The sequence below is a fragment of the Mirounga leonina genome, unplaced genomic scaffold (genome assembly GCF_011800145.1).
Source record: "Mirounga leonina isolate KUSES-001 unplaced genomic scaffold, KU_Mleo_1.0 Mir_129, whole genome shotgun sequence".
Taxonomy (NCBI): Eukaryota; Metazoa; Chordata; class Mammalia; order Carnivora; family Phocidae; genus Mirounga; species Mirounga leonina.
Window position 1 is genome coordinate 26,565,634 of NW_023270323.1, and position 144,179 is coordinate 26,709,812.

The 144,179-nt window shown below is 36.2% G+C and overlaps 3 protein-coding genes across 3 annotated transcripts in view; all 3 read left to right on the plus strand.

The window, feature by feature from the left end:
• The first annotated feature begins 19,255 nt into the window (after positions 1-19,255).
• LOC118010868 (transmembrane protease serine 11G-like) lies at positions 19,256-48,699 on the plus strand. Its single transcript, XM_035005578.1, has 10 exons — positions 19,256-19,323; positions 21,084-21,205; positions 22,518-22,636; positions 25,668-25,735; positions 26,547-26,707; positions 40,280-40,318; positions 41,194-41,365; positions 42,561-42,820; positions 46,293-46,435; positions 48,538-48,699. Exons 1-10 carry the CDS (start codon positions 19,256-19,258, stop codon positions 48,697-48,699), a joined length of 1,314 nt encoding a protein of 437 aa, XP_034861469.1.
• Positions 48,700-74,845: 26,146 nt separating this feature from the next.
• Positions 74,846-115,700, plus strand: TMPRSS11A (transmembrane serine protease 11A). Its single transcript, XM_035005580.1, is given in 10 exon segments — positions 74,846-74,916; positions 76,233-76,369; positions 78,223-78,341; positions 96,573-96,640; positions 98,756-98,916; positions 103,316-103,354; positions 105,302-105,473; positions 112,046-112,305; positions 113,687-113,802; positions 115,539-115,700. Coding segments are annotated over 10 exon segments (1,305 nt in total).
• Positions 115,701-134,278: 18,578 nt separating this feature from the next.
• TMPRSS11D (transmembrane serine protease 11D) overlaps positions 134,279-144,179 on the plus strand; it is a 50,430-nt gene continuing 40,529 nt past the window's right edge. Inside the window, exon 1 of the mRNA XM_035005581.1 lies at positions 134,279-134,411. Coding sequence (XP_034861472.1) covers positions 134,404-134,411 — 8 coding nt within the window. The 5' untranslated portion in view covers positions 134,279-134,403. The remainder of the gene's footprint in view (positions 134,412-144,179) is intronic.

A 144,179-nucleotide genomic window follows, 5' to 3' on the forward strand; every position in this document is an offset into this window, starting at 1 on the left:
ACAAATCTGTCTACAAAATAAATTTCTACTATGTAAATTCTGTAACAATGAATATGTGCTTTCATGTAACTATATCTACATTTCATAAGACAGTTTTTTTGCTAAGTTTCTGTGAAACTGTACACTGACTTAAATAATTCAATGCTCAATTCAATTCAATGACATTTAAACACAAATGAGAAGAATAAATACAAAAGGCCATAAGTAAATCTGAGAAATGGAAAAGTAGATTTTTAAAACAGGATTTATATGTCCTATATTTAGTTTGATATCTGACCTTTTAAGTGGTGTTATAGGAATCATGCAATACCTTTTACCTCTACCAAATGGGACATTAAATGATCTACCTCATGGCATTGTTGTGAGGCTTTCCTGTTGAATAAGAAGTTGAAAAGTCAAAGAATGTTTAAAGCCTGCTAAAAAATATAAAGTGTATCATTGTAAACTGTTATCAGTACAGATGATGGTGCAAATACATTTAGATTGTAAAAAAGGGCTTTTTTTTTTTTTTTACAGTGTTGACATTTTTATTTATCAATAGTATTGCCTTGTGAATTTTGCTGAAATATTGTGGTTAAAAAAAAAAAAAAGCAGACCTGGTTTTGCCTCCTGTGTTGTAAATGTTATAGTAACACTCGCATCTTTAAAACACACACACACACAGACACACACACACACACACACAAACTACAATTTGTTTGATACATTGTTTTAAAAGACAGGTCAAATCCATTAAGATGACAGTAAACAATATAGCACATAATCCCTTTAGAATCCTGATGGAATTGGGGTGCCATGAGAATTAAAGCATTAGTTTTTAATGCTAGAGCAAGACGACCAAAATTTTTGCAATGTTTAACCATCTCTCAGTGAAATTCATAATTCCACAACAATAAGGACAAAAATATATTAATGGGAATCTACCCTTTTCAACTGAATACATCTGTCACTTTGTTAATATGTTTGTTTGAGGGAGAGGGGATATGTCTAAGGCATCCCTTCATGCAGTCATGAAAATGAAAAATAAGCCTTGGCTAGTCTAGTCTTCTCCCCACTACTCTCATCTGAGTTATGTGGGTGTCACTAGCCGAGAACATTGCAGTTCTAGAAGTCACTGGAATTAGACTGTTGCCAATCCAATGTTTCTCCTTGCAAAAAAAAAAAAATATGTGTGTGTGTGTGTGTGTGTGTATGTATGTATGTATATATATGAGGTAAGTTAAATTCACATGGTTTTCAGCAAAGTATCACTGGACCAAAACAATTTTACAATTACAACAAACAACACCACTTAAAAGTATATTCATCTATACCTGGGGTTAATTTTAATGAGGCAAACGTGCAGAGCTAGTTAAATTGGCAGTAATTTAAAGCCTTAATATGGTATAAATTAAAAATCTATACTATTTTTAAATGAAGAGCAGCAAAAGATTTTGAATTCTACTAAAACAACAAATGTCTGTTTTTCTTTTTGCTCTTTTTACTGTCGCATTAGAAAATCCATTTTATAAACAAATATAACTACAGAAAGCCCATTAAAATGCAGCAAATTAAAATTTTTGATTAAGCTGTTTTTATAAATACTTACAATAAACATTCTTTTACAGGTTTCAATATTTGCCTTGCCTTAAATTTTTAACTATAGCTAATAAGAAATGAGAGCAATGCAATCATGTCTTACAATTAAAAAAAGAAATAAAACTTTGCTTCCTGCTGCCTTCAATCTGTGAAATGGAACATTAATCTATCTACCTCATGATGTTTATGAAAATTCCTGTTGAATAATAACATCCAAAAGTCAGAGAATGTTTAAAACCTATTTGAAAAGTGCAAAGTGTATTACTGGGTACTGATATCAGCACAGTTGATGCCAAACTTGCCCTAAGATTGTCATTAAGTTTGGGGCACCTGGGTGGCTCAGTCGTTAAGCATCTGCCTTCGGCTCAGGTCGTGATCCCAGGGTCCTGGGATCGAGCCCCGCATCGGGCTCCCTGCTCGGCGGGAAGCCTGCTTCTCCCTCTCCCACTCCCCTTGCTTGTGTTCCCTCTCTCTCTCTCTCTCTGTTGAATAAATAAATAAAATCTTAAAAAAAAAAAAAGATTGTCATTAAGTTTTTATAGTGTTACCATTTTCATTTATTAATACTGTTGCTTTGTATATTTTGCTAATACTACTGTTTTGTTGAAATTATATTTAGCATTTTCTTGAAAAGAAATAATATATAATACAACTCCTGTATATTATTATTAATATTAATTTATTGCAAAAAGAAAAATAGGCAAATGAAATTGGTTTTCACTTGATAGCTTTAAGAATGATTATAATCCAGGGGCACCTGGATGGCTCATGATTTCAGTTCAGGTCATGATCTCAGGGTCATGAGATCAAGTCCCCCATTGGGCTCTGTGCTCAGTGCAGTCTGCTTGTCCCTTTCCCTTCCCCCACTTGCATACTCTCTCTCTTTCTCAAATAAATAAACAAACAAAATCTAAAAAAATAAGAATGATTATAATCCAAAGCATATTCTATTATAATATGTTGGAGAACTCTATAATCAATCTATTGGGAACATTTTTTTTTTTCTACTGGGAACATTTTAAAAGTTATTATGTAGTTGACTGTGGAAAGTATCAAAATTAGTCCAAAGTAAGCATTTAACAAAGTATATTTTAAAAACTCTGCTTTGTAGTATTTTAGTCTATATTCTGGATTATTAAAAGTTCTTTAAGTAACAAAGGTATGCAATAAAGAGAATGCTAACCAGTTGTCATAGCTTTCCTGTGAAGTTCTATTTTTATACATTTTGTTCCATTGTCAGAATCTAATGCCCCACCTTTTATTTAAAAATGTAGTTCCATAGATAAGGAGATCATCCTGTCAGATTTTCTTCTCTCTTTTTTTTTTTTTAAGATTTTTATTTATTTAACAGGGATAGAGAGAGAGCACAAGTAGGCAGAGCGGCAGACAGAGGGAGAGGGAGAAGCAGGCTCTCCGCTGAGCAGGGAGCCCGATGCGGGGCTTGATCCCAGGACTCTGGGATCATGACCTGAGCCGAAGGCAGCCGCTTAACCGACTGAGCCACCCAGGCGCCCAAGATTTTCTTCTCTTTCAACCCCTGAAACCTAGGTATTCTCTGTAAAAGATGTTCAGATGCCCCCTTTTCAAATTTTTTCAGGAAAAGAAATTTCAAAAATGCATGGGACTGCCTTCCTAATGGTTTTAATCACCACCTTTCATCCTCTGTATTGTTGACCAAGAAGAAGAGGTTGTAAAGCAACCAAAAGTGTTTATTTGGGGTCTTAGGGAATGTAATCCAAGAGACACAGTGGACAGAAATTGAAAGCGTGCTCCAGATTGCAAGCAGGGGAGTGCAGTTACAAAGGCAAAAACCACAAGGTTACGTAACTTGTTTTGAAGGAATTATGCTGACAGAGTTAAACTATCTAACACATTTATTGACTATTAAGCTAACAGATGTTACATTATCTCTATTTTAGTCCAAAGTAGAAGGATGTTTTCCAGAAGGTGGTCCAGATGCAACTGACCAGTTGCAATTGACAAAAGTAAAAAATCCATGGTGTTCGGAAAATGGGAAGAGGAAGCATGCATAAGCCTGTTTTCTCGTGTCTTCCTGACCCTATTTTGAATGACTCTATGAGCAATGCTTACTTCACCTTTGAAATCTTTCACAGTATTCAAAACAAGCCCTTTTGCTAAACCTCAAACATGCATTTTCCTACTTAGATCTAGGTGGACATTATTGAATTCTTGGGATAAGTGTTCAATCCACTAGTGTTTGTCCTACAAGTGATAATCCTTAGGGAAAGAGAATTAGGAAGCTGAATGAACAGGCTGAGATGCCATGAAGAAAAGGAGAATTTAAACATGGAGAGGAGAGATCAATAGAAGCTGAAAGTAAAAAAGAAACCTTTAGAAAGACAAATATTAAGCACCAGCAACTCGATAGAAGTTTCAGAGAAAAGAAAATAGTTGGACTACTGAATAAAAGTAGTTTTTAAAGTAAAGGAAATGGGTGATTAATTTATTCCCTTAAGAAAACACTACAGGAACATTATAACTAATACTTTTTGAGAGATAGAGGGCACACAATTGTATCAACTTAACAATTTCTACATTTTTTTATCTTCCAATCCTTGTGTATATTCTTACAAATACCTTACGAAGTTGATATACAGCATATATAAAATTATGTGTTTTTTATCTGAGATTATATTATATATTTTTCAGTGACTATGTGGTTTGGTATAATCATTTTTTAATGGCTACCTTTGAGTTGCCACATCAAATAGCTACACCCCACAGACCTTGCCCAGAATGACAGGTTATCCTGCCATCAACTAAATTTTATACCAGGGTCATGAACTATACACTAAGGCATCCTCCATAAACCCTCTAACACTGTGCCAAATGAAGAGCACTGTAATCACCCATCCTTTCCACCTTTGCTTCTTTCCCATTTTGCCTGTGGTTTCTTCTCCTTCTCCTCATACTGCTCTTTGTCTTCCCTCCTGATTTACCATCTCTCTACTACCCTCTTTCTCAGCTGGTTCCACTGAGTCCTTCTTGCTTCTTTTTATTAAGATGTTCCTAGACCTTCAACCTCTTCACAGAATGTTCCCCCACCATCTTACTAAAGTCTGGATGCCCCTATCTAACACATCCCTTCATGGTAAGACTCTCAAGCAATTGCTCTTTTTCTCTGGCTGTAATACTGAGTCCAAATTCTTCCAACACATAACTAAAAGCTTCCAAATACTCGTGTAATCTTCCAACAATTGCTGCTACACGCTAGTATAAAAACATACAGTATTTTCAGCACATAGGCTAATGCCTCTAGCTATACCCCACATGGCCTCTCCTAATTACTGCCAATCTCTTGATCACTCTCCACATTTATTGAGGTACTAGGTATCTGCTCAAAATAGACCTCTCTCTCTAACTCCTGTCTTCACTGTGGTCAATTTCAACATCCAAGCGGATGATCCACACGTAGCCTCAATTCTTTGAAATCATAAATCCAAATTATTCTAACTTCTACTTCCATCATTTCCTGTCTGGATTTTTGGAAGAACCTCAAAATGATCTTCTTTCTTCAATCTTGATGTCCTCTAGTCCATTCTCTTGCACTTGTTTCAAATACCTCTAATTTCTCCATCTACTACAGAAGTAATACAGAGCCCAAAACTTGGATAGACGAGATCAGGTGTGTTCAGGGTGGTATGGCCGTAGATTCAAAACTTGGATAGAAAAGAAATCTTTATTTTCACTAACTTTTAACAGAAATTTACTATTTTTATTATAAAATAGGCAAAAAAACCCCAAAAAACAAAAATAAGAATAGTAACATAAACTATATCAGTGGCTTTGTCACCAAGAGAGATTATATTTTTAGTTCATTTATTACATATGTATCAAAATATGTTTATGCTCATCACAAGTTTGAAATTATGTTATTCAACATTGCTATATCCTGTGATTTAATGTTAATAGAAAAGCATATTTATTACTGTATCACGAATTTTAAAAATTTTCAATAACAATATTGCTATATATTGGTTTCTCTATAGTTCTGTGTATGCTATTTTATGCAACTAAAAAATATTATTATGAGAAGGGATCCACAGTCTTCACCAGACAGCCAAAGATAGACATGGCATAAAAAGAAATTAAGAGCCCTTGACCTATGGGGTAAAAACAAAATCCATTTTCTTGATGTACAAAAATTTCATGATTATCCTCTTCCTATTTTCCATTTTAATCTCTCATCTTGGTATCTTCCCTTTAGTTTTTAAAAAGGTACTTCTAGTGCTTTAAATACACTGTGATGTTGCATAAACAAATGAATCCTTTTGCATAGAAGCTTTTCCCTCCTTATCATTTTAGCAAGTTTGCTTTCTGAAACTGTTGTACCAACTGACCATATCCCCAGAGTATATGATGTTAAATTTTCACTAAAATCTACTGATATTATTAACCATATAGTTTAAAAGATAGAAAACAATATTTTCTTTTAGTGTTGTGATAGGCAGAATTCTAAAATTGTCCTCCAAGATATTTTGCCCTAATCTGATTGTGAATAAGATGAGATATCATGTCCATGATAATGTTATGTTACATGGCAAAAGGAATTTTGTAGATATGATTAAGGTTACTAATCAGTTGACTTTGAATTAATAAAAAAGGAGATCTTCCAGATAGGTCTAATCTAATCTTTTAGAAGTAGAGAATTTTCTCTTCCTGATCGCAGAAAAGTCAGAGATCGTAAGTGTGAGAAAGTGCACTATTGTTGGCTTGAAGATGGAAAGAACCATGTATCAAGGATTGCAGGTAGCCTCTAGAAGCAGGGCAGCCCCAACTGACAGGTAGCAAAGAAACAAGGAATTTAGTCTTTCTGCAAGGAACTTAATTCTGCCAATGGCCTGAAGGAGCTGGGACGTGATTTTTCACCATAGCTTCCACAAAGGAACCCAGCTGAGTTTACATCTTGCTTTCAGCCTTTGAGATAAAAAGCAGAGAACAAAGTTGAGCTTGCCTGGACTTCTGATGTGCAGAATAAAAATAGATAATAAGTGGCTGTTGTTTTAAGTGGCTAGGTTTATAGTAATTTGTTACACATTAATAGAAAAACTGACAAAGATTTAGAACTTTTATGTATTAGCTAATTTGAACATTTTGTCCATATGTTCATTTATTGACTCTAATTATCATGTGTTCTTGTTTTGCCAAAAAATTTTTTTCAAAATAAAAGAGGGATGGAAATATGAGTGAATGTGGATTGTCAAATCAACGAAAAGAAAGACTTAGTAAGTACTGAATGTCAAAGTGTTTGCACAGATTCTGGTAGGTGCATTCATTCAAAGACATCAAAGTTTCTGGCCTCAGATCTTTCACTCTCCAAGAGGGGAAATGGATCTATAGACCTGAAAATAAGCAAAACTAAAACTAGATGCCTGCCTAAGGAAAAGCATGGGTCAGGAGTTATTCCGATAGTACGAGAGCCAGGGAAATTAGAGGATAGCCTCCTGGAGGAGTCATCTTAGAATGCAGGCTTTCAAAGTCTGTGGACTCTATATAGACAGATTCTAGTTAAATTACTTGAATCTTACAGCCAGGTGAATTTTGAATTGGGAACTGTGCTAGACAGAAGGGAAAATAAATTTTAGTTGTGTGGGCAAAGACACAATGGGAAAAAAAGGACTGGATGGACAGAAAAGAAAACTCAAAGTCCAAGAAGGTAGATGCCTCTGTACCTACAAAGGAGAGTATATGGAGAAAAGATAATCAGCTGGTGAAGCGCTTTAACATAGCAGTTGGCCCAAATACACTTTCATTTTCCTACCTTAAGGCAGGAATCCCCTTTAGGGCACACAAGGTGAACTACTAGGCCAGATACAGTAGTACACGTGATTTTGCCCTAAGCAAAAAAGTCAAGGGCTATCAAAAGTTTCATGGAAACCTCTGATCTTGTTTCATACCTGCCTTTCAAGATGAACGGCAGGGCCTGAAGACCAGACTTGTAGTGACTCACAACGAAAAGTGACACTTCTTGAAAGACAAAATCCAAGTTTTCAAGGGTGTTGCTTGGGTTTTGAACGCAATATTGTCTCATTTATTTTCATTAGCCAGAACCAGGAAATTCTTACTTCCTGCAACAAAGACTTGACATTTGCATAAGCTTTAAAAGAAACTGAATTAAAACTGTATGTTTATTCATACAAACTGTATGATTCTTCACTTCAAGCCCTACTGTTGGTTAAAATTTACCCATCCCAACTTGTTAAACTAGTTTATTCTAAATCCTTAAGCATTCTTTCTTTAGTCAGCTTACAAATCTGAAGGAATGCCCAGGATGCTACTCATCTGACGAGAAAGCACAAGCAACACGGAGGTGGAGGAGTATGAATTCCCAGCAGTGTATGATGTATCAGTAAGTTTAACTTGATTTCATGTGTCAAAGAGTTGTTTCAGGTTGTGATTTCTAATTCTGAACATTATCATGAATTGAGAATTTAATAGTTTTTTTTTCTTTACTATTAAAAAAATAGTAACATAGTAGTGGTAATGTTAATGCTTTTTATTTCAGGAAACCGTGCTAACAATTTCATATCTAGGATTTGAAAAGCTTAATAAGTTGGATTTTAATTGGAAATTTTAACGTGAAAATGGGATAATCACAGAGAGAGGAAGGGAAAACAGAGAGCCTGAGGTAACATTGTGTAAATTTGTAGGAGTGGAAGGATGTGGCAAGGAAGAAAGTGTTTTCTCACTCTTATCCAGACTCTACAGTATATAATGCTGTTTGTGATCTTTCTAAAGTACGCATTTAATTGACATATTGAAGAGAGAGGAGGTATACAAGTTGTATAGGAAGTATTGTATTTTACCCTGATTCTGAAATTGATAAACATCCTTAAAACTCCAAAAAATGAATAAGAATTTTCATGTCTTTTGAGAATTCTTTTGCTTTTTAAAATAAAACTTTAAAGAGCAATATAAGAACAATCTATACATAAGAATATAAAAAGCAGGTAAGAGCAAGTAAATATTCCTAAAATTTTTGTATTTTAATAGATGTGGAATGAAGTCTATAGAAAATAAATCTTAGACATTTTTTTACTTCCCAGTCCCCATCTGATCCGTTCTGCATTTTTCTCTATTTTGAACATTAATTCTTTATGTGCAAATACGAGTCAATTAGTACAAATTACTCAAGATAATGAGGGAATTACAAATGTCTTTTCTAATGATGTTTAACTAGAGTTGCACTATATCCTTTATTGGTAGTAATTGGATATTGTGTATAAAACTCAATTAAGCACACGTGGATTTCTGGATCACAATCCCCCAACAGATTTTATTCTCTACAGTCATTCAAAATGTTCCCCTCTCTGCTTGCTCACGGTAGAGCCACACATTAATAGGTTTAGGCTGTTTAAAAGACAACACAAAACAAAGGAACAAAAACAACTTTTCACACTTAATTGATCTTATTTTTAAAACTGGCACACATTAGGATTTACTTTTTAAATAGAATGTAATAGAAGTAGGATGATGATCATTATTGATATTATTTTTATTTTTACTTAAAAATATCTCCATTCTGTAGGGGGAAAAAAAGTGGTGATTCTATATGAAAAAGATAAATCACTTAATCCTATTTTTTCCCTCTTTTTTGCTCTTCAATTTCTTTAATAGTCCTATATTTACTGGAGAATTACTATGTACTGGGGCATCTGTGTGGCTCAGTCAGTTAAGTGTTCAACTCTTGATTTTGGCTCAGATCATGATCTCAGGGTTTTGAGATCGAGCCCGGTGTCAGTGTCCATGGGGGGTATGAAGCCTACTTAAGGTTCTCTCTCTCCATCTCCCTTTGCCCCTCCACCCCCCTCTCACTCTCTGTCCCTCTCTAAAAAAAAAAAAAAAATTACTATGTACCAATCACCATTTGGGGCATCAGAGGCATAGAGATAAGGATGAATAAACATACAGTTTTAATTCATTTTCTTTTAAACTTATGCAAATGTCAATTGTGTATTACAGCTGGCTAAAGGCAAAAGAAATCTATCAGAAAGGTAAAGAAAGAAATGAAAGTGACATAAAGAGATGCAGACAGGATAAACAGGCTGAAGTAAAAATCTGGGAAAAGCAAAAGACCTACCTCTGATCAATAGACTAAGAAACCATTTAGATGTCTCCATTCCTATTCCTTGCTATTCTCAAGATTTTCAAAATTTTCCCCTCCAGGTCCAAAATCCTTACAAATTCTATTGTCCCTATCCCTATTCAGATAAATCACTATGTCTGCTTTATAGAGTTTTGCCATATTGGTTTTGGTTTTTCTTAGTTTTGAGGCTCCCAGGAATAGTAAGGGGTAAGGGCTTGGATGGGTGGGGGCGGTGTTGAAAACTGTCCTTACTCTTCCCATTGATAATCCATGGCTCAGTGTAGTTAAATCCCAGAGCGTTTTCTCCATTTGAAATATACAAATAAACCTTCATTAGTTTTTGTCACCTGTGAGTATTGTGAAGAAAATATACCTATTCTTTGTTATACATGTTAGTACCTAGTAGAATTCTTGGCACATAATATGTTAATCGAACTGTTTAATTGTTCTTCAAATTTATATGGGACTCATTTCCAACTAACAACTCATCAGGTATTGGTTATTTGGAACTTCCCCATTTGACTTAACTGGATTTCATATTTCTTTCAAAGACTCTTTTTTTACACAGAAACATTTTGTTTACTCTTCTAGTAAGCCACTCTGTATTAGTGATATAAATTAGATATAGTGATATAAATAGGTGTAAATACATTTATAATTTTTAGTCATTGTTTTCTTTCCTAAAACTGAGTAACTATGAAATAGATTGCTTGGATTATCTTATTCCTACAATGAGGTTTTGAATAATTTTACATTTCTCTTTGCCTCACACAGAAATATTAGTCTCTTTTTTAAAAATTGAAATATAATTGACATATAGTATTGCTTTAGTTTCAGGTGTACAATATAATGATTTGATATTTGTCTATATTATGAAATGATCACCACAATAAATCTAGTTCACATCCACCACCATACAGTTATAATTTTTTCTTGTGATGAGAACTTTTAGGATCTACTCTCTTCGCACCTTCCAAATACACAATATAGTTGCTTTGCTGTACATCTCCATGACTTAATTATTTTATAAATGGAAGTTTGTACCTTTTGACCACCTTCACTCATTTCTCCCTATCTTCCTTACTGCCTCTGGCAACCTCCTAGAGTCTCTTTTCATGTAGTAACACCCATTGATAGATTTTAAGTTCTTTCCCACATTGGTTATTAAATCAAGTTTGGGTTTTATAACAATAGGCATAAAAAGACTGTCAGGTGATTTTTAATTTGGAAACCAAAGTTGTCATTTAAATGAGAGATTTCCCTCATCTTCTGTAATAGTGCCTTGGGCTCTAGGAATTCAGCACTGTCAATGTAGGACTAGGACAAGATACAAAAAAATGAGACAATAGTTGGCACTTAACCTGAGTAGGAGTGATTAGGATCTCTGAAGTAGCATAATTCCAAGTTTAAACTTGGATCATGGCATAGTACAATATTTCAAATGTCCCTGTAGGAATAAGTAGTGTGCAATAATTATTTTATTTTATAGACTTATGAAAGAACAGTTTGTAGCCTGGAAGTACTATTGCCCAACCCAACCACAGTTAATCTTATTTCAGGAATTCACAACATGGTCTAAGAAAAAACACCTTCCAAATTTCCTAGATATTGACATATTACTGAGTTAAAATGCAGTCTTGATCCTCAGTTTTAGTAAATGAACCAGACATCGAATTTCAGACTCATACACAGGGGTCATAGTGAGTGGATACTGAGAATATTTCTTAAGCAAACCAAGACCTGTTTTTACCACTGTACTGATATTTGAGATAAACACCATGAAAACTATAAAAGATTGCAAAGGTAAAAGGTTATCATTCTGCTCAGAAAAATTTATCTCCTTGTTCCCAAGCTTCTATTTTACTACCATGCCCCATTAGTCATTGCTGTAATTTTGGATTAGGACCTGTGCTCCACAGAGGAAAATGCTCATAAGTAGAAGACAAGGAATTTAAGTGGGCTCAAATAATTAGTACTTTTATGTTCTTGGGTAAATCCTTATAGCCTCAAGTGAAAATGGGCAAATCATATTTACCATGTGAACCTTACATAGATGTGGAGTGGATCAAGTGTTATGGGGTATGCTCTTTAAAAACTCTAAAGTGTTATATAAATGGAAGCTATTATCATCATTATTATTGTTAAGGTGACCTGTGCCTCACCTTTCTACCCTTCCACTTCACCCTTTGTTCTCCCAAGCCTGTTTGAAATAAGGTGGGGCATCTTTGAGTAAAGGACCACTCCCTTTCTTCTCAGGGGCCCTAAGACTCTAGAACCACCCCCATGAGGCTCTGATTATACTGTGTAAATTTTATCAAACACAGACAGAAAGAACACCCAACAATTAAGATAGCTTATCAGATATATAGAAATGCCATTTATATTTAACTGAAGTAATATAGTCATCCTCTGGCAGGTATTTTGCCACTGAAATGTGAGGATGAGTAATAGGAGACTGGAGACAAGAGAACTATTTTCCAAATAAATGTGACTTCAATGCAGTGGCTGGACTGCCTTGTCAGAGCAGAATGTTTACACTTTTCTTTTTTTTCTTTTCTTTCTTTCTTTCTTTCTTTTTTTTTTTTTTTTTTTTACACTTTTCAAACCATCCCATTTTGTTCAGCAGGGTCAGCACTGGCCTTCATTCAAGCACTTCTTCATTCAAGCCTGATAGCAATAGCTAACATCAAGTGAGCACTTGCTCTCTTTTCATTCTCCTATCTCTGTAGGGGTTATCTGCATTTTCCAGATTAATAAACTCAGGCTCTAATAAATGAGGTGAGGTTACGTGACTAATGAGTGAAAAGGCATTTTGTCTGAAAACAAACAGGGCTCTTTTCCAACCCACACATGCAACCAACCTCTCTTCAGAGAGCTGGTGAGGCTGCTGTGACTAAAGCAACCTTTAAAAAAAAATAATAATGTGAGAAAAATATTGTTTATTTTCTGTTGAAGATTATGTGATACATATAGGATTGGCTAGAAGAGGTGGAATATCATGTAAAAATGCATAAAATAGTGTAACACTGTGTTGTCCTCAAACATCTTCTTAAGAGCCTGATCCATAATAGTGCATGATGCATGCATTAAGATGCAACCTAATAAATCAGCTACTATCAGCTTCTTTCTTCCTCATGAGACAACATCAACCCAGAGAACTTCTTAATATGTGACAGATCCCATACAGACCAGATTAGACAGATGAGTGGGATATTGAGAAAACCACCTGGGCAATTAAGAGAAAGTGGGAGACTGTCCTCTTAATTATCTAGATAATGTCTTAATTCTCTTCCAAGTGATTCTGACAAATTGTAGGAGGACAAGACTAGAACCCAATCTTTTCACTCCTTATTCCATATGCCCTTCACTTAAATTTCATTGTCTCTGCAGAAAGCAGAGCAATGTCAGTTCAATGAATAAACCAGAATTTATTGCCCACATTGGGCCAAACACAGTGTTGTAAGTAGAAGAAACGCAGAGAACATGGGCATAGAAATAAGACATTAAAAAAAAAAAAAGCACAATGGTGATGGCAGATGGATGGGTTAATAGATGCTATCTTCTGATTATTTCTATTTTCTTGGTGAAATAGTTTTAAGGCCATCAGCTGAGGGTGAAGATGAAAGAGGAGGTATTGAAGACTTGAGAAGAGAAGGTATGAAATAATCCTCTATTTCTCACAGTAGGAGAAAGAGAATAACTAAGGAAGTATGATGGCTAAGAAGCACTGAGGCCAACTTGAAGTTAGTGCTACTGCAATTTAAAATGAGACTCATCAGCAAAATTGCATATTTTTTCCCCAGCTGTATTTGTATAAACACAACGTAGGTGAAATTTGTTTTTAACCAGGGTTGGAGTTTTACTATTATGACATAGAGAGAAAAGACTACAAGACTGAAGGTGTATGCCAGAAATGAGTATAATTAGGGACCATGGGTTTTATGCCAAGTAAGAGAGCAATGCCAACATGAGGGTGATGGGAGACAGTGAAAAGATAGTAGGATGGGTGGTTTGTAAGTCCCAGTGTGGTTGAAGTCAGGGTACTAAGGCAGTGAGCTGAAAAAGAGTGGTGGTAGTTGCAGAGTTGGATGATTAAAATTTAGATTATGGAGAAATTGATGCTATTGGTAATGACAAGACATAAAGCATAGTATGAAACTGGGCAGCTGAGGTAGGGAGAAGGACAAAGTGGCATAGATAGCCAGAACATGAAATAGAGCACGACCAATTTTGTCGTAAATAGTGAAATAGGTAGAGGAAACTTCAAGGTTGCTTCTAACTGGAATGGGATTGCTGTGAAAGGAACTGGCCCTTAAAAGAGGGAGAAGGCATTCGAGTAGCACACTGAAAGGTTTTCAGAAATGGAAATGCCAGCAGGTGCAAAAAGAGGAGGTTAGAAACACAGAGGAAAAGAGAATATTTGAGGCAGAAGGGGTGTTGTAAATAAAACAGAAATGGGTGAATGTAAGGAACAGAATAGCACATGTGAAGGGAAGTAAGAACTCAAAAGTAAGTTATACACACTAAATGAAAGACACTACCTATACTTAAAGTTGTCCAGTGGGTTCCTATAACCCTTAGAATTATCAACACTTTATCATCACCTTCAGAGGCCCCATGATTTGATCCTTGCTTGTCTCTCTGGCTGAACCTTTTCTACTCTTTCTTGGACCCACCATGATCCAGCACCCTGGCCTGATTTCTTTCAGGAACTCAGCAAGCTTACCCTTGTTCCAGCTCTAGGAACTTGCTGCCACCTGGTTGCTCTTTACCCAGTTCTTCTAGAAGCTTCACAATTCACTTCTCAGTTCAACTTCACAATTCACCTCTCAGCTGCAATGACATCTCTTCAGGGACAACTCCCTGCTACTCAGTTAAGCATCCTCTCCCCTCAGCCTCCAGTCACTCTCTACTCATTAATATGCTTTGTTTTCATGAGTTGAAACTTATTCTTAGGCTTGTTCTATTTTTGGTCTCCTTCCACTAGCTTGTGAGCTCCATAAAAGGAGGGAACTTGCCAGTCTTGTTTGCCACAGTTTTTCCAGCAGTAGAATCAGTTCTTAGCACATAGTGAGATCTCTCTAAATATTTCCTCAATGAATGATTGGATGAATGAATGAATACTAACCCAAAGAGTTTATGGTCTGCGTAATGAGAAATATCTAAGGGTTTTTGAATGAGAGAATCACACTATTAGAACTGGAAGATAATTCTGGCAGCAACATTGTAGAATGTATTTGAGGGGAAATTATCTAGTGATAAAGACATCTATTAATGGCTACTGTGATTGCCCAGATGAAATACATTGAATGCCTGAAGTAGGATGGTGTTAAGGACATGAAAAGAAGGGGCCAAATGGAAAAGACAATTCAGAAGCACACTGACTTTGTGAAGCAGTTGTGCAGAGGGAGATGTCTTATGATTTTGAGGTTCAGAGAGTGGGTAATCTAGAAAATTGTGGATAATCTTATTAACACATATATTTGCTTTTTAAAAATGTGATTTTAAAAAGTAATGGAAAATAAAGAAAAAGTGCAGAAGGAAATGAACAGATTAAGGTAGAAAGAGGGTGATACGATAAGAACAAAGCAGAAGAAATGAGTAGAAGGAAGAAAAGAGAAACAAAAGCCACTATGGAAAGGCAAAGAGAAAAAAAGAAAGATTAATGAAGATGTGGAGACATTATAACATTTTTACATTGTTGTTAGGAATATAAAATAGTGTAGACACTTTGGAAAAGTTTAGCAGTTCCTCTAAATGTTAAGCATAGAGTTATCATATGACCCGAAGTTCCATTCTTAGCTCTACATGAAAAAGAAATGAAAACACATGTCCATACAAAAATTTGAACATGAATGCTCAGCACAGCATTATACATAATAGCCAAAAAATAGGAACAATCCAAATGTCCATCAGCTGATGAATGTACAAATAAAATATAGCATAGTCATAAAATGGAATATTATTTGGCAATAAAAACAAATGAAATTTTACCTCCCACTATGGAAAACAGTATGGAGGTGATACATGCTATCACATTGATAAATTTTGAAAATATTATGCTAAGTGAAAGAAGACAAATACAAAAGACCATATATTATATGATTCTGTTTATGTGAAATGTCCAGAATAAACAAATCTGTAGAGACAGTAAGTAGATTAGTGGTTGCCTAAAGCCAGGGATTAGGAAAAAATAGAGAGGGACTATTAATGGGTACAGAGTTTTTGTTTGGAGTGATAAAGGTTTTGAAAATTGATTGTGGTGATATTGTACAACTTTGGGAATATACTAAAAACCGTTGAATTGTGCACTTTAAATGAGTGAACTGTATGGTATATGGATTATATCTCAATAAAGCTGCTACATATACAAAGGAAGGAAGGAAGAAAGGCAGGAAGAAAGACACCAAAAGGTTATGGAAGGTCAAAGTATGTTTTGATTAAATGTAAAAACTCCTGACAGTTATTGTTCACTGAACCTGTCAAAGTTGCCTATCTATCATTACCCTTCCCTTTTGGGGGAGGTCATGTGACTTCTCCAGCAGTATCACACCTTTCTTTCAATAGTTCTTTCTGACTCAAGAAAGACTTTACTTCATTTTAAATTTTACTTTATTTTGTTTATTTATTTTTATTTAAATTCAAGTTAATTGACATATAGTATAGTATTGGTTTCAAGGGTAGAATTCAGTGATTCATCACTTACATGTAACACCCGGTTCTCATCCCAACAAGTGCCCTCCTTAACACCCCCCTTCTAGCAACCCTCCGTTTGTTCTCTATATTTAAGAGTCTCTTATGGTTTGCTTCCCTCTCTGTTTTCTTCTTATTTCATTTTTCCTTCCCTTCCCCTAGGTTCATCTGTTTTGTTCTTAAATTCCACCTATGAGTGAAATCATATATTTCCCACTGGTCGATATAGTGATGAAGATATAGTGATATAGAACTTGTTCATTAGAAAGGGTTTGTAGCTAATACATCTGTGCGTGCTTCAATGTTCAAAACAAGCCCTGCTTTCTTGTGGAGGTCAAAATTTGTTGTTAAACAGCAGTAGGGAAAGAGATAATTAAGGATAAATGATGCTTAATTAAAAATATTAGTAAGAGTGGGAAAATATACCAATAAAACTGAGGCAGTATTGGCCAAAGTGGGTACAGTAGTGCTCTGGTCAATCACCTTATCTTCAATAGCCCAGGTCAATGGCCTACTCATTCTTTTTAGTCCTCATCAGGTTTTAATTATCTCAATAGTCTAAATTTCCTTCTAGGAATAGCTTCTCATGGAACTTCACCATGTAAATTTGCATTAATGAGCAGAACTTTGAAGAGTAGCCCTCTCTGACCTTGATTATCCCCTTTTGAACTCTTATCAACTAAAATACCAGTTATTTTAATTATGACATCAGTCAAACTTTATTTGCATTATTTGCATAATGTGGAGTTATAGAAATAAGACACACAGCTTGTCAGAACATGAAACATAAAAGGAAGCACAAATCTTTTCATTTAATCTTTTGTACAACTTTTAGTATTTCTACTCACATCACAGATTTTTATGTAAGTCTCATCACATCTGGTGGTACAATTAAAATCATCATCATCATCATCACTGCTAAGCCACTGTTATTATGAATAACACCATCACCTCCTGGTATTTGCATAACAACAACTTTCTTCCAGAGTTATTCCACCTTCCCTGGGCAATGGATTAACACCCCAGCCAGACGATTCACCCATCTTGTCTTAAATTTTCTCATACTCATTATTGTAATTCTCTCCCTACTGATGCTCCAAAATGTGACAATCTGATAATGCATGCTTCTGAAACCTGGGATTTCTCTTGAAGGCTCTGGTAGCCCCCTTCTCAGAAAGAAATCCCTTTATCTCTCATCTTTGAATCACTGAGGGATGATATTTCAGTTAAATAAAGCAATTAAAAAGCTCCAGGAAAAATCACAGATGCTAAGAGAGCTATCTAAAGGGAAGGACTTGAATATATACCTTGGTAAAAAATTGTGACATTGAATGACTGACACTGATAAGAGCAAGAGTCCATTCCTTTCTGCTGAGTTTTGGTTCAGGAAATACCTCCCCATGAGAGTCTGGATAATGAACCACTCTGAATGTAACCAAAGGTAGGGGAGGGATCAAAAATGCTTTGACTCTTTATGAAAGGTTTTCTAGATTGACCTTTTGAATGAGTAGCTTTTGTCACTGCTCATCTTTGTTTGGCATAAATACCTCAAAGGTGAGGTCACTTATATTTTTTTGTTTGTTTGTTTGAATGTCAAAGGCTTCTCTAAGGCTGGATTTTCCTACACTACTGTGAATCTGTTTAGTCATCTGGCTGGGATAAGCCTGATCAAAATCAAATTATTTGAATTGGAAGGATTAGGGGGAGGGAGAAGCTAGAAAGGAAAGAGAAGAAGAGAATTGTCCTTTAGAGATTTTTAAGTGCAAAATTATTAATTGTATCTTGATCCCAGGTAAATGTTTAGGCTCATTTTTCCTCCTACCATATTTGAAGAAATTCATCTCTAGCAAAACTCTCTGGTAAAAATAGTTTTTGTGTTACAAATAGTTTAGGGCCACCTCCTCTTTTGTGACACATTATTTTATTTAGTAGACAAATATTTATCAAGTACCTATGAGGTGCAAACTCCAGTAATCTGGAACTGCCACTGATATCAGCCATTGAAATTCATCAATGTGTAAGTTAAAATTAGATTAGTACTGAAAAAATCAGTAAGAAAAAATTATTTTATTTTTTTAAAAAACTTCTAGGAATAAATATTTAGGACATGTCTACATAATTAAGAAAATGTACTCAAACAATTTTCAATTGTGACCCATACATAAGACTGTAATTCAGTCACAATGATGTTCTGGTGTTAGAAGTTCAACAGGCAACCACACTCTTTTGTTGATGAGAGTTCTTTTGTGAAATAAACTTCTCTATGAATGGTTTTCCATATCTGACTCAGAGGAGAAGACAGTGAGAAGATGGGCCCAGCATTTTCAAGCTTTAAAAAATTGTCATTATTTTTCAAGCATTATTCCCTCCAAAGAGAAATCATTAGTCCTTCTCAGAAATTCTCTTAGAAATACTCTACAACTCTAGTAGCAATTTATGTACACTGTGTTCCTTCCCTATAAGACAATAAGTTCCTTGAGAGGAAGATCTATTAATGATTCTTCATTAGATTCCCTTTTTGTACATAAAAACGCTCAATAAATGTTTACTCAGTTAACTAATGAACACGTGCATTAATTAGGTTTACCTCTATTCTCATTCATAAATTCTACTTTCTCACGTATGTCCTTGAAAAATCCCTGTCCTTGTCTCATGTCTCCTTGTCTTTGTTTATGCTGTTCCTTCTTCCTGTTGTACCCATCATTCTTGCTGATTCCTCCTCAGCCTCCAAAACCCAGTTCAAAGGATAAGTTCTCTAAGCAAAACCATTCATACCCACTCTTCTCTCATAACTTACTGGACATAATTACATAATGACATTTATCACTTGTATTTTACTAGTTACTTAGTGTGTCACAAGATTACATGTTCTTAAAGATGGGAGACTATGTCTTATTCATTTTTGAATCCCAAGCAGAAAGTGTTTGGCACACAGAAGAAACTTGGTAAGTGTTAACTGAATGAGTTCATGATTGCCCATGATCTTCTACTAATAAAGGTGGTGAATGTTTTCGTCAGCTCTTTCCTTGCCCCAGCAGGACCCCAGCTCTCCTAAAGATACTTCAGTTTGTAGATTTTAATACTCTTACCTTGCTACCAACCAAAGAGTGGCAAGCCAGAGTAACTTTAGATCCTTCCAGAAACACAGCAGAACTCAGAATTAGTGCTACCTGACTGAGATACTTATCAGAGTTCAGGTTGATGGTTCTGGGGTGAGGAAACTGCCTGTAGCTTCTTTGCCCAGATACAAGGATACAGAATTACCCCCACTTTTTCCAGATTGTTGATTCCAAAAGGCCCCCCTCAGTTGATATCTTCAATTATTTCGTGGGGGTCTACTTTCTATTTTACCACAACCAGCTACCAATCCAGAGAAGGTAATTCTTTCTCCTGCTTTTTCATGTATAATTTTAACAGAACGATAACTGGTACCTTTAGCTTTCAGAGCCATATTCTTGCCCAATTCTCCTGTGAATTAGATCTTCCCGGACAACTTATGCCAGTCTCATTCTAGCCTGCCTCAACTCTGTAATTGTTCAGATTTAGTCTGTGGGCTCTGACTCTGGCATAGGGACAGAACTTTGTCACATTTCTCTGCCTCTATGTAGGTTTCCCAAATGTCAGTCATTTACATACAACTTTCATGCTTTTTGCCATATTTACATACTACTGGTACTATTATTGCCTTAATATTTTTCTTTAAATTGATTCATTATTTACTCAAGTAAATATGGCCTTATCTTATCCAATATCATCTATTAAAAATCACAGGTCTGAAATCTTATAACATTATGAAATAGATATTCATCAAATACACCAGTGGCTCTCACACCATGAAGTTCCTGGGTCCAAAGCTCTGAGCTGTCACTATATATTTGTTCATTATATTGATGATCTCTTTTTTGGTTTACTTATTCTTTCTTCTTTAGAGTTCTATTTTCTTTTCTTTTCTTCAACCTGTCCTATTTTAGATGCTCTTCCTATGCATTACAGATTACTTGTTTTATAAATGGGGATTTTAGGATTAAGTATAGAGTTCTGAAAAAAGTCCCCAAAGCCCAAAACCTAGTTCCAACTCCCCCAACATCCAATTTTGAGGTTTTATCTTTATTATTGTTTTTTATTTGAGTATAGTTGACACATAATGGTATATTATTTCACATGTACAACTTAGTAATTTGACAAGCTTATACATTATGCTGTGTTCACCACAAGTATAGCTGCCATCTCTCCCCACTACATTGTTATTACCATATCATTGACTGTCTAACTCCAAGGTCTTAGTAATCACTCTGAACCTCTATTGGTTCATGCAGAATGAGAGAAGTGACCCAGAAGCCCTCATTCTTTGACGCTTTTTGGATCTGAAGCACATGAACCAAATATATGTTGTTAGTTCATTTACAAAGAAGAAAATATTTCAGAACACTAGCATGATGAACCAGGAAGTATATGAATCAGTAGTCAACTGCAGTATAATTCTGACTTTTTAAAATTACATATAAAGTCAAATGTCAATCAGTGATATTTTTCATTGACAGTATTTTTCTAACTTTTTATAGAACAGTATATTCAGATGTTACCAAATGCAATATGGGCTAACCATGAATTCTAGAAAAAAACCATTCTACATCAAAACTATGCAAAACTAAGATTTTAGAATTTAAGTTCTGTTTCACTTTAATATACAACTCTCTCCCAAAAGGCCAGCAATACTGGGTAGAAGGACAAGTTCACTAAGACCATGGATGACAGCCCTTATTGTCGCAGCTGTTGTGTTGGTTCTAGCAATAATCGTCGGTCTCCTTGTTCATTTTTTGGCATTTGGTAAGAATATATCTCATTGTATTCTTTTGAAAATTTGAAGATTTACTGGATTTATTTCAAAACCTAATATTTTGGAGTGTAATTTTCATTGCAACAATAATTTGTTTAAGTGTATGTAAGCTTTGCATAATGCATTATTAATTTGCATAAACATATCTACATTTGGGAAATGATCATCCTTTATAAAAATTAATTCTAGCATTTAAAATTTGAACTGGTTCACATAATATTATCTCTTGAACAAGCAATACATCTTATGTTATTATATGGTTTAATAATATTTAATGTACTGAAAGTAAAAACATTATTTTAGTAGTAATTCTGACTTCAAGGTTAACTTATGAGAATATATTACATTCTATCATGATCTAATTAACAGCTTAAATTTATGAATTATCACTAACAGGTAATAATTTTGTCAGAAAACAACTGACAAGCACATAACTATGAGAACATGTAATATTAAAAATGGGTTAGAAATACTTGCAAATCATATATACGATAAAGGGTTAATATCCAAAATATAAAAAGAACTCAAATAACTCAATAGCAAAAAGCCAAACAATCCAATTTAAGAATGGGCAGAAGACCTGAATAGACATTTTTCCAAAGAATGCATACAGATGGCCAATAGGCACATGAAAAGATGCTCAACATCACTCATCATCAGGGAAATACAAATCAAAACCACAATGAGATATCACCTCATACCTTTTGGCAAGGCTAGCATCAAAAAGAAAAAAAAAAAATAACAAGTATTGGCAAGGATATGGAGAAAAGGGTAACCTTGTACACTGTTAGTGAGAGTATAAATTGGTACAGCCACTATGGACAACAGTATGGAAGTTTCTAAAAAAATTAAGAATAGATCTACCAGATGAGTCAGCTAATCTACTTCTGGGTATTTATCTGAAGAAAATAAAAACACTAATTTGAAAAGACATATGCACCCCCAAGTTCACTGCAGCATTATTTATAATAGCCAAAATACAAAAACAACCTAAGTGTCCATCTACGGACAAATAGCTAACAAAGATATGATATATGTGTATATATATCACATATATACACATATATGGAGTATATACAAATATCAAACTATTATGTTATACACCTGAAACTAATATAATGTTATATACCAATTTTACTTAAAAAAAAAGGTTAGAGGGAAGTATTGGCCACAGCTATTGCATGTTTAATTCCCAGGAGTTCATCATTATAGGACTTTTTTGCATGTTATTCCTTTTACTGTGATATTTATACAACTCAAATGAACTAAAGAGAAACTATCCATTTTTGTTCTCCCTTCCAGATCAGAAATTTTACTATTACCAAACCTCCTTCCAGATCCCCAGTATTGAATATAATCCTGACTTTTCAGTTGAACACTCAAAAATGAAAAGAGACCTGAAACAAAAAGTCAATAATGAGGTAAGTCTGTCATCATTCCTACTCTGACAATACTATGGTGAAGAAGAAGGCTAAAATAAAGTTAGAGGTAAGTTGAGAACATATCAAATTGTACCTATGTTGCGGATGCCAGATAAAATACAGAATTCTCAGTTAAATTTTAATTTTAGGTCCTCCTGAAAACATATTTCATTCAACATTTTAAACATGCCTATACTAAAAATTATTCATTGTTTATCTGAAATTAAAACTTAACCATATTTTTGTTTGTCAATCCTGGCAACTCTAACCAACAGTATATCAGGAAAATTGGAAGAATACTTTGGGCAAAGAATAATTGCACTGAAGACTGAATAATAGAAGCCCAACAGAAAGATTAAATAGCTCAAATACAAAAAGTAAAATTATTTGAGTTATCTGGAAACATAGCTCAATCATTTAGGCATAAACATTACCATGTATCACTTATTAAGCACCTAATGTGTGTCTGACCCTGATACATTTCCCACTAGGCAGCTTACACAAAACATTTATTCCTGAAAATATACCACGGAAACATACAGACAAGGTCTTCCACTGAAGACTTCAGCTGTGTATACAGCTTCTAGTGAGCCTAGCACTGACCAAAGATGACAGAGCATTCTTGCCAGGTTCAGAAATATTTCTTTATCCATTTCCAACCAAAATGAGCTGATGAAATGAGTTAAAGGATGCAACTGAGTGGGGTTGGCATGTCTTTTCAAAAATACATCTGAAGGAAATTTTGATATTGATCAGGGCAGGGTGATACTGAATTACAGACAGTCTAAGCTTTGAAGTCAGAACATCTAGATTCATATCCAAATTTTACTTCTTGACATTTTATGAGCTTTGGAAAAGCTACTTGAGCCCTCAGGGCTTCAACTACAAAATAGGATAATTTCACCTACCTCTCTGAGTTATTCTGAAGACTGGTTTATGTTGTGAATAAAAAGTATGAAAAATTATGCCTGAATAAACGTTAGCATCTGTTTCCTGTGCTCTCACAGAACTTTCATACACCTTTGCTAATGCGCTTACCACCTTGTTACATCATTATTATTTTGTATGTCTATGCCCCTCTGACTTCGTGAGGGGCTAAGTCTATTTATTCTTATATTTCTGGTGCCTGTAAAAGTGTCTGCTATATGGGAGGACTATAAAAATACACTTCAAGGAGAAGACTAGTAAATAAATGGTCAACTCACTAGAACTGGCTCTATCCTCTAGAGTATAATAGTGGCAACATAAAGAAGGAAAGTACAGTAATTTAGACCAGAAGTTGGCAATTTTTTTTTCTAAGACACTAGATAATAAGTATTTTCAGCTTTGCAGGCTGTGTGGTCTCTGCAACTATTCAAATCTGTCATTGTAGTGCAAAAGCAGCCATAGACAATACATCAACAGATGAGTATGGCTATGGTCCAATAAAACTTTATGGACACTGAAAGTAGAATTTTGTTAAATGTTTAGATGTCACAAAACATTCTTCTTCTGATTTTTTTCGACTATTAAAAAAATATGAAGGCCATTCTTAGATGATGGGCCAGACAAAAACAGTGGCTGTCTAGATCTGCCCTATAGGCTATAATTTGCTGACCCCTGATTTAGATTATAAATCACAGTCCTAGGAAATATTGTCCTAGAAGAAATGATTAAAACCAGTGCCTAAAATGAATTTTAGAAACTTCTTGTAGAGTTCAGTACTCTAAACTTTATATGCTCAATTGCCACGGATAATACATGGTTCACAAAGCTGTGATTTCAAAAGAAACAACAACAAAATGATGAAGTTGGAAAGAAAATGGAAGGAGGCAGGCAGAAAACTTATAATTATATATAAGACATATAAAGGTCATATATAAAATATATATAAATGAATGTAGAAAATCTGGAAATATACAACCAAAAATGTAAATAGGAAGTTCACTATGCAGTGATTTGGAAATGATTTTAATGCTTTTCATTTTACTTTGCTCTATTGTTTGCTTTTTATAACTTTCTACAATGAACATGTATTTGTTTTGTCAAATAAATGTACACGTGTATATAAAACTATTTCCTTAAAAAACAAATTTCCCTTCATAATCAGAAGGAAAACACATGGTCATTCATTTTTTAATAATTGATTTTTCAATAAGCATGCTCACCAAACTATGCCATATGACATGGCACTTTACCAGAAAAAAATCAAATTAGTTGAGTGAAATGTATTTGTTCAACACATAACCAGTTTCAATTTGGGCAGCTCTTCTGATTTGTGAAACTAATTATTGAGATTTGGATTCACTTAAGGTTTGGCATGTGGTCAGTCCTTTTTTCAAGAAGCCAACTTGATGAATCAATGGTAATACACAGGTTTGTAAAACCACAGATTCTGTAATAAGTTGTGGTTTTGGTAAGAAATAATTTCTTCTAGGATCTTATCCTACAGAGAAATTATCCCATAAAGGAGGTCTAAAATGACATACAAATGCCACATATAGTTTTGTCTTATTCTAAGTAATCATTTCATGTATTTTTCTTGATAAGTATATTCTTTTTAAGGAAGTACCTGATAAATACACATTCTCCTCCTCTCCTCCAGTTACTACAGGATCAAAAGATGGCCTCAAGTGTTTCACTAAAGCCTACAAAAATGACCCTTCAATCACAGCCATGATGTTGATAACTAAGTTTGAATGATAATGGCTGATAATTCCATACACATCAAATTTTCAGAGAAATTCTGTCTCAGCACCCCATCCCCATGTATATTTTATATTGGCTACTGAAATATCTAGCTTAATTCAACTCTTGATATATACCAGCCATCCCTGATCATGTGACAAGTTGTTCAAATATCAACATCTGATTATAGGGGTGACCTTTATGACAAGGGGATTATGTCCAAATGAGCTTTTTGAGGATAGTTGCAAACAAACTTAGAAGTAAAGGCTATTACTGCAGATCTTATACAGGCATTTTTGTGATATGCTGAAATGTGTGAATTATTTTAAAAAGGTCTACACTGTTGGTTTTTTTCTTTTCTCAGGTAGATAAGATATTTCGAAGATCCAGTTTAAATCATCATTACATCAAGTCTCATGTTGTTGACCTTAGGTAATCACAACTAATTAATTTTTATGATGAAAGGAAACTTTGTATTACTTAGTTATTTTTCATTGTTTGATTTGTGGACGGGATCTAAAAATCTTAGATTTATCAAGAGCAAAAATATTTTAATATTATTACATTTAATTGTTATTCCTTCTTTTTTTTTTTTTTTAAAGATTTTATTTATTTATTTGAGAGAGAGATAATGAGAGACAGAGAGCATGAGAAGGAGGAAGGTCAGAGGGAGAAGCAGACTCCCCGCTGAGCAGGGAGCCCGATGCGGGACTCGATCCCGGGACTCCAGGATCATGACCTGAGCTGAAGGCAGTCGCTTAACCAACTGAGCCACCCAGGCGCCCTAAATGTTATTCCTTCTTTACAGAGTACCTGTAGGGAGAGAATTTCTCAGCTTGGGTAGTGATACAACATATTCTACTGGTTGTCCTCTTAAAGACTTCTGCATTTAGTTAAAGAATCTTAGAATCCTTGAATACTCCTCTGTTTTACTTACTTTACACACACATACACAGAGTTGATGGATTTAACAAGTGTTTTTTATGTATTTTGCCAGAAAAAAAATTATAGAACTCTTAAATACTCAGCTTTCTCTGAATATGATCAAGTTTTATAAGCAGGGGATAATTCGGTATTAACACCTATATGATACAGGAAGGAGGAAAATCCATGACAATAAAATATATAAAATATTTATGTTGTATTTTCTTGAAGATATAACTAATATTTAAATACTAAAGTATAAAATAATCATAAGTATGGCTATTACTCACTCATTGATTCTGGTGTTTTTCTTTTTCAGGTCAAGTAATGATGGTTTGAAAACAGATGTATTGCTTAAGTTTCAGTTTGCTTCTAACAATGCAGACACGATAAAAAGGCAAGCTGACAACATTTTGCATCAGAAGCTGAAATCAAATGAAAGCTTCTTGAAGATAGATACTTCATTACCTTATCTTAAAGGCAAGAAATCCCATTTTACTTCCCTTGTTAGAGTTTATCATTTTAACGATCTTCTCATTTACAGAGAAAGCTTTATTTCACCATAAAATGAAACCGCTTTTCATTTTTGTTTCTCATTTCTCACTTGATAATAAATCTCCACACAATCAACACCAAAGATTACCTTCCTTTGATTAGTATGGAAATAATTATGAAACAGAATTTGTATGATAACCCAAATATAATATTTCTTTTTTTTTTTTTTAAGAGATCTTGGTGGAGTTGTTTGAATTAATTAAGCATGTATGAGATAAAAACCTACACTGTAGTGCCTGGCTCTTTCTGTTCCAATACTCTCTCCAATCAGAATCCAGAATGTAAGAGTGGTATGAACACAGAAATCATATGTGGGGCACAAACATGATTTAGCTCCTGTGAAAGGAGACACGTCATTTTTTTCTGACGCTACCATGAGCCTTCCTAAAGCATCCAGGATAGGATTGGCCCAGGGCATGGAGGAGACAGAAGAAAAATACCAGACCCTGATGATACCTGCCCTGGCATAAAGGCACCATGTCATTTGCCACACAAGCATAAGGAACTAGGTAATAAATGTTTGGGGTATGAGATTAAACAAAGCTCATTATAATTCCAAGGCTATTTTTAGCCTTGTATATATTAACTTTGAAGTTGCCATGTTTTACAAGAATTTGTGTAAGCTATGAGATGAGACTCTAAGGCTGACAGATAATTACAGTTACTAATAAGTTTTCCCTTGGTACTTTTCCCCCCAAAACTGTTCCAGAGGGCTAGAGCAGATATATTATAATATGCTAACAGAAGAGAAAATTGCATTATAGGTTTGGTGGAAGTCAAAAGGAAAAAAAAAATAGCTTGAAGAACTTGAAGTTTCTGTGAGTAATGCCCAACATTCAGTTCTGTTAATCATGCAGATAGAACAGAGTAGACTCTGAATCCAATGCACTGTGCTTTAGATAGCAGAAATAAGACTTTCTGAAGAAAACATTTTGTTGAAGGATGTAGTGGTATGTGTGAAATTTTGATTTTAAAAATAATATCAATTTAATCTTGAACTCCCATTAAGCTAAATGTTACAAACTTAAACTCCGTCATTTCTGGATCTATCTGCTCACCCTGACCCGCACTTTGTGGTGTTAGGGCACTTAGGTCCTTCATAGTGTTGCTGGATCAAGGTGAGGGGTTGGTCCATTCAGGCATCTGCTGGCAAACCATCTGTCATCAGATCTTTTGTTGCCTATCAGAATAAGTTACTGTTAAAACATTCCTCATTCATCCTGAGACTTCTGTGCTTACCAAGGGTATTCAGAAATTAATTTGTATATTTTTTATTTCATCTCTTTCTGCAAAAGACTGATAATTCCTTGAATACAGGAAATATGTTTTCCGTACTTACAATCATAACCCCAAGATTAGCACAGAACTCAGCACAGTGCAGGAACTTGATATTTGTAAAATGTTCTATCTTTAACTCTGTAAACTAACTCATTCTCTTGAAAGTGGGCAGGAAACAAAAGCAATCTTAAATTTAACAAACACAACAGAACACTGAGGAAACTAGAATCATTCTTCTTTCCATATGGTGTTTTAGAACTACACGAAAATACATAAAAATTTTAAAAACAAAACTTGAGTTTCATAGGGTAAGAGAAATCATTTCAGTATATACAGTAAAAATAAAAATGCACAGAATGCATTCCAGGGGAAAGTCTGCAGGTAGTGGTGGAAAGAACCCTGGACTAGAACTCAGGGGATCCATGTCTTAGCAATAACCATAGTAGTGCAGCCTGGGGTAAGTTGCTGAAACTGTCTTAGTTCCTGTTTTGCAAAATGAAAATAGTAGCAACTATGAAACTTATCCTTTGGAAAAACTTAAAAATGCTTTGAAAAGTACAAGTATAAACATATTAATGTAATATATTATTTTATGGACTTTCTCAGATATTTTTAGCAACCCAGATCCTAGGAAGTTGGAGAATTGATAACATGTCTTGAAAAAGGTAGCTGAAAAACTAAAACACACACATGGCCCCAAAACACAAATATTGGAAGAGTTAGTTGGCTAATATCTTAAGTCTAACACAGAAGAAACAATGCAGAAATGTATTGGGTATAATCTTTCAAAAGCAATTTATACAGGATTATAATAAAGCTCAAGGGGAAGCTTTGAGTTTAACTTTCAGAGTTAGTAAGTTCAAGTTTGCTAAATAGTTGTCTATGTAGATCTTCTTTTTAAAAATTGCAGAATTTAAAATGCTCATGGATAATTAGGTGAATTTTTTTCTAAAATTTATAGCCTTGTGAACATTTCTTCTCATTTTATAGAAGTCAAGTGACTAGGGAAGGGAAGGGAAGGGAAGGGAAGGGAAGGGAGGAAGGAAGGAGGAAAGGATGGAGGGCAAGAGGAAGGAAGGAAAGAAAAAGGAAAACAATTAGTTGAAAGAACAAATTAGCTAAAATTGTCAGTGTTTCATTAAAATGTGCTTTTAGTCTTTGATTTTACTCTATGACAAACTTTCATGAAATCATTAAGTGATTCTTTTATGATCCCCAAATATGTCTCTATTTCTGTTTCCTTTCCTCGTTTAAATACAAAAAAAATATAAAGAAAAATGCATGGAATTTACTTGTAGGGAAGAAAAATAATTTTCCCTCTAGCCTTTTGAGTTCTTGACTATAATAAAAGACCCCTGTAATAAAAGATGGTTAACAAGAAAAAAGAAACAGAAGTTTATTAACAGGTATACATGGGAAATAACGGGGGAAATGAGTAACTCAAAGATGTGGCTTAGAATTTAGCATGTAGCGTCTTTATCAAAGAACAATAGGGGTGGCTGGGCGGCTCAGTCAGTTAAGCGTCTGTCTTCAGTCCAGGTCATGATTCCAGGGTCCTGGGATCAAGCCCCACGTCGGGCTCCCTGCTGAGCGGGGAGCCTGCTTCTCCCTCTCCCTCTACCTGATGCTCCCCCTGCTTGTTCTCTCTCTCTCTCTCTCTCATCATTGCAAATGGCAAAATTTCATTTTTTGATGACTGAGTAGTATTCCATTATATATATATATATATATATATATATATATATATATATCACATCTTCTTTATCCATTCATCAGTCAGTGGACATCTGGGCTCTTTCCATAGTTTGGCTGTGGACATTGCTGCTATAAACATTGGAGTGCACATGCCCCTTTGGGCCACTACATTTGTATCTTCGGAGTAAATACCCAGCAGTGCAATTGCTGGGCCACAAGGTATCTCTATTTTCAACTTTTTGAGGAAACTCCATACTGTTTTCCAGAGTGGCTGGACCAGCCTGTGTTCCCACCAACAGTGTCAGAGGGTTCCCCTTTCTCCGCATCCTTACCAATACCTGTCATTTCCTGACTTATTAATTTTAGCCATTCTGACTGGTGTGAGGTAATATCTCATTGTGGTTTTGATTTGTATTTTTCTGATGATGAGTGATGTGGAACATTTTTCATGTGTCTGTTGGCCATTTGGATGTCTTCTTTGGAGAAATGTCTCTTCATGTCTTCTCCCCATTTCTTGACTGGATTCTTTGTTCTTTGGGTGTTGAGTTTGATAAGTTCTTTATAGATTTTGGATACTAGCCCTTTACCTGATATGTCATTTGCAAATATCTTCTCCCATTCTGTTGGTGTCTTTTGGCTTTGTCGACTATTTTCTTTGCTGTGTAAAAGCTTTTTATCTTGATGAAGTCCCAGTAGTTCATTTTTACCTTTGTTTCCCTTGCCTTGGGCGATGTTTCTAGGAAGAAGTTGCTGTGGCTGAGGTTGAAGATGTTGCTGCCTGTGTTCTCCTTTGGGATTTTGATGGATTCCTGTCTCACATTTAGATCTTTCATCCATTTTATGTCTATTTTTGTGTGTGGTGTAAGGAAATGGCCCAGTTTCATTCTTCTGCATGTGGCTGTCCAATTTCTCAACACCATTTGTTAAAGAGACTGTCTGTTTTCCATCGGATATTCTTTCCTGCTTTGTCGAAGATCAGTTGACCATAGGGTTGAGGGTCCATTTCTGGGTTCTCTCTTCTGTTCCACTGATCTATGTGTCTGTTTTTGTGCCAGTACCATACTGTCTTGATGATTACAGCTTTGTAATAGAGCTTGAAATCTGTAATTGTGATGCCATTAGTTTTGGTTTTCTTTTTCAACATTCCTTTGGCTATTCAGGGTCTTTTCGGGTTCTATACAAATTTTAGAATTATTTCTTCCAGGTTTGTGAAAAAAATTGATAGTATTTTGATAGGGGTTGCATTGACTGTATAGATTGTTCTAGGTAGCATAGACATTTTAACAATATTTGTTCTTCCAGTCCATGAGCATGGAACGTTTTTTCATTTCTTTGTGTCATTTTAATTTCTTTCATAAGAGTTCTATAGTTTTCTGAGTACAGATCCTTTGCCTCTTTGGTTAGGTTTATTCGTAGGTATCTTATGGGTTTGGGTGCAGTTGTAAATGGGATCAACTCCTTAATTTCTCTTTCTTCTCTCTCATTGTTAGTGTATAGAAATGCAACTGATTTCTGTGCATTGATTTTATATAGGATACTTGACTTTTAAAAATATATTGACATAATTATAGATTTACAGGAGGTTGCAAAGAAATTTACAGGGAAATCTTATGCACTTTCATGCTTCCCCCAGCCTTTGGTAATGTTAACATCTTATACAACTATAGCACAACATCACAACCAAGAAATTGGCGTAAATACAATCCACAGAGCTTACTCAAATTTCACAGTTATATATGAGCTCATTTGTGTGTGTGTGTGCATGTGTGTCTCTGTGTAGGTATAGCTCTATGCCATTTTATCACATATGTAGCCTTGCATAACTACTACCACAGTCAATATATTCAACTGTACCATATCAAGATTCCCCTGTGTTACCTCTTTATAACTACACCCATCTTCTCTACCTATCCCTAGCCTCTGGCAACCACTAATCCATTCTCTCTCTCTATAATTATATTGTTTCGTGAATATCATGTAAATCATACATTTTGTATCCTTTTGAAATTGACCTTTTCCACTCAGCATAATTTCCTTGAGGTTTGTCCATGTTGAAGTGTGTATCAGTCGTTTGTTCTTTTTCATTGGTGAGTAGTATTCCATGGTATTCCACAGTTTGTTTAACCACTTATCCCTTATATTTGGTAGTTTTAAGATTTTGGCTATTACAATGAAGCTGCTATGAACATTCATATACATGTTCCTATGAGAAAATTAGTCTCTATTTCTCTGGGATATATCTAAGAGTACAATTGCTGGGTTGATAAAACTATTTTGGACTTTGAAAGGAACTATCAAACTACTTTCCAGAGTAGCTGTACATTTTGCATTCCCATCGGCAATGTATGAGAGACCTAGTTTTTCTGCATCTTTGCCAACACTTGGCGTTATCACTATTTTTCATGTTGGCCTTCCTGATAGGTGTATAGTGATATCTCATTATAGCTTTAATTTTATTTCCTCCAATAGCTAATAACATCAAACATCCTTTTATTTGTTTGCCATCTATACATCCTCTTTGGCAAAATATCTGTGCGAGTGTTTTCTAATTGAGCTGATTTTTATTTCTTAAATGTTGAATACTGAGAGGTCTTTATATATATTTGTCAGATATGTAATTTGCAAATAATTCTTACTAGTCTGAAATTTGCCTTTTCATCCCATAAACAGAGTCTTTCAGATAGGAAAAGTTTAAATTTGATGAGATTCAACCAATTGAACTCTAATTTTTATGGATCTGTTATTGGTAATAAATCTAATTCTTCTCCTAGTACTGGGTCCCTGACAATTATCTCCTATGTTCTTTTCTGTAAATTTTATAATTTTACATATTATACTTAGATTTTTTAACATTTAAACTTATTTCTATAAGTTTTATGGTTTCACATTACATTATGTCTTACATTAAAGCCTAAAATCCATTTTGAGCTCATTTTTGTATAAGCTGTGAGGTTTTTTGTCATTGTTCTGGTTGTTAATATATATTCAATTGCTCCAGCACTGTTTATTGGAAAGGCTGCCTACCTTCCACTGAATTACTTTTGCTCCTTTGTCAAATAGTAATTGGGCATTTTTGTGTGGACCTATTTTTGGGTTCTCCATTCTATTTCATTGATTTACGTGTCCATCCTTCCACCAGCATCATACTCTCTTGATTACTGCAGCTACATAGCAAGCTTAACAATAAGAAGAATGATTCTCCCACTTTATTCTTCTTTATCAAAATTATTTTAAATACTCTAGTTCCTTTCTAAATAAATTTTAGAATAATCTTGTCTATGTCTACAAAAAAACAGATTTTGATAGAAATTTTGCTAGATCTATAGATCAATTTGGGGAAAATTGACATCTTTACTATGTTGAGTATTTTTTTTTTAGGTAAAATTCACATAATATAAAGTTAACCATTAACCATTTTAGAGTATACAATTTGGTGGCATTTAGTTCATAATGTTTTGCAACCATCACCTCTACCTAGTTTCAAGACATTTTTATGACCTCAAAGGAAATCCTATACCAATTAAAAAGGAAATCCTATACCAATTAAATAGTCACTCATTCTCCCTCACCCAGCCCCTGACAACCACCAATTAACTTTCTGTCTCTATGGATTTACCTATGCTAGATGTTTCACATAGATGGGACCATATAATATGTGACATTTGTGTCTGGCTTCTTTCACTTAGCATATTATTTTCAGAGTTCATTCATGTTTTATGATGTATCAATACTTCATTATTTTTATGGCTGAATAATATTTCACTTTATAGATAATATTACATTTTATTTACCTAATCATCAGGTGATGGACATTTGTGCTATTTCCATTGTTTGTCTATTGTGAATAGTACTACTATAAATATTGGTGTATAGTATTTATTTGATTACTGTTGGATAGATACCTAGGAGTAGAATTGCTGGGCAATATGGTAACTCTATGTTTAACTTGTTAAGGAACTGTAAACTGTTTTCCACAGTAGTTGTATCATTTTACATTCTCACCAGCAATGTATAAGGGTTCTAATGTCTCCCAGTTCTCATCAACACTTGTTATTTTCCAATTTTTTTAATTGTGAGTATGTTAGGTTGGTGTGGTGGTGTGATAGGTGCCAAATTTTATTGAATACATTCTCTGTGTCAATTGACATAATCATATAACTTTTTTCTGTAGCTTGTTGATATGGTAGATCACACTAATTGATTTACAAATATTGAGCTATCCTTATATACCTGGAATAAATCCACTTCATCACTGTATTATTCTTTACATACATTGTTGGATTCAGTTGGTTAAAATTTTGTTGAGAATTTTGCATCAAATTCATGACAGATATTAGTCTGTTTTCTTGTTTCTCTGGTTTCAATATCAGGATAATACTGGCCATATCAAATGAATTAGGAAATGCTCTCTTTTCTTATAATTTCTAGAAAGGACTGTGTAAAAGTGGTGTTAATTCTTTGAATGTTTTGCCAAAATCTCCAGTGAAGCCATCTGGGCCCAAGGTTTTGTTTTGTTTTGTTTTGTTTTGTTTAAGCTTTTATTACAAATTCAATTTCTTTAATAGTAGGGCTATTCAGGTTATCTATATCATCTTTGCTGAGTTTTTGTAGTTTATGGTTTTCAAGGAATTTGTCCTTCTCTTTTAAATTGTCAAATTTATGAATGTAAACTTGTTCAAAGTATTCCTTAATTTTTTCCCAAGTTTTTGTGTGAACATTCATTTTAAATTCTTCTATGCATATACTCTCAGGTCAGTGTGGTAACCCTATGACTTTTTTTTAAATCAGTTTCAGGGGTAGAATTTAGTATTCATCAGTCACATATAACACCCAGTACTCATTACATCAAGTGCCCTTCTTAGTGCCCACCACACAATTATCCCTTCCCCTCCCCTACCTCCCCTCCAGCAACCTTGTTTGTTTCCTAGAGTTCAGTGTCTTTTATGGTTTGCCTCCCTCTCAATTTTCATCGTATTTTATTTTTCCTTCCCTTCCTCTATGTTCATCTGTTTTGTTTCTTAAATTCCACTTAAATTCTGACTTATTTTGCTTAGCATAATACCCTTTAGTTCCATCCATGTCATTGCAATTGGCAAGATTTCATTCTTTTTGATGGCTGAGTAATATCCCATTATATATACATGCTACATCTTTATGCAGGCTCTTTTGTGATATCCCCTCAGTTAATTCCTGATACTGCTGATTTGTGTCTTCTCTATTTTTATCTTTGTCAATCTTCCAAAATTTATCAATTCTATTTATTTTTTCTTACAACCAGTGCTTTTTGTCTCATTAATTTTTCTATATTATTTTTCTGTTTTTAATTTTGATTGAAATTTTGATCTTCCTTGATTTTTTTTCTTCACTATTTCCTTCCTCTTCCTTACTTTAGGCTTACTTTGCTCTTCTTTTTTTGTTTGTTTGTTTGTTTATTTGAGTTAGGAACTCAAGAATATTGATTTGAGATCATTTCTCTTTTCTAACATAAACATTTAGTGCTATAATTTCCCTCTCTGTAATGCTTTATCTGCATCCCATAATACTTGTTATGCTGTACTTTCATATTCACTCAATTCTGTGTAATTTTTTTTTTATTTTCTTTGGGAATTCTTCTTGGACCCATGTATTATTTAGTAGTCTGTTGTTTAATTCTCAAGTATTTGGAGATTTTTCTCCTTACCTTTCTGTTACTGATTTCTAATTTGACCTCACTATGAACAGAGGACATATTCTGATTTCAATTCTTTTAAATATGACTCAGGATATGGTCTATTTTAATGAATGTTCCATGGGTATTTATAATATGCTTTCTGTTATTGTTGGGTGAAGTGTTTTATACACTTGATCTTAGCCAAAAGGCCGAGAAGCAATGGGTGGAGTGTTTTATAAATGTCAATTAGATCTTGTTGTTGATGGTGTTCTTTAATTCTATATCCTTGCTGACTTTCTGTCTAGTAATTACATCAATTATATCAGATGTTGAAGTCCCCAGCTATGATTGTGAATTTTTCTCTTCCTTCCTTCAGCTCTCTTAGTTATTGCTTGGTGTATTTTGAAGCTCTTTTATTTGTAAACATACATTTAAAATTGTTACATAGTCTTAGTAGATTGATCCTTTATCATTATGTAATGTCCCTCTGTGTACCCAGTAATTTTCTTTTCTCTGAAGCCCTTTTTATCTGATATTAATAGAGCCACTACTGCTTTTTTTTAGATTCATATTTGTAATATCTTTTTCCATCCTTTTACTTTTAATTTAGAAATTTCAGTGTAGAAAGAAAATAGCTGAGTCATGTCTTCCAAATTACACTCTGCCGTTCTCTTTTAATTGATGTACTTAAACCATTCACATATTAAATATTGACATGTTAGAGCTTAAGTCTTTCATTTTAATACTTGCTTTCTTTTGTGCTGTTTCTTGTTCCTCTGTTCCTTTTTTTCCTCCCTCCCTGTGGGTAATATGAACATTTGTTTTAGAGTTCCATTTTGATTTATTTGTAATGTTTTTGAGCTTATCACTATGTATAGCTGTCCTAGTGGCTATGCTAGGTATTAACATACACACACAATATCAGAGCCTACTGGTGTCAAGATTATACCACTGCAAATGAAGTGTAGAAACTTTACTTCCATTTTGGTCTCTGCCCTCCCCATTTTTTAGATACATCTTTCTCTATATATATTTTGCACATCAGAGTAATATTTCCTCTCTATATATTCTGCACATCAGATGGTGTTGCATCTTTTGTTTCAACCATAAAATATGTTTAAAGAAACCTATAAGGTGAAAAATAGTCTTTTATATATATTTGTGTTTTTACACATTCTGTCTCTTTCCTTTCTGAGGGTACTAACCTTCTACTATCATTTGCTTTTTGTTTGGAGAGCTTCCTCTAGCCATTATCCAAGAGCAGGTCTTTTAGAAACTAAAATTCTTTTCATTTCCCTTCATCATAGAATACCTTTATTTCTTTTCTTTTTTTTTTTAAGATTTTATTTATTTATTCATGAGAGACAGAGAGAGAGAGGCAGAGGGAGAAGCAGGCTCCCAAGGAACAGGGAGCCTGATGTGGGACTCGATCCCAGGACCCTGGGATCATGACCTGAGCCGAAGGCAGACGTTTAACCATCTGAGCCACCCAGGCGCCCCTACCTTTATTTCTAAATATAGTTTCAATGGATACAGGATTCATGGCTGATAGTTTTTTCTTTCAGAACTTGAAAAATGCTATGCCACTTCCTTTTGTCCTCCACGGTTTCAGATAAGAAAACTGCTGTTATTTGAATTGGTGTTACTTTATAAGTAATGTATCATTTTTCTGTTTTTGAGAATTTTTTCATTGTGTTTAGTTTTTAGTAACTTAATTATAATGGGTCTTGGTGTGGATTTGAGTTTTTCCTATTTGAGATTTTCTCAGCTTCTTGAATCTATACATCTCTGTCTTTAGCCAGTTTGGGGAGTTTCCAACCATTATTTCCTTGAATACTTTTTCAGTCTCACACTCTTTTTTCTTCTCCTTCTGGAACTCTGATAATATTAATGTTAAATCTTTTGTTATTATCCCACAAATCTCAGAGGATTTGTTAACTTTTTTTCAATCTCTTTTCTCTCTGTTCTTCTGAGTAAATGCTATTTAATTTCATTTAAATTTACTGTGAACCTATTCCCCATCTCCACTCTTATTATTAAGACCATCCAACAGGGTTTTATTATTATTATTACTAATTCTATTTTTCAGTCCTATAATTTTCCTTTTTTTTTGAAGTAGGCTCCATGCCCAGTGTGGAGCCCAAGATGGGGCTTAAACTCACAACCCTGAGATCAAGACCTGAGCTGAGATCAAGAGCTGGACGCTTAACCAACTGAGCCACCCAGGCACCCCTCTATTTGGTTTTTATAACTTCTATTCTTTGCTTAGATTTTCTATTTTTTCACTTATTTTAAGAGAATTTGTAGTTAACTGCTAAATTATTTTTCTGGCATCTGCTTTAAAATCCACATCAGATACTTCCAACATCTTATTTATCTCAGTATTGGTATCAGTTGGTTGTCTTTTCTCATGCAGATTGTGGTTTTCCTGGATTTTGGTATGGCAAGTAATTTTTGTATTCTAAACATTTTGGTTATTATGTTAGAAGACTCTTGATCCTATTTAATTCTTTTATTTTAGCAGGTAGTCCACTTATTTAGGTTTGGAGTGTAGATTCTCACCTACTTTCATTGTTTCAATAACAATTTAGTTTTCAGAGTCCTTGCAGTACTATTCTAGTCTTCTGGAGCTTCCTCTCAACCCCTGCTGCCAGCAACATATATAGGAGTAGAACAAGCTTCTCTAGGCTGCCTTGCATCCCTGGGCCATCCTTTGTGGAGGGGTGCAGTGGGCCTGAACCAATTTATGTCACTGGGTATATAAAGGTTGATGTTGTCCCTGTGAGTGTCATTCTATAAGCTGGTGCCCTGATTAGGAAGTGGGGTTTGGGAAGATCAAGGGCTTCTTGCTCTCACTACTGCTGGCAAAATGGATAGCCAGCCCTGTGTTGTGAAGCAGGAGGTTTGGGATCTTTACTAGGTCTTTGTTGTGCTTCTTCTTTCCCAGTATTTGGATGGAGAGAACAGACTATTCTTAGGATTTTTTGTCTATGCTTATTGATGGTTCCAGATTGTAGGCCTTTCTTGGTCTCCAGTCCAGAATATATGTGAGATGAACATAAAACTAGGAAACTCACCACATTGTCCTTAAAATACTGTAGTCTCTAGCCATTTTGCCTTCCTCCTTCCAGCTTTCAGAGTTCTTTTATTATTATCTGCTAGATAATTTTCAAGGTATTTGGTTGTATTTATAGGAGAAGAGCAGAAAAAATTGAGTCTACACAATCTTGTTCTAGAACTGGAGCTATTTAACTTTTATCCTGCAGGTGGAACATACCTACTAGATAATGTTTACATATGAGATATAACATCACCATGGAAGTTCATCAATAGTTTCTGCTGATAGAAATGAGCCTAGGCTAAAGTTATCTGTGAGGTAACCATAATTCCACCCCTCTCATTGATCCATAACCTACAGATGGTGACACTAGACTATAATTGACTTTACAGTGAAATGGTTGTAGGACAAGCTTTTTACCTTGAAAAGTATTTAAATCATGTCCTTAATAGTTTTGCCTCATATTATTGTGAGGATATAGCAGTGTTTGGGATTGTCCCTGGTATACAGGACTCAGTAAATTATTAGTTATCATTACTGTTCACTATTAATTCAGCAATTATTTTTTGAGAACTTATTTGTGCCAGGAACTAAATTACCTGTCCTCATGGAACATTTTAATTGGAATAAAAAAGATAATGGCCCACTAAACAAGTAAATAAACAAAGTAATATCAAGTAATACGAATTTCCATACAGAGAATAAAGAGTAGGAGGCTACTTTGATTTGTCATGGAAAGCCTCTCTCTGAGGAGAGGATTTTTAAGCTAAGATCTGAATGACAACCAGGAACCAACCATGAAAATGGTCAAGGGAAGAGCTTTTCTGGCAGAAGGGACAACTAGAATAAAGGCTGTAGGAATACCTTGGCACAGTCAAGAAACAGAAAGGCCAGGGTGGGCACTGAGTAGTGGCTGAAAGCAAAAACAGTTCAACATGACAACAAAGACATAAATAGGGACCATGTCATGCAGATCCAGGTAGGAAGTTTGGGGTTATTATAAAGATCAGGGAAGTCACTAGGGAATTGTTACTATTGGCAAAACCTAATTCTAAGGGATTTATTCTAATAAACATAGTAATAAACATAAGCATAGTTCCTGGCAGATGAACACAATGTTCCTCTTTAGAGTCTGACTGAAAGATTCATTAATTTGCAAGCTTACCAAAACTCTACACTGGTTTTCTTCTTAACAAAAACATGGATCTGGATTGCTTATTATACTATCTGGCATAAGGAATAATTCATATAATTTTGGGGAATAGTCATTGATCGTGCTTTCTTCTGTTTTAGTTTATGATAAAATGACTAACACATTTTAAGGATTCGTTAGTACACTGGTGGATCTTTATTCCAGTTGGAGCCTTTGTGGAGATGTCAGGCATCTAAAATGCTTTGAGTGCTTTTACCATATCACTAATGTATGAAATGAGGACAGAAAGATATGGTGTCTACCATATAATAATACATATATCAAAGTAGTCCTAGATCCGCTTCTGCTTAACTTGCATTTTAATAAATTGGTATGGCTAAATTAATTAGATGTAGTCATCCTTCATGACAAACAATATCCTTCTCTATGCCAATGATTTTAAAATCATAAACCAGGATTTTCCTAGAGCCCACAAATAGTCAGAAGAAGGGTTTAATTTATATCCAGGCCTCTCTTTTTTGTAGGATTTTATTTTATTGCCTTTAAATTAAGAAATTCCTGAATAATTCAGTTCATCCCAACCAGAAACATTCATGTCATGTAGGCATAGTATTTTCAAATTATAGTTTTCCATTGCTGAGCAATCATCTTATTTTTTTCCAGATATGAATGAAATACAAGCAGAGCACATTCTGAACAGCTGTAAGTCAAGACTATCACTACAATGTTTGCAAATCAAATGCTAAAACTCAAAATACTGCTAGAGTTTCTCTATCCTCATGTTTACTATTTCTCCAAAGTATATAATATCTCTGAATGGATTCATGACTTAACTCTATGTAAGGAGAAAATTACTACTAATAATTGGGAATGTCTATATGGGCTCCTTAGAAATAACTTGTTATTCCTCACAGAAAGTTTCACTGACAACTTCTTTTAACAATTCTCTATCATTTTATCATATTTATTTTTATTTGGCTCACTTTGTTAAAGTAGAAAATTTTGCTTAGAATTAAATGAGACCCATTAACTTTAATGCGTGAACTTTGACACTTAAGTTATAGTAGGGTAATGGTTATAATATTAGACAAGTATTTTAAGTGTACAAATGGCATTGTTCTGCAGTAAATAGTGTACACTTGACACTCAAAATTGTCAAATACCACTGGAATAAATTGCCATACAAGAAAATGACCTAGAAAGATATGAAAAAAACAAATCTTAAGCTGAAGTTGCTTTAAATGTACCAGGGAGGATATTAAATAGTTTATTTTTTTTAAGTTAATCCTTTTTCAATGTGAATAATCACTACTCTATTATATAATTTCAATTAACTTTTTAAAGGCAAGGCAAATCTATATATGTTTCCATCTTTAACTATGTGCCAAACAGGCCTACACATGTTTACAACTCTGGTTATAAATAACCATCCTATAGCTATACTTGTGAGCACAGCATAATGTCTAGAGAAGTTGCATCCCTATGGTATACAACTAAAAATAATGTAACATTGTGTGTCACCTAAAATAAACAAACAAATAAAATATATAAATGACTATCTTATTTCCTCCTGACAGGTTGTGGAAGAGGGAGGGAGTTTCCGTCCATGGAAAGAATTGCTGATGGTTATCCCGCAAAAAAAGCCGATTGGCCATGGCAAGCCAGCCTGCAAATGGACGGCATCCATTTCTGTGGAGCTTCTTTGATCAGTGAGGAGTGGCTCCTGACTGCCGCTCACTGCTTTGACATGTAAGTCCTCAGTCTGTACCAACAGGATCACCAATTTCACTTTCTTTTCTCACCTTCATTTCCTATAATCCTCATCCCTTTTTCATTCTTTTTTTTAAGATTTTTTATTTATTTATTTGAGAGCAAGAGTTATGAGCAGGGGGAGGGGCAGACTCCCCACCAGCAGGAGCCTGACATGGGCTCCATCCCAGACCCCAAGACCCCCAGAGCCCCGAGATCATGACCTGAGCCAAAGGCACATGCTTAACCGACTAAGCCAGCCAGGTGCCCCTACCCTTTTCATTCTTTTATGAGCATCTTAGTATCCCACTGGAACTCACGATTTTGAAGCAGGCTTAGGAACAAATGACAGTTACTAAAGAATAGTAGAAAAGTTAGAGACTCTTCATCTCCAGCTGAAAATATATTCTGGAGAATATATTTTCCTAACTTTAAGAACAAGCCAACGCTGTCAAAAGTTAAACACACTCAGCAGTTTTCCCAAGATATATTGTAGAATTTTTAAAAAACTCTGCTAATATAGTATCCCAACCCACAAACTTACATCAGATTATCCCACATGAATATCTTTAGTGCTGCACTTTTTTATCTTTTTTGAAGATTTAACATATGGGATATATGGAGATAATAAAGAGATAATAATAACTCTAGTGAAATTCATATAATTTGGGAAAATATTCCGGGTAAAATGTTAACTAAAAAGAAAGGATGAGAAAACAATATATAAGGTGTGGCTCCAGTATGATACCTCTCACTCTCCTTTTCCCTTCCCTCCCTCTCTTTTTCTCCCTCCATAGTTATACAGACATTTATATAACTGAATGCATATGAGAGTATACATGTGTGGATATGTACATATGTGGGTACATATGTCTAATTTTTATTTATAGTCTCTTCAACAAATCTGTATTACTTTTATAATCAAAAATAGCAATAATATTTTGTTCCCTTTAGAAAATACCAACTCCTCCTCAAGAGAAGTAATTTAAGCTACCTTAGAATAGGGCATTTGTATCAGCTAGATGAAGCAAAGCTGTTCTGAGGGGAGAAGCCTCAAATAAGGTGGAAGACCCATCAACTATCACCTTAAACAATTTGCCCTTCTACCACCCCTATGTCCCATGCTGATTCAGAGTCCTGGGCAACTTTAGATCAGAAATGAATCAACTATAATCCTTTTAAATCTGTGATTCAGTTACAAAAACCCCAAACTCTGGATGGCTAGTTTTGGAACAACTCTCAGTCCTCCACTGATGAGAAGAAAGATACAATCAATTATCATTCATGAAAACTATGCTGCCCATAAGCACGACGATGACATCGCGGTGGTGAAGCTCTCTACCCCCGTTCTATTTTCCAATGATGTGGGCAGAGTCTGTCTCCCAAATGCTACTTTTGAAGTCTTGCCTCGGAGTCCAGTGTTTGTCACTGGATGGGGAGCATTAAAAGTTAACGGTGAGTATCACAGTAAAAAAAAAAAAGCTAAGCAAAAAATGCAAACCCATTTTCCATTTGAATGGAGACATAAAATAAGATTCAAAATCACAATATTGAAAATGAGATGAAATCAAGATGTCCCATGAAAAATACCACGAAACAACACATAGAAAAACCCAGATATGGTGACTTATGGAAACTTTGGCTAGAACTATTACACAGCATCGATGTTTAATGCCTTCTTTATGGGCTACTTTGGAAACTAGTTATAACTTTCTTTTCAAAAATTATTCAAGCATATTTTTTTCACATCCCTTCTTTCTGTTGCTGTCTTCATATGCAGAGATTCTGCTTTGGCTGCATGAATCTTAAAGTATGTGATTTGTGATCAGTAATAATGATAAACTTATGTAATGTGTCATTACAGAAAACAGCCTTACACAAACATTTTAAATGGCACGCATGATGCTAAATATTAAATGGGGCCCCTCTGATCCATGTACTTATGGAGCAGTTTTTGAGCCTCAGGATCTATAAAGTTCACAAGTATAACATTTTACTACATTTAATAACACACAATAAACTGCAAAGATAGATCTTTAGATCCTGTTTTGTCTCCAGTTTCTACCTCTCTTAGGTGAAAATTTACATATAGTTTAATCTGCCTCTGAATTTCTGATTCTTGTTCCAGACTCTCGTTAAAAAGCTGTAGTCTTGGGGCGCCTGGGTGGCTCAGTCTTTAAGTGTCTACCTTCGGCTCAGGTCATGATCCCAGGGTCCTGGGATCGAGTCCCACATCGGGCTCCCTGCTCGGTGGGAAGCCTGCTTCTCCCTCTCCTACTCTCCCTGCTTGTGTTCCCTTCTCACTGTCTCTCTCTCTGTCGAAAAATAAATAAAATCTTTAAAAACAAACAAAAAAAAACCAAAAAAAAAGTTGTAGTCTTATTTATGCATTTCCTCCAAGTATAGCTTTTATCTATTGAATCTTTGTCACTTCATTTTTAAAGAAATCTGCTTCCCTTCAATATGTACTTCAAAATTCTGACATTGGGTCCAGTTTGTTATACCGTCATTATAATCTGAGAATTCTTTTCCTCATCTCTGGGGGATCTGCCTTGTTGTATAGGGAATGGTGATGAGTACAAAGGAGAATCAAATCCTTTGAGATTAGACAGGCCACTTACTGATTGGAGTAGAAATGGATACCATCTACCACTAGGGCAATACCAGTTACACTTCCTCTAGACCCTAATTAAACTTAACACCACCCACTCCCAGAGTAGTAGTTTGTGAGTGATTTAGGACTTCATCATGAATCATTCGATGCCCAATAGTGTACAGATTACTAAGCCTTGATCTGTTTACTCTAACAAGATGCATACTTTTCAGGAATAACATTATGAATTTATAAGACATCAGTCAAAAGTTAAGTATTAAATATTTGATTATGGCTTTCTCTGCACTTTGAAACTGAGACAAGGACTAAAATTTTCTACTCCTACCTGCCAAAATTTATCCAATTATGTCTAATTAGAAATCTTGAAACCAGACAGCTTGTAAAATGGAAACTTTTTATTCTGGATAATTTCTTCCTTGAATAGTTGATAGTGTAAAATAGCTTATTATATTGTTAAGCACTTGAATTGACTTTTTAAAAGTTGAGATTAAAGAACGATAATTTAAAATTTAAAACCTAGCATCCTAGACCAATTAACGTAAAATAAAACATAAATGTAGGCACACAGAAATTATAAGTAGTTGAAATACAGTTGATTAAAAGCCTAGGAATACCTATACATTTTAAATGTCACTTAGAACAAAAGAGATAGTACTGAATACTGCTGAAGCAGCTACACAAATAGTCTAGATTATTCTAAAAATTTGTATAAAGAACAGATGGTGAACAGACTCTCTCCCTGGGAGCATTTCAAGGAGAATCAGAAATGAAGAGAAAATGGTCATATAATGACCCTCTCATGCTTAAAAATGGTGAAGAAATTCACTAGACCTTAGATAACTTTAATGACTGTAGAGGATTTAGGCTTAATTTCTCAGCAAGATGGTCAATCCTAGGTAAGTGAATTTACTAGTGTTAATATAGAGGATTAGATTTATTTATAGTTAGTGACAAAATCCCTAGAAACCTAGATTTTTCTCTTATAAAAGCTCTAGCACTCACCAGCCATCATTAACATTGAAGTGCAGCTTTGTACCTGGAGGGTTTTAAATATGTGATCCTGAACTCTACAGTTCACTCCAATAGCTTCCATCGACTGAAATCTGAATATGGAACAAAGCACTATCACAACTGATTACATTAATTATTTTCTAACCCTCACAATAAACATGTGGGATAGGTATCATTTTCTCATTTTACAGGTGAGTAAAATGATGATTAGTAAGATTAAATAACTTGCACAAGGCTAAATAGCACATAAATTGTGCAGTGTTCAAACTCATACGTGCTGAGCCTTTAGCACAGAATTACCCTGACTAGTTGATCAAACTGACAGCCCTTCCCTCCTTCCTTGTCCGAATTGTCTTTGAACCAGTTGTAAACAGAGCACCCATCTTTATGTGAAAGACTAATATAGTCTTTAAAATAAAAGCTGTTACACTTGGTGTTATATGCAACTAATGAATCATTGAACACTACACTAAAAACTAATGATGTACTGTATATTGGCTAATTGAATTTAAATTTAAAAAAAAGAAAAAAGAAATAAAATAAAAGCTGTTAAAAGGTAATGAGGAGAACACAATGACTAAAACTGTACAATGCACAATGAAATAGTACTTTTCATATAACAAAACAATAAATGTGTGGGTCATTAATAAAACATGATCTATTTCTTATCTTGGTATTTGTTACTTATCCTGGAATTAGTTTTGGATAGCCATTTAAGATCAAAATAGACATGGTCTTTCTGATGAAGCAATAGCATTCCATTTATTCAGCATTAAAATTACCTTCTAATAGTACACCCTGGCTCTATACTGCTCTTCCTAAAGGATTCTCAATTCCCAGTATAGCTGTGCCCTTTTTAGAGTGATGTGGCAGATTTCCAGGTAAGGTAAGGTGAACTATCACAGATTATCCAAGGTGGTGAGAAATGCCCTGGGCTTAAATGTAATGTTATTCTCCATTTAGCTATGTGATCATAGCAAGACTCATAACTGGGTAAGCTTTGGTTTTCCCATCTGAAAAAGAGAATATTCATATCTTTGTTGGTTATGGCAAAGATTAAGTAAGATAGTGGAAGTGAATGTGCTAAGAATGGTACTTAGCACATAGAAGACACATAAAAAATAGAATTTGAACCCGAGCACAGAGTCATAAGCACAGAGTTAACTTCAAGACATATGTCATAAGCAGAGTCAACTTCAAGACATACATTTTGTCACTGATCCATCCTTTGAAAGATACAACAATTAACTATTATAAGCAACAATGTGAAATTCTTCATCTATTAATTTTTTCCTTTTTTAGGTCCCTTTCCCAATACTCTGCGACAAGTTGAAGTAGAGATCATAAGTAATGATATATGTAATCAAGTTAATGTATATGGTGGTGCCGTATCATCAGGAATGATATGTGCTGGATTCTTAATGGGAAAACTAGATGCTTGTGAGGTAAGAATAGACTCAAATCCACAAAAATGAATTTGTTGAATAAGGGTGGCCGTACGGGACCATAGACCAGTGTCATTTCATATGACTCCATAAAATTAAGTTGTGGAGGAGAGAGGAGAGTGTAAAAAGAGGGATTGGGAGAACTATAAGAAATACTCCTCATTTAACACCCTCTTATTATCCAGAACCATTTGTAAAAAATGACCATCCGTTGCAAATTAGAACTTTAATTAAAGAAAAAAAACCTGGAAGTACTTAGTAGAAACCAAGCCAGAAAGCCACACAATCATTGCTTCAAGTCACAATGATAGCCAATTACGTATCTAGTCCCTACTACCTGTAAGGCGCATGGAATGAGGTCTGCAGATACCTCCATGGCCAACAGAGCATCATCCTACCAGTGCTTAACACTTTGACCTTTAGCAGTATACATTCAGATAGAATTACACTATTAAGAAAAAAATATATTTATCTACACTAGTTCATATTAAAGTGTTACCTCACAAATTATATCTAAAAACTAAATAAATAGCATTTCCCCAAACCATACAAAACTTTAAGTATTAAGCATTTAAGGGGAATATCAGTTTTAAAGTCAGGCCACTTAAAAGGCTAAAAATAAGTAACTAAAATAATAAAGACTTTGACATGGGTCCAACAGTTTAGCAATTCTTAAAGAATTAGGAAGCATTTGAGAATTTGACACATGCACCTGTTTTCCTAAATGTGAAGGTGGCATTATTGATCTGCCTTTGGCTGTCTGGAATGTGATATAATAAACATTCATTCACTTATTCATTCAGGGTTTTTTGTGGGGTTTTTTTGGTTTGTTTTTTGTCAATTGCAAGGTAATGTTACAAGTACTGAAGGAAACATAAATCAAAAAAAAAAAACCCTACACTGAATGCATATGAATTTACAATCTAATAATATAGCACACAAGTAACAAAAAGAATAAAAACCTAGGATTTGGCTACATATTCTAGAATATAAGATCTCCTTCCACTCACTTTACTTCCTGAGGAGAAGCAGAAACAAGAGGGTGGTCCACAATACAACTGGATCACATGACTTTTGAGCAGGAACATAAAGCTGTATAAGAGCAGATGTTCTCTTCCATTGGTCCATGCGCCCTTGCTTCCTTCCCCAGTAGCAAAGTAAAATACTGAGGACCTAAATTAAGATGTGGTCCAACAGGAAAGGAGCTGAGGAGCATGGCTTTTAGTAGACCAGAGTTTTCATACTCTGTCCACTGAGCCCTAAAGGGTACTGAGAAGCGTGGAAAGATAAGGGAAGGGAGCTAAAGGCACAAGACTGTAGGACCCCAGGCCTGCTTCAAACGGGATCATTTTTCTTATAAAATAAGTCTATAAGGGGCTTCCAGATAATGCTTCATTTGAATGAATAGGTTCATTGTTAAAAGATTTTTAAAATCATTTGTCTACATCTTAGGTTAAAGATATTAGGGAAGTCCTCAAGATTCATACATTTGAAACCAGTTCATGAGGTCTAGGGATTAAGTCTTGATTTGGAAATAAAAGCCTGTCTGTAATAAATAATGCACGTTTGCCTGGAGTGTCCTTCACATTATATTTCTCCTCTTAAACCTATTACTACACAACAATATAACATCCAGGACAGTTGCCTATCAACTGGTGTGAATGGAACAAGATGCAATTCAAATTCAAAGCAAGTGATTATATCTAGCTAACAGGACAGGTTTCATGGAGGTGACATATAGTTGAGCCTTGAGGTCATCAATCATGTAAGAATTGTATGCCTGGACTTAGGTTCAGTTTGTGCTTCCTATTTAGAAAGAGCAAAACTAAAAACTACACAAGATAAAACTGAAACCTTAGCTTTATTCACACTGCCTTCCAAATGAAGACATTAACACAGATAAGCAGAAGTAGTAAAATAAAAAGAGATAATAAGTAATAAACTCTACTGTTACATTAATACTAATGGTAAGTAAAAATAGAATTCATTTTGCATACCTTGATTTAAAATATTAATTTAGTAGGCATTCACATGCTCATTAACTTGCATTTTTGACTCCCCTTCATTTATTTTACTGACAATGTACATTTCTTCTTCTCCAGGGTGATTCTGGAGGACCTCTGGTTATAGCACGTGATAGAAACATCTGGTATCTTATTGGAATAGTAAGCTGGGGAATAGACTGTGGAAAAAAAAATAAGCCTGGAATTTACACCAAAGTGACTCGTTATCGGGACTGGATTAAATCTAAAACCAACATCTAATGCAACAATCACCTCTTCATGCAAAATGTAAATGTAGTCTCTAGCAAATTGTGTTTAGTATGTGTTTCCATGTATATCGTCATTGAGTTCACGATGCAAATAAGCGTGATCTGACAACATTCCTCCTAAACATGAGGAAGGCCGATTTTCCTTTACATCATCTGAAGTGTTTTGCTAACCATGAGCATACAAGATACTGTCAACTCCACAAAGATCTGCCATTGCTGCTAAGTGTCTCTCATCATTTCCTTGCTCATCTTTCTGTTCCTACTACAGACTTCTCATTTTAGAATAATCCCGTTTAATCTGAAAAGTACTAACTGGCTAAGCGTTCTCTATTCTTTTCCCTGACAGGGCATGTTGCCCTTCCCTAACTCCACAGTTTCTATCTTCTTCACTAAATAATCCTCATTAAGAATCTGTAGGCTCATGGTTCTAGACAAATCAAGGTAATTCGTTTGAGCTAATGCTAATACAAATGATGGAGAAGCTCTAGATGTGAAAGTGGGACTTACGAGATGGCACTACTATGAGTCCTTTCCCCTTTGCCCCCAGATGCACATGTACTTCTCTCTGAAACTTGAAAAATATTGACATTTACACTTACCCCTGATAGTACAGATTTTAAACACTTTAAACAACTACCTAATATTTACTTTGGAACAATGAATAAATCTGGGGACCAGACAGCAAAACTGGAAACGTTGCCTAGCACAGGATTCTGTTCTACACTACCTAAAAATGCTTTTATATATATATACATATATATATATGTATATATATATATATATATATTTATTTATTTAGGGGGAAAAAGACAAAGTTCCCGGGCCTTTTTGTTAGGTGGAAATGAGAAGAGAAAAGGACTCCGTGAGAAGGAGCTACTTTCCATCTCCAAAAATGAAAGAAGTTCCAAACCTGATATAAATTTACTTTCCACTTCTCTTTTATTAGTTTTTAATGCATTTTGTTTTCTAAATAGTTTTATTTTCAATCAACTTCAGAACAAGTAGGGGACCCACAGAATAAGAAACCAATAATAATTAGATATTTATAAATAACTTAAATGAGAGGCCAATATAAAATTAGACATTCATAAACAATTTGATACAAGATTTTGAAAAAGACTTTATTGTCTAATATTTAAATTTCCTGTTAAAAAATGGCTGGCATTCTTTGAAGTATGGTATTTTTAGAGAATATTCAAATAATTTAGAAAGCATCTTTGGAGAGATTTAACTTTTATGATAAAGTAGTTATTTTCATATGTATTTAAATGTATATTTTGTGACACTATATATGACTATGGACTAGTTTTGAACAAAATTCAAGCCTTTTCTGTGCTTCTAAACCTCTGCTCCTCCGTTATGATTAATTTAGCTAATGAAATAACTGCTGTGCTAAGATTTTCTTCTGAGTTTTATATCAGCTGAGAGTCTCTCTTGTCCCACATACATAATATGATATTGTATACATTAAAATATATTTATAAAATAAACTCAAACTCATTTTTTTTGAATCATCACTATACTGCATTATACTGTCTCAACTTTTGTCCTACTGACATTAGTCAGAGATAATTCTTTGTTGTGGGGGAAGATGGCAGCTATCCTGTGAATTGTAGAATGTTTAGCTATATTCTTTACCTCTATACACTATGTGCCAGTAGTAATCCCCACCAAGTTGTAACAACCCCAAATGTATCCAGATATTGCCAAATGTCCCCTGGGGGGCAAAATCACCCAGCTGAGAACCACTGACATGGGATCAACAGTCAGAGGAAAAAAGTCACTGTTAAAAACCTTACAACCACAATTTCCTTACATGGGTCTGAGAATACCTTTCTTCTCCCTTTTTTTTTTTATAATGCTGATGTGTTGAGAATGCTAAAAGACTCATCTATGATGATCACACTTATATCTAAACAATCCTAGTCAAATTAAGATCATTTGGAGACTGAACCTGTTTGGGTGAAGGAGGCTGTTTATATAGATCTATTGAGATAGATATCTATCTATAGATAGATCTCAATTGATCTATATAGATATAGAGAAATCTATATAAATCTCTCTCTAGAAAAAGATTTGTCAAATATCTAAATCCGACATAATCATACCATGTATATTCTATTTAATATTCTCAGAATGCATAAATAGATACTGCTGGAAAAGAGATTTACATATTCAGCTGAGGCAGAATGGCTCAGGCCTTCATCCACTAACACTACAGAGTGGAGAATAGGAAGTCGCATCCCCATCCACCAAAAGCCACACCATCTGATATTGTAGCCACTAGCCAATGGGACTATTTAGATTTAAGTTAATTAAAATTAAATACAATTAAAATTCATTTCCTCAGCCATACTAATATCATTTCTAATATAAAATAGCCACATGAGGCTAATGGCTATCATACTGAGCAGCACAGATATACATCATTTCCATCATCATCAAAGTTCTATGGATATCACTGGCCTAGAGCATCGTATGCAACTACTTACATAAATCACTTATTCATCTAACAAACATTTCTGGAACTTCTTTGTGTCAGACATTGGGTATTCTAGACACTGGGTATACAACTGTTCATAAAACGAAGTCCTATTCTCAAGACCACATAAAGAGGTAAAAGTATTTTTGATAATGGCTGTTGAAAATAGCAAAGCCTTTGGGGAGTATGGTTGGCCATGCACAGCATGATGACTTCTAGACTCTTCTTCCTCCAGTGTCATTGGTCCACTAGCAGAGAGGGTTCTCTATAAGCCAAATCAGGCCCACCAGAGACCCACAGGTAGAATGAAGTGGTCACAAATGGGTTTTTTAACCTTCTTTAGACAAAGATCCCAGAACTTCCTCAAGTAACAGTATATTAAAGAATCAAAAATAGTATTCTGTTGCTTTTTAAATCAACAGAAAATTTCTTATCACCCAGAAAGATATATTAATGGCAACCAAACAAAAGAGTAGCAGATAATAGAGGACCATTGGAGTGACTTAGTCACAAAGATTAAAAATATCAAATAATATTTTAAGCAAGAAGCCAACCCAAGTAAAACAGGGACTGAATTACACAATCTGTTAATATTGTTTCATTGTAGAAGAAATGTAGAAACAACAGATAACTATGATCCAAATCGATGTTAATTAAAAACATTGTAAGAAAGGCACTAAGAAACATAGGCCAAATGTGTTACTATGCTGCCATCTCCTGGTCTACACAATTTTTTAAATATACCTTATTGTAATTGCTTTTCAGGCTCTCAAGTTACACAAACTATTTTCCAATATAGAGTAGTACATAGAAAAATCCGGCAATCTCTCCCCAATTTAATCCTGAGGTAATAAAAGTTTAAAATTTTGTATATCCTATCATACAAATATAAAGAAATATATCTATTCACTTATAAAGGGCTTACCCACTTTTTTTTTTTCAAAAATGGCATCATTTTATATGCACACACATAACATATATGCATATATGTATACACACTACATATGTATATATACACACATATATTCATTTCCTCAAAAAAATAAATACACACACACACACACATACACATAGTATCTGGGCTTTTGCTTCTGCCAAAACAATAAGCTAGCATAGGATACTTACTCCCTCCAATCAACCAAATCAGATAAATTTTAGAAGAAAGAGGTAAACATGGGTTCTAGGCCAGGAAATAATAATAAACGTGAGAGGCCAGGAGACTGGGTTCTCTTGAACTGAATTATGTAGGGAGGGTGGGTGGCTGACGCCCAGTGTGGAATGAGAGAATAGTTGAAACGCTTTTTAAGTTATACTCTTGCGGCCCCCAACACCCTGCCTGTCCTATATTGCCCTAACAACACATTCACCAGCCTTTCTTTTTTTTTTAAGATCTTATTTATTTATTTGAGACAGAGAGAGAGATAGCATGAGCCGGGGGAGCGGGGAGCAACGGGAGAGGGAGAAGCAGACTCCCTGCTGAGTAGGGAGCCTGGTTTAGCTGCTCAATCCCAGAACCCTGAGATCATGACCTGAGCAGAAGGCAGATGCTTAATCAACTGAGTCACTCGGGCTGCCTTTCATACCAGAAATTAATCACAACGACCCAGACTACCGATTTGGGGAGTATCAGGGCAAAAACCTAACAAGGGGAGGGGTCTCTAGAAAAAGTGGCGTCAGTTTTGTAATTTCCCCTTAGCAGAAAGAGGACAAAAAGATCAGTTGAAGAAAAATATTCACTCAAGGCAGGCATATTGCTATTGCCTCATGATTTAGTCCTTATGCTCTATTAAGAGTTTTTATCACGTAACAGCATGATAGGAGACAAGAGCAGAGCAGTAGCATGCCAATTTAAGTTAAATTGACAAACTTTTTTTTAACACTTAGAATATCTTGTGACAAATCCCAACTTTAAAAGTATAGGTTTGGCCATGAACAACTGTATATAATTTTTTGATATAGTGAATTACTGAGATCTATTTTTAAGGGCCAGCTTTGTATCAAGAGCCATTCATATAATAGATCTAACTGATAAAGATCAGGGCCTTTTAGAATCAGAGACACCTGAGGGAGAAAATGTCATCTTCATCACCACATCCAGATGTGAGATTAGGCAAATTAATTTAACATCTGTGAGCTTCAGTTTCTATTTCTGTAAAACGGGTTTAATTTGTACCCCAAAGGGCTGTTGTGAAGTATTAAGCATTGATGATAATGTCTGGTCCTTGACAAGTACTGTTTATTTGCAATTATTTTAGTCTCACTAAATGGTTTTTCTATTTTGATTATGTATTTGTATTGGGGCATAATTTATATTCAGTAAAATCCATCCTTTTTAGTGAATAGGTCTATAAATTTTGGCAAATATTTATAGCCTTAGAAGCACCACTACAAATGTAAAATGCTTTCATCATCTCCAAAACTCCGTTGTAGTGAATGCTTCCCTGTCACCACCAGATTCTGGGAACTCTGATTTTTGTCCTTATAAAGCTGGGCATTTTCTAGAACAGCGTACTAATGGAATCACACACCATGTCTCCTTTTGAGTCTGGATTCTTTTACCCAGCATAATGCCTTGGAGGTAATCTCATTTAATTTGCATATACATTACCATTCTCAGAGAAGGAAAATTACATTCAGAAAGTTAAATAACTTCCTGAAAATTATAGTTAGTGAGACAGAAATCTGGTTCCAGCTTTGTTTGTTTCAAGCTGTGTGTTTCGCGTTCACTATGCCATATTGCCTTCTGTTAGCCTATAGCTTATTACACTCTCACTACCAGTTCTGGAATTTATCTTCACATCCAGCCATTATTCCTCTACTTTGCCATAAACAAAGACCGGGAAAGCTAAGGAGCCAGATGACATCAGGACCAAAAGAGGAGTTCTGAGCAAACTGCTTGCCAGGTTCTGCCATGCTGACATTCAGAGCAGGCCACCATTTTATCTTAATACAGTCACTCTTCAGTTCTTATGTGTATATACCACACAGTTCAGGGAACATTTCACACGTACTCTTTCATCTAATTCCTACAATAGTCTGGAAAGCTATCATTAATTCTGTGTACAGATGAGGAAGTTAAGATGCAGAAAAGCCAAGCAGCAGCTATGTTAGGAGAGCCAGGATTTGTAGGCAGGTGTATCTCCCTCCAAAGTCTGGGCTCTGTTTACCAGGCTTTCTGCCACCCACAATGGAAGCTGCCATTTATTATTAGACAGTATGCTGGGCAGTTTTATATGTACTATGTCATTTAATTCTGACAAAACTTCTGCACATAAATGGTATCAGCTCATTTCATATAGGAGGAGATTGATGTTCAAAAGGTTTAAGTAGTCTGTGCAAGTTCACATAACTACCAAGGAGTCAGGACTCCATTCTAAGTGTCTGTCCCACTCTTCACTAGTCCATGGAGCATTGTGTAGAGAAAAAGAAGGGAAAAGAGGGAAGGGAAGAACGTAACTATGTGTGCTCTTTGTATAGCTCAATAGAATGAGCTTCACTAAGTGTTTCTCTACTAAATAGTTAGAAAATATATGCAAATAAACTAAGGTCATAATATTAAAAGTTAGTATTTCAGGGGGCGCCTGGGTCGCTCAGTTGGTTGCGTGTCTGACTCTTCATCTCAGCTCAGGTCTTGATCTCAGGGTCACGAGTTCAAGCCCTGCGTTAATATTTCTGTAGTGCTTCCATTGCACAAGGCACTACTCTAAGCAGTTTACATATATTGACACGTTTACATTTCAAAAAACTTTACAAGAAGTCACCAGTATTATTTTTATTTTACAGACATGAAAACTGCAAAGATTCGAACCCCACCTCTGATTCTAGATTCTAGAGTCTAAGCACTTAAAGCATTCTATAGTACAAAGATTATTTTGTACTTTTCTTAAGTGTTAGAGGTAATGACCACTGAAAATCTTCATTTAAAGTAGTATTTCCCTGAGGTGCCTGGGTGACTCAGTCAGTTAAACCTCTGACCCTTGATCTCAGCTCAGGTCTTGACGTCAGGGTCCTGAGTTCAAGCCCTGCATTGGGCTCCATGCTGGCATGGCCTACTTAAATAAATAAATAAAAATAAACCAGTGTTTCCCTTTAAATGGGTATCATTTGGTTGTAAGATTATAAATAAGGCTCAACACGAAGTATATTCATATTGCATGTAGCTGTTAAAAAAATAAGGTAAATCTATGTCTCTCAACATAGAAAGATCTTCAAAATATTAAGGGAGGAAAAACCAAATTGCACAAGGATGTGTATAATATGATACTGTTTAATCAATATTCATAAGTTTTTCTAGGGGTATATGTGCGTGTGTCTATGTGTGTGTAAATGCTTAGTACGTTTTATAACAAGATGGACCTTTGGGACGCTGGGTGGCTCAGCTGGTTAAGCATCTGCCTTCGGCTCACATCATGAAACAGGATCCTGGGATCGAGTCCCACATCGGGCTCCTTGCTCGGCAGGGAGTCTGCTTCTCCCTCTGCTTGTGCTCTCTCTCTCTTTCTGACAAATCTTAAAAAAAAAAAAAATGAACCTTAATGACATTAGTTGCTTCTGAGGAGAAGGAAAGGAGACATGATCAGGACATGGTCAGAGTTTCAGCTTCATCTCTAATGTTTCAGTATTCGCAAAGACCGGGTATTCACATCTGATTAAATATCTATTGAAAATATTGTTTCCCAATCTTCTTTTTATTTTCTTCATTCTGATAAATGTCTCTCTCTTGCTTTTTCTCTCCTTATATATATACATACACACATATTGAGAGAAAATACACTTGTAATTTATATTACATAAGTATAAATTGTAGCATGTGTATTTATTATATTAAGTGATTTCGGGAAAAAATCTGGTTTGATATGAACTTATTTGTATGTGCTCTCAAAAGGAGGTATTTTTTAAAGGAAAAATAATTACATATATTAATAAATTCACTATACCCCTGTGATACATGGAGATAACTTGTTCAACAAAAAATTCAAAACTATTTCTTGAATTATATTATGACTCTAGGTTTTAAGGATACCTGATTGTTCTTATTAAGAGCTCTTATGTGAAGGTTTTTTTAAGGTATTTGTATATCTACCAATAATCTTCTTTAAACTCTTAATCCTTATGCATTCCTAAGGTATTTCTCATTCAAATCCTTGAAACCAGTTTCTTTTCCTTTAACAAAATTAGTCAATACCAAAAAAATATGTCACTTCCTTGTTGGGACTACGCTATCTCTGGGCTGTTTTCTTCAAGCCATTCTATGCGTTGAGGCTTCTCTCTTCAGACTTGTTGAACTAGTTTCATTTCAACTATTTGTAATTTGTTTAATTTCTTTCAGCCGTAGACCTCTAATACATCTAGAGATGGCATGCAGTTGATTAGAAAGTCAAGTTCAGGGGGTTCAGACCTTCAAGAACATATTCTTCCTCCTGAAGATAATGTATAGGTAACTTCAGTTTTGTTTAGCAAATGACTTGTTTGCTCTACTGTCCGCCCGTGGCTAGATTCTTAGGCAATGTCAGAGCATTGCCTATGAAATGTCCTCAATGGATTCAATCTGATGGATCTTGTGAGATTTCTGGAATTATTACAGCAGCTGCATTAATCTCTGTAGTTGAAATCAATATTTTTGTGTTAAAAACCATTCTTAGCATTATTTCATGTTGCCAAGTTCAACAGCTAGGATTTTAGAAGTTAATGAAAAACTGTATTCCCTTATGCTCTGACTGATTCTGGTTTTGGGAGGTTGGGGAAGGTGTTCAGTTGTTTTAAGGAAAGCCTCCTTTAAGCAATCTGACTGAACTTAGCTTCTATACCATTTCTCTTTTGCTGCTTTTCTTTATACCTTATAGTCAGTCCTGGGAACTAATGTGGATTGGGACTTCCATAGCTGCAGAGACACCTGCCTTCCTCACAGAAATCCTAGGACTCCTGTGGGAAGACGGGAAACAGGAGATCCAGATTGGGGAAAGCCTACTTCCTAAAATTTCCCTTTTAAATATTAAAGAAAAAAAACAACTATTTCAAGGTCTTTTTTTCAAAAAGGGGGTTTGCCACATGCAAAGGAGAGGAAAAAATAAGATTCTTTGGGATGATTTTACATGCAGTTAAAATAGCATTTTAAACATCCATGATGTTTACTTCACCATTGCTTAGATTTATGTCACTTTCAAAACATTTTTACATATGTCATTTCATTTACATATTTTAGAATAGGTATCGTTAACTCCCATTTTAAAATGAGGACTCTGAGGGAAACAGAAATTAAGGGGCTTCTTCGAATCTATGGAGCTGTATGATGACCCAGTCCAAGAGCTGCCATCCACAACTCCTAAGTCCAGACTTCTCAGACTTTTTCAGCCTCTCTAGGTGGCAAAGATTCTACCTGGGGAATTTCAGAGATGAGAATTTAATACTACTTCAGCCACTAAGTTAATGGACTTCACTGGGCTGCCTTCCCCACTAATAAAATACACATTTGTATTAGTCCTTTAGTGAGCACACAGTAATTATAAAAAGGTTTCAGAGGCTTCACACATAATCAGCACTCCATAAATATTTGTTGAACAAATGAATGAGTACACAAATGTAAATGTCTAGCATATTTTGCTAGACAAAATGAATATTAAAAATGAATATTAAAAGTCATTGAATTCAAAAATGCATATTTCATGTTTATGGAAATCATGATATTGTAAAGCAGTAGTTCCAAGATTTCATATTATACATTCCCCAAATTATTCTTTTAAAAATATCAAGTCTCATGATTATAGACACCAAAAGTCCTCTTTTCTAATGAATATTTGTGTGTTTATAGAAATGTTTTCGGGGCGCCTGGGTGGCTCAGTTGGTTAAGCGACTGCCTTCAGCTCAGGTCATGATCCTGGAGTCCTGGGATCGAGTCCCGCATCGGGCTACCTGCTCAGCGGGGGGTCTGCTTCTCCCTCTGACCCTCTTCCCTCTCGTGCTCTCTGTCTCTCATTCTCTCTCTCAAATAAATAAATAAAATCTTAAAAAAAAAAAAGAAATGTTTTCAGTTTGGGACACATGGGTGGCTCAGTCGGTTAAGCATCTGCCTTCGGCTCAGGTTATGATCTCAGGGTCCTGAGATCGAGTCCTACATCCGGCTCCTTGCTCATCGGGGAGCCTGCTTCTCTCCCTGCCTGCCACTCCCCCTGCTTGTTCTCTCTCTCTCTCTCTCTCTGATAAATAAATAAATAAAATCTTTAAAAAAAAAGTTTCCAGTTTAAGGGAAACAATTTTAGGAGTAATATTGGGGGTCAGTGCTATTGTTCAGGGTATCCATGACACTTGGTAAAGAAAGGGGACAGTGGGAAACACTGAAGGTGTATGGTATCTTTAAGGTAACTTCACAGAACACTCATCCAGGATTTGGAGGATTTGCAGGAGATAGCAGGTCACACTAATAGGAAGGCTTAAGGAATGGAAAAAAGCAAATACCTAATAATAACTATGATACCCTGTGTTTTACCTACAGTATTTTTACAATATATTTTACAGCCATGCTCACCATTTTTCTCTAATAAGAAATACAATGTGTAAGCCTTCTCAAAATATATTTGATTCATATCTTCACTGTTTCTGCTACACTGAACCTTGGGTCTCTTCTCTATGAGTTTTGGGACCATCTCTACATTTCAGAGATAGTCCTTAGTGCTCAGACTTTGCTGTGAATACCCATTTGCATTTGCCTTTAACAGTATCCATACCCCTACTCTTTCCTATAAATTAATTGGGTGATTCATTCACTTAAAATCTCAATTATTTCTCTTATAAAAGATAAAATACCAAATGACTTCATCTGAGATTACTGTCCTGTTCCCAGAAATCTGGCATTGTTCTCTTCCTACAGCTCATTATTTTCAGCATTGCTTATCAATAAATGCAAAAATTAAGTTCCTCCTCTTCATTATCATCCTTTAGAGAAAAAGTCCCAGGAAAACCTTTACAAATATTGATGATTTAAATTTTAATTTCATTTTGAATACTCATTTCAATCAACTTGTTAATTTGCCAAGTTTATTCTCTAATATATTCAAAAAAACTCTATCTTCAGGGTTAAAACCAAAATAATAAAGTAATACCTCCAAGTTACTCACCGATCACGAAACTTTGTATAAATTATCAACTAAATTTTACCGTTTGGTTCTTTTCAACAAACTCAGTGCCATATACTGGCTACATATTAGCTTATTTAATTCTCACAACAATCCTATGATTAGGTGCCACTATTATCTCCACTGTATAGATGAAAAGGTAACTGGCCCTACATCACAGCTAAGGAGTGAAAGAGTAGGAATTTGTGGCAATCTGGAGCCAGAATCTGAGCTTAACTATTTTTTTTTACAAGATTTTATTCATTTATTTGAGAGAGAGAGACTGAGAGAGAGAGCACATGAGAGGGGGGAGGGTCGGGAGGGTCAGAGGGAGAAGCAGACTCCCCGCCGAGCAGGGAGCCCGATGCGGGACTCGATCCAGAGACTCCAGGCTCATGACCTGAGCCGAAGACAGTCGCTTAACCAACTGAGCCACCCAGGCGCCCTGAGCTTAACTATTAAGATGTCCTCCTTTTCCTTCTTTTTGATAATTCTCAAGAGAAAACATTTTGATCTTAATGTAAAAACTGAGTAAAGGATTTATAGTGCTAAAAAAGATTCACTCCATAGGGCTTTATCTATAGTCAATAAATTGAAATATATATTCATATCATTGAGAGTTAAAGGCTATTTATAGCATCTTGTTTGTTCTGTTTTCCCTCTTTTCCAATTGTGTGGCATATAGGGAATAATATACTTGTAGATAAAGTAGGCAGGCTGGCAGATATGTATATAAAGTACTTGGAAACCCAGATGTTGGGAGTTTATGATCAGATAAGCATATTAATCCTTACTGGGTGGTAGTTTATTTTTAATTATTATAATAACATCTGTCATTTATTATTTATTTACAAAATGTGAATCATTTTCCATACATTATCTCATTTATTATTTACAATCCTCATATGAGTTAGCTAATAGGGTAATAGCTATTACCCTATTTTAAAGAAAAAGAAAGTTGCCCCGGATCATGGCTACTGACTTTAAACTCAAGCTATCCACACCATCTTATCCCCAATACATTCACAGTTGGGCCTGTGAAACATCTTGGGCAATGACAACAGAATGACCCACTGGGGATATAAAAGTAAGCAACGTTGGAATGGTACAAAGGCTTTCACGTTCATTATCACCGCGGTCTGGTTACAAATGGACAGATAGCCTTGAAGTCAACCTGGTCAGGCCTTCCCTTAGCTCTGTTACCTGTGTTGTTTTGCCTCTCTGATCTTTAATTTCCTCATGGCTGAGCTGGTGATAAGGTGGTAAGGCCCACTCCACAAAACTGTGACAATTACGGTGTCAGATAACTCCCATGAGAACTCCTGACCCAGAGTAGGAATTTGATTGTGCTAGAGTACTTCATTTACTCACTTTATTGCCTCATGTCCCTGGGCAGTATTTACTATCACCACTTTACAAGCAGAAAAACTGAAATTCAGAGAGGTTTCATAAACTTCTCAAGATACATGTCAAAGAATTACAAGCAGGGACTAAAACCGAAGTCTTATAACCCTAAGAGGTAGAGCATATCCATAATACCAGGATGCTTGGAGAGGATTTGTCCAGGCAGGTGACGACTCAAAGGAATTTTTTAAAATCTTTGTCAAAGAAAAATTCCCTCTGTTTCCCTTTACTAAACTACTAAACTCCTTTCTTACGCCACTACCGCACTCATAACACTTCTGACACCAGCTAGGTGGGGTTTTCTTCCAAGCAATTCTCCAACACCAGGTGGGTGTCCTACAATTCAATTCTGGCATTAACTGGAGTTAGTGCAGACCCCACAGGTTAAGGGCTCAGTCCCATAAGTCTGCCCCTGCCCCCACTGCAAACAGAGATCACAAGTCCAGGTTGTTGCTACCTGAGTTCCTGACAACTGGCTATAAATTGGAGCTTCCCAAAATCCCCTCCTCTGGTTTGATTAATATGCTAGGGTGGTTCACAGAACTCAAGAAAACAGTTTACCTATTAGATTACCAGTTTATTCTAAATGATATTAAAGTATATGTATAAACAGCCAAATGATGAGGTCCAGAAGCGTCCCCAGTGCAGGAGACTTTGTCTTTGTAGAACTGGGGTGCACCACCCTCCCAGCACATACTACACTAACCCAGAAGGTCTCCAAAACCTATATTATTGGGATTTTTATGGAGGCTTCATCATATAGGCATGATCAATTATGAACTTAATCTTAAGCCCCTTTCCCCTTCCCAGAGAGGATTATGGCAGGTGGGGGTGGAGGGAATGAAGCTGAAAGTTCCAAGTTTGTAACCATACCTTGGTCTTTCTGGTGACTAGTCCCCATCCTGAAGCTATCTGGGAGCCCACTGAGAGTTACCCCGTTAGAACAAAAGACACTGCTATCAACCAGGAAATTTCAAGGGATGTAAGGGCTCTTTGTCAGGAACTGAAGTTAAAGAGCAAATATTAGAACAAAAGATGCTCCTAGGACTCTTATCACGTAGGAAATTACAAGGGTTTTGGGAGCTCTGTGTCAGGAACTAGGGCCAGAGACCAATATATAATTTTTTCTATTATTTCACAGTTTTTAATGTTCATTTTTGTTACCTTAATGGAAATTCATTATTTGTGCTGTTTTAAATATTTATAGAAAAGAAGTTTACAATGCTTTATTCTTTTCAATCATATGGCACAGATTGAGACAAAAGCATTACAAGTCGTACCATGAGCTACATGAGGGTAGAATCCATGTCTTATTCATCCATGCCTTTCTAAGCCCTGCATGATGCCTTAAAACAAAATAAAGGCTCAATAAAAGATTGTGAAAAAGAAAAATAGGTGGATAGATGGACGAACAGATGGATAATTGAATGGATAGACAGATGGACAAAGAAAAGGACAAAGGAGAAATAAGAAATATTGTAATAACTGATCAATTCTTAGAAGTAGTTAGTTAGGACATATTTATGGTATACAAGGCTCTGACCTAGGCATTGAAATACAATTTATTTTTCACACATGCATAGCATCTCAACCTGGACTTTAACCCCTAATCTGATACATATTTTACAAACTTTAATAGGTGGGACTGCATCTTGTGCTAAAAACATGTTAGGACTAAACCAAACATGCACACACACACAAATACACATGCGCACACACACACCACATAACATTTGGTGCTATCTTTTCTAGTAAAGTACAACATTCTGTAATAAGTTTCTATTTCGTTCCTCAATCCCTTATTCCCCCATTAATATTGTACTTGTAAAACCGCATCTCCATTTTGTTGTCACTCTGGGACACAGTGGAACACATTTTTTGTTGACAAATACTGCATTAAATAAAAAATATTTGGGGTATTTCTTAATATCTTTCCAATCTGAGCTCTTTCCTGTGGGGCCACTCCAAGATGATACTAAAATCTAAAATGCTACTGGTCGCAAAATTACCTACCATAAATATTCTAAAATTAAATGCCCATTTTCTCAGCATGGCTGATTTCTATCAAGTGTGTAATAATAATAACAACAACAAAAATAGTGATTATAGTTCACATTTAGGGGAACCTGAGTGGCTCAGTCGGTTAAGTGCCTGCCTTCAACTCAGGTCATGGTCCCAAGGTCCTGGGATCAAGCCCCACGTCGGGCTTCCCGCTTCTCCCTCTCCTTCCTGCTTATGCTCACTCTCACTGTTTCTGTCTCTCTCTCTCAAATAAATAAATAAAATCTTAAAAAAAAAATAATTCACATTTGTATGGTACTTACTATGTGCTGGTCACTTGACATGGATTAATGACTTACTGTTCATATAAATCCTATGAGGTAGGTATTAATTTCATTTCTTTTTTACAAATGGGAAGACTAAACCACAAAAGAACCAAATACCTTGCTTCATATTGCAGAGCTAGCAAATGGCAGGGCTAGGACTTGAACACAGGTAGTCTGGCTCTGGAGATTGGTTTCTTATCATTAATGCTATACCACTCTCAATTAGAAGTCAGTTCAATTATGTTGCATTAATTTAAACTAACATGTGATGGTGCTGTACCGCTAACACAAAGTCCAAGTTCAAAACTATTTAAGGAAGGCTTTGCAGCTATAAACTAGCACCATGTAAGTTCATATTTTTCTGATATCTGAAGGTAGAAGAGAGTTAAATACCTATCCTGCCTTAGAATACAGCCAGAGAAGGCACTTTTACTAAATCGAGACAAGACAAGAAGATCTAGAATCTGAAATTAATTTCACTCATTAGGGTTGGGTAGAAAAAAAGATAGGGCTGCAAGACTGGAGTAAATCCAGCTCAGTAAGCCAGATGTGATTAAGCGGTGAGTAACTGCGCAAGGAAGTAGCAGGAGGTGGGAGCTTCACTCCATGCGGATGAAGTATCCATGCGGAATCCAGGGAAGGTGTTCTCAATCCCCTTAGTTCACGCTTTCCTCTTCCAGCCTCAAAATTCTTTTTTTTTTTTTTAAGAGAGGGAGAAATGGGGAGAGGGGCAGAAGGAGAGGAAGAGAGAGAATCTTAAGCAGGCTTCACACCCAGAACAGAGCCTGACTCAGGGCTCAATCTCACAACCCTGAGATCATCACCTGAGTTGAAATCAAGAGTTGGTCACTCAACCAACTGAGCCACCCAGGCGCTCCCTGCCTCAAAATTCTCAGTTATGCTCCTTTTTTGCCAGTGTGCCGAATTTCCATCCCTGGGACCAGGGTGAAGACATTTCCTTAGATAGGGGAAGAAGTAGAGTCTTTTCTTTTCTAGGGTCCTCATTTTCCTTTTGTGAGTCCCCTGAATTCAGCTCAGCTTGAATTTTCCACAGAAAATTTGCACTAGACTCACAATGGTATATTATTCAATTTTGCCCATCCTCCCATTGCCCCACCTTTCACTCCTACCCATAACTGGGAGTTAAACACAGAAGGAATATCAAAGTTTTCTTTGTTTCTTCTTTTTTTTCGGGAAGTTTTTTTTTAAGTTATTATTTAAATTCTTGGGGTGCCTAGGTGGCTCAGTCAGTGTCTGCCTTTGGCTCAGTCAGTGTCTGCCTTTGGCTCAGGTCATGACCCCAGGGTCCTGGGATCAAGCCCCGCATCAGGCTCCCTGCTCAGCAGGAAGCTTGCTTCTCCCTCTCCCACTCCCCCTGCTTGTGTTCCGTCTCTTGCTGTCTCTCTCTCTCTGTCAAATAAATAAATAAAATCTTTTTTAAAAAATAAATTCTTATTAGTTAACATATGCAGTAATACTGGTTTTAGGAGTAGAATTTAGTGATTCATCACTTACATATAACACCCAGTGCTCAGCACAAGTTCCTTCCTTAATACCCATCACCTTTTTAACCCATCCCCCACCCACCTTCTTCCATCAAGCCTCAGTTTGTTCTCTATAGTTAAGAGTCGCTTATGGTTTGCCTTCCTCTTTTTTTACTCCCCTTCCACTACATTCACCTGTTTTGTTTCTTAAATTCCACATGTGAGTGAGATCATATGGTATTTGTCTTTCTCTGACTTATTTCTCTTAGCATAATACACTCTAGCTCCAACCATCTTGTTATAAATGACAGGACTTCATTCCTTTTGATGGCTGAGTAATATTCCATTATATATATATACTACATCTTCTTTATCCATTCATTAGTCAGTGGACGTTTGGGCTCTTTTCATAATGTGGCTATTGTTCATAATGCTGCTATAAACATCAGGGTGCATGTGCCCTTTTGAATCAGTATTTTTGTATCCTTTGGATAAATACCTAGTAGTGTAATTGCTGGTAGTAAAGTAGTTCTATTTTTTACTTTCTGAGGAACCTCCATACTGTTTTCCAGAGTGGCTGGACCAGCCTGCATTCCCACCAACAGTGTCAAAGGGTTCCCCTTTCTCTGCATCCTTACCAACATCTGTCATTTCCTGACTTGTTAATTTTAGCTATTCTGACTAGTGTGAGGTGATATTCAGAGTAGTTTTGATTTGTATTTCCCTGATGATGAGTGATGTTGAGCATCTTTTCATGTGTCTGTTAGCCATCTGTATGTCTTCTTTGGAAAAAATATCTATTCATGTCTTCTGCCCATTTCTTAACTGGATATTTTGGGTTTGGGGCATTTAGTTTGATAAGTTCTTTATAGATTTGGGATACTAGCCCTTTACCTGATAAGACATTTGCAAATATCTTCTCCCATTCTGTAGGTTGCCTTTTAGTCTTGTTGATTGTTTCCTTCAGTGTGCAGAAGCTTTTTCATCTTGATGAAGTCCCAATAATACATATTTGCCTTTTCTCCCTTGCCTCTAGAGACATCTAGGAAGAAGGTGCTACAGCTAAGGTCAAAGAAGTTGCTGCCTGTGTTCTCCTCTAGGATTTTGATGCATTCCTATCTCACATTTAGGTCTTCCATCCATTTTGAATTTATTTTTGTGTATGGTGTAAGAAAGTGGTCCAGTTTTGTTCTTTTGCATGTGGCTGTCCAAGTTTCCCAACACATTTGTTAAAGAGACTGTTTTCCATTAGACATTCTTTCCTGCTTTGTCAAAGATTAGTTGCCACACAGTTGTGGGTCCATTTCGGGGTTCTCTATTCTGTTCCATTGATCTCTGTGTCTGTTTTTGTGCCAGTACCATACTTGATGATTGCAGCTTTGTAACACAGCTTGAAGTCCAGAATTGTGATGTCTCCAGCTTTGGTTTTCTTTATCAACATTACTTTGGCTAATGTGATCCCATACAAATTTTAAAATTGTTTGTTCCAGCTCTGTGAAAAATGTTGGTGTTATTTTGATAAGGATTGCAGAGAATGTGTAGATTACTTTCCGTAATATAGACACTTTAACAATATTTGTTCTTCTAATCCATGAATGAAATGCTTTTCCATTTTTTGTGTCATTTTCAATTTCTTTCATAAGTGTTCTATAGTTTGTCAGAGTTCAGATCTTTTACCTTTTTGGCTAGGTTTACTCCTAGGTCTCTTAGGGGCTTTGGTGCAATTGTAAATGAGGTCAATTCCTTGATTTCTCTTTCTGCTGACTCATTATTGGTATACAGAAATGCAACAGATTTCTCTACATTGATTTTGTATCCTGCAACTTTGCTGAATTTGTTTATCAGTTCTAGCAATTTTTTGGTGGAGTCTTTTGGGTTTTCTACATGGAATATCATGCCATCTGCAAATGAAAGTTTGACTTTTTTCCTTGCCATTTGGATGCCTTTTATTTTTTTGTTGTCTAATTGCTGTGGCTAGGACTTCCGTTACTGTGTTAAATAATAACGGTGAGAGTGGACATCCTTGCCTTGTTCCTGATCATAGAAGCAATGCTCTTAGTTTTTCCCCATTGAGGGGGATGATATTCACTGTGGGTCTTTCATATACAGCCTTTCTGATGTTGAGGTATGTTCCATCCATCCCTACTTTGTTGAGGGTTTTTATCAAGAATGGATTCTGTATTCTGTTAAATGATTTTTCTGCATCTGTTGAGAGGATCATATGGTTCTTATTCTTTCATTAATGTGGTGTTTCATGTTGATTGATTTGCAAAGATTGAACTACACTTGCAGCCCAGAAATAACTTACACTTGATTGTAGTGAATAATTCTTTTAATGTACTGTTGGATTAGATTTGCTAGTATCTTGTTGAGAATTTTTGCGTCCATGTTCATCAGGGATATTGGTCTGTAATTCTCCTTTTTAATGGAGTCTTTGTCTGATTTTGGAATCAAGGTAATGCTGACTCAGAGAATGAGTTTTCCTTCCATTTCTATTTTTTGGAACAGTTTGAGAAGAATAGGTATGAATTCTTCTTTAAATGTCTGGTAGAATTCCCCTGAGAAGCCATCTGGCCCTGACTTCTGTTTGTTTGGAGATTGATTACTGATTCAATTTCTTTGCTGGTTATGGCTCTGTTCAAATTTTCTATTTCTTCCTGTTTCAGTTTTGGTAGTTTGTATGTTTCTAGGAATTTATCCATTTCTTCCAGATTGCTCAATTAGTTGGCATATAACTTTTCGTAATTTCTCTTATAGGTTGTTTGTTTTTCTGTGGTGTTTGTTGTGTTCTCTCCTCTTTCATTCGTGATTTTATTTATTTTGGTCCTTTCTCTTTTCTTTTTGGTAAGTCTGGCTGCAGTTTATCAATTTTATTAATTCTTTCAAAGAATCAACTCCTAGTTTCATTGATCTGTTCTACTGTTTTTTTGTTTCTATATCATTTATTTCTGTTCTAATCTTTATTATTTCCCTTCTTCTGCTGGCTTTAGGCTTTATTTGCTGCTCCTTTTCTAGCTCCTTTAGGTGTAAGCTTAGATTGTGTATTTGAGATTTTCTTGCTTCTGGAGGTAAGCCTGTACTGCAATATACTTCCCTCTTAGGACTGACTGCTTCATCCCAAAGGTTTTGAACTGTCGTGCTTTCATTTTCATTTGCTTCCACGTATTTTTTTTATAACTTCTTTAATTTCCTGGTTAACCCAGGATGTTCTTTAACCTCCATGTATTTGTGGTCTTTCCAAATTTTTTCTTGTGGTTGATTTCAAGTGTCATAGCATTGTGGTCTGAAAATATATTTGGTGTGATCTCAATCTTTTTCTACTTGTTGAAGCCTGATTTGTGACCCAGGATGTGATCTATTCTGGAGAATGTTTCATGTGCACACAAAAAGAATGTCTATTCTGCTGCTTTAGGGTGAAATGTTCTGAATATATCTGTTAAGTCCATCTAGTCCAGTGTATCATTAAAGCCATTGGTTTTCTGTTGATTTTCTGCTTACATTGATTTGTCCATTGATGTAAGTGGGGTGTTAAAGTCCCCTACAATGAGTTTCTTTATGTTTATTATTAATTGATTTATAAATTTGGGTGCTCCCAAGTTGGGGGCATAAATATTTATAATTATTAGATCTTTGTTCATGTTGGATAGACCCCTTTATTATGATACAGTGCTCTTCATCTCTTGTTATAGTCTTTGGTTTAAAATCTAGTTTGTCTGATACAAGTGTGGCTACACTGCTTTCTTTTAACATATTAGCATGATAAATGGTTCTCCATCCCCTCACTTTCAATCTGCAGGTGTCTTTAGGTCTAAAATGAGTCTCTTGTAGGAAGCATATCAGTGGGTCTTATTTTTTTATCCATTCTGATACACTATGTCTTGATTGGAGCATTTAGTTCATTCACATTCAGGATGATTATTGATAGATAAGAATTTAGTGCCATTATATTACCTGTAAAGTTAGTGTTTCTGGAGATTTTTCTCCGTTCCTTTCTAGTCTTTGCTGCTTTCAGTTTTTCTTTCCCACTCAAAGAGTCGCCTTTAATATTTCTTGCAGGGCTGGTTTAGTAGTCACGAACTCCTTTGGTCTTTGTTTGTCTGGGAAACTCTTTCTCTCTCCTTCTATTCTGAATGACAGCCTTACCTGATAAAGTATTCTTGGCTGCCTATTTTTCCTGTTTGGCACATTGAATATATCATGCCACTCTCTTCTGACCTGCCAAGTTTCTGTGGATAGATCTCCTGCTAACTTAATTTGTCTTCCCTTGTAGGTTAGGGATTTCTGTTCCCTTGCTGCTTTCAGGATTCTTTCCTTATCTCTGTATTTTGCAAATTGTACTATGGTATGTCTTGGTGTTGGCCTGCTTTTATTGATTTTGATGGGAGTTCTCTGTGCCTCCTGGATTTGACTGTCTGTTTCCTTCCCCAGATTAGGGAAGTTTTCAGCTATAATTTGCTCAAGTAAATCTTCTGTCCCTTTTTCCCTCTCTTCTGGGAACCCTATGATATGTATTTTATTACACTTTATATAGTCCCTGAATTCCCTAAGTCTACCTTTGTGATCCAATATTTTTCTTTCCCTCTTCTTTTTAGCTTTATCTTTCTCCATTATTTTATCTTCTATATCACTTATTTGTTCTTCTGTTTCTTCCATTCTTGTGGTCATTAAATCCAGTTGGATTTGCATCCTCTTGTTTGCCCCATCAATGGTTTTGGGGAATTGTTTTTCTTGTGCAATGCCCTGTGCTCTGTTCCCCCTGCCCCTGTCTCTCTCTCCTCTTTCCCTGATTAGGGCTCCCTCCCCTCCACAGCACCAGTGATTCTTTTCTCCCCCAAATCACGTCTCTGCATCTCCTACCTTCCATGATGTGGCCTCTAATTGCAGTCTTCAGATTGATTTCCTGGGTGTTCAAAATGATTTGATATTTATATAGCTGTGTTTGAGGGACAAAGCAAGCATAGGGTTCTCCTACTACTCCACCATCTTAACTGCCCTCCCTTTTTTCTTCTTTTTTAAATCTTCTGACTAGCATTCCATGAACACCCATGCACAAGCATTCCAAGCATCACAGTGGTATAAATACATCTAGAGCTATGTTTCTAAACTGTTCTGCGGAACATCAGAATCCCACAAGATATCAGTAGATATGGTGGTTTTTTAAAAAGTACATTTGAAAAACTTTCATTTCAGTTCAATTTGATGAATAGTATTCAAGTATTTACTAAGAGTCAGATGATGTATGAAACACTGGAGTTGTATCAGGGAACAAGATAGAATATATACAAAACCAAGCTAGAAATGCGGCTCACTTTACCTCCATTTAAAACCAGATTCTGAGACTTCTAGAAGTGAGGATCCTATCTAACTTTAACCCATTTTTTCCAAACTTATTTGAATATGGGAAACCTCCTTTCCCCTGCTCCCTGGGAACATTTCTGGAGAAATGCCTCAATGCTATAGATGACTTTTTCACTATCTTCAAGATCTTACACGCTTTAGGTTAAGAGGATATTTGTACACATAACATCTCAATAAATAAAACACACAGAGAATTTGTGGTAGCATGAAAAAAAGTGTCAAGTTAAATAAAAACCTTCAAAGTTTACAGACAACCCCAAATATGGTCATCATTCCATCAGCCCTTCCCCTCCTTCCTCCCCCCGTCCAGATGACCTCTGCCACTGTCATAGGAGCCTCTGTGAGGAGGGAAACATGGGAATCCTAACTTTTTGAAAGTTCATCAGAATGTAAAGCCAGTAGAAAGGAAGATGTGAAAGCAAAAATAAATTTAAGCCTTAAGCACAACGAAGATGGGTGGCCTCTCGGATCAAATAACCTCCACTTTCACTTCATAAAACTCTTCATTTGCCTTTTATGCTGCTTGAAATACCACACATTATTCATTTGAATTAATAGGAAGCCTGTTCTGAAAAATATAAAAATCACTCTCAAAAGAAGTTTGATATCACAGAAAAAAATGGCTTTTGAGTCACAGAGGTCAGTTAGGTTTTAGTTCTGCTTACTGGCTACATGAATTGAGCAAGTTATTTACTTGTAAACATGAAGATAAATAATTCTACTGACAAGAGTGTTTGGAGGATGAAGTGTGACAATATGCCATCAACAGATGAATGGATAAAGAAGAGATGGTGTGTGTGTGTAGGTATGTCTATATATAATGGAATATTACTCAGCCATAAAAAAGAATGAAATCTTGCCATTAGCAATGACATGGATAGAGCTACAGAGTATAATGCTAAGCAAAATAAGTCAGTCAGAGAAAGACAAATACCATATGATTTCACTCACATATGGAATTTAAGAAACAAAACAAAAAAGGGAAAAGAAAGAGAGAGAGAGTGAGAGAGAAGCAAACCAAGAAACAGACTCAACTATAGTGTACAAACTGGTGGATACCAGAGAGGAGGTGGGTTGGGGGATGAGTGAAATAGGTGAAGGGGTTTAAGAAGAGTACACTTATCATGATGAGCACTGAGAAATGTACTGAAGTGCTGAATCACTATATTGTACACCTAAAACTAATACACCATTGTATGTTAACTATACTGGAATTAAAATAAAACACATAAAAAATAAATAAAATAAAGTAGTCCCAGAGTGCCCAGACAGATATTCACATATCAGAGTATATTAGGTCACCAAAAAAGGTTGCTTTCTATAGCAAATGTCTGACTTCAGTGGCTCAAACGGAATGACAATTTTCACTGGTAGAGGGAGAGTTTAGCACTCTGGTTCTAGAACAACTTTTCTCCAGGGATGGGCACCATGCTAGGAAAAGATGAGCAAAATTTTCTGCACCAAAGACCTTCTAGGAATTTAGTGCACTTAGCACTTTTGTTCAGTTACATTAGGAGTTAAGTAGTCTTATATGTGGCCTGGGAAGCTAACCAATGGAGACAAACCATGAGACACTCTGGACGCCGGGAAACAAACTGAGGGTTACAGAAGGGAGGAGGATGCAGGGATGGGGTAACTGGGTGATAGGTATTAAGGAGAGCATGTGATGTGATGAGCACTGGGTATTATATGCGACTAATGAATCATTGAACACTACATCAAAAACTAATGAAGTACTAAATGTTGGTTAATTGAACATAATAAATAAAAAAATTAAAAATAAAGAGTAAAAAATAAATCAGATAGTATATTTTAAACTTTAAGATACTGTCTTTATGAAGATTTATGGGAACATAACTTGTCTGTAAATTGGCATTTGTATAATAACCACATTTTTACATTTGTACAATGATAACATTTACCTACAAGAAAGCAGAAGACTAATTTTGAAAATGGAAATATTTAGAACTTACAGATAAAATGATAAAGGGCACGTGGTTGACTGAGGAGTGAGCCTAAAGTGCTGCCTTCAGGGAGGGCCTTTCTAGAAAAAGGAAAACCATGTGGAGAAAGAGGTCTATAATATCTTTTGTTGACCCAAACTATCTTTGAACTCACATATATAAAAGTCATCACCTTAGAGCTTGGTTACTGAAGAAATGAATATCCCAACTCAGATCATTAACAGTTCATACTGCTCTATATATTCCTCAAGGTGTGTATTTTTCAGTCTGCAATTATTCACATTATCACCATGTTTTCATTGACAACATCTTTGGAAATATCATGTGTTGAATATGCCCTTTTAAACACTGAATAACCAAACTTAATGAAGATGAAATGAATATGATAAATTGGATTTCACACAGATTATAGGTTGTGATACTCTGAATAAGTATCATCTATACTTGCCCTTTTCTTAAAGGAATGCAGAGTGCTAATTGGGTCATAATCAGGGATTACTTTTAGTTTTCTTCCCATTTCAAGTTCTAAGAGTTCACTTTGTATTCCCCCAATTTTTAGTTGGGTAAAATATCCCTTAGTCTTCTAGTTGTATGTTCAACATAAAATTCCATTCTATCACCCCCACAAAATTTAGAAATTTTAAATCTTATATGCTTTCTCTGAAGGCTATAGAGATTTCTGTCCATTTTCATGAAAGTCATAATATTTCCAGCTGTGAAAAAATTTTAGAAAGAACTCTAAAATTCCCATCCCCTGATGCATACATTTCTTCTCCCAGTTATTCAAACACCAATCCATGTGCTGCTGTAAGGGAATTTTGCAGATATAATCAAGGTCTCAAATCAGTGGACTTTAAGATGAAGAGATTATCCTTGGTGGGCCTACTCTAATCAGGTGACACATTTGAAAAGGCTAGCTAGTTCTATCTGGAGAGACAGAGAGATTCAAGATGTGAGAGATTTGTTTGAGGGTGATTCTTCATTGCTGGCTGTAGAGATGGAGCGGGCCACATGCAAAGAATGTGGGTAGAATCTAGGTGCTGAGTGAGGTCTGTGACAGCCAACAAGAGAACAGGGACCCCAGTTCAGCTTCAAAGAACTGAGTTCTGGGGCGCCTGGGTGGCTCAGTTTGTTGGGCGCCCAACTCTTGATTTTGGCTCAGGTCATGATCTCAGGGCAGTGAGATCGAGCCCTGTGTTGGGCTCCCCGCTCAGTCCTGAGTCGACTTGAGATTCTCCCTCTCCCTCTGCCTCTCCCCCTGCTCACAAGCATGCTCTCTCTCTCTCTAAAATAAATAAATAAATAAATAAATAAATAAATAAATAAATAAATAAATAAATAAAATCTTCAAAGAACTGAGCTCTGCTTATAACCTAAGTGAGCTTGGAAGATGATCACAAATGTCAGATCAGATAGCTGCCCCAACCAACACTTGATTTCAACCTTGTGAGAGCCTGAGCAGAGAACTCAGACATGACACAGAATTATGAGCTAGTTGCTTTAAGCCGCTAACTTTGTGGTAATTTGTGGCAATAGAAAATTAATACACCAGTGTATGTTTTATGATGCAAGCAGGAAAAAAATGCATGAGCACCATGGTGCAGTGCATCTCTACTTACAATCAGGCTAGATTCCCAAGGCTCTACAAAGCCTATTTCTTTTCAAATCTAAAATGGTATTATGCAAATCACTAACAGGATCTCTCTAGAATGGAAAGTTGGTGATGCGTGTTTGCTTTAATGCATTTCTTGTTTGTATTCATAAAAGCGACACTGAGTTGAAAGTTTATTCATACAGGATTAAGTAGCAGCTGTTTTAGCCTATGGCTCCTGAAGCTTTTGTAATTTGGCATTGTACACCTGATATTCCCCAGATGTTTTCTCAAAGGAAGAAACATTAACACTCCCATTCATTGGTCTCCATTCCCCACCCCCATGCTCACAGCTCCTTGTATGGGATTTATAGATATGACTGCCACAGCACATGAAGCAGTGTGTCATTGGTTATTGAATCACTCTTCTGCTCAGAGTCCCACCGTTCAGTCTGTAACAGTGTGAGTTTGTGTGCATCTCAGTGGTGGGATATGATCTTCCTGTTGGCTACTTTCTTCATTTGTCCTACTCAGAGGAACTCTGCTGTGATGGGAAGATAGATTTCAAAGCTTATAAATCTCCTTGAGGTCTAGCCTTTCGTCTTTGGTTCTCTTATTGTTTTTGAATGACTTGAAGATATAGTAAGATTCTCTGAGAAAATGGTCAAATAAATGAAGAATGAATGAATGATTGAATAGATGAATCTATAAAAAATAAATCAGTTTAAGAATTTTAACATGGACTCAACAGAAAAGCCATCTGGCACTGCAAAAAAAAAAAAAATAATAATAATAATAATAGTGCCCCAGGAGTTAAAAGGCATGAGTTTGAGATGACTGCTAGTTCGGTTATATCAAAGAAGTCATTTAATCATCTCTGGGCCTCAGTTTTCTCACCTGGAAAATGTGTTGAATTTTACAAGTAGCCTCTAAGTTATCTTTCACTTCTGAATTTAGGTTTTAAGCCATTTAAGAGGCTAAGTAATATTATACTCCATGGAGCTTCTATTTGTTGTTATATTCTGGCACCTTAGCTTTTGTCCACTGGAAGACATGCTGCCTTTCCACAGCCAGTTGTCTAGATTCTTTTTAATCAGTCAGTGCACACATTGTCAATATTTTCTATACTAAACAGGATTCAGATCTCTCCAGTTCCACTAGGTTTATAAGGTAAATGTATTACTTATGCCAAAACTATCATCTTCTTAACTATTTAGGTCCATAAACTGTATCTTTTGTGCTTGCATTTACATATAAAATATGTTTATATTCAAAAGAAAAAATCCCTATAAGTCAACCAATATTTATTTAAAATTAATTCAGTGCAAAACATTGCACTAAATCTTGTGAAGGAAATATGAAAAATACTTTCTGCCCTCAAAGCTAAATTTTATGAAAGAGATAAATAAAATTGACTACAATGGCAAGTTGTAGAGCACTACAAAATGAGTTAGACGACCAGGATCTTTTAAGCCACTTGACTCTAATCAAGTATCCTCTCTCTCAGCCTCTGTTATTTCATAGGTAAAGCTGGCATAATATCTGCCTCTCATGGATTTATAAAATTCCTACTCTTTACCAGGTACTTTATTGAATCTTAATGATAAAAATATGAACAACAATAGTCCAGCTCATTGAGGAGTTCACAGTTAAGTTTAGATTAATATACATGCAAACAAATACTTGACACAATATCATTAGTACTATTGTTGATCATAAGGTGCTAGGAAAAAAAGTAAAGAGTGATTTTTCTCCTCCTAAATTGTGGAAATTTCCTCTAACCCTGATGTGATAAAAATATAAAATATACAGCATCACATTTGAAGTAGTCTTGTCAAATGAATTTAACCAAAATCTAATCAAGTCTTTAGATCTGTTTAACCTTACAGGAAATGAGGGGGATAGAAGAACAAATTAAGTGATATCATAAGAAAGCATTCAAACAAGCAAGAAGGTGGGATGTCCTAAAGGACAACCGGTTTGATTTCTTCAACCAGTCAATGTCATTAAAATTTTAAAAGGAAACAGGACTCTTCTTTAAAAGACTTAAAAGTCATAATAACCAAATATATTACATGGTTCTTGATTATGTCCTGACTTGTACAAACCATCAGTAAACATAATGCAGATAAAAGAGGGAATTTGAAGATGGACTGGATAGTAGGAGATACTGGAGAAATATTGTTACTTTTTAGGAGTGTTATGGTATTATGGTTACGTTGGAAATACCCTGTTTATAATGGTGACTTAGTGAAAAGTTATAATGTCTTATTTCATATTAAAATATGGCAACAAAATGAATGAAGCAAAATGGCAAAAATATTAACAATTGATAAAATGATGTGATAAATAAAGGGGTGTTCCACTATACTATTCTTTCTAAATTTCTATGTATCTGAAACACTTCATAATAAAGACTTAAAAGATAAAAAGTAAATAAGATAATAGATTTGAAATCACTTTGTAAACTCTAAAAGGATAGACAAAGAAATGAGGGGGGAAAAAAGTGCTGGAGGAAGAAGGAATAGTCCTTTTTCAAGCATGTGTGCTACTTTGGACCACACTGCTAAGAGAAGTCAGGACTGGCCACCACAGAGAGCCAGTGCCTCCAGAAATATAAACCAGGAGCAACATCATGGATTCTCAGATCCTGATCTTTTTAACACCTCCCTTCATACCAAGATGACCTTGATGAAAATTGAAGACAAATGGCTTCTTGCTGGGAAAGGTAGACCAAAGCAACTTGATCTTATCCAAAAGAAAACCAGAAAGCCTGTAACAGTTACCATGTAAGAATAACTGGTGAGTTTTCTTTTTCACAGAACAGTAGGATTTGGCACCCAAAGCAGAGGTTTGAAACCATGGATGATTGCCCTTCTCATTGTGTTATTACTGACAGTGGTGGCAGTGACTATTGGTATTCTGGCTCACTTGTTAGTCTCTGGTAGGTAAAAATTATGGATTTCATCCAGTTTGATTTCATTTTTCTGTAAACCTTCATTCGTATATATGTATATGTAATTTTATCCAAAAACAGTTTTGTACTTTTACCAGCAAATGCCCACATTTAGATTTTTTTTGATTTATTCAGTAATTTTATTAAATAATTACTGACTGCCTAATTATATATGAGTACTTTTCTGGATGACTCAAGATACAGCATTAAGTAAAGCTCACAATCTAGTATTCTTTTGAGATTCTATACAAAAGATCAAAAATAATAACAAATTTATTACTAGCAATCATAACTCTAAGCACTCAAGTGAAAAAATTTGATAAATTAGTTATTAAATTAGTTATTAAAATTGGCTCATTTACTCATCATCCTATCCACCAACATTTCAAAGGCAAAAGAAAAACACATGTCCAATGAAATAATGAATTTTGAAATAATTGGTAAACTATAGATATGACAGAATGTTGTTACTTATTTTTAGAGAAAATTTTATTCTTTCCAAAATGATATTCAGGTATTTTTTAAATTGCCTAAATAAATAAATAAAATTGATATATTTATAATCACACAAATACTGCATTTTAGAATTCTTTCTAAATTGCATCTTTCTCTGCACAGAGTGCAAACCATTAACATTTTTTGACAAATCTCCACAGTGTCACACAAATGTATATGATAAAACAACTAGCTCAGGTGGCTTCCTTGAATGGTCTCATCTATTGTCATCTTCCTCAGATTTGATGGGGAGTGATGAAGACTCTATCAGGAGCTTTAAAAGTTTTAAGAACACAGTTCTGGGCCTCCTATGACAACCTCACCTGTTGTTTATACCAATGACCAAAGATTCTTAGGTCAGTTAATTTGACTGCACAAAAGCCCCTTTATTATGACTATAAGGTTTTATAACAATATGGATTGTATAGATAAATATCAGGGGGGCCAAAAAAAGCACTACAGAGTCTAAGATGTCCCACATAGAAGATGTACTATCCTGAGATCCCTCTTTCTTTCCTAGGTCCATAACTGGGAAACCCATTTTATCTTCCGTGAGCCAGGCTCCCCAGGGAGAGATATTGTTCTGTGGTTGCTCCATTCTCTATCTTTAGCTCTTTGTAGCTTTCTTGTTTACACCGCCCCCCGCCCCAACACGGACATGCTCCTAAGATTACCAGATTTCCCAGGAGTCTCCACTGCTCTCTGTTTTCTTACCTTTCCCAGTAGCCAAGCAGAGATCTGACTGATTCACCCTAGTTACACAGTGTTCTTACCTTCCACCTCTGAGAGTTTTTCGCCTTCCTTTCCCTGTCTATTGTAGTGTACCTGGCTCTCCCATTACAAATCAAAATTCACAAGGACATTCATTTACATCTACTTCCAGTAGAGTATGAGGTGGTATACATTTCATTGTCCCTCAACAAGGGACAATATAGGAATTAATAGTTCCAGCTCTAGAGTCACAATGTCTAGGTTTAAACTCAGGCCACTTACTAGTTATATAGCATGGAGCAAGTTACTTAAAACCTCTGTGCCTCACTTACTTCACCTGAGAAATGGAGGTAACACCAATCTTAGAGAGCTAGAATGAGGACCAAATGAATTAATACATGTAAAGTGCCCAGAACAATATTTGGCAACATAGTCCACACTAAAAAAAAATATCAGCTATTATTAACATAAAACATTAATCATTATTTTCATTCATATTATTATGAAACTAAATTTTTAAAAAATCTCAGCAATAATTCAAGACTTTATATTAACCCCATTATATTTGTTTGTGCCTTAGATCCTGAAATCTATGCCCATATCATGTAATTTTCTACTTTTCCTTTGTATCACAGGCCAGAAAATGGAGTATTATCACAGCACCTTTAAAATTTCAGATCTACCAGTCAATAGTAATTCTGGACAAAACAGCACATACCAACTTAAGGTCTTACGGGAGATGAGCGAGAATTTGGTAAGTCACACAATATCCTTTCTGTTGTAAAATAATGTAGATGGAAGGGATTTGTGGATTATTTCCCTCAATATTTCACAAAAGATGATTTTCAGACACTTGCATCAAAATCATCTTGAAGATTCCTAAGCCCCACCCCAGACTCACTGAATCAGTGTCTAATGAGATGGGTAAGCAGCAATGAGGGAGTAAAGGAATCAGCATTCTAACAAAAAATGATTCTGAAAAGCCACTTTTTCTAACTCATTCATCTCATCTAAAGGTGAGAGAACTGAGGCCAACTGTATCCCAGGCTATGGCCTCCCCCATTGCCCCATAATATCACCCAAATGGTAAAGTTTAGCCATATCAGAGATGGTTATTTGTAAACCCACATGCTTTTTATGTAGGACCACATTTTAAGATTTAAAATATTTTAAAAATATATGAAAGAAAGAAAGATAATCACAAATATTCATTTTATCCCACAAACATGCTAATAAAGATAAAATAGCCAGACCTTTTGTGTAATGTTCAAATGCAATACTAATAATTTCATTAAAACTAAAATACAGGATTGCCCCCAAAAAGGAAAAAGGAAACTCAGTTATATAATAGTTCTCCTCAGTATGTATGTGAACCATCACTCAAAAACTAAGCTCAATTTAAGTTCTTTGACAAGGAAGCATGTCAGTACAGTTATTTCAAAAGGGTGGGAATGGCAATGTATTGTTTTGTTTTAGTAGTCAAAGAACCTTTTTTCCTTTCTCAAATCAATTTTCATGTTTTCATATCACCATCTGATCTTTATCCCTATGCATACTCAATTGCAACATACTTGCAATAATATCATGGAGTTTATAACCTATATTTTCAATCCTCACTAAATCATGCATTTTGTTTCATCTTGCAGTCTTGTCCCTCCAAATCATTAATTAACATTTATAGGCTGAAATATATTCCTCCATTCTTTTGTATCTATAGCCTTTCATTTCTTTTTGTTGACTGCTGAGGCTAGGACTTCTAGTACTATGTTGAATAGTAGTGGTGATAGTGGACATCCCTGTCATGTTCCCGACCTTAGGGGGAAAGCTCTCAGTTTTTCCCCATTCAGAATGATATTCGCTGTGGGTTTTTCATAGATGGCTTTTATGATATTGAGGTATGTACCCTCTATCCCTATACTTGGAAGAGTTTTGATCAAGAAAGAATGCTGTATTTTTCAAATGCTTTTTTTGCATCTATTGAGAGGATCATATGGTTCTTGTTCTTTCTTCTATTAATGTATTGTATCACACTGATTGATTTGCAGTTGTTGAACCATCCTTGCAGCCTAGGAATAAATCCCACTTGGTCGTGGTGAATAATCCTTTTAATGTACTGTTGGATCCTATTGGCTAGTATTTGGTGAGAATTTTTGCATCCATGTTCATCACGAATATTGGTCTCTAATTCTCCTTTTTGATGGGTCTTTTTCTGGTTTGGGGATCAAGGTAATGTTGGCCTCATAAAATGAGTTTGGAAGTTTTCCTTCCATTTTTATTCTTTGAAACAGCTTCAGAAGGATAGGTATTAATTCTTCTTTAAATGTTTGGTAGAATTCCCCTGGGAAGCCATCTGGCCCTGGGCTCTTGTTTTTTGGGAGATTTTTGATTACTGCTTCAATTTCCTTACTGGTTATAGGTCTGTTCAGGTTTTCTATTTCTTCCTGGTTCAGTTTTGGTAGTTTATACGTCTCTAGGAATGCATCCATTTCTTCCAGATTATCCAGTTTGCTGGCATATAGTTGCTCATAATATGTTCTTATAATTTTATTTCTTTGGTGTTGGTTGAGATCTCTCCTCTTTCATTCATGATTTTATTTATTTGGGTCATTTCTCTTTTCTTTTTAATAAGTCTGGCCAGAGGTTTACCAATCTTATTAATTCTTTCAAAGAAGCAGCTCCTAGTTTCGTTGATCTGTTCTACTGTTCTTTTGGTTTCTACTTCATTGATTTCTGCTCTGATCTTTATTATTTCTCTTCTCCTGCTGGGTTTAGGCTTTATTTGCTGTTCTTTCTCCAGCTCCTTCAGGTGTAGGGTTAGGTTGTGTATTTGAAAGCTTTCTTGTTTTTTTTTTTTTTAAAGATTTATTTATGTATTTATTTGACACAGAGAGAGACAGCTAGAAAGGGAAAACAAGCAGCAGGAGCAGGAGAAGGAGAAGCAGGCTCCTGGCTGAGCAGGGAGCCCAATGTGGGGCTTGATCCCAGGACCCTGGGATCATGACCTGAGCCAAAGGCAGACGCTTAATGACTGAGCCACCCAGGCACCCCTCTTGTTTCTTGAGAAAGGCTTGTATTGCTATATACTTTCCTCTTTGGACCTCCTTTGCTGCATCCCAAAGATTTTGAATAGTTGTGTTTTCATTTTCATTTGTTTCCATGAATTTTTTTAATTCCTCTTTAATTTCCTGGTTGACCCATTCATTCTTTAGTAGGATGCTCTTTAGCCTCCATGTATTTGAGTTCTTTCTGCCTTTTCTCTTGTGATTGAGTTCTAGTTTCAAAGCACTGTGGTCTGAAAATATGCACAAATGATCCTGATCTTTTGGTACTGGTTGAGACCCGATTTGTGACCTAGGATGTGATCTATTCTGGAGAATGTTCCATGGCACTAGAGAAGAATGTGTATTCTGTTCTTTTGGATGCAATGTTCTGAATATATCTGTGAAGTCCATTTGGTCCAGTGCGTCATTTAAAGCCTTATTTCCTTGTTGGTTTTTTGTTTAGATGATCCGTCCATTTCAGTGAGGGGGGTGTTAAAGTCCCCTACTATTATTGTATTGTTGTTGATGTGTTTCTTTGATTTTGTTATTAATTGGCTTATATAATTGGCTGCTCCCATGTTAGGGGCATAGATAATTACAATTGTTAGATCTTTTGTTGGATAGACCCTTTAAGTAGGATATAGTGTCCTTCCTCATCTCTTATTATAGTCTTTGGTTTAAAATCTAATTTGTGTGATAGAAGGATTGCCACCCCAGCTTTCTTTTGATGTCCATTAGCATGGTAAATGGTTTTCCACCCCCTCACTTTCAATCTGGAGGTTACTTTGGGTCGAAAATCAGTCTCTTGCAGGCAGCATATCAATGGGTCTTGTTTTTTTATCCAATCTGATAGCCTGTGTCTTTTGTTTGGGGCATTTAGCCCATTTACATTCAGGGTAACTATTGAAAGATAAGAATTTAGTGCCATTGTATTGCCTGTAAGTTGACTGTTACTGTATATTGTCTCTATTCCTTTCTGGTCTGTGTTACTTTTAGGCTCTCTCTTTGCTTAAAGGACCCTTTCAATATTTCCTGTAGGGCTGGTTTGGTGTTTGCAAATTCTTGTAGTTTTTGTTTGTCCTGGAAGATTTTTATCTCTCCTTCTATTTTCAATGACAACCTAGCTGGATACAGTATTCTTGGCTGCATATTTTTCTCATTTAATGCTCTGAATATATCCTGCCAGTCCTTTCTGGCCTGCCAGATCTCTGTGGATAGGTCTGCTGCCAATCTAATGTTTCTACCATTGTAGGTTACACACCAGCTTGTCCCAAGCTGTTTTCAGGATTTTCTCTTTTTCTCTGAGCTTGTGAGTTTTACTATTAGATAATAGTAATATTATCTAATAGTACATATATAAGTTTTTCTTTCTTTAAAATTTTGGGAGGCAGTTGGGTGTCAGGGTGTTGACCTATTTTTATTGATTTTGAGGGGGGTTCTCTGTGCCTCCTGGATTTTGAAGCCTCTTTCCTTCCCCCGATTAGGGAAGTTCTCCACTATATTGCTCCAATATACTTTCTGCCCCTCTCTTTCTTCTTCTTCTGGGATCCCAATTATTCTAATGTTGTTTCATCTTATGGTATCGCTTATCTCTCGAATTCTGCCCTCGTGATCCAGTAGCTGTTTATCTCTCTTTTTCTCAGCTTCTTTATTTTCCATCATTTGGTCTTCTATATTACTGATTCTCTCTTCTGCCTCATTTATTCTAGCAGTTAGAGCCTCCATTTTTTATAACACCTTATTAATAGCCTTTTTGATTTTGACTTGGTTAGATTTTAGTTCTTTTATTTCTCCAGAAGGAGATTCTCTAGTATCTTCCATGCTTTTTTAAGCCCAGCTAGTGTCTTTATAATCATCATTCTGAACTCTAGTTCTTAGTTATGTCCATACTGATTAGGTCCCTGGCAGTTGGTACTGCCTCTTGTTCTTTTTTTTTTTTTTTTTGAGGTGAGTTTTTCCATCTTGTCATTTTGTCCAGAGGAAAATAGATGAATGAGAGAAGAAAATGCTAACAGGGTACAATGACCCCAGAAATATATACACTAAACAAATCAGAAGAAACCCAAAACTGGGGGGAAAAGAAAGGGAAAGAAAAAAACAGAAAAGAATATGATCTGGCTGGTGAATAGATCAGAGCCACAAACTAGAGTTTGGGCATTTTTGGTATGTTAGAAGAAACGGCCTCCCAAATTTTTAAAGAAAGAAAAACTTATATATGTACAAAAATAAGGGTAAATACAATGAAGGGATGGAATATGACTGTAAAGATGAAAAGTATGAAAGATTTTATAAAAGGAATTGATAAGAAGTTAGTTGAAAAAAGAAGAAATATTTAAAACAAACAAACAAAAAAACCTGGAGAGAATGTGATCAGGCAGGAGATTAGAACAAAGCCATACACTAGAGATTTAGGGTATATTTTGGTTTGTTAGAAGAAACTGTATCCCAAAATTTTAAAGAGAGAAAAACTTATACATATACAAAAAATAAGGTTAACTACAATGAAGGGATAGAATATGACTCTAAAAATGAAAATTTAAAAAGACTTTTAAAAAAAGAATTGATAAGATGTTGGTTGAAAAAGGGAAAAAGAAAAATTCAAAAAATAAATAGAAAAAGAAAAAAAATAAAGAAAATTTAAAAAATTTTAACTTTGAAAGACTAAAGCATCATGGGAAAAAAGCCATGATTCTATGTGCTGTATTCCCCTAGTGCTGGAGTTCTGCCATTCTCATTGATCGGTAAACTTGGTCTTGGCTGGCTGTTCTTGCTGATCTTCTGGCGGAGTGGCCTGTTGCCATGGTTCCCAAATGTCTTTGCCGGAGGCAGAATTGCCCCACCTTTGCCAGGGGCAAGGCTAGGTAATCTTCTTGGGTTTGCTCTTGGTAACTTTTGTTCCCTGAAAGCTTTCCGTACAACCTTGGAGGATCAGAATGAAAATGGCGGCCTCCCAATCTCCACCCCGGAGGAACTGAGACCTCGGGGCCCCATTCCTCAGTGTGCCCCCAGAGAAATCAGTCAATCATTCCCATCTCCCCAGTCTCTGGCCGCACTCCATGCTCAGCCATCCTGTGACCGAGCGTTTCTATCTCTGGCACACGATCCTCATTTGGAGTCTCCAAACCCAGCAGATTCCTGTGGTGTGCTCCCGTGCCACTCCTCCTAGGGAGGAAGGGGAGTCTCCCCAGATCAGCCGCTTGTTGGGTCCCTGCTCAAGAGCAGCGGCCAGATTGTGCTGCGGATCGCAGTTTATGGCAATCCCAAAGTGACAGCCCACTCCTCAGCTCTGTCTTTGCAGTTGGCTTCCCTGCTCCGATACCTGGGAGCTCAGCTGCACTCAGGCACCCCTGGTCTTTCTGTGACCCCGAGGGTCCTGAGACCACACTATCCCAGTGAGGATTCCACCCCCTGTTTAGCCACTGGAGCATCGCCCCTTAATGGAGCCGACTTCTAAAAGTTCCCTCAATGGAGCAGACTTCTAGAGTGCTCCACTGCTCTATCACTTGCTGGTAGCCGACTGATGAAGGCTCCCTCCCCCATGGCCTGTCTTCCCAAATATGGGCTCAGATTCATTTCTCTGCACATCCTACCTTCCAGAAAGTGGTCGCTTTTCTGTTCAGAGAGTTGCTGCTATTCTTTTCTTCGATCTCCTGTTGAGTTCATAGGTGTTCAGAATGGTTTGATACCTATCTAGGTGAATTCCTGGGACCAGACAAAATTTAGGTCTCCTACTCCTCTGCCATCTTGCTCCTCCTTTCAGTAATAATGATTTCTCTTGCTTCCCTCCATTTCTGACTTCCAAAACATAAAAAGAAACTGGGTGGCTCAGTCATTCAGCATCCAACTCTTGATCTCAGCTCAGGTCTTGATCTCAGCGTCAAAATTTCAAGCCCCGTTTTGGGCTCCACACTGGGTTTGGAGCCTACTTTTAAGCTGTATGAAAACTGACGTGAGTTCTTGAAAATGGTCCAATCAGGAGACAGTGGTGTGATGTTACAAATATAGAGCTTGAACTGGGGACAGGCCCCCAATGCCACCCCAGGTGGCACACTGGGCAGGGGTCACAGGGAAGCCTCCTCACCACTGTTCAAAGCAGACCCCACAACAAAGGCAAGTGCTAAGCCTGTGCTGGGTGCTCATTGTTTCCTATTTTTTCCACCATGAGGGTGAAAGAGAAATTTAACACATGCCTGCTTCCTCCTGGGCTCAGAGACCCAGCCTTAGTGTTATAGCAGCCACCAGAGACAATCAACTTCCCAGCCAATGCCAGTAGCTCCTGGCAGCCCTGCGACTGATATCAATGCATGCAGGGGGACCCTGAGTTTTCATTTTTATAAACTGCAGGTACCTATCCTTTACCTATTTCTCTATTAGAGTTATTTTGTTTTATTAGTGTTATTTTCTGGGAGTTCCTTATATTTTCTAGATATATACAGGTTGCTGGTTGTAGAAATTACAGTTAACCATTCTGTTTTTTATTAATTTGCTCCATGTTGTCCTTCATGAAATAGAAATCCATAACTTTGAAGTAATCTTCATCAATTTTCTTTGCCTTATGTTCATGTTTTTAAAGTTTTTTTAAAAGTCATTCCCTCGCTCTAAGTCATAAAACTATTTTAGTATATTTTCTTCTGTTAGTTTGTAGTTTTACCTCTTACATTAGGTCTTCAGTGTATCTAAAGTCCACCTTGTATGTAATGTTAGGTAGGGACCCAGGTTTTATTCTGCATATAAGTGAGCCAGTTTTCTCAATTAACTAAACAATCTTTCTTCCCAGTATATGGTATGATTGTTCAGCTCTTTACATTTCTTTGCACTTGAGTCTTGCAGAAAAGGAAACATGATGTATCTCCTCAAATTGCTTCCAATCTCTTTGGAGAGCTGAGAATAACACACGTGAAACTGAACAGCATGACATAATTAAGAACTAAATTGTATGTTGAGGACCTTAAGGGCAGAGTAACTTCAAACAAAAGGAATTCAACTAGGTTTCCCATGGTCAAAAAAGATTTTGAATTATTTAGCACTGTTTAAATGAGACAGATGTCCTTTTTCCTCCATTCACCACCAAGTTACCTCTAGAAGAATTACACAAAGCGTTCATGCCTCATCCTGAGCCACTCCTGTTTATTGTTGCCAAATCCCAATGAATAAAACCAGATTCTTCTCTCTGCCCTATATGGGTGCTAACTAGACAGCCAAGAAAGATAGGTTGCAGGTCCTGTTCTTCCTCATAATTGGGGATTTACTGATTTGAATGCAAATGGAGGTGCAAAAGTAAAATTAGTTCATGCTCAGATACTGCTAAAAGAACTCCAGTAACCAGACACCAGTAATTCATGACACTCCCAAATAGGTAGGTCACTTTCTTTAATTATTGTAAGTTTGGGTAGGGTCACTGGCTGAGGTAGTACTTTATTTGAAGAAATATATTTTAGCAATATCAGGAGATATTTTTAAACTATAGGGTCATTACAAATGTGAAAGCTATAAGCTTGTAATACCATAAAGATAACTAACATGTATTGAGTACCAAGCACTACATTAAGCATCCTATATGTATTATTTTAGTTAATCCTCAAAAACAACTTTATGAGGCAATTACTATCACAATTTTACAGATGAGAAAATCAAGGTACAGAAAAGTTAATTTACTCAAGATCATACAGCTAGTAAATAATAATTGTTAAAATTTAAGATTACCTGTTCTTAATAAACTTCCATCATCCCTAAGAATCATCTGTGTGATTTTACTTCCCATCTACAATCCCACAAAATTCCAGAAATCAAGTAATTATCCCTGTTACATTAGTGTCTTTCAATTACACTGTCAATGTTGGCCAGTGACCGTTAACTGCATTAACAATGGCAGTGGTTGGGAATTTTCTTAAGGTTGTCTCCCCGTAAAAAACCCTGCTCCTGTGCCCAAGGAGCACCCAGGGACACTCAAAAGGGGCCTAAAATGATTCTCAAAATATCCTTGATACTATGTGTCTATATAGTCTATAGCTGTAGAAACAAGGAACTTAGAAACAGAAAGAGATGCAAGGACATAAACTAATGAGAAACACTCTCTAAAGGAATTAGGAGACAAAAGTGAGAGATTTGGCTCTCATCAACACTGAGGCAGGAAATGCTCCTACCAAGAAAAGGCAACTGAGTCAAGGTAAACTTAAACTTAGCAAAGGTATTAGTCTTAAAGTTTGGACTTGCATAAGGTAAGAGAAGTAAAAGATGCTCCATGCTTGGTGTAGGGCTGTGGCCCTATGCCTAGAGAGAGGAAACTGGATTTGGAAGATTTGAGAAAAAACTAAGCAGACATTATCAAGAAACTTCATGTTCAGAGGTTAGAAAGACTGGATGTAGAATATGGCTGAGACCTTACGTGAGAACACAGATTTACATTTATTTTGTAATTAAAGATTAGGCATATCTGAAAGAGGAAGATGTGTTTCACTGCACCTCTGACTTCAATGTAGTTAATTTGAATCCTGGAAGAAAAAGATAATTGTTGTATATTTCATGTCTAATCTGCAATGTAACACTGCAAAGGAGACATTATTATCCACACTTTATAGATAAGAGAACTAAGCCTCTGAAGTTAAGGTCCACAGCCAGTAAATGACAGGGGGATATGTGAAGCCAAAGAGGTAATTTGAACATGTGCTCTTTCCATTAAATTTTTCTACTTGTCAGGAAGGAACTCAGCTAAGATAGGAAGCTTAGTTTTACATCAATTTTTTTCCCATTTAACATTTAAATTTATTATTTTCCTATTTTTTTTTAATTTAAATTTTGTTAGTTATAAATTACATATGTTGTGCTAGGTAACTTTTACTTAAGCAACACATTGGGTTTATTTATTATATAAGTATGTCCTCCTCCATATTTTCCTCACTTCCCAGTATCAGTTTTGTGTTCAGCTTTATTGAGATCAATTTACAGATAACATTGTGTTAGTTTACAGTATAAAACATGTTGATTTGATATACTGCAAAATGATTACCACTCCATCATGTCACATAATTACCCTTTCTTTTTTGTGGTGAGAACATTTCAGATCTTATTCTCTTAGCAACATTCAAGTGTGAAACACAGTATTATTAGCTATAATGCCCATGTTGTACATTAGATTCCTAGAACTTATTCATCTTATAATTGGAAGTTTGTACCCTTTCATCAACATCTCCCTGCTTCTCCCATGCCCCACCCCCACTCCCAGCCTTGGTAACCACCATTCTACTCTGTTTCTGTGAATTCAGCTTTTTAGAGTCCACATATAAGTGATATCATACAGTATTTGTCTTTGTCTGACTTATTTCACTTAGCATAATGCCCTTTAGTTCTATCCACGTTGTCCCAAACAGCAGGATTTCCTTCTTTCTTGTGCCTGAATAATATTCCTGTGTGTCTGTGTGAGTGTGTGTATAGACACACACACACACATACCTTTGTATATATACCCATGGGATTGCTAGATCATAAAGTAGTTCTAGTTTTAATTTTTTGAGAAAATTCCATACTGTTTTCCACAGTGATTGCACCAGTTTACATTCTTCAAAAGAGTGCACAAGGGATTGCATCCTCTCCAACACTTGTCATCTCATCTTTTGATGATAGCCATTCTAAAAGGTGTGAGATGATATCTCATTGAGTTTTGATTTGCATTTCCCTGATAATTAGTGATACTGAACCCTTATTCATGTGCCTGTTGACCATTCAGTATGTCTTCTGTGGAGAAATGTCTATTCAGATCTTCTACCCATTTTTTAATCAGTTTTTTTTTTTTTTTTTTTTTTTTTTTGCTGTTGAGTTGTATAGGTTCTTCATATACTTTGGATATTAACCCTTTATCAGATATATGATTTGTAAATATTTTCTTCCATTCAATAAGTTTCCTTTTCATTTTGTTGGTGACTTCCTTTGATGTGCAGGAGCTTTTTAGTTTCATAGAGTCCCACGTACTAGTTTTTGCTTTTGTTACTTGTACTTTTGGTGTCATATTCAAATAATTGTTGCCACAACCAATGTCAAGAAGATTTTTCCCTATGTTTTCTTCTAGAAGTTTTATGGTTTCAGGTCTTATGTTTAAGTCTTTAATCCATTTCGAATTATTTTTGAGATGGTGTACAGGGGCGCTATTTCATTCTTCTGCATGTGGTTATCCAGCTTTCTAACACTATATATTGAAGAGATTATCCTTTCCCCATTGAGTATTCTTGGCTGCCTTGTTAAATATTAGCTGATCATAAATGTGAGGTTTATGCCTGGGCTCTTGATTATTTTCCATTGGTCTGTGTGTCTGTTTTTATGTCAGTATCCTGCTGTTTTGATTACTATAGCTTTGTATTAGTGTTTGAAATCAGGAAGTGTGATGTCTTTGGCTTTGTTCTTCTTTTTCAAGATTGTTTAGCTATGCAGGGTCTTTTGTAGTTCCATACAACTTTTAGGATTTTTTTTCTATATCTGTGAAAAACGTCACTAGAATTTTGATGGAGATTGCATTGATCTATAGATGCTTTGGACAGTATTTACCTTTTAACAATATTAATTCTTCCAATCCATGAACACAGGATATCTTTCATTTATTTTTGTCTTCTTTGATTTCCTTCATCAAAATGTTATAGTTTTCAATACAGAGATCTTTCACTTCCCCGGTTAAATTTATTCTTAAATATCTTATTATTTTTAATATGATCTTTTTTATTTCTTTTTCAGCTATTTCATTGTTAGTGTATAGAAATGCAGCCATTTTCTGTATGCTGATTTTGTATCATGCACCTTTACTGAATTCATTGATTAGTCAACAGTTTTTGGTGGAATCTTTAGGATTTTCTCTATATAAGATCATCTATCTGCAAATAAAGACAATTTATTCCCTTCTGATTTGGATGCCTTTTATTTCTTTTTCTTGCTTGATTGCTCTGGCTAGAACTCCAGTACCATGTTGAATGGGTGGTGAAAGTGGGCACCCTAGGTGTCTTGTTCCTGATCTTAGAGAGGAAGATTTCAACCTTTCTCTGTGAAATAATATATAAGCTGTGGGCTTGCCATAGATGGCCTTTATTATGTTGAGGTATGTTCTTTCTATATAAAATTTGTTGAGCATTTTTATCATGAAAGGATACTATATTTGTCAAATGATCTTTCTATATCTATTGAAATAATCATATGATTTTTATCTTTCATTCTATTAATGTGTGTACCACATTTATTGATTTGTGTATGTCAAAGCATCCTTGTACCTCAGGAATTAATATTGCTTGATCATAATGCATGATCCTTTCAATATATTGTTGAATTTGACTTTCTAATTTTGTTGAGAATTTTTATATCTCTGTTCATCAGGGATTTTAGCCTGTAGTGTCTTTATCTGGCTTTAGTATCAGGATAATGCTTGCCTTGTAAAATGAATTTGGGAATGTTCCTTCTTCTTCTTCATTTTTTTTTTTTGGAAGAGTTTGAGAAGAATTATTGTTAATTTTTCTTTAAATGTTTGGTAGAATTCACTAGTGAAATCATCTGGTCCTGGGTTTTTCTGTATTGGGAGGTTTTGATTACTGATTCAACCTCCTTACTCCTTATTTATTGATCTGTTCAGATTTTCTATTTCTTCATGATATAATCTTGGTAAGGTTGTATGTTTCCAGGAGTTTATCCATTTATTCTAGGTTATCCAATTTGTTAGTATATAATTGTTCACAGAAGTCTCATATGATCCTTTGTATTTCTGTAGTATCTGTTATAATATTTCTTCTTTCATTTTCTGATTTTGAGTCTTCTCTCTTTTCTTCTTAGTCTAGCGAAAGATTTGTCCATTTTTTTTTACCTTTTCATAAAACCAACTCTTAGTTTAGTTGATCTTTTCTATTGTCTCTTAGTCTCTATTTCATTTATTTCTGCTCTGACCTTTGTTATTTTCTTCTGCTAACTCTGGGCTTTGTTTTTTCTTCTCCTTCTTTTTTAAAATTTTAATTCCAGTATAGTTAACATAGTGTTATATTAGTTTCAGGTGCACAATAGTTTTTCTTCTTTTCTAATTCCTTGAGGTGTGAAGTTAGGTTGTTTATTTAAGATCTTTCTTTTTTCTTAATGTAGGCATTTATCACTATGAAATTCCATCTTAGAACTGCTTTTGCAGCATCCCATAGTTTTGATATGTGTTTCCATTTTCATTTGTTTCAAGATATTTTTTTTGTTTTCCTTTGGTTTCTCCTCTGACTCATTGGTTGTTCAGAAGTGTATTGCTTAATTTACACACATTTGTGAATTTTCTAGCTTTCCTCCAGTTACTAACTTCTACATACCATTGTAGTCACAAAACATAGCATGATTTCAGTCTTAAATATTTGCTAAGACTTGTTTTGTGGCTTACAGTGATCTATCCTAAAGAATGTTCTGTGTGTGCTTGAGAAGAATGTGTATTCTCTTGCTGTTGTGTGGAATGTTCTATATATGTCTGATTAGTCCATTTTGTCTAAAGTATGGTCAAGTCCAATGTTTCCTTGTTGATTTTCTGTCTGGATGATGGATCCATGCCAAAAAATGGGATACTGAAGTCTTCTACTATTATTGTATAGTCTATTTCTCTCTTTCAGATCTGTTTGTTTTTGCTTGATTTATTTAGGTATTCTAGTGTTAGGTACAATATTTATGATGGTTATATCTTCTTGATGAATTGACTCCTTTGTCATTATATAATGACTTTCTTTGTCTCTTGTTACCAGTTTTGGCTTATGGTCTCTTGTCCATATCAGTTTTTGAGGAGGAAGACAACAGAAACAAACAACTATAATAGAGGAAGGAGGTTGATGAAAATATCTGCATGTATATATTTAGCACAAACAATCTATGATTGGAGGAAAAATATGGATGGGTGTTTTCTGAGAGAAGTTTTTTTGAGAAAGGAAGCAATCTGAACCATCTCCAAACTTCCTGATAAAGTTGTGACTATAGCAAAGTCTTTACTGGATAATCTATTTAGATTATTGTTCATCATTCAGGAAGTATAAGAGATTCTAAGAGTAATGATTCATATCCTCTCTCTCTCTTTCTCCTTCTCACTGAATAATTTAGAGATTTCCAGGACAACACACCTGGAGAGCACAGGAACCTTCTAAAAAATGACCTTCCTTTGCCTCAGGCATTCTGGTTTAAATATCTTTAGTACAGCTTTAAAAAGACACAAATTATATATATTCCTCTTCTAAAATGGTAATTCAGAGATCTAAGCCTTTGTGTTATGCTGAAAGTTAATAATTTATCCTTTATCACCTTAATTGCAAACATTTCAATTTATTGAATTTACTTTGGCTCTCAATCTCAGGAATATAAACCAATTTGGGATAAGGTTATCCAGTATATTGCTACTTGCTATGTGTGATCAGACAGTTACAGATGTCCATCTGTTTCCTTCTGACGTCATACAAGGAAACACTGAGAAGGACTAGTGCAATCAAAGAAATAACTTTGATAATATCACATAATGTCACAACCCATTTGTTGATATCATTACCTCCTGGTTTAGGATAATCAGAAACACGCTTCCATGGCACTCCACCCACACACCCCACATGACATTGGATCCAACTGTCATCTCTAATAGACACAGCATTGGGTTCAAAGCTGTGGCAGTTGTTGTTTTTTGTTGTTTTTTTTTAAGTGACTCAATACCCAGAAGGCCACCAAGCTTCAGAATCCCGTAAACACCATCACTGTTCGGGTTGGCCACACTCTATGTAAGTTTAGAAAAATTATTCATAATTGACTTTTTGATTCTTGTTTTGCCAAAAATCCAGAATTTTAAATAGATACAACTTTAAAAATTGCAATAAGAACTATCAAGATTATAGCTCTCATATTTAGAAGGCAAAGAAAACAGACTGCCTTTGGAGAGGGCTAAAACAGTTTCTTGACCCCTTACATGCTGCCTACTACACATCAGTGGGTAGGGGCTTTTGGTAAAAACCCACATGCGTGCTCATCCCAAGGTCAGCTGGCTCACTGCTTTGTCACCTTGAAGCAAGTCATCTATATAATTCAGACAATAATAGTATTCACCTCAGAGGGTTGATGAGAAAAGCAAATGAGCTCAGAAATACAATGGAGTTAGTGCTTGGTGCACAGGATACACAACTATGATGACTATTCCTACTATTATATCTATCGCATTGTTAACATGGAGGGGCTTTCCATAAGCAATCAAATTACCTGAAAATGTCCAAAAGGAGAAAGAATTCCTATCAGTAATTCATAGTCAGTTTGCTTTTTTCTCCAGAAGCATTGGTCTAAATCTGATGAAAAGCTCATTAAAAACTCTTGCAACTTTCCTGGTAAATGCAAGACTTTCTGATAAATGTTCGCTTTCTTTCATTCATTCATTCAACAAAAACATGCTGTATTCCTACATATTGTAGAGCATGAAAAAATCAATACTTATACCTAAGGGTGTACAATGTAGTAAAGGAGATAATATACTTGCATAAATAACTATATTAAGGAGGAAGTAAAAGGTATAGGAGGGATAAGAAAAATTAAGACAGAAAGAGGAAAGATTACTCTGAGGTTCAAGGAATAACCACAAAGAAGGTATTATCTGAAATAGACCTTGAAGGAGAGTTGTGGTTCAGAAAAGCAGAGCCAGCAGAATGGGGGAGGGTGTTACAGATTCAAGGAATAGCCTGTAAAGGGCAAGTACACAGGAAATAAGGGTCAAGCCTGACAGGTACAGGTGGTGTTGAAGACTGGACGGGATGGAAGATGGGCAACAGACGGTGAAGCCCTTGAATATCTGACTCTGTGACCAGAGGCAAAAATGAATTGTGCTTTATTCTCTGTTTTTACCTTGAGGTCAGCCCTTAATTTCAATTAAGTCTTATTTAAGGCTAAACGTGTGTTGTTTTTTTTAAAGTATCTCATACTGTTCTTTGTGTGCTACTCTTATTATAATTAGGAGAAAGCAACAGGATCTGAAGTCTTCTTCATGGCATGTTTGTGGGTCCTTTAATTCTCAGGGCTCATCTGGTGTGACATTGGAAGAAACTTTTTATATTCCATTGGCCGATCTTTGGTGGCATATCTATCTGAAGTTTGCAGTCTGAGGCCTGAAACACCTCCTACGTAAATACTAAAGATTGCTGAGAGAGAAGCCAAGTTGGGAAGCCTCTGACGATGAAAGGCAGGTGACATGTGTGAACACATTTTGTTCAGGAATGAGAGCTGAATGGTTGGGCGTGTCTGTTTGTTGGAGTTATCAGCCTCTCCCTAACTCTTTTATTAAACACTCAACTAACCTTCAATTGCCCTTTTAGAACTTAATCTCAGTGCAGCTTCCAGCATTTCAAAATCATCAAACATAAAGAGGTACTACCCTGAAAGGGATGGGGTCTGTGTTTAATGTTAGTTGTAATTACAACTAGTAAACTCGGCAAATGCCCCAGAATGGGAGGTGGGCTAGATTTACAAATCAGTATCTCTATTAGTTTGTGTAAATAATACATTTATAACAAACTGGCACACAGTTTAGAAAAAAGTGTTCTTCTAAAACTTCTACAAATTTAAAATGCCAAAGTATCAGCAGAATGTTTCTTATGAAGTAAGCCTTCATCTTCTAGGAAAGAGTAATCATGATTAATGATTAATCATTATTTTAGGGTCTCTAGAAAGCTAATTCATACATAAAATCCATTCAGCAAGAGTTTAGGTTCCTGTTTTCTCTGATTCCCCCTGCTGAAAATTCCTTTATTGTAGAAACCCTTTCAGCCAGTCTCTGTGCTGCAGCATTTCTCAGTGTTTTCCTCAGGCTACCTGATCACCTGGAGATCCTGGGCCTCACCCCAGGCTAATCAAAGAGGCTTAATAGGGGCAGAGTCCTGAGATTTGTATTAGAAAGAAGAAAACTTTATTTCTATGATTACTGAAGTCACTTATACCTAGATTCTTAACGATATTCTTCCCAGACAACTGAACCATTCAAAGACCGGATTGATACTGGGTACAGATATTTTTCTCAGCAGCCATGTGACTTTAGAATGATGTCATCTAAAGTCAAAAACTTAATCTAATACCTTCACCAACAAGTTACAGACAGCCAAGGGAACAATTGTGAGTGGAATTTCAGAGAATAATTACAAACCAAACTTCTATAAATACTCAACTGTTTTCTTCCCTTTAATATTTGGCACTTTTCTTCCTGTTAGGTTGGCCTGGGTTTTTTGTTTTGTTTTGTTTTGCCATTTCTTTCCTTTTGGACTTCCCCCAGATACTGAGTAGTAAGACTAGCTGTGTGTAACAAAAGAGAAGTCATTACAATGTCACTCCTGCAAAAACACACCTTCCAAAACAGTTCCATTTCTAGCTTATAAACTCCACACCTCCTCAGCCCATTTAAGCTCTTATGTAAATACAAATAAGTGTGTATATTTTGGATACTAGCAATTTTTCTACTTTCTAAATACTGCCTTTGATCTTCAAGTTTACAAGTATATGACCAATTATATCTTGACTAGTTCTATACTTTAAGTCAACCAACTGTTTATTTTATAACTTATTGTTTCGTGTTCTGTGAAAGAACTTGAAGTAAAACGTACATCACATTTAACAAGGAGGCTGTGTGGTTAATGAGAAGAGATGGCCCTGCAAACAGAAGAACTAAATTTAAATCCCAGTTTATGATCCACATAATGGCTGGCAGGGAAATTTACCTACTGCCTCCAAGTGACAGTTTCCTCTTCAAATAAAATACAAATCAAGATAATTTTTATTCCATACCAGTTATTGTAAGGGTTAAATGAGATCAAGAATATTTTGTGTCCCAATTAAGCACTTGTGAATGCCTGGTAGTGCTAAGGAAGCCATGACTTGTTCCTTGACCTCTGATACAGCCTTTCATTTATTTTTATGTTTTTGCATTTTTCAAAATGAGTTGGTTTTCTTGCCCCTTCCTTAAGGATTTAGGACATGGTTTTTGCACATTTGGTTCATCTACGATCAAATGTGAAATGCAATGCTCAACGTTTAGTTTAGATGACACTGTTGCCACCAAGTGGTCACTATGAGATACTGCAAGCCAAAATCCAGGTGTGGTAAGCCACAGCCACATGATGATGGATCAGGTAATTAAAATTCTGTGCAAAAGAACCCAAAGCAGTAGCTTATCTTCTCCTTCCTTGGTGATATAAACTGAGTAATACAACTTTGATCTAAATCTGCAACGCCATCTTACTCTTTCTTCCTCTCTGATTTACCCTAGGGCCCACAATCAACAATTTAAATAATCATTGGCTCTCTCCCAAATCCCCAACGCTGGTTCTCTGTACTAACAGCCAAAGATCTGCAGAGAAATCTGAGACCTGAAATGCCGGGATGGGGGGTACAGTTCACTACCAAAATATACCCAACATCTTATGTGTGTTTAATCTTTACACCCTGTGAGTAGCATATCAGTATCTTTTTTTTTTATAGGCTGGGAAACTGAGGCTCAGATTGGTTCAGGAACTTCCAACATTGCCCAGTTCATGAGCAGCAGGATAGGCTTCAAACCCAGTACTCAACCAAGGTTTTGCTCACCATCTCTCAAAACCTCTCTCCGTGTCACCTCTTGGCTCTGTGTCTTTTGGCTTCACCTTCTATAGAATTTTAGGAAGATACTTCAAATTACCTATGTCTGCACATTAGAATCACCTGGGGAGGTTTTTAAAAATATGAACGCCTAGGTTCCCTCCTAATCAATTATAACCAAAACTCTGAGGGGCTCCAGTATCTATAATTTAAAAAAAAAAAAAAAACTGCCAGTGATTGTTTCACTGTGAGAGCTGAGAACCATTGGTTTAAATAATATTATTCATTTTAAAACTCCTTTCTATTGCTTTAGCATTTAATCAGAAGGATATTCTTATTATAAAATATCTTATTAACACAGAATTTTTCTCTTGTTTTAATAACAGGTGGATGAGATATTTATAGATTCAGCCTTGAACAAGCATTATATCAAGAACCAAGTAGTCAGACTGACATATGTATGTTTGGGCAAAGGTGGACTCTCAGCCTGGAGGGACATAGAGCAAAGGAGATGGGAACTCTCATATGTTGTTGCCTCTATGAGCTTGGCTCTTGCCTAAGTTTTCTCATGAAGAGTATCTCTACAGCAATCTGGAGATACAGGGTTGACCACCATTTTCTAAATGCAAAAACTAAGACGCAGGGAAGTTAAGTGAAGAACAAGGATTCAAACCCCATCAACTGGGGTGCCTGGGTGGCTCAGTTGGTTAGGCGACTGCCTTCGGCTTGGGTCATGGTTCCAGGGTCCTGGGATAGAGCCCTGCGTGGGGCTCCCTGCTTGGTGGAGAGCCTGCTTTTCCCTCTCCCTCTGCCTGCCGCTCTGCCTACTTGTGCTCTCTCTCTCTGTCAAATAAATAAAAACTTAAAAAAAAAAAAAGGTTAAAAAAGAAAACCATCAATTGATTGTAAGGCCCAGGACTACCAGAACCCGTGGCCTTGGGAAAAACCCACCAAGTAGTCTTGACAGACGTATCAGTTCAAAAATAAGAAGGCAAAGCTGACTACAGAATGGGATCATAAGTTTTACCTGTAATGAAGTCCCGGGAGGCAGGCCCCAAAAAAAGATGTTCCTGTTTTAACGAATTTTCTGCTTGTTATGGTAGAGGGGGAAGGCTCATATCAATTGCAGAAATTTCTCAGAAGTTTCAACTATGTTATTTGGAATGCACATAGCAAAACATAAATACATAATGGGTGCAAACCTATGGGCCCATAGGACTCATCCTCTTAAAAAATGAGTATGTTCAGACAGATTTATATAAAGGAAATAATAATAACTTTTCTCACCAACAGACTAATGCCTTATTAGAAGACTTACTCCAAGTTCCTTACACTTTACTAAATAGCTAATGACCTCCAGAAAGATTTTATAATATAAATTGGATAAATTCTACAATGTTTAGGAGATAAAAAGCATATATTTCTGAAATTCTCTGGATTTCATATCCTTTCTTTTCAAATTCTGATTTGCCATAACATTCTAGAAATATTATCATAGTCTTGTGAACCCCTTTGAATTTAAAGTCATTATAACAATGTAAGCTTTTGTGTGGATCCAGAGAAATTCCACCTCATAAACAATGTTTTCCTTCTGTTTCAAGAGGGAAAATTACTTGGTCATACATTTGCCAATTTGACATAAAATTCTGATTATTTGTATCTTCACATTCTAGAGCCTAAATGGACCACGATATATAAAATGTTTCAGAATCAATATTTCCTGTTTTTAGTCAAAGGATTCAGGGTAATTAGGCCTGTAGTGTTTTTCAGAGCTTGGGTCTTTTGAAGTGTAAAAATAAGAGACATGGCAGATCAATACATAGAGTTCAATTTTTTTTTTTAAAGGCCTTTAATTGTTTGGTTTTCCTAATTTAAAAGGAAAAACTGAATACTACAGGTAGAGGGTCTTGAACTTGCTTATATGAAAAAAAAATTCAAGGAACTGGACATGTTTAATGTGGAGAAGACTCAGGAACCAAGAATGTCACTGTCTTCAAATATTTTATGTGGGAGAGGAACCTGATGTTTTATATATATGTCCCAACTGGTAGACCTAAGCCTAACATAATGGAAGATATAAAGTGACATATTTCAACTCAAAATGAAGAATTATCTTAAAATTAGAGCTGACCAAAGAGAAACAGGCTCTGGAGGGAAGTAAATGTCCCATCATTTTAATTACTGCATGGGGCTAGAGGACCATGGATGCTTAGAGGTGATGTAGGTATCAGATACATGAGAGATTGGCCAAAGAGACCACTAAGGTTTCTTCTGATCCTCAGACTTTACAATTTGGATGAAATTTTTTTGATATCTGAGTCTTACCCAACTGCTATAATAAGCCTTCAAATTAATGGGGAAAATTTACTCAAAACATGATGGAAACTTGAAGAGGGAACATATGAAATGATATTGGGTCAGACAGTGACATACAGATGAATGTCAATGTAAGAAGATTAGTCCTCAACACTTTTAGCAATTAAGGCAAAATTCAGGGGCATTAAATCCAGGAAAGAGTATAAGACCCGATGTATACTTTGAATAAACACCTTTCTCTTATATGTTGTAGTCCAGAGGAAGATAGTGTGAAGGCAGATATCATTATGGTGTTCCAGTTCCCTTCTACTGAGCAAAGGGCCTTAATAAAGGAGAAAATCCTTAGCATCTTAAATCAGAAGATAAGGAACACAAGAGCCTTACCCATAAATTCCTCTTCAGTTCAAGTTAATGGTAAGTCAGTACACCTTTCTATCAGATGTGAAGTTTTCTATTAGGTCCATTTTATGTCTAATCTTAAACTTACTTGCCATTACTTCCATTCCAAATAACAGCTAGAATTTAGATGGGAAAAGTTTTTCTAGTTAAAAAAGTGACATTTCAAGGTTTTATGTTTCTCTGATGAAAGCATGTCTGAAGTTAGTTGCCAAGTGGTTTTTCCTGTAGGTACTGACTGACACTCATCCTTAAATAAAGGCAAACCTTACCACTAACGAGAATTAATCTGACCCAGCCACTGCCTCCATGACTAAGCTAGTGAAAATACCAAGCATTTAGCAACAACTATTTTTTGGGGTGGGACCTTCCTAAAACATAAATTCATTTGTTGCCTTTAAAAAATATGTTTGTGTCTGTATATAGTGAAGTTTCTCTTCACTTTTTCTCCTGTGGGCATTTGGGAAGATAGTAAACCAACTTTGGATCCACTAAAGCCACCTTATAAGTGATGTTTTAAAAATCACTGAGCTAGAAAAAAATCTCTGGAACCATTATACCATTATCATTGCTCTAAAAAGGCAAGTCAATCTTTGTCAAGGCCCTTTTCTATGCCCTTCACATGCAGCATCTAATTTCTATATTCTTAGGAAGTAGGCAAATTCACCTTTATAAATATAAAAGACAAAAAGTTAAGGATGCTAATAAATAAAAGGATGTAAGATTCAAATCTAGATCTCTAATTTCTTGAGAGGCTCTATATGAAAAATGTTCTGTGGTCAAACACATCTTAGAAATTCTGTCTATGATATTCATCTCTTATATTAGCATATTAAAGGCTCTGCGGAGTCCAGCTAGACAGAAACCTGTTTACCCTTGTGCATTAAGCTGCTTCTGCAGCACCTACTTCTGGCACGTAAGTGCAGATTTCTCCTACAAATTCCAATGGACACCAGACTTAAAAGAGTCTCAGAGTAAGTGATTAATATCAGAGGTGAAACAGGATGCCCTACCCTTGTAAGGGTCTGGCTGATTCTTCAAGAGGAAACCTGACCAGGAAGTGAAAATCTGAGAGAATGGGATGGGCAAGAGTTTGCTGGTGAAGAGTCAGCTACTCCGGGAATGAGGCTGGAGACGTCTCCCAACCCAGAAGGGAAAACCTGTCAAGGGCTTAATCCACCTTGTTGGGTGAGGAAACAAATGAATCAAGATTGTGAAATAGTGGCAATTCTGATAAATTATATGATGTGTTGTGTGTGATTTCCAATAACCAGTTAATTTGCCAGGAATTTTAAAGCCTGAGCTATTTGAAACCAGCAATGAAGCATGAAATGGTTATCAGTTGCCTGGACTTTTTGTTTTTTACAGGATCACCTTGTGTGCTATAGCATATTTTAATGACTAGTAGCTTAAAAGGCAGGGTGCTGATGGAGAACCTGGTTTGAAAGTTACCTAATTCTGGGCGCCTGCGTGGCTCAGTCGTTAAGTGTCTGCCTTCGGCTCAGGTCATGGTCCCGGGGTCCTGGGATCGAGCCCCGCATCGGGCTCCTTGCTCAGCAGGGGGTCTGCTTCTCCCTCTGACCCTTCCCCCTCTCATGTGCTCTCTCTCATTCTCTCTCTCTCAAATAAATAAATAAAATCTTTAAAAAAAAAAAAAAAAAGAAAGAAAGTTACCTAATTCTAACCCCACAGAGTCACTTCAAGACCACCCAAGTAATTGGCCCATGACTTTACCTCCATTTTCTCATCCATAAAACTGCAATGATTCTTCCTGTAATCATAGAAATAACATGAGGATATACAAGAAAATAGAAAAGGTGAAACATACATAGGCCATTACCTTAGAAAGCCCCTAAGTTCTACACGTGCTTTGGAAACCTGAAAGCATAATGCGAGTGATTGGTAGTAGAAAAAGCTGGATAAAAGGGTTTCCCTGAAATGAGAAGGGACAGGTCGGGCCAGCGGAGGGAAGCGTCTGGCTCTGTAGGAGCCTCCCGGAGAGGTGCGCTGGAAAGATCCTCGGGCTGGACCTCACAGATTCCAAGGCCGCTAGCGAACCTTGAAATTTCCAAATGTAAAAAGAGCAGTGTTTACTAACACTTAGGAAAACCCATTTAGTGAAAAGCTTAGCAGAATCCTCAAGACAATTCTTTTTTATTATTATTATGTTATGTTAATCACCATACATTACATCATTAGTTTTTGATGCAGTGTTCCATGATTCATTGTTTGCATATAACACCCAGTGTTCCATGCAGTACGTGCCCTCTTTAATACCCACCACCAGGCTAACCCATCCCCCCACCCCCCTGCCCTCTAGAACCCTCAGTTTGTTTTTCAGAGTCCACTGTCTCTCATGGTTCATCTCCCCCTCCGATTTCCGCCCCCCTTCATTCTTCCCCTCCTGCTATCTTCTTCCTTTTTTTTTTTTTTTTAACATATAATGTATTATTTGTCTCAGAGGTACAGATCTGTGATTCAACAGTGTTGCACAATTCACAGCCCTCACCATACCACATACCCTCCCCAGTGTCTGTCACCGAGCCACCCCATCCCTCCCACCCCCCACCACTCCAGCAACCCTCAGTTTGTTTCCTGAGATTAAGAATTCCTCATATCAGTGAGGTCATTCTTAACAGGCAAAATGACAGCTCTCCAGGAACACTCAATCTGGGCTGCTCCCAATGACTAGAAAATTGTCAAAATTCTAGACCAAGTCTAGAAATAACCCTGCAGCCCAAGATTATCTGTTATTTGTCAAGAATCTGTGGGTTGGTTTTGGTTTTTTGTTTGTTTTCTGGGGTTTCTTTTGAAAAACAAAACCTGTGTGGCATGGATCCTTCATGGGAGGCAACATGTCAAAACAAAGCTAAAATCAGCTTCTTTGCATTACAAACACCATGGTTGTGAAAGGTCAGCTCACTGCCTACATTTGGTTCATGTGTGCTCCCGTTCCCCTTATGCTACCTGTAGCATGTAGTATTCCCCTGAATACTACCAACTCGATTACTCTCAACTCAGAAGCATATTGGAGGGTCATTTTCATGACTAAGGTGTTAATGTTTATTTCACTCATACACATGAAAAATAAAATTATTTGGTAAAAATCAGATATCAACAGCTAGTTACTTGCGTGGGGGTATTTTAACTCTAAGTGTAATCATTCTCCCTAAAAACTCAATTCTCAAAAATCCAATTACACTCACAACGATTTCAAGCAACCTGGTATCCTTCCTGGAAAGGGGCAATTTGCATCTTGCTCAAACTAAGATGAAGTTTTAAGGAAGAATTCTAACATTATACTATTTTCCATTTTAATTCATTACTATTATGGGGCATATTAAATTAGTTTTTAAAAAAACGAAACAAGAAATTTACCTACTTTAAAACTACATTTGACAGAAAATTGAGTTCTTCCATAGAGTAAATACTGAGAATCTGTCCTGAGCAATTGATTCTTCAGCATATAATGACTTGGGCATGCATGTAAGGGTATTCTTGACTTGGATATTTTCAAATTTCCCACTTCACAGAATTCATCATTACTAGTTTGCCAAGTGGGATCTATAGAAGGTGAGTAGAAAGAAACATTCTTATTTTGCACAATGTAAAATTAAAGACAGAGTATGATTCTGAGAACCACGGCACTGGTTGAAATAAGTAAAACAGCTTATCCTCATACTGCTCAGTAAACCTTTTTATCTTGAAAATCATCAGTTTTCAAATAGCTTTCCACAAATTTGAGTTGAAATGCTCATGTGTCCTTTGTCAGATTCCTAACTTTGTTGGAAATTGAGGGAATTTAATTTTAGATTCTGTCCAATAATTGGTCTTTACCAATATTCAGCAGATGTTGGATAAGAATACACAATAGTTTATTCTTCAGAAAAAATAATTTTGATAATTTAGTAACTGTTTTAGAAATATTTTAAATATAGTTTATGTGGGAGGTTTCAAAGATTTTTTTCATTCCCAAACCCTTTAACTAAAGAAAGGCTTATGTGAATTCTTAAATAGAAGAGATAAAAGCAGAGCTGCTCTGACTGAGGCTGGGTTTGAGCCTGGAGACCCCATCTAGTGGCTTCCTCTTTCCCCATTTTCTCTATCTCCTGAAGTGAAATCCAAAGAGGCTATATCCTACACCATTAGGAAACCACTGTTCTGCTTTAATACAAACTATTTGCGGGTTTTAATCATCTACTATTTGTGCCTTAATCACCTACTGCTTGAGCATTTATCCACCTAATTAGAGGTTGCTTATGAATCTCTATAAAAATTGTATACATATCTTGTTTATTGGGTTGCCGTTCTCCTGATTATATGCTCAACTGTCTAGAGTCCATATATAGTCAATATACTCTGAAAGACCAATTAAGAGAATATCACTTATCCTTCTATATTCTATTTTGTTTTTCAGCAATGAGCTCATCAACAGGGAAGCTAACTGTCCAAGCATGTAAGTCTAGTTAGCTCATAAAAACAAGTTCAATTTCCACATGAGAAAGGACAATATCTTCAAGTTAGCTCATAATTTCCCATCCATGTCACACATTTTCTTTGGAAGAGAGTAACAATTGGACAACAGATGGACATACATTTTTCTAACTCTGAGACTGATCTTTTTCATCTTGTTCAAGAAAAACATTTTACATGGTGGGAATTTGGGGGCAATTTGAAGAAATTATGTATTTCTGTCTTGGAATAAATGGGCTTGCTTTTCTAATTTTTTTTAAAATGCTATGAAATGTTCTTTCTGCTGAGAAATAAAATCACAAGAAAGCGATAAATGGGAAGGAAACAGACCCTATTGTCTGTGACTGAGCTATAAAATTTGCTTAATACATTCATTTTCATTGTTGACAGCAGCTCCGCCCACTCACTTCATATCACTGTGGCCTAAATTTTGAAAGATTTTATCAAAGTGGTGATAAATTTGAGCAAAGGTATTCATGCAATTGCCTCTCTCTCTTACAAACACACTATATATTTCTATTCATTTATTCATTCATTCAATGAGTATCTTTTTCACATCTACCAAGTGCCAGGAAGTTAATACCACTATGAATAAGACACGATCCCTCCTCTAAAATGAAGAGCTTGAAGGTAGGGGAAGACATAAATAAATCAAGAAATGTTAAAATGGTGTGATAAATGTTACAACATAGAAAGTGCAGTCAATCACAGAGTCAGCTTAACCTGGTCTTGTAGGGTCAGAAAGCGATCCCTGAGACAGGAGAGAGAGAAGTCAAGTGACAAGTGGAATGAGCGCCCTGAGCAGGGGCAGTAGTATGTAAAAATGTCTTCAGAAAAGCAAGAACATGGTCATTTCTTGTAACTGAAAAATGTCAGTGTAACAGGAACATTGAATGGGGGTTGATGAACATGGGAAATGGGTATGATTAATAGTGATCAAAGACCAGAACCATGCTGAAACATTCTGACTTTATTTGGAGGACAATGGGAAGTCCCTAAAGAGTTTACACATACAAGAAAGATCAGTCAGTTTTCAGTATGGAGAATAGATTAGGAGAGCAGGACCAGAAGCAGGGTGATGAACTAAAGCTGTTGCAGTCCTCCAGATGAGAAAAATGGTAGTCTAGACTAGAGTAATGGCAGAGTGAGGGAGATTTCTAAAATGACTGGCCACAATGCAGTGTAGTCAATATCAGTAAAATGAGTTTTCTTTTTTGATACCCAATTAGTTGGAACAAGAATTGAATCTACCATATTTTCTTTATTAGCACCATGTTTGGTATATGTGCTGCCGAAGCGAGCACTTTAGCACCATGTTTGGAACAGGCTTAATTCTTAGGAACCCTAAGCAGCAAAGTAATCTCTAATCTGATGCACATAATACAGTACATATTTATTCCCACCAATAGTGAATGGGATGTTTATGTGGAAACATGGAACTCTCCATCCTGCAGTGTGAGAAACTGGTCATTATACATTAACCCATGCACACCTTAGGAACTAGTCATGCAGGAAAATATATGGGAGAAGGAGTTCCAACAAATGGACAATTACTTGTCTGGGGAGTTCTTCTGGTGAAGACTTCATGTCAAAGTAACACACTGGATCATCTGAAACTGGGAAGCAATAGTCTTAGTAGGAGCTCCCAGGACATCTAGACAATGGATACCATAAATCCTCAGGACACCTACTTTGTGATATGTCAGCCCTTTGTAGTTTAACATAGCTTTAGTAGACAATATATATCCACATCTATCAATACAGGGATGAGCAAAACATCAACATATCAGGAAACACAGAGGATAGATATTAATATTGTACATGTTTGTATAATGATAAATGTCAGTACTACATTACAGTTCTCTATTAGGTACTCTGAATCAAAGACTATAGAGACATTTCTTATAACTTAATGATCTTTTCTCTTCAGGTTGTGGAAAATGAGTTGTTCCATTAATAGTCAACAGAATAATGTCTGGAGACATCGCAGCCAAGGCTGCCTGGCCTTGGCAAGCTTCCCTTCAGCGTAATAACATACATCAGTGTGGGGCCACCTTGGTCAGTAATACGTGGCTCATCACTGCAGCACACTGCTTTACGAAGTAAGTTACTGACTGTAAGTTGGCCTCCATTATTGTTAAAAAACTAAGTTTTATTATGTTCTGAGTAATAACCAATGCCCCCAAATATTACTGAGGTAAATGAGAAACTTTTCTTTCTGTTTTTTTTCTAATATAATGTTATAGCTGCATACTTCTTTGCAAAATTAGTGGGGGTAGTAGTCATTATCCAGCACTCATTGGTCATGGCCTCACAGGTTTTGGGGAGGGGTGTTGGAGTATAGTTGACACAAATGTTACATTGGCTTCAGGTGTATAACATGTTGATTCAGCTTATCTATATGTTTTGTGGTGCTCACCACAAGTGTAGCTGCCATCTACCACCACACAACACTATTATAGCATCACTGAATATTATTTCCCACGCTGGGCCTTTTATTCCTCTGAGTTATTCATTCCATATTTTTCTCATCCCTCAATCCCCTTCTCCTCTGGCAACTACCAGTATGTTCTCTGTATTTATAGATCTGATTCTACTTGTTTATTCCTTTTTTTTTTTGATTCCACATATGAGTGAAATAATACGGTATTTGTCTTTCTCAGTCTGAATTATTTATTATTAGCATAATACCTTCTAGGTTCAACCATGCTGTTACAAATAGCATGATCTCATCCTTTTTTATGGCTGTGTAATATTCCTGTGTGTGTGTGTGTGTGTGTACACATGTGTATGAATACACCTCACATCTTCTTTATCTACTCATTTATCAGTGGATACTTAAGTTGCATCCATATGTGGGCTATTGTAAATAATGGTGCAATAAAACATAGGGGTGCATATAACCTTTTAGTTTTAGTTTCTTTTTTTAAGTTTTTATTTAAATTCCACTTAGTTAATGTACAGTGTAATATTGGTTTCAACTGTACAATTTAGTGCTTCAACACTTACATACAAACACCCAGTGCTCATCATAACAACTGTACTCCTTAATCCTCACCACCTATTTAACCCATCCCTCCATCCACCTCCCCTCTGGTAACCATCAGTCTATTCTCTATAGTTAAGAGTCTGTTTATTGGTTTGCCTCTCTCTCTTTGTTCCCCTATGCTCATTTGTTTTGTTTCTTAAATTTCACATATGAATGAAATCATATAGTATTTGTCTTTCTCTGATTTACTTCATTTAGCATAATACTCTAACTCAATGTCAATGCAAATGGTTAAGACTTCATTCTTTTTTTATGGCTGAGTAATAACCCATTGCATATATATATACTGTATCTTCTTTATCCATTCATCAGTTGGATATTTGGGCTGTTTTCATAATTTGGCTATTGTAGATAATACTGCTATAAACATTGGGGTGCATGTATCCATTTGAATTAGTATTTTTGTGTTCTTTGGGTAAATACCTAGTAGTGTGGTTGCTAGGTCATGGTTCTATTTTCAACTTTTTGAGGAACCTCCATACTGTTTTCCAGAGTGGCTGTACCAGTTTGCTATTCCCACCAACAGTGTAAGGGGGGGTTCCCCTTTCTCCACATCCTGGCCAACACCTGTTTCTTATCTTTTTAATTTTAGCCATTCTGATAGGTTTAAGGTGATGTCTCATTTGGCTTTGATTTGCATTTCTCTGATGACCAGTGATGTTGAGCATCTTTTCATGTGTCTGTTCACCATCTGTATGTCTTCTTTGGAAAAATGTCTATTTGGGCCCTCTGCCCATTTTTCAAGTGGAGCACTTGGGGGGGGTTTTTGGTGTTGAGTTGTATAAGTTCTTTTTATATTTTGAATATTAACTCCTTATCAGATATATCTTTTGCAAATACATTCTCCCACTCAGTAGGTGTCCTTTTTGTTTCATTGATGATTTCCTTCACTGTGCAAAAGACCCCATATAGCCAAAGCAATCTTGAGAAAGAATAGGGCTGGAGGAATCACAATCCCAGATTTCAAGATATACTACAAAGTTGTAATCAAGACAATATGATATTGGCACAAAAAATAGACACATAGATCAATAGAGCAGAATAAAGTTCCCAGAAATAAACCCACCATTATATGGTCAATTAATCTACAACAAAGGAGGCAAGAATATACAATGGGAAAACACAGTCTCTTCAACAAACAGTGTTGGGAAAACCTGACAGCTACATGCAAAAGAATGAAACTGAACCACTATCTTACACCATACACAAAAATAAACTCAAAGTGGATTAAAGATCTAAATGTGAGACCTGAAACTATAAAATTCCTAGAAGAAAATATAGGCAGCAATCTCTTTGACATTAGCTGTAGAAACATTTTCTAGACATATCTCCTTGGGTAAGGGAAACAAAAGCAAAATTAAACTACACCAAAACTACACTACTATTTTGGGACTACTCCAAAATAAAAGCTTTTGCATGGTGAAGGAAACCATTAACAAAATAAAACAAAAGACAGCCCACCAAATGGGAGAAGATATTTGCAAATAAAATTCTGACTTATGATACCATAGTAAATTCTGCCTACCTGAGTCTAAATCTGTATAGAGACAGATTCTTAAAGTTTGAAAGACATCAGAGCTCAATAGGTCAATATGTTAGAACCCACGGAAATCCCTTATGCAGGTGCCTAGTTTGGCATGAGTAATGGAGAGCTTACTATCTCCAAAGTTTGCCAATTTTGTGGTAGATGGTTTTACTTTTGCAAATATCTTTATAACACTGAACACCAAATCTGCAACCTAATAACTTCCACCCACTGAAATTTGTTCTTTCATCTGGAGCAGCGAGGATCAAATTTATTTTTTTCCCCATAGAACCATGGAGAGAACTAGTCCCTTATTTTCTCTTTTTCAGGCCAAACAATACAAAATGGGTGAGAATCTCCAAACCATATGTGAAAATAAATATCACTACTTTATTTCACAGCATCAACTTCAGATGTCCTACAACCTTGGTTCTTCTCCTCTACATGTTCTTGATTTTGTCAGTGACTCCCTTGAAATATTCTTCCAAGAACTAAATACACTTTTCAAAATAGGTAATATGACCAATGTCATAATGACAAAGTAAAATGGGAGGGCTTCTGAAAACATAAAACAATATAAATTGAATGTGACAATAATAGGTAGCTTGGTAACTAAACAATTCTATCTAAAGGATCATGATTAAGAATTGCTATTAAAATGCTGAGGATGTTTTTTATGGCCCACCAAAGACCTTAATCCTGCACCCTGTCCTAGACAGTGTATTTTCTAGGCTTGGCAGATGATGTGGAAGTTATAATCAACAAAGTAGCTGATTACAGATGCTGGAAAGGATAACCAATGTTTGGGTAAGAAAAACAGAAATTTCAAAAGAACTTTAATTATGTTAGAGTAATAAGCAAGAACTAAATGATTAATTTTAGTAGGTATAAACGTAAAGCTCTAAATGTGCCCCAAAAAATTGAAGTATATCAGTACCGAAAGCATATTTGTGCTTTAACCTGTGAAAATTGCTTAGAAATTCTTGTCAGAAAATAACCCACTATGAAGTCAGCTGTTCACAAAACTACTCTGTGATTTAAAGTGAATTAAAATAAATGCAGATTTCAAATAAAGGAGATATTAGACTCTTCGTTGGTCAAATTCTGACTGGGATAGTGAATTCTGTCCTGGACAACACACTTAAAAGAAAACTTGACAAAATGAAATACTCTTAGAGTATACAGTGTTGGGTGATAAAAAAAAAAAAAAAGTGATAGTATAACCATACAGCCTTGCCTTTCAAAACCTATGTCTGAGATGCTTTCCTGGGGAAGAGAATTAGGGCATCAAGGAAGAACTTGTCAACAGTTAGAGCTGTTCAAACATGCAAGGGATTCCAAGGTGAAGAAAGAGACTAGGGGAAGGAGAGGTCCCCACCTGCAGAAGGGTTCAAGTGAAGACAACTGCTACTTGAGAGTGTGTTCTTGCAACAGTAACTATTACCATTTATTAAGCTCTGGCGTGCTACAAATTTTTGGTTAGATGCTTAAGATTTGTTTTATATAATTCTTACACTCACCTCATTAAGTAAATGCCTGCTTGATAAGCCCTTTTATGCTGAGGGAAATAAGAAAAGTTAAGTTGGGGTGCCTGGGTGGCTTAGTCAGTCAAGCATCTGACTCTTGATTTGGGCTCAGGTCATGATCTCAGGGTTGTGAGATCGAGCCCTGGCATCAGGCTCCCTGCCCAGCACTTAAGCTTCTCTCTCTCCCTCTCTCCCTGTGACCCTCTCCCTGCTCACGTACATTTTCTCTCTCTCTCTAAAATAAATAAATTTAAAAAAAAAAAATGAAAAGTTAAGTACCTTGCCCCAGGTCACAATGTTAGGGGATGGTGGAACTGAACATAAGCATATATGTCTGCCTCATGCAAAGTCCTATCTTTCAAGCACTGGATCAGTGAGAGGACCAAATAACTTTTTATGGCCTTCCCTACTCTGGGATTATTTGATATCATTGCAGTCTTATACGAAATTAACACTTTAAGAACTCTTTTCATGTGATTGATTTTCAAGCTAATAATCAACAAAATTCCCAGATCCTTTTTACAGGGATGGTTTCCAGACCAGGAGTCACACTTTCATTTTTTACATTTTAGTTGAGGATCTAAATTACTGTTTTATACTTATCACCACTAACTTGCAACTTTTTTAAATTTGGGCCTAGATTAAAAATTTAGAAAGTTTATCTGTAATCTTCACTTAGTATCTCTCATATCAGGTGTTTTTTTGGGGTTTGTTATCTACAAATATAGCAAGTACAAGCTGTATTAAATAGTATGAGGGTGTTGTTTGAAAGCTCTAGAATGTTACTTTCAGTTGAATAAATACAATTCAAGGTCTGTCCTTTGCATTCCCAAGTTCAAAATACTTGATTTATGTTAAGTTTATCTAGGCATGATTAAGTTGAAGGAGCAAATTTACATCAATAAAACTCAAAAAAGACTGATTTATAAACAAAAATGTCAATATATTTATACTATATGAACACTTATGTTCACAAACCAATTTTTTCTTTTTTTTTTTAAGAGAGACAGGGAGCATGAGCAGGGAGGGGCAGAGGAAGAAGGAGAGAGAGAATCTTAAGCAGGCTCCATGCTTAGCACAGAGCCCAACATGGGGCTCAATCTCACAACTCTGAGATCATGACCTGAGCCCAAATCAAGAGCCAGACACTTAACTGACTGAGCCACCCAGGTGCCCCCACAAACCAGTTTTTATTTAGTTTTTCTCATTTGAGTATTTTTGCACATCAAAATTGTGTATAAAAACACAATTTCAATTTTAAATTTTAAGTTGCCTTAGAGAAAAAAATAATAATCCTAACACAATTACAGCTGTCAAACTGGACGTAAACCCCATTATATGTTTATATGCTTCTTTCTCTGACTAAAGCTACCTATTAAGAAATAATTAGGTTGAGAAACAAGTACCTATGTGAGCAATATCTGTCTCTGCTTATCCCTCATGGATGATGTTAGTTCAATTACTTAGTTAAGAACACTAATCTTGCTACTAACAAATAGATTTTGATGGGAAACCATGTCCAATAAAGAGAAGAGCAAAGACAGGCAAGCAGACATGATACTAGGCAAATAGTTTAACCCATCTAGACTTTATTTTCCTTAAGTATGAAACAAAGGCTTTACCAGAGGATCTTTTATTACTAGATGACCTCTCCAATCTCTATACGTACCATGATCCACCAGTTGCTCAAGCCCACAAACTAGAAGTCACCCACAAGCTGGAAGTTACCCACAGTTGGTCATCTTTCACAAGACTTCTGACAACTTTTACCTTGTTAATTCTTGCCCTCCAGGAATCTGTTCTCCGGAAAGAACCTATCTGATTCTTTTAAATGTACGTGAGACTACATTACTCATGGCTTAAAATTATCCAAGGAATTCCCATATCACTTGAACAAAATCTAAACACATTCATGACCTATAAGACACTCTAAAATCTGGTTCCTGCCTACCTCGTCAGCTTCATGCCCCACCGCTCTTCCCTTGTGTCTCGAACTGTAGTAAGACCTTGGGAAGTTGGTCTGGAAACTTGTCTACCTATCTTCTCACAGCTGGCTCCTCATCAATCATGTCTCAGTCTAAACACCATATTCTCAAAAGAGAATTATCTACCTACCTACCCACCCCATACTCTATTCAATTGCTCTATTTTATTTTATTCATAACCATTATTACTGCTTGGATTTATTTATCTGTTAATTTGTTTTGCTCTTTTTCCTTCACTGGAATTGAATACAGCCAGCAGCAGGCACTTTTTCTGTCTGGTTCATAACTTTAACCCCAACACTTCAAATAAGACTCACCATATAGAATTTCAATAAATATTTGTTGAAGAGATAAATGAATGATAGTTTATATGCTTTACAGTTCTAGAATTCAATAATTCTTTTTTGGATTTCAGCTCTAAGATACTGTTTGTACACAGTTTATCTTTCAAAATAGCAATAGACTATATTTAAAGGTCAAAGGAAACTATCATTACAGCCAAATATTTTTAATATGGAGTTTTTTATTAGCCTTTATGCAATTATTATAGTGCAGTTTATATATTCTGTTCATTTCTAACCTTTTCCAGTAATGCAAATCCACGTCAATGGACTGTTAGCTTTGGGACAACAATCAACCCTCCACTAATGAAAAGAAATGTCAGAAGAATTATTGTCCATGAAAGATAGCACTCCCCAGCAAGAGAAAACGACATTGCTGTCGGGCAGTTCTCTCCCAGGGTCACCTTTACTGATGACATCCGCCGGGTTTGTCTGCCAGAAGCCTCTGCATCCTTCCAACCAAATTCCACTGTCTATATCACAGGATTAGGCGCACTCTTCTATGGTGGTAGGTATTTCAAAAAGGACCACAGAGCACTATGTCCAATTTAGGACAGTGTGATTTAATCTCCATCAATATTATCCTGCCAGCCATTTCCACACAGCTTGGTTGGATTAGTTAGAGCTCTTATTTTGTAAGTGACAGAAACTCAACTCTTACTGAAGCAAAAATAATAATAAAATGGCAAATTTGTTCCTTGTAATTTAGAAGTCAAGAAAGATGAGGAGAGTCTGGTTTCAGACATAGCTGGATTCAGGAGTATGGAGTATGATGTCATTTGATTCTGAATCTCTGAATCTTCCCATTTCTGGCTCTGTTTTCCCTGAGGTTGCCTTCATATGGAGGGATTCTATCTCCACATAGTGTCAAAGGTGACCAACAACATCAGGGTTTACATCATCTTCCCCTAGTAGCTGCAGAGGGAAGAACCTGTCCTCTTTGCCAGAATCTACGTTAATCCCTGAAAAGGTCTCTTTTGGTCCTGTTTGTGTCCAGGGGTACTTGGATTGACTGGCTAACTCAAACACTCATTCCTGGGTCTATACCGAGAAAGGCAGGTGTGTGATAGACAGGCTGGTCAGAATCACATGGAATAAGGGAGAGGCAGTTCCAAAAGGTTGGGCTTCAAGGAAGACATGAGAGAAGCAATGTTCCCTCAGCAACACTAGAGTCTTATGTGCTCTTCTCTATGCAATGCCAGGTGTTCATCAGGTGTGCTGTGATCCTCATGCCCACCTTCACTCCAAGACTCCCTCCCTCTATGCCCCATCTTTGTGAGCCTCCCTTGACTCTTTTCATCTCCTCCTCCCCTTGGTTTGCTCCACTACTCATTTTCATCTTCCTCAGTCACCTTACAAGTTTTCCCATTGCTCAGCTACAATGTCCAGTTGCAGCAAAATCTGCTTCAGAACTACAGAGGTTAACTTAAAAGGGATCAAGAGTAAGAATAGTGTGTAGAGATAGTCTCTGATAACAAAGCTTCCATGGCCCTCTCTAAAATGATTTAACTTGATACACTAACTTAAACTTCTAATAAATAAAAATGATTTTGTTTTTGAATATTTTGGGGCATACTTACATACATTCTGGATCATAAAATCTGGTGTAGGTACATACATATAACAACAGCAAGAGAGTTTACTTAACTCTGGGAAATGTTTTTCTTCCTAGTATAGGTATTTATAAAATGTGATAAAGATAATAATTATCATTTAAATGTGCCAGATTTTAAAGGGGAATTTATTCTCTAGAAATTGCTTACATTAACCTCATTCTGTATTGACAATTTTAGTATGAAATAGATTAGATTGGGAAAAAAATTCCACTCACTTCGTTCTAGCTAAGGATGTTGATTGTAAACACTAAAATGACTTTGTTTTCCCTGAAGGGGAATCCCAAAATAATCTTCAAGAAGCCAAACTGAAAATCATAAGTGATGATGTCTGCAAGCAACCACATGTGTATGGCCATGATATAAAATCTGGAATGTTTTGTGCCTGCAGGGTAGGTGGAGAGGGATTATTTTAATATCATTAACCCAAAACATTTTTATCGCTTTCAAGAAATATTCTATGTTCTTTACGTTAGTACCAATACAGATATCTTGTCAGTTCAATAATTTCTAAATGCAGATTTCACAACACAAACATTTTTAGGTGTTTTATTAAGCAAAATGTTATAAACAGAGTTTCTTTGATGCTATCAAACCAACAAATTAAATTTTCTTAATACCAGAAATCCAAAGTTTCATAAAGCAGAGTCCCTTTTCTCAAAGTGCTCTCATCTAGAAAGTAAATAATCATGAGCAATGAACTATGATGAGATTTTTAAAATGATATAAGGGATAACAAATATTTTTAGCATGAAGGGAACATTTTTGCAGCAAGTATCAGAGAGATCATACTGAAGGATATGAGACCTGAGGATAAATGGCTCTTACCCAGTTATAGAATAAGAGAACAGTATTATTTTTCTATATATAGAAAGAGCATAGCAAAAATTATGAAGGTGTGAAATTATAATTCATATTTGAGGGAATCCCAAGTAATCTGTTGGGTCTCGGCATAAGGAGGAGGAGAGGCCGTTACACTAGGTGAGAAGGTGGATCAGACCATGTTGGGACTACCTGGTGCCCTTTCCAGTGCCTTCCTCTGCTGTCCAATAGCTATCCTGCATGTATGTTTTCTGACAAAGGTAGAAAGTGTATTTCTTCCTGGACGTACTTGCTTTATAACATGAGATTCTTGAAAACTCCAAGAAGGTGACTACATGGTGAAATATCAAAATTGTTTTGATATTGAGTGACAGAAAACTCTTCCCAGAGTCTCACAAATTACACACGTAAACTTCTGTCAGAAAAGAGCAGGGAGTTTTGTAGCCTATAGGCTGGGGAAGAGCGGAATCTGGTACATATCCAGCGTCAGTTGCTGAGAATGTGGAGGGAGGCAGCTAGAATTCAGAGAATGCACAGAGAGGTCCAAGCCATGATGGACAAGGGGAAAGTAGTGACAGGAGTCCATTTGCAGACAGCACATGGGAATCTAGGCAAATGGTGAGATTAGCGATATGCCTCAGGAAGGAGGTGGTCATAAAGAGATTTTACTGAATTGGGGAACAGAGGTAAGATTCCTGCTCCATGACTGCTCAAGTGAGTGGTAAGACAAAGCTCTAGCCATAGAAAAATTGGGGAGAATATCGAGAAAGTGAGTCAGGGACAGGGTCCAAGACAGGAATACAGTGATTATAACTGACGCTCATGGTGAGGGGTTTAGTCTGTCCAATAAAACCGAGGTCAAAGCACCCTGCTTGGAGTCAGAAAAAAATCAACACCAGCTAGACTTTCTGTTTGTGTACTTGAAATTTGCCAGTAGACCTTAGTCATTCTTAACACACACACACACACACACACACACACACAGAGTAACTGTTTGAGGTGATAGATGTGTTAATTAACTGATTGTTGTAATCATTTCACGAAGTATATGTATGTTAAATATCATGTTTGTACACTTTAAATATACACAATTTTATTTGTCAATTATATGTCTATAAAGCTGAAAAAATTAAAATGTGGAAATTGAAATTTAAAGCTCTTATAACTTTTGAAATCTATGTTTCAATTAATTATTCTATAATTGGTAATCAATACATATGCTATAGAATAATAAAATATGTGGTTCATCAGAATATTTTAAGTAATAAGCTTTATATTTAGCTAATTTTCTTTCTTTTATTTTCAGGGTGATTCTGGGGGACCTTTAGTTGTAAAGGATCTTAAAGATACCTGGTATCTCATTGGAATTGTGAGCTGGGGAGATAACTGTGGTCAAAAGAACAAACCTGGAGTCTATACAAATGTGGTTTATTACCAAAACTGGATCACTTCAAAAACCGGCCTCTAATTCACTGTAAAAGTTAAATATTGATATCAGTAAGGAGGCAATGCATGTATGAGAATTTAAATATTCAGTGAATGTAGTACAATAAAGTGAGATTAAATGACATTATTTATTTTAGAATCACTTCTATCAAGCAATAACCCATAGCCAATTTAAAAGGAATTTAAATCCTTATAAATTTGTAAAGTACTGGGTCAATTTAACCTTGGCTGTAGCCAAGACACTCAGTTCTTTATATCATGCAAGTTGGAGTATAAAAGAGGTGTAATGCAAATTTTGAAAATAATCCATGATTTTTAGAATGTCTTTGTCAAGAAGATCCCCTTAAGTGAGACAGTTTTTAATCTCTTAAAGAGTTCAGGAAAACCTTATAGAATTCCTTATCATTTCTCCTGAGCTCACCAATACTTTTTTTTTTAATTTTTCCTTATTATTCCAAGTTTTCCAAAGAGATTTTTCACCATAATACATTTTCTATTTATAAACCCTTTGGAAGGATCCTTGAAAAAAAAGTTATATCTAGGAAACAAACTATGGTGATACATCAAGCCAGAGATCTTCTAACCTTTCTCTGTTGTGAAATCTCCCTAATTTTTTGGTGATTTTTTTTAAACACAGACACAGAGAGAAAGAGAAATACTGATTTATATATCCAGAGAAATCCTGATTAATAAATGAATATACATAATAATTAGCTAATCAAAAATGTATCCTTGTTTACAAAAACTGGGGGAAGGTGATGGTAACTTCATGAGTCATTACAAAACAATGGCACAAAAATTTGACATTTCATAGATGCATTTACATGTTTGAACCACCAGGAGGTGGCTCTGTACCTTTCTATAAGGTTAAATTCCTTGAAAAAAATTGAGAATTTGCAAATATGTTGAATAATCAATGAGCTTTGTCTTTCTACATAGAAAGAAACATTCATACCTTTGAATTGCTGCAGCTAATTATCTCTTAAGGCTTGTGGCAGTAGCCTAACTATTGCAACCATGAAACACTAGTTTAAAAAATTTTTAATAAATATAAATTTTAAGGACCTACCACACAGAACACATGAACAAAGTGATCTGAAAAACCAAATGTACCCCCAAAGTAAAGTGTCTCCTGAAGATATTAGGAGAGTCAGGCTTGTGTATTCCATGATACAATTAAAGGAAGGCTTTGTAGAAACAGTTACTCTGTGACAATGTCAGCTAAACATCAGGCTTATGGGCAGGTCCAAGTATAAGCCAAACCATTGAAAAAATTGAGTTACTTTATAACAATGTCTCCCTATGGGCTATTGATAAACCATGAAAATAATCCTACAATAATCTAAAAGACACTAACAATTTATTCACACTCACAAAAAAATATCCATAACCTGGACCCACAGAATTTTAAAGCTTAGGAAAGACTGCAAGTCATGCAGGCCAACACACCTACGGTTCAGCTAGCTGAAGCCAGGAAATGTAAATGACTTGGTGAACCTATAGGTAGTTTGTATCCCCAGTGGGCCTAGAACCCAGGTACCAATTTCACATGCCCTTTCCCTCACAAAGTCCCTTTCTGATCACCTATATTTACTAAATAATCAGATCTATAAGAATTCCAGTGACTTCTATTGAATCTATTTTAAATTAGAAAACAAGATCTTAAGAATTTTCAGTGATGTGATTCACTTGGGCAGCTGGCTGCCAATTCTCTGAACTCATTTCAAGATAAAGTTGCTTCTTCACATGTAAAAATATACATAGGTTTATAAATTAGTTGATATTATGGTGGTAAGATGTAATTCTGACTTTTAATGTTAAGATTCAAGAAATGATCCTAGAGTTATAAACTTTGTATTGCTAAACTGTTCCATGCACCATTTCATTCTTGTTCACATATAAGCAAGTACTGATATATCATTTTAAATCTAATAATAAAGTTGATGATCAGAGCACTCTACAAATAATATCACTGAATCTGTGTTAGGCCAAATCTTAGCATGAATCTTACAACTGCTGTTAGGGATTGCATTTCTTTTAAATAACTATTTTGGGTCATTTTGGTTATTGTGATAACCAAAAATATCTCCACACATTGACAAATGTCCCCTGTAGAGAACTATTGCTCTGAAAGCATTTGATTGTTTTTAGAAATGCAAGAGATGGGAAATGCAAGCCAACTGGGTGGCTCAGTTGGTTAAGCATCCTACTCTTGGTCTGCTTGAGATTCTCTCTCTCTCCCTTCCCCCATTCTCTCTCTCTCCCTCTCTCTAAAATAAATGAATAAATAAAATCTCAAAAAAAAAGATAAGCAAAAGATATCTCAAAATTATGACACTGAGTATTAAAAAATTATGGTCTCCTGATCAAACTGAACATTCACTATCATGTTTCTAAAAGAAGTAGCAGAATAAGACAGTGGCTATTTCAAATACAGACTGATCTCCTTGTACACAATGTGCTTGAAGGATTTCTCTCATACCCTTGCCTAAACTAGGTAGAGTATATTCATGGAGTACCATTAACCATAACCTTGAAGGTAGGCTTTTATAAATACATCCTCTAGTAGAGTTTCTCTATCTTGACCACAATCACAGTAGAAAATATATTTCACAACACAGCTCCATAAGAACATAACAAAATACATATATGTTAAAATATTAAAAACTGAACCAGAAGTTTCATCAAACAATACTTATCTTACTCAGTGCAATAAAATCCAATATTTTCTATTCTATTCTATTTCAGTTTTTTATAATGCTTGCCCCACCAAGTAAATTAATTTCAAAACCTAGTGGGCCATGACCCGCAATGCCTATAGAACATTCTAGAATAATAACCCACAATTATGAACACCATATTGCTATTATCTCACCTAGTCCTACTGCTCCCTCCACCTTCAGCCTCTCCCCACTCTATCCATTTAGCAAACTGCAGCTCAGTTATGACGCTATTCAATAATACTGTTCCCACACACTCAAATCTTCACTGGTTTCCCCTTTGCCCAACAAATAGTCTAAATCCGTGTCGCCATAGCTTTTAAGTCCCTGTACAATCTGCCAACAACCAACAGACTTTTTGTTTTGCTTGTGCTCAGTGCTCCTGTAACACTGAATGTTACGCTTCATTCCCTGAATACATTCTCCCCTCTGGTCATGCAATATTCTCTTCACTCTACAAGATCTAGTCCAAATTCACCTCTACCAAGAATACTTTTATTGTCCCAGATAAATTACCTCTCCATGCAAAAGCTTTTTGAATTTCTTTGTTCCTCCTCTAAAGCATTTCTCATATTTTGCATTGTAGTTTTAAAGTACATGTATTATCTCTAAAATATACTTTAAGTTCCATAAGGCTAAACACTGCTTTACTCATTTTTGTATTGCACACAGTATTATAATATTCTGTATATTTTATGTTTAGTGAAAGAATAAATTCACAGAGGCAAATTATGATTCCTATGAATCATAATGAATCTTCCTTCATAGGAAGGTAAGACACCTCAGTTCTCAGTTATTAACTGTTTCTCCCATGTCATGTTCCTTTCCAACCTGTGCTCATCCTCCTTTGCATATTCCTGAATGCTCCTAAAGACCTCCTGCTCCCCACCTGAACCAGAAGTGATCAACATACAGTAAGGTGTATGCATGATAGTGGCCCTTCAGGAGACCCTCTAATTTGAAAACTGTTCCCCATAATCCCTTAAATGAGCGCATCTCAAACATAGGGATATTTGGAAGTAACGTTAAAAATCTCCCTTTCCCTTTCATCATTTTTATTTGATCTGCTAGGACTGTCCTTTCTTCCTCTTTCTTTCATGGACCTCACAAATCTGAATACTTCCAAATGGCCATGTTAGATGACTCTACTGATTGAGGCCCTTTTCTGTTGAATTTGCCTAATAGGAGACAATGGAGATAAAACTAAAACATATGCAGTACATCTACTTTTTAAAAGTTCACAGAAATAAAGGAATTTGAATTTCAAAAAAAGATCATATTTGACTTACTGATTTTAGTTATTTATATAAGACTGTCCTTTTCATTTCCATTAGTAATCAAGATTTAACTGACAAACTTTTTAAAACTGTTTTTGCTGTTTTCCAAGTTCGGGAGACTCCTTCCACACCAGAAGTCACTAAATGAAATTCAGGGCAAAAACCCAAAACAACAGTTCCTCAGATTACAATAATCTGTCCCTAGTCTTAAAATAGGTTTTATTGGTTTAGACATAGTAGATGATGTTATGTGGTGTGCAGTCACTGAAAACCCCTGCATAACCTGTTGAATATTTTGCTTGGGCTATAATGATCACTTAGGGTAATATCGTGGTACAGAAAAAGCACTAGGTTGAGCACCTCCCTGACTGTTACGTGGTCACTTCCCTCATAGAGTGGACTACATCCGCACTCTGGGTCTCTCAGGGCCATCCCAGAAGGTTCTGGCATTCAGTTATGCACTATCATCCACTATCATCTGTAAGAATTCTCCTGCTGTCCTTTGAAGGATCATCTGCGTTAGCTGGAACCTGACAGTTAGAGGACTTCAAAATTCTCAAAATCCTCCTCTACTTCAGCAAAAGCAACACACTCAAAGAAACAGCGGCAGTAACCATGGGTAGCAGAGGCCACGAAAGTCTAGACACGTGGCTCCATGACACCAGTTCCCTTCAAAGGAATATTATGCTTAATGTTGAAGAAATAATATTTCTTCAAGGTATTTGATCCTTGTGGGAACGCTTCCCTGAAGAACTAGATATGAATGAAGACCCCGGAGAAAAGATAATTCCAGTTTCAGTGATAAAAGCCAGGGTTAGTTTACGGGAGGAGATTGGAGGAATCCCTGCCATTATCTATAGATACTACACAGTTACCTCTGGGGTTCCAGATAAACATCCCTCCCATGGTAAAGTTTGTTTTACTTTGTTTGAGTGGCCAAGGCATTAAAATATGAAATGAATCACTGTGGAACCCTAACTGTTTGTTACTAACCTTGAAAATTCCCACAGGGGCGCCTGGGTGGCTCAGTCGTTAAGCGTCTGCCTTCAGCTCAGGTCATGATCCCAGGGTCCTGGGATCGAGCCCCGCATCGGGTTCCCTGCTCCGTGGGAAGCCTGCTTCTCCCTCTCCCACTCCCCCTGCTTGTGTTCTCTCTCTCACTGTCTCTCTCTGTCAAATAAATAAATAAAATCTTTAAAAAAAAAAAAAAAAAAAAGATAATTCCCACATACAAAACCATTGTATTGATTATCTTGTGGGGATCATGTTTAGACGGAGAAAGCATTCGCGGTTTCTCTCAGTGCTCTTCTTGAAACTGTACTAAAGGTGGTAACAGTCTGGCTCCATCACATACACATGGTGGGGGTCTAGCACAAGCCTGAGGCTGAGCCTCCAACTCTCAAAGCTCCTCCTGCTTTCCTGGCAGTCTGGATGAACATCGAGGAGCCTCTTCTAGGTCAGGAGTCCAGCCCACAGCTGAACACAGCTCTGTCTCCTTTCTCCCACTATGTCTGAGGCAATGAATACTACCCCTGCTGCAAAAGCACAAACATTACTCCTGGTTTTTCATGAAAACTACTCTAAAGGGGCGCCTGGGTGTCTCAGTTGGTTAAGCGTCTGCCTTCAGCTCAGGGTCCTGGAATCAAGCCCTGAGTTGTGCTCTCTGCTCAGCGGGGAGCCTGCTTCTCCATCTCCCTCTACTGCTCTTTCTGCTGCTCCCCCTGCTCATGCTCTCTCTCTCTATTTCAAATAAATAAATAAAATCTTTTTTTAAAAAAAAAAAAGAAGAAGAAGGAAAGAAAAACCACTATAAAAACAGCCTTGCCCTCACATTACCTTTCACTGGGCCATTTTTTTTTTAAAGATTTTATTTATTTGTTTGAGAGAGAGAGACAGATAGTGACAGAGATAGCGAGAGAGAGCACAAGCGGGGAGGAGAGGGAGAAGCAGGCTTCAGCTGAGCAGGGAGCCCAACGTGGGGCTCGATCCCAGGACCCTGGGATCATGACCTGAGCCGAAGGCAGACGCTTATCCAACTGAGCCACCCATGCGCCCCTTCCCTGGGCCATTTTTAAAAAGAATTTAACATACTCTGATTACACCATCTCCTACGTCTCCTATTTGATCCAAAGACCATATTTCCTTCTCATTAGGTATCTCTGAAAAGATCAGATCAACAGATTAGAGCACAGGACAAAAAACACACTGACACAAAAACACAGACTGGATTCTAAGGTGATCTGGATAGCTTCTCTCTGTTCCTTAACTATGGACTATTTCTAATCCCAGACAGCTATTATAGTATTAAAAGTATTGATCATGGTATTAAATGTTCAAAAGCCTTGGAAAACAAATCAGGATGAATCAGTGGAAATGCACCAGTATTACTGAAAACAAAAACAAAAACAAAAAAGGAGTCAAGTATGTGATCTTCCAACAGTTAAGTGAGAATTGTTATCTTTGCGTCAGAAGGATTTATGCTGCACGTTCATGGTTCCAAATGGCCTCAAGCCCTGTTAAGTACCTCTCTACAGTCTTGTATTTCACAGTTTAGTGGAAGAGTGAGACATCAATACAAAACCTGGCCATTGATACTCATTTGAATCAACTGGACAATCGAATAGAGGTTCAAATACTCTTTTAAGGTATTTGTAAAAGATTACACTATCAAATCACACATTTGCTGAATGGTGGATAGTGTAACACAGAAGTAAACAATACGAAGTTCAGTGGAATGTATTTGAATTCCAGTCTCACAACCTATCAGCTGAGTGACGATGGGTCTGTTATTTGTATTTCATGAAGTTTACATACTTTTATATGTCATCTTGACTGGGCCATGGTACTTAGTTAGATGTGTGGTCAAACATTATTTTGGACATTTCTGTGAGGTTGTTTTGGATGATGTTAACATTTTTTCCAGGTTTAAGATATAACTGACACATAAAATTATATATATTTAAACTATAGAACATGATAATTCAATAATACACATACATTGTGAAATGATTAGCACATTAAGTTAATTAACACATCCATCACCTCACAGTTATTATTATTATTTTTTTTGTAGTGACGACACTTAAGATTTGCTCTCTTAAGAGAATTTCAAGTATACAATACAGTATTATTAACCGTAGTCACCACCATGTATATTAGGTTGTCAGGGGCTTAATGGGGAGATGCTGGTTAAATGGTGCAAACTTTCAGTTATAAGATGAATAAGTTCCAGGATCTACGGTACAGCATGGTGACAACAGTTAGTAAAACTGGATTGTATACTTGAAAATTGCTTTAAGAGTAGAGCTTTAATATTCTCATGACAATAGCAACACCAATAAAATGGTAATTGAGGTGAAGGACAACATTTTGCAATATATATGTGCATCACATCATCACATTACACATGTTAAACTGACACAATATTATGTGTCAATTATATCTCAATTAAGCTAGAGGAAAACCAGTAGATTACCTTGAATTCAGCCCTAAATACCTATAAAAATAAATGGGAAAATTAACCTATTCAAAATAACAACAACAAATCCAACAAAACACAATCAAGAAATTTCCTTGTTTGACAATACCCAGGGCTAAGGCAGAAAAAAAAATCCAAGTTCAGTGAAAGGTCTATGTGACTAAAGATCTACTAGGACATGTTAGGTATATTATAAATAAAACTAAAAAACAGAGTTTTCAAATCCCAACTGCAAAGTGAAGATCATGAGGGAAAACACTCTAAATTACAAGAGTTTGATTTGTAATCTATATAGACGATCTTATATAACTTTTTCTAGAAAAGACAGACCCAGGGATTTATCTATTTGAATAAAGTTAATAATTCCTGAGAATGAGATTGGTATACTTCTTAATGTTCTATCAAGATTTCAATTAACCAAGAGAATGTCAGCAGTATAGAATTCTCTGAAAAGCCTTCAGCATGTTCTATACAGTCAAGGGCACAGTTAAGACAGCATAGAAAAGAACTGTTTCCTGAAACATTAGCAGTCCAGACATTTTTAGTAAAAAAATGTTTATATGTTTTTCATTCCTTCCGCAGTTGTTTCCTGTCCAAGTCTCCTAGTTCTTGAATCAATTTCAATAATTTTCTTTTTTTTTATAAATCTATTTTCTGAGCACTAAATATTTTTTATTATAGTTTCAAATTATCTTTTCTTATCTCTTCTACATCTGTTGTTATTATTGTTCTCAACTTTTTAATTGTTTTAGGTTTGTGTACTTTTTTTTATCAATACAAAGGACCCTCTTTACCCTGTTAATGTTGTTGCTTTGGACCCCCACCCTTACCTTGTCTGCATGTTCACTTGTTTTTTTTCTTCTCTTTCTTCTTGATTTAGTTGTGTATCTGATAATGTATAGGTTTCTGACAACTGGATTTTCCTTTTTTTTAAATTTTATTTATTTATTTGACACAGAAAGAAACATGGCGAGAGAGGGAACACAAGCAGGGGGAGTGGGAGAGGGAGAAGCAGGCTTCCCGCTGAGCAGGGAGCCCCATGTGGGGCTCGATCCCAGGACCCCGGGATCATGACCTGAGCCGAAGGCAGACGCTTAACTGAGCCACTGGATTTTCCTTTTAAAACCATTAGAACTTCGCTTTTTACTACATCTTTTGAAACCGTTCATATATATTGGCATAATTTTTATGTTTTTTATAACCTCTGTCGCCTTTATTTCTGCCGTGTTTTTCTTATCTTGCCTAGCTAATTTCTTAATTATCTACATTGTATTCCCCAAATAACATGCCCATCCCCAGAGTAATAAAGACCTTACTAAATATTTCTATGTACTTCCCTCCCTTGGGGGAAGCTTTTGTATTCAAAATGGTCTAGTAACCATTTTAAACATATATAAATTGTTTTCTTTAGAGCATCTAAAAACAAAAATGAAAAAAAAAGTTTTTATGCCAATACTTAATGTAATGTCATCTTCCATAACATTTCCTCTCTTCCCTTCTCTCCAGTGAAATCCCTCCTGTGCTAGAGGCCTGGTTTGTACTCTTGCAGGACATCATGGTGGTCCCCAACAGGATATTCAGAAGAATACTCACCATGGGAATCCATACCCATAACTTAATAGGTTCTAAGGTCCTTATTACAACACTGCACAGCTATAGTTATATTTTTCAAAAGTAACTACTTTAAAAATACTACTATATATTTAAGTCAGTATGTGATGAGGCATTGTCTCTGACTTTAAGGGTACAATTAAATTCCTTCCATTTTTTCATCATCTTTGCTATCTTTCATATAATTAATGACATTAGAAAAAAAAACTTCTAAATAATACTTTCTTAACACTGAACAAGAACTATGTCCAAATGCTTGTGGGATTTTTATACTGTCTTTGATATAATTTTAATATCAATTTTAAATACCAATGCATGGTGTTATGATACTCAAGAATCCTTCTAAAATGAAAAGACAGATACAAAAGATATGACAGTGGAAAAAGTAAGTCAACCCACATCACACCTCAAATACACTTAGTCATAACCTGAAGAGAACATATTTCATAGCAAAAAACCTGTGACTTAAAAAAAAACAAAAACAAACCTGTGACTTCTCTGCGTTTTTCCCTACATGTCAAAAAAGTGAAAGTAAATAGCAGGTGGTATTTTTAGACATTCTCATCTCACTTCTGAATGCACAGGACAATATACAGTACTTTTAGTGACCTGAACAATCACAATGAAATCAGTTATTAAAGAAGTATCTCCAAGGAAAACAAAAACAAAAACTCTACTCTTGATTATAAGGAATTTACTCAGTTAGAATGTTCCCAACACCCCAAAAGTGCTGCTGGGTAAGGCCCTCTGGGTAGGCAAGACAAACCTGTATCCAGAATAGATGTCTAGTCCTATAAGGAAGAAATGGCTGGTACTTTCAGGATGTCAGGGGTCCAATGCAGTAAATATGCTATCAGGTAGCCAGTTGGTCTCCTTAAAGAACAGTGCCATCTTGTGAAATCAGTGTGTCTTTGTTGATGATAGGTTGGACATACTAAGGAGACTCGACTGGTGCTGTTAAGCGGGAACACAAGCTGTTGGACCCACATGGTCTCCATCTCTCCCACTGTGGCCATCTCATTTATGCACCCATCATGCCAACACTTAGTGATATTGTGCTAGAGTGACCAACTATGCCAGTGTACCTAAGATTGAGTTTCCAGAATGCTAGACTTTGAGTTTTAAAGCCTGACAGTTCCAGACAAAATGGAACAAGTTGATCCCCTACCAGCACATTCCTGATGGCCTTGGTGAATGGCATATTATCTGGGCTCTCCCATGAAACCTAATTTTCTGATGAGTCTATATATATATATATATCTTTCATATAATTAATGACATTAGAAAAAAAACTTCTAAATAATACTTTCTATTATTTATAAATATATAAAACTAAATAATAATACTATATATATATATATATATATATATATCCATTCCACCATGCCTACTTCTCTGAGCCTTTTGATCCCTTGGCCTCTACTGTCTCCCACTAAAATTCTGGAATTTCAACCTTGTTTAACATGGGCCATTGTTTTTTTCAGACTTCTAGGAGCAACTCCAGCAGCAAATTGACACCATTCCCTGAGTACCTTGGCAGGTGTTATGTCCTATATACTGGGAGACTGCCCCAAGTCAATCAAACCCTCCTTATCCAGCCTTAAGTTCCAGACCCCTTGATCAAGCACCCTTTAATCCAATCAAACAGAAAGTGCTCCCATAGCCCCTGCCGGCACCTGCTGCTAATTTTTGCAGCTCCTTTGTAATATAGATTCTTTCCTCTCTCTTTAGGCCTGACACATTCCCAGATGGTTATGTTGTGACTTACCCTTGGTAAGAGGACTGGCAGCCAGGAGAGGAAATGCATGCAGCTCCTGAAGAGGACAGCTATTACCTTATAAGCAAGAGGCCTCTGCAGTGTCTCTGCAGAATGCTAACTCTCAAAGGACACAGGAGACCTACTTCTGCAGATTCAGAAGGCTCAAAACAAGTCTACAGAGTCAAAATCTTCAGGGACTTCTAGCCAGATTATCTACATTCCATGTATCAGGTTCCAGGTCTTCTCAAGTAGGGTTCTGACTTTGGAATAACAGACCTGTCTCTGTTGAGCATTCAACAATCATGGGAGTTGAGCCACTCTATCCAATCCTGTGCTTGGTATTCAGTTTTCCTGATCACCTACTGCATGAGATGAGGGCTTCTAAATAACTGACCAAAGAGAACCTCTGGATCTCATACTAGGCTTTTAATTATGTTAATTTCCCTCAACTTTTCATTATCATTATTACTGCATTATGGAGCATACACACACCCTAGCAGCAACCATGCAATTCCACTGTCCTTAGGTCTGCCACCCCCACCCCCCCGACACACACACACCTTTCACACATGAATCAGCACACTGGCCTGTGCATTCACCTCTAGTATCATGCTGGCCTAGCTCACTAGGGGTGAGAGTTTTAATATCATACCACCATGTGTGCTAGAGGTTGTTGACATGCCACCTACCACCAAGTCCTCATTACCAGCTGGGAGGTGAGTGATCCAGCCCCCAAATTTCATCTTAATGTCTCTTTTCTTGGAGCTCTCTCAGTACTATTACAAGTTGGATTTTTCTGAATAAGGAACACTGAGACAAAGTAAAAGCATAAAGGTTTATTGAGAAGTAACAGCTGTTAAAGGAAAAGGGAGGAAGTGGGATTGGGCCAGGGCGTTAGCAGACAGCAATATCTATCTGACAAAATCTCTGCCTATCAACTGGGAACTCCGGAGTAAATATTACCGGTTAGAGAAATCCATATTATGTGGCAATAGCTGTACTCTTATATTACCACCTTACTCAGTCATTGGCTGAGACCACCAAAAGAAGAAAATGCCCTTGGCTTTAAAACTGAGGCAAACCTTGACAAAGGTAGCAGCTAGAGGCTGTCAGGTTGTATTAAGCATATCTTTTTATTCCGATGCTTTAATATCTGGGACTTTGCTAACCCTAGAGGGACCGCTGCTCGCAGGGCTAGCTAATACCCAGAGACAGCAAATAACTCCACCCGTGAGTGAATCCTTCATAGACAAACCAGCCAAGCCAGAGCTCATATCCCAAATACCTCCTTTTTTAAGCTCGTACACTCTGAGCCATTACTGCCATGCCATAGAAAAATTCGCACACCATTATACTGCATGTACCCAGGCCTGTGTACCAGACAACTTAGGGACAGTTCCTATACCACAGAGCCCACTGAAATTATTCAAACTCTCCATCCTATAGCTGCTTACCCTGTCTCACTTGCTTCTTCCTATAGAAATCACAACCAAGGCTTTCGTCCATAGTTCCTCATTTTTCTCTCTGCCTCCTGACTAACTCTGGTGCTTCCCCATGTGGCCCCGCCTAGTGTGGCATGCTCCTTCCTCTTGGGAACAGTAAATAACAATCTTTTCAACGGCCATCATCTCCTGAGCTGCTGGCCTTACCATATTTAAGCAAACATAAAATCTATATTTTAAAACACAGGTACTCACATACTTTGCAGCTGCGCACTCTGTCTTGAAAAATGATCTGAAGGATATCTCCATGTGTCCTACAAGAACAATTTTTTAAAAGCTCAAACATAGCTATGGTACTTCTCATCCACATGAATGAATACTTAACCACATACCAGGCAAGGATGACAGGCTCTGAAAACATAGCAGTCCTTTCCCCCATAGGCCTATGGTCTACTGTGGAATAATTTCAGAAAGTGTGCTGAGTTCTGAAATGAGTATAAAAGAAGAAGCAAATAGATGTGGATCACACTGAAGAGGAACCAAACTATCCTAGGAATTAAGAAGCTCTGGTAGAGAAAGAAGCATATAAGCATACCTTAAAGATTAATCAGATTTGGGAATTTAAAAGAAATTTATTGAAAAAGGTAGAAAAAGACGATACAAGCTGAGGGAACAGACCCAGAGGAGACAGAGAGGGCAGTATATTCAAGCATCTAAAGTAAACTCAATGGATAGAATATAGTGTAGGATATGAGGTAGGAAGGAGAGGAGTGTAAAAAGGTAGACAAAGTCCAGATGCTGTGGAGCCTTGCTACCCATGTTAAGGAGAATGAACTGTATCTTAAATGCGAAAAAGCTACTGAAGAGTTTTTATAAGAATGGTGACATAATTCAATTTGCAAATGGTCATTCTTGTAGGTATGAAGAATGTACTAGAGTGGGAAAAGACTAGAGGCAGGAAGCTAATCAGAAGAGTGGCAGTAATCCAGCTGAGGGATTATAGTGGCCTGGAGTCATGGGGGCAATGGGGCTGAAGACAGAAAAGAAACAGGTTCAATAAATACTTATACACATAAGACTGAGAAAAGAGATGGAGTCAAGAATGATACCCAGATTTCTAGTGTGAGAAACTGAGTGAATGGGAGAAGACTTGTAGAGACGGGGAATACCGGAGAAGCAGGTTTCAGATGAGGAAGGATGAAGATGTGAATACAAAGCACAAATGAAAAGATTAGCCTCCCAAAGGAAGACAAAAACCTCTTCCACTATAATAGGAAGGATATAGGCAGATGCGTAAGATATATAGATATGATAACAAATAGTTGAAGGAGTGGCCATCTGAAACCGTCTATATTTTTCTCCAACAGTAGAACTATAAGTCATCTGTTAAAAGCAAGGGCAGGGAATAAAAAATAGAAAATAAACATTTGGGGAAGAGTAGAGAAGATCTGAAATGGTTTTTATAAAGACTAAACTAGAAACTGACCAGAGAAACCTAGTTATGTTGCTGGGCAGTAATGAAGAACCAGGTAAGGCCAACGGTCATTAACTGATAATTCGATCAATCTGAAAATAGATACTACTCTAACAGCTGCATGTATTCATACTGTTACCTTGTTATTAACCAAATAAGAAATCACTTAAGAGCCTTTTGTGGATATACTGGATAATTTTAATTGGGTTTATCAGCCAGAACCTTCAGTTTATAAGATCACTTACATTGTGTATTAACATGTATTATATTAATTTGCCCTGATTGTTTTTCTGAATGTAGAGAAAAAATGCAAGAATCAAATTTGTGTATATGTGCAGGAAATTACCCTCCATAGGAGAAAATGATTCTATGCAGCCCAAGGGAGATCAATGTGGAGACCTTAGGAGAGAGGTAAATGATACATCTTCCTTTAACAAGATAAAAAGGAACCCATGACCAAGATGTGTCTTTAATCTCTTACTATTATTAGAAACTGGTTTAAAAAATGTACATGAGGAATGCACAAAAAAAAAAAAATCACTGGCTGCCAACATGAAAGCCATCACAGGTTGTAGTAAGCTTTGGATTACTTAAACCATGTTTGAACAAACTCTTTAGGAATAAGATTGGTTTGGAGAAGCAAGATCACATGTGTGAATCTAGGTGGGTGGGGATTTTAGAAACACCCAGGCAATTTTCTTTTTTTTTTCTTTTTTTTTTAAAGATTTTATTTATTTTTTTGATAGAGAGAGACACAGTGAGAGAGGGAACACAAGCAGGGGGAGTGGGAGAGGGAGAAGCAGGCTTCCCACAGAGTAGGGAGCCCGATGTGGGGCTCGATCCCAGGACCCTGGGATCATGACCTGAGCCGAAGGCAGACACTTAACTGACTGAGCCACTCAGGCACCCCCAGGGCAATTTTCGAACTACATGCCCTCCATGTCTCAAGCAATTGTGACCCCTACACACATACATATACATACTCCCCTGAACATCGGAGGTGAGGGAATGATTACATTACATGTTGAACATGCCAGGTGCTTTACATTTGTTCATTCCTTTGATTTGATTTGACTGAATATAATGTTTACAACTCTATGAGAATGGTACTTTAACTCCATTTGTACACATAAGAAAACTGAGGCTCATAAACAACTTTTCTGAACCCTGCTGGGTAGGAAGCAGAAGAACTTCAATTTGACTCTAGGTGTATTCTAACTCCAGAGTGTACTGTTTCCACTACAACGTGCCTTCTGAATAGACAAAAGCCTTTGAAACATGGTGGGACATACTTATTCCCTAATTTCTAACTACCTACAAGTGGTAATATATAAAATTAAACTTGGCCACACAAACAAAATCCAATTATTACCTGATTTTAAAATTGACATTTGGGTGCCTGGGTGGCCCAGTCATTAAGCCTCTGCCTTCGGCTCAGGTCATGGTCCCAGGGTCCTGGGATTGAGCCCCGCATTGGGCTCCCTCCTCGGCGGGAAGCCTGCTTCTCCCTCTCCCACTCCCTCTGCTTGTGTTCCTGCTCTTGCTGTCTCTCTCTGTCAAATAAATAAATAAATAATTTTTTTAAATGAATAAATAAAGTAAAATTGACATTTACAATAAACGTAAATGTGTCTATTTAAATAACATTTACAACTTTCAAATAGTGGGCATATCCATTATCTTTCTTTTTCTAACCATATAATAATTCTGTGAGGAAGCTCATGACACATTCATTACCAACCATAGCCATATGACTGTGCTACCCTGAACCTGATGACTAAACATTTAAGCTCCAAATTCAAAGAAGACACCACTGGCTCACACCTTCTTAGATCATCTGCTTTTTGGTTGTTTTCTCTGCTCATATTGTTATGACGGGCTCCAATGAATAATTCATACTTCTGTCAAAGCAAGGCTTTTTTAACATACATTTGCATATTTGGAGATAGTCTCTTTACCATGATCTCTCCCCCCTCGGCCTAGGCAGGCAAAAGAACCAATTTTGATGGCTCATACACTGCATGATTTATCCTCCACTAAAATAAATGATCTCTTCTATTTCCCTGAAGCCTGTTCATGTCAGTCCTCCTAAGTTGGGTTGTCTTGGTTTTGTGAGTGCACAACTGGAGGAATAAAATCAAGCATATGACAAGGAAAAAAAAGATTCTGATATTTTTGGCATAATGTCATCCTATACTCCTTATTCTTACAATGGCTTCCCCTTAAGAACAGAAAAGTCAAGACCTATCCCACCACTCCCTGAGGATCTGAAGGTTAAGACTCAACATCTTTCAAACTAGTCCCTGTGAGAGCAATTCCTTTGCCTCACAAACCATAATTTCATTCCCCACCTCTCTTTCTGTGTTGAGATCATCATCACAGGCAAGTAGGAAGTCACTTTCGGACTGAATGCAGTTTTTTTTTTCCCATGCCACTCCTCTGACTCACTCCCAAGTTCTGTTGTGAATGGTGATAAGGCACTAAGGTCTGCATTAATACACTCAGTTACTGGACATTTAAATAATATGTGTTGACTAAGCACCTACTCACTAAAAAAGGCCTTTGCTAAGTGCTCCAGAAAATACAAAGATGGAGGAGAAAGAGCATGCATCATTGGGGGAAAGTGCTGTCAACACACACCAGAAGACAATACTTCACATCTTTGAAAAAAATTATTTTTTTAAAAAGTAAATTTTTAAAAGCCATTAAAATATTTATATAATTTGACCCAATAAATTATTTTTCCTTTCCACTTATTTCAAGGGAAAATTTAGCAGTGGAGTGAAAAATAAAAAGTATATTGGTGAAGATGGTCCTTGAAAGAATCACCTACTCCAGGCACCTGGGTGGCTCAGTCGGCTAAGAGTCTGCCTTTGGCTCAGGTCATAATACCAGGGTCCTGGGATCAAGTCCCGCATTGGGCTCCTTGCTCAGCGGGGCGTCCGCTTCTGCCTCTCCCCCTGCCTATACCCCTGTTCATGCTCTCTCTCTCAAATAAATAAATAAAATCTTAAAAAAAAAAAAGGAAAGAATCACCTACAGTTAAAAAAAAAAAGAAAATATCTAAATACATTAGGAGATGCTTTCAGTGTTTTATGATAAATCTATTCAGTATAAGATGATTCACCCTTTAAAATGCAGCCACTGAAATTGTTAATAATTGATGAATCTATGTACTATATCTGCAAGTTTTCTTTAAGTTTGAAATGACATCAAAATAAAAAGTTATAATGCACATTTTATACAACAATTAGGTACGTATACAGCTACTAAAATAATATATACAGCTCCTAGAAATAAAAATTTAATAGCACAGGGGTATGCTTATAAAAATTACATTAGGAATAAAAAGCATAATACAAAGTTATACACTATGATATAACTGTATGAAAAAAGCTTGTAGGGCGCCTGGGTGGCTCAGTTGGTTAAGCGACTGCCTTCGGCTCAGGTCATGATCCTGGAGTCCCGGGATTGAGTCCCGCATCGGGCTCCCTGCTCGGCGCGGAGTCTGCTTCTCCCTCTGGCCCTCCCCCCTCTCATGTGCTCTCTCTCTCATTCTCTCTCTCAAATAAATAAATGAAATCTTTAAAAAAAAAAAAAAGCTTGTATATGTTAAAAGTACTTAAAGGTTAACATGTAAAATGAAAATGGTTTGTTTAGGTAATTTTGTTCAAAAGTTTTAAAAATTTTTTTTCATTGTTTTTACTAAAAAAAAAAAAAAACATCAGAATATCAGGCATGAGATATTAGGATCTAATTGAAATATGTAAGGGAAGGGTGGAGAGGAGCCCACTCCTTCCAGTGCCTCTTGTCTGATGTGCACATTATATAAAAAATGTGTAAGAAATTGAACACTTGCCTAATTGCAGTCCTAGAGTGAATTCATTAGCCATTAGCTATCAGTGATTTACAAGATAAAGGCATAGAATTTGAATATAAAAGAGTCCTCTAAAACCACCTGATTCAGCTTTCTTTCTCAGTAGGTTAATCAGATTCATAAGGGAATGAGTGATTTTTTTTCTTAGGCTACACAGTTAGTTGGTGAGTAAACTAAGACTAAAATTTAAGTTTTAGTACCCAACCTAATTACACATTCCAATTCTTTAGTAGGCAGTATATCTCACAAAGTAACCTCAGCACAACCTTCCAGATAGAGTTCCTACTCCTTCCCAACACATGAGACAGAGATGTCTTTTCTCACTTCCGCGCTCTTCTTGCCTCTGTGTTTTCATGGGGTGTGCCCTGGCCTGCAAACACTGCCAACGTCCCCCTCCTTAGCCTCACCCCGCACATGCTCTTAGCACACTCTACCGTCCACTCATTTGCCAGCAGTAGCGAGTTAGAATACTTTTTTCAAAGGACATATTTGGAAAAAGACAAAGTCAGTTTTAGTTCCAACTGTTTTGCTTGCTTATGCCACAACTTACACGCTTACTCAATTACTTCTCTGAATCTCTGTTTCATATTCTACAAGAAGAACAGTATTTTATCACAGAGAAGGGTGAATTCAGAGGTAGTAGTACCCATTAGTGCTTAGAAAGTATTTTCTGATCACCCTCAGCTTGCTGTGGCAAAAAAGGAGGTGTGACAGCAAAACACAGGCAAGTGTCACATCCTCCTGAATTAAAAATAATGACTCCAGAGCATGTGGAGTAGTTGCAAGCTTTCATGAAATAGCCATCATCTGCTATCATGTTTAGTCACAATTTACCAGAATAAATAAAATTCTTACTCAGTTGTGAAATTCCCTGTTTCTGATTTCATTCCACAAGTCATGCTATTGGTTCAAGTTGGTTCCTTCAGACTTGTTTAGCAAGTTAGATTTTAATTATGTGGGATTTCCTCCTTTGTCTTCAGCTCCTTCATAGGATTACACATAATGCATGATAGTCATTCATTTGTGTAGAAATCTCAAAGAAGTTGGATAGGCAGAAGAGAGGATCTCTTCATTGTTCAGGATCAAAATGTATAGGTAAGTCCTGTTTTTGTCTCTGTAGTTTTAGAAATTTTACTGTATCTTAGAGCATGTGAAAAATATACAGAAGCTGAAGAAATTTTGACTGTGTCTAGCAATCTTTTAGTTACTTTTCCAGAAACTTCACTGAAACTTTTATTGTTTAGATAACATGCTTGATATTGTTTAAATAAGGTGCTTACCGCATGACTGATTTTTTTTACAAAATGAGTAAATGTAAGGAGACAGCTTAGGATTATGAAAACATATCTATAAATAAGGAAGTGTTTTTGTTCTCTCATGCTTTACTTTTCAAAAAGTGATGTGTGGATTTTAAAAATATAATCAGTAAAAAATTCCTCTGTTGCTTTAGAATTTTTCCAGGATTCTGTATTGTGACTTCTGTATCATTACTGGGTATGAAATACACAATGAAATCTAAAGTCCTCTTTAAGAAAATAAGATAGTGGGGCGCCTGGGTGGCTCAGTCATTAAGTGTCTGCCTTCGGCTCAGGTCATGACCCCAGGGTCCTGGGATCGAGTCCCACATCGGGCTCCCTGCTCTGTGGGGAGGCCTGCTTCTCCCTCTCCTACTCCCCTTGCTTGTTTTCCCTCTCTCACTGTCTCTCTCTGTTAAATAAATAAATAAAATCTTAAAAAAAAAAAAAAAGAAAGAAAATAAGATAGTATTTGTCTACTTTTCATATACTTGCCACATCATTATTTTCAAGTAAATTCTTATCGATACTTAAGAAAAAGTAGTATTTGTTTAGTTTTCTTTTTAGTTAATGAATACTGATTTTCATACACATTCACATAAAAAAAGCAGCAAATTGTGGTATCATCTACAGTTAGATGGTACAATCTCAAAATCACTACATAATTTGATGTGTTTGTATGTGCATCTATGAACGAACATATTGTTCATTTTGTTTTTCCATTAACACAGAAAAATGTGATATTAAGTCATTTTAAAAAGGTGGTAAAAGCATAAGTAATGTGTTGGCTATGTTAAGTGTAGCTGAGTTTACTCTAAGTCTACCACACTTTAGAAAACTCAATCAAAATTTAAATTATTTTAGTAAAATATATGTACAACTATGCACATTTGAATATATATATATAGACACAAGTGAAAAATGGGTAGCCATCTAAGTTTCTAACAATAAATAATTAAGAATTAACAATAATATAAATAAAATAACTTCATATTACACAACGGATATGATGAATTCATTAAAAGAGTTAAAAACCTATGAATTTATATACTGTATCTGTCCTTACTTTATGCAAAAAAAATCACAGAATTGTATTTACTCATTGACTATCACTTCACAAAGTATACATGTGAGAAAGTCTAATGAGGTACATAAAACACTAATCATATTTGTTGTATTAAAGTGGTAAGCTTGGGGCACCCGGGTGGCTTAGTCTGTTGAGGGGCCAGCTCTTGATTTTGGCTCAGGTCATGATCTCAGAGACCTGAAATCGAGCCCCCACGACAAGCTCCGTGTCATGTCCCCTGAGGAGCCCCATGTTGGGCTCCATACTCAGCAGGGAGTCTGATTCAGGATTCTCTCTCTCCCTCTGCCCCTTCCTCCGCTCTCTATCTCTCTCTAAAATAAATATGTAAATCTTTAAAAGATAAGTGGTAAGCCTATGAATTATATTTTTCCATTATTTTTTAAATTTCTATAACAATGTAATATTGTTTTGGTAATCACTATACAGTTTGAAATGCATTTTGCTGAAACATTTGTATTTTCATTTTGTAAAGAAATTTCTCTGATTTTTCAAAAATTGACCTTTATAAGCAGCTAGATGTACATCAAAATATCATTCGAGGAAAATAAAGAAAGATAGATAAATAATGCAAATAGTGAAAGAGATATACAATTTTGGAATGCCTTGAATCAATCTAATTCCTAAGTTGATTCATCCTTACATGAAATACGACACTCAATCAGAACCAAATTTCCAATTACAAAAGACTCTTCTTTGAAACCTTGATTTTTACAGATCACAGTCTGAAATATTTTCTTTCTTAATAGTCTGTATCTATTAAAAATCAATTTGTTATTCCTTTTTTAACCTAAAATTTATATCATTCCCAATTCATTTTGTTCATGGATTGGTTGGTTTTATCAGAATGAGATCATCAGGGTTACCAAGCCAAATTGATGAAATTTTGAAAATAATTTATGAATCCGCATCCATCAGTTTGAGTATCCGTGATTAGAAAACTATGCCTTCTGTCAACCTGAATAAAGAGCAGACTTTTCGGTGGAAAGGGGAAGGCATATTTAAATGGATGAGGGAGTTAAAATCAGAAATATTTTCATTCTGACAATTCTACTTTGAAGCCAGGACATCTGCCTGAGTCTAATATTACAAGGAATGAATTAAAACATACAGTTTCCTTCTCAGCTGGAATATTCCTGTCAGCATAAAAGCATGCCATGCTATCTCCAATTTAAATCTCAAACTCCATGATTTTTCCAATTCCTCCATATGCTCTGAGAAAGCAGAGTATCCAAATTGGGAAAGGGAAAGGAAATAAAAGTGTGTAAAATATTTTTTATGTAATTCTAGGTAATTTTTGGTAGATCTCCAGGTAAATTCTGTGATACTTTTGGTTGAAAATGGGCTCTCTTGGACAGTTTGCTTACTTTTATATATAAATTAAACCTCCAGATCCCTCCAGGTTGTCCTTTCCTAAAGGTTACAAAATGGTGTGTTTATTTCTTTACCCACCTTGCTCACTCCTCTCCAAAGAAGGAAATCATACCACAGGGCCCAGGAACCTGGACAGCTACATTATCATAATATAATCATTATTCATTTCAAATCCCTGGGTACTCCAGATTTTTTTGTCAAGTCTACATAGGGAGTGTCTATGACTACTACATTACATAAAAAGTATGAAATGAGGTTTGAAAAACAGGATAAAGATTTATAAGTTGGAATTCAGAATGCAGTTTAAGGAAAGACTCAAGGTAAGGGAGTATATCTCAACTCAGGAAGAGACAAGTCTTAGCAGAATGCCTCAGACCATAACAAATCTTATTTACATTTTCTTCCCTTTTTGTCTGTGCTTGTGATATGATTAACTGATTAAACGGACATGCCAAAGCCCATCAGGTAGCCTGCCTTCTTCCAGCCCAAAACAACATGAGACAAAAGTAGAGAAAAAAGCCAAGACTGTCAGAAATACATTTCAAACTCTGCCTGTTGCTTCAATCCTGCTTTATGAATTGCTATGTTAACTTTCAAAAACCATGCTTAAAATTGTAAATCATTAGGCAAAGTCTGTATCTCTTAATAGAAATTAGACGAGTGTCAACTTATCTTTACAGTCACAGAGCCCCAAAAATGTGAATTTAAAGTTCAAGTTTTGCTCACAAAAACCTCAGCTTGCATGCTAAAACAGTTGCCACATTTAGCCAGAATGTTTTTCTAAAGGAGGTACAGGCTGGGAGGGGTTGTCCTCTGGAAGACATTCCCAACTTATTTCCTCAGAAATTTGTTACTTACCTGACTTTTATGCTGCTTCAGCCCCCAACACGGCTATGGTTGATACCCCTAAAATAAATCATGAGGACAAAACTCAACATCGACTATTGTAAGGGAACTTAAGGATATTCAATCCAATTCCTTAAAAGGTATTGCTCCAACTTGAAGGATCCCATTCTCTTGAGCAAAGAAAACTTGCCATAACGGCACAATTTTTCAGAGTATGCTTTAAGTCTAAATACAGCACATGCTTATGATATGTAAAATAGAATCACCATCCTAATAAAACCATTCTTTGGGTAACTGTCTAAAACAATTGAAAATAAAATTGACTTTGGAAAAGTTTACACACTAATGACTAACTCAGCAGAAAGAAAATGGCAGATTTGTTGAATATTTACAGTATCCATTTGCCAGAGATATGAACAAGTGCCTCAGTGATTAATAGATATATGAGCTCAAACTTCAAGCAAGTATATTAAAAAGAGCCATTGAATGTATTTTTTCTAACCTAGACAAATTTTTATTCTGACGATCTTACTTCTTAGCCAGGATATCGGCCTGAGTTTAAAACGGCAAAGAATGAATTAAAACATACAGTTTGCTTCTCTGTTGGAATATTCCCATTATCATAAAGACACACCATACTATCTCCAGTTAAACAATAAAACAAAGCAAAACTCCTTCCTTGACCTACATCCCTCCTCCAGCTATTGCCTTATTTCTCATTTCCTCCCCTAACAGCAAAGCTCTTCCAAAGATTTGTCTAGATGCGTTGCCTCCATTTCAATTTTCTTCTCCTATTCACTCCCTTTACTTTTTAAATTTTTTATTGTGAAATGTATCACACAAAGACTAATATTAAAATGAACCCCAAAATAGTCATCATTTATTAAGAAAAATAGCATCACCAGGTAACATCCTGTCCATTAACTGCCCTCTCAACGACCTTGCCCAATCTGTTATCTGGCATGTTATCTAAATGTCCTTGATTTTCTTTATGGTTTTACCATTCAAAGACAGATCCCCAAATAACATATCATTTAGTTCTACCTATATTTGAAATGAATATAAATGGGATCAAAATTATGTTTTATAAAGTATGTATAGTAATAATTTATTCATTCACACAGCTATATGCTGTTCCATTGTAAGAGTATACTCTAACTTACGTATCTGCTCTTCTAGTATTTTGCCATTACAAATACTGCAGCTCTGAACATTCTCAAATGGATCTCGTGGCACAAAAGTGCCAGAGCTTATCCGGAAAATGGATTTTCTGGGTCATAGAGTGTGGTGCATGTTTATCTTTAACCTATTCCCTCTTATCCCACTGCAAAAATGTTCTCAGCCCTACAGATGTGAAATAGCTCATAAATAAATCTTTTTAAAAAATGAAGGTTTCTGAGTAGCAAGACCATACCTACTGAAACAGTCTATCTGGATGTTGGATGCAGGAATCTTTCTTTTTCCAAGCTTCTCAAATGATTCATATGCACGCAAAAAAAATGAGAGCAGGGGCGCCTGGGTGGCTCAGATGGTTAAGCGTCTGCCTTCGGCTCAGGTCATGATCCCAGGGTCCTGGGATCGAGCCCCGCATCGGGCTCCCGGCTTGGCGGGGAACCTGCTTCTCCCTCTCCCTCTACTGTTCCCCCTGCTTGTGCTCTCTCGCCCTCTCTATCAAATAAATAAATAAAATCTTTAAAAAAAAAAAAAAAAACTTGAGAGCAGTTGGTTTAGGTGGTAATTGAAGCTGATTGAATAAGATCAGCTAGAGAAAAAAGAGAACACCCAGACAGAGCATGGAGCAACATCAGACATTTAAGGGTAAGTAGAGGAGAAGCAACCAGCAAAAGACATTAAAAGGGGGAACCAGAAGGATACAAAGAGTGTGGAATCAGAGAAATTAAGAAAAAAAAAAAAAGTGTTTCAATAAAAAAAGAATGAGTCAACTGTGGGAAATGTTGCTAACAGACAGGTGTCTTATACTCCCTCAGAAAGATAGGAGTGCCTTAAGGCAAGGACAACTTTTTGACTATTTTCAAGATGTCCCCAGTGCTTAGCAGAATGGTATTATAAGTACTCAATTGTTATTGATTTTTGTAACATTTATTTAATAAACACTGTTAATAGAGTGCCCACAATGTCCTGGGTTGCAAAAAAAAAAAACAATAAAATATCAGAGAAGGAACACAGACAAAAAATCAAGAGGCCTCTCCATAGCGCCACTTAATCTCTCTGCAGATCAGTTTCTTCTTCTGTATAATGGGAAGTCAGAGTGGTTATTCCTGAAGCTCTCTTTCATTGCTAACATTCTGTGATTCTATAGAATGTTATCACTCTTGAGAAACGCCATTTAGAAAAAATTACATTATTTACAGCTAAAGCTGGGTTCTACCTAAAAGAAGAATGTAGAATTTATCACTTACTGAACACGGGCCAGAGTTCTAAGTACTTTACAAACAGCATCCCGTTTAATCTCACAACCCTCTGACGCATGTGATTATCCTCATTTTATAAATTAGGAAACTAAGGCTCAGAGGGGTTTTGTCATTTACCAATAGTCAGTTAGGTCTGTCTAATTACAAAAGTCATGATTATCACCATTGTACTATATTATCTTTCTATATTACTTGTGTAGTAGTTAAAAATACAGGCTTCTGGAAAGGGCTGGTGTTTCATAGAATATTTATATAAAAATAGAAGAAACCCAGTAAATGGATGCATTGGTTCAGGAGACAGAACCCCTATGTGTGCAGCTCTTCATGCCCATGGTAAGGAGCCATGTTTACCGTGTAGACAGGGCCTCACTTCCATCATCAAACCCAGCCTCACCCTGTACAGCTCCTTTTAAAGAACAGACCATTAAAAACTTTGGGAGATACAGAGGAGAACTAATCACCAGCAGTGCTTGCCCTCGTTTATTTGATTGACCGCGCACCGACACAGGGCCATGCACCAGACAGAATTCTAGTTCTGTTAACAAATGTTTAACTCGTTTGTCCTCACAAAAATCTGGAAGTAGGTACTATTGGTACCTTCATTTTGCAGGTAAGGAAATCTAGAAGTTCGGTGACTTCCCAGGTTCACACAGTAAGTTAAGTGGCAGATGCGGACTTTGAACCCAGTTAGTAGAATTTCAGAGTCAGCTGTGGCTCGTGGAGCTTACAGTCTACTAGCGAGGAGGGGTGTGGGGATAGGAGACAGATAAGGACCTTGGCAAGCAGACAGGCTTTCTTAAGAAGCAGGAGGGGAAGAATGAAGGGGGGGAAATCGGAGGGGTAGACGAACCATGAGAGACGATGGACTCTGAAAAACAAACTGAGGGTTCTAGAGGGGAGGGGGGTGGGAGGATGGGTTAGCCTGGTGATGGGTATTGAGGAGGGCACGTTCTGCATGGAGCACTGGGTGTTATGCACAAACAATGAATCAATAAACACTACATCTAAATCTAATGATGTAATGTATGGGGATTAACATAACAATAAAAAATTTAAAAAAAAAAGAAATACAGTGTTTTGCAAAAACAGAGTGTGCAGTAAAAGTGAGAAAACCTACCAATAGGAGTGGTCATGGAAATGAGAAGGTGCCGTCCTTTTAAAGGAGGAAAGAATAGTATGAAGGTGACAAGTAAACTCACTGATTCTTGTTTAAGAACAAAGGAGAACACTGGAGTCCAAAGAAGTGATTTGCCTCACGTCAAGCAGTTTTTCTAACCACTTCAACAGTGTTTTACCCCTGCTATACATACTGCTTCCCAAGATAAGTGACATGTCTGCATTTTTCCTAAGCTCTGAGGGACATATTTTATTGTGTAGCCCTCAAAAATATTAGTATCACTGTTCATTTCATTATGACACAAAACCATCCTGGGAAAATAATACTGAGAATCTCAATTCTTTCCTCTGCTTCTGTAGACAATCTGGACAAGGAGCCACTAGAATTAAATTCAGAAGGGGTTGAGTTCTAGATGTTTTTAAAAATATATTGATGTAACTAAGTATTACTCAAGAGCATTTGCAAGAGCTAATCTTGGCTTTTATCCATGATTCATTAGAAGCCACCTTTTTTTCTATGAGAACAATTATCATGTACAGATATAGTTAAATATAACTAACTATGATGAATACATGCGGGGTTCTGATTCCATTCTCTACTCATCCTAGAACCATTCTAGGAAATTTCTAGATTCTATCATGCCCATTAACCTATGCCACCCAGATTGTGCTTAAATGTCTTTCTTGCTTTAGATCCTTCCTGGTAGATTTTTACTTCCTTAACTTATGCATTTAAAGATATATATTTTTCTTCTTCTACCCCCCATTCATAGCACCCCCTTCCCTGCCTCTCTGCTCCCCTCCCAAGCAAATAACATAAAAAACATGGCATACATCCTTCCATACAAATTAAGCAGGATTGTTTCCTGGCAATTGTTAGAATTTTTTTTATATTTGGGTCTATATATAATAATCAGATCAAACATTGGAGGATGAACATATTCGGGGCCAATGCTGCTTTGTGCTCCTTTGGAGTGTGGTGTACCAAATTCTTCACCTTGGTGGGATTCACTTTGTAGAAGCAATGAAATATCCTGACACTTTCAATTTAATATTAAAAATCAAGTCACATTGAACTGGAAGTAAAGGCCCTTAAATCCTTTATTCATTTATTTTCTGTAGAAAGAAATATGTATCTAGTTCCACGTTAGGGTCAGTGTATTTTGACAAAGAGATAAGTTAAGGTTTTGAACATTTCGTAATGACCTTATAATAGAAGAGACCTGTTTATATACTTGAACTTTAGGAAACACAGAAGGAACTAGTATGCTTTCAGTAAAGTCACACTTCCACTCTGGAGCTACTCTGATCTAATTATACGCAAAACCTTTGTTATATATAGTCCGTAGACCAATAGCATCAACCTCACCTGGGAGCTTATTGGAAATGCAGAATCTTGGGCCCAACCCCAGATTTGCTAAAGTGTGCATTTTAACAGGCAATTCACATATACATTAAAATGTAAGAAGCACTGAACAACTACAATTAAACTTAACAGCTACACGGTAGTCTCTCAAGTATCCAAAATGGAGAGAGAGGTAAGCAAGAAGCATCCTTGCATATTTAAATATGAATAAGAATGCCCTCTGAGCTGAGTGTGCAATAGTTCCCTAGTCTCTCCTGCAGAAACACTAAGTGCTTTGGGCTAGTTAGAACTCACAGAGCAGCATTTTCTTAACTGAGTTCTGGGAACATTGTGTTCCTCAAAATGTTAGGTATTTCAGGAATAAATACTTCTGTGCTCAAATAAGCTTGGGAAGCATTGCTGTCTAGTCAGATCAGAGCGCATATGGGAAGGAAGAAACAGGAGAATAGGAGAATGTGCAAAGAACAAATGGGTTTTGCCATTTTGCAGCTTGAATTTAAATATAAGCTTTTCTCTGGGGCTTTCTTCTCCACCCTGACACATAACAGTAATATGTGTGACACATTCCCCATGGATCTAACCAGGCTCAGAAGCAATTCCCCCATGCACTACTTGTAACTTCACCCCCAAAATATAAGAAAATGCAAGTCAGTAAGAGTGATGTTATGCTAGAATTATCTGCTCTGAATTGTGTAAGAAGTAAGTCATTTCAAAACTCTGATGCTTTAACAATTATTTGTAACAAATTGCTTGCTGTCAACAATAATACACCACTGTATCCCCATACCTCACCGAGAATTGCACGGCACTGGCACCAGAACTTGAACTGAATACCCATTCAGTTGAGTCCTTTCCTGCTTCTGTGAGCTCAAGCCCACCCTCACTGTCTCTCCAACAGCTTAATAATTTTGTTATTGTAGTAAGTTAGCAATCACTAAAAAAATGAATTTAATTTTTAACAGCTTTTGGGATGTAACTCCATACCATAAAGTTCACCTGTTTAAGGGTACAATTCAGTGGTTACTAGCATATTTATGCTAGTTGTGCAACCATCACCAAAATCATCCCAACAGATACATTTAAGTTTAAAAATTTCAAGTACTCGTTTCCCAAAGAGCATTTTGACAATAAAATCTGACATATTTATACTGTCATGAATATTTCCTTACAATTTTCAGAAAGTTGGCAAAACCATGTTGGTGCTAATAAAGGTTACAGATCATCTTCAGTCAAAAATAAAGAAAAAAAGGAAAGGAAAAGAGGGGAAAGAATAAAGAAAAACTAGGGAGGAAAAACACCTAGTTTCTTGAAAACTAAATCCAGGTAGGACAAAAATGTTGTGTGGAGGAA

What these genes read in the sequence shown, in the direction of transcription:
- LOC118010868 (XM_035005578.1), top strand. Translation starts at nt 19,256, where the DNA reads ATGGGAGACTATGTCTTATTCATTTTTGAATCCCAAGCAGAAAGTGTT. An exon ending in TGTTCATTTTTTGGCATTTG is followed by an intron (nt 21,206 to 22,517) that starts GTAAGAATATAT and finishes TCTCCCTTCCAG; the next exon opens with ATCAGAAATTTTACTATTAC. An exon ending in GCCGCTCACTGCTTTGACAT is followed by an intron (nt 41,366 to 42,560) that starts GTAAGTCCTCAG and finishes TCTGTGATTCAG; the next exon opens with TTACAAAAACCCCAAACTCT.